The 144,179-nt window shown below is 45.3% G+C and overlaps 1 protein-coding gene across 1 annotated transcript; it reads left to right on the plus strand.

Annotated features, from left to right (window-relative positions):
• Positions 1-492: 492 nt before the first annotated feature.
• On the plus strand, positions 493-53,674 carry PPP1CC (protein phosphatase 1 catalytic subunit gamma). Its single transcript, XM_073565346.1, has 8 exons — positions 493-568; positions 900-1,162; positions 35,046-35,177; positions 36,201-36,431; positions 36,675-36,779; positions 39,728-39,951; positions 41,723-41,857; positions 52,688-53,674. Exons 1-8 carry the CDS (start codon positions 510-512, stop codon positions 52,775-52,777), a joined length of 1,239 nt encoding a protein of 412 aa, XP_073421447.1. The 5' UTR covers positions 493-509; the 3' UTR covers positions 52,778-53,674.
• The last annotated feature ends 90,505 nt before the right edge of the window (positions 53,675-144,179 follow it).

A 144,179-nucleotide genomic window follows, 5' to 3' on the forward strand; every position in this document is an offset into this window, starting at 1 on the left:
CTTTCTTTCCCCTTTCTTTCTCTCTCTGTTCTTTCTTTTTACCTGTTCTCTCTTTCCCTCTCTGTTCTTTTTTCTGTCCCCTCTTTCTTTCTGTGTTCTTTCTTTTTCTCTGTTCTTTCTTTCGTTCCCCGCTTTCTTTCTCTGTTCATTCTTTCTTTCCCCTTTCTTTCACTCTCTGTTCTTTCTTTCCCCTCTTTCTCTCTCTGTTCTTTCTTTCCCCTCTTTCTTTCTCTCTGTTCTTTCTTTTGCTGTTCTTTCTTTCCCCTCTTTCTTTCTCTGTTCTTTCTTCTTTCTCTCTCTTTTCTTCTCTCTCTCTCTCACTCTCCTTTCTTTCTTTGTTTTCTTTTTTCTCTCTCTCTGGTTTCTTTCTTTCTTTTCCTCAGTACCGGTCAGTGTGCCCTCAGTACCAGCCAGTGTGATCAGCAGTGCTAAATGGGTGTGGTTGGGCGTGGACATGGGTGTGACTAGTTGTGAAATGGGTGTGGTTGGGCGTGGCCTTAAAATTTGACATGGCCCGCTTTGCACGCCACAGCCTTTGTCCCTCTTTCCCTTCTTCAAAAGTTGGGAGGTATGCATATTTTACACACAGACGTACATAGCTATACACAGACATATACACAGCTATACACACATATACATATATTATACACAGACATAGCTATAGACAGACATACACACATATACATATATTATACACAGACATACACACAGACATACATAGCTAGACACATGCAGACTGAAAGAACCTCTCATCATACAATGCAATATTACAACACACAAAGTAGTTCTCACAATTCCGGCTGAAGTTGCTAAACCTTTCGTGGACTAACACGCGACGTGAGCTGTGATTTGCCTTTACGTGCTCTCGCCTCAGCATTAACCAGTTTCTCTCACATTAGAGGGATCCTTCCGCGGCCGGCAGAGGAGGAGGAGGCGGCGCCATTTTGTGCTGTTCTCGGAGCTTGTAACGGAAGCAGGGAAGAAGCTCCGTACGAGGCACCGAGTCGCCAGCTTCTTCCTCTGTATCTAGTCTGCCACATCTTTTGCTGGTGTTCCCAGCGGAACCGCGTACTCGTCTTTGGTTTCTGGTCCGTTTTTCCCGAGGTCATGGCAGATGTCGACAAACTGAATATCGACAGCATTATCCAGCGGCTGCTAGAAGGTGAGGCGTCCCGGGAAGGCCTGTGTCTGTGCTACGGGTCCGCCGCCGTGTTACAGAGGGGAGGTGAAGCAGAGCAGCCCGGGATAGAGTCTTCTCAGGAGCAGCCATGTAATCCGCTCCTTCATTGTGGGGTGAACGAGGAGCCCAGTCGTGTCCGCTATCGGGGACATGCTGGGATCAGTAGTCCCCTCGCAGCTGTAATCTGCAGCTGTTCGTTTTCCGCTGTGAGGTGTGACCGTCCCCTGCTCGGCTCATCCTGCCAGTATCCGGGCTGTCAAAGTTTCTCCAAGGGAGGTCTTTACCTGTGCCCTGCTGCTGGCCCCTGGACTGTGAGGGGGCCCCTGGACTGTGAGGGGGGCCCCTGGACTGTGAGGGGGGGCCCCTGGACTGTGAGGGGGGGCCCCTGGACTGTGAGGGGGGCCCCTGGACTGTGAGGGGGGGCCCCTGGACTGTGAGGGGGGGCCCCTGGACTGTGAGGGGGGGCCCCTGGACTGTGAGGGGGGGCCCCTGGACTGTGAGGGGGGGCCCCTGGACTGTGAGGGGGGGCCCCTGGACTGTGAGGGGGGGCCCCTGGACTGTGAGGGGGGGCCCCTGGACTGTGAGGGGGGGCCCCTGGACTGTGAGGGGGGGCCCCTGGACTGTGAGGGGGGGCCCCTGGACTGTGAGGGGGGGCCCCTGGACTGTGAGGGGGGGCCCCTGGACTGTGAGGGGGGGCCCCTGGACTGTGAGGGGGGGCCCCTGGACTGTGAGGGGGGGCCCCTGGACTGTGAGGGGGGGCCCCTGGACTGTGAGGGGGGGCCCCTGGACTGTGAGGGGGGGCCCCTGGACTGTGAGGGGGGGCCCCTGGACTGTGAGGGGGGGCCCCTGGACTGTGAGGGGGGGCCCCTGGACTGTGAGGGGGGGCCCCTGGACTGTGAGGGGGGGCCCCTGGACTGTGAGGGGGGGCCCCTGGACTGTGAGGGGGGGCCCCTGGACTGTGAGGGGGGGCCCCTGGACTGTGAGGGGGGGCCCCTGGACTGTGAGGGGGGGCCCCTGGACTGTGAGGGGGGGCCCCTGGACTGTGAGGGGGGGCCCCTGGACTGTGAGGGGGGGCCCCTGGACTGTGAGGGGGGGCCCCTGGACTGTGAGGGGGGGCCCCTGGACTGTGAGGGGGGGCCCCTGGACTGTGAGGGGGGGCCCCTGGACTGTGAGGGGGGGCCCCTGGACTGTGAGGGGGGGCCCCTGGACTGTGAGGGGGGGCCCCTGGACTGTGAGGGGGGGCCCCTGGACTGTGAGGGGGGGCCCCTGGACTGTGAGGGGGGGCCCCTGGACTGTGAGGGGGGGCCCCTGGACTGTGAGGGGGGGCCCCTGGACTGTGAGGGGGGGCCCCTGGACTGTGAGGGGGGGCCCCTGGACTGTGAGGGGGGGCCCCTGGGCTGTGAGGGGGGGCCCCTGGGCTGTGAGGGGGGGCCCCTGGGCTGTGAGGGGGGGGGGGGGGGCCCTGCTGCTGGCCCCTGGGCTGTGAGGGGGGGGGGGGGGGCCCTGCTGCTGGCCCCTGGGCTGTGAGGGGGGGGGGGGGGGCCCTGCTGCTGGCCCCTGGGCTGTGAGGGGGGGGGGGGGGGCCCTGCTGCTGGCCCCTGGGCTGTGAGGGGGGGGGGGGGGCCCTGCTGCTGGCCCCTGGGCTGTGAGGGGGGGGGGGGGGGCCCTGCTGCTGGCCCCTGGGCTGTGAGGGGGGGGGGGGGGCCCTGCTGCTGGCCCCTGGGCTGTGAGGGGGGGGGGGGGCCCTGCTGCTGGCCCCTGGGCTGTGAGGGGGGGGGGGGGGCCCTGCTGCTGGCCCCTGGGCTGTGAGGGGGGGGGGGGGGCCCTGCTGCTGGCCCCTGGGCTGTGAGGGGGGGGGGGGGCCCTGCTGCTGGCCCCTGGGCTGTGAGGGGGGGGGGGGCCCTGCTGCTGGCCCCTGGGCTGTGAGGGGGGGGGGGGGCCCTGCTGCTGGCCCCTGGGCTGTGAGGGGGGGGGGGCCCTGCTGCTGGCCCCTGGGCTGTGAGGGGGGGGGGGGCCCTGCTGCTGGCCCCTGGGCTGTGAGGGGGGGGGGGCCCTGCTGCTGGCCCCTGGGCTGTGAGGGGGGGGGGGGCCCTGCTGCTGGCCCCTGGGCTGTGAGGGGGGGGGGGGCCCTGCTGCTGGCCCCTGGGCTGTGAGGGGGGGGGGGCCCCTGCTGCTGGCCCCTGGGCTGTGAGGGGGGGCCCCTGCTGCTGGCCCCTGGGCTGTGAGGGGGGGCCCCTGCTGCTGGCCCCTGGGCTGTGAGGGGGGCCCCTGGGCTGTGAGGGGGGGCGGCCCCTGCTGCTGGCCCCTGGGCTGTGAGGGGGGGCGGCCCCTGCTGCTGGCCCCTGGGCTGTGAGGGCACAGTATCGGGGTGACAGAAGGTGGGGGTGCATACAGACTTTATTTCCTATAGATGAGACCACAGATCTGGAATTATGTCACAAACCACTGTCCTGTAATTATAACTGTTACCATCACAGTCATAGAAGGGAAGGGTTTTATTGTCCCAATGTCCTGGAGAAAATAGGTAACCAGACCTAAAATTAACACTCACATGCGACCTGATGTGTGTAATAAAAATATTCCAATTGCGACAAAGGAGTTTCCACTCAGAAAACTCATAAAACTGCAGTGAAGATCACCTTCAGGGTATGTGATGCAGATGATATTTTTTTTTTCCAGTTGGAATCCACGTGAAAAAGCACCCAAAAAAAAAGACCTAATGCACAGCAATACAAACGTGACATTGCTGTGCACGCTGTCTTTTGTTGCTGCATGTAACTGCTTCAGGAGTCCGAATCCGTTGAAAGGTTAAAACTTGTATTTATAGTTGAAAGTGTATGGAAAAGACGCAGCAAAACCTCCAGCGAAGTCACAGGCGGAAAAGGCTGACTTTTTTTTGTAGCGTCTTTGCCTAAAAAAACCCACCCCTTTGTGCATCTGACAGTATCTTAGACATGACGTGCACATATCCTATGGGTACGTGCCCATGATAGGTTATTTTTCAGGTGACTTGGCACCGAAACCTAGTTGAAAAACCGCTAATTATATGCTGAAAAGAGTGAACATTGCATCTCTAGGTAAAAAAGAGCCACCACCGTGAAAATGTAGTTATATGGGTTGAAAAAGACATGCGTCCATCAAGTTCAACCTTTGTCCAACAGTGACAGTTCAAGTTACAGGCAGTGTGTGTATGTATGTGTATATATAGATATATCTGGAACAGATTGGAATAAAGTTTTGTGAGAAAAGACTTCCAGTATAACTTGTTTTATGTAAAGAAACACTCCTCATCTACCACTGCTTTCTACAGTGTCCATCGCTATCCTTCCACACTTCTCATTGGTGTCACCGCTCAAGAGACTGTCTTGGTCACTTTGCTCTATCTATGCGTGAGTGAAAAGTCTTTTATAATGAAAGCCTATGGAGCCTCGTTCTGACCCCTGCTATAGACTTACATTGTAAAGGTCACTTCCGGGTCATGCAGTGTGACCCGCTCAGTCTGCATATTGGTGACGTCACCGAGAAGTGGAGAATAACGGCGCTAGCGAAAGTGTCGGTAGGTGAGTATATTAATACACTCACACTACGTGACGTGCATATACACATTTAATAAATCACAAACTTGGAAGGGAGTGCTTTTTAATTCTCTGTCCTTTTCGGCCCAGAGCCTGGTCCCATCAGTGAATGACAGCCTGCTTTGCATAAGTTTGTAGATCACCAACTGGACAAAAAGTCCCAGAAAGAGCAGAGGCTTAAAATACAAGCTATACTTATTTTTTTTCTCACAAAACGATATATCAATGTGCTCGAGTTCCTTTGCTCTATAACACGGTGCCTGCAGATTGGCCTACATTTTCATGGTGACAGGTTCCTTCTAAACTACGTTCCCATGATGAGCTTTTGCTAAGTTTTCGATGATGCAGATTTTCTGCACCTATTAGGTTACTTGAGTTTTTTTCATTGTGTTGAGCAGAGCTGTGGAGTGGAATCCATGTCCATTTTGGTGGAGTCCGGTATAAAATCATGTACCGATTGAAACAATACATAATACGTTGGTTACAGTAGTACAATGCAGGATGTGCTGTACATTTTTTAATAAGGATTTGGGAAAGTTATGAAATGTCCTGTTCTGTTCCTGATCTGAGGATCTCGGCTTTTAGTTGAGATGAATCTGTGGCTGTACTTTATGTACATGCTTAGTAGTGAGGCGGTGCTTTGGTGTTGGAGGTTTGACTAAGGGTACCGTTACACCTAGCGATGCACCAGCGATCCCGACCAGCGATATGACGCGGTCAGGATCGCTGGTGCATCGCTAGGTGGTCGCTAGTGAGCTGCCACACAGGCAGATCTCACCAGCGGCATCGCTGGGGACGGGGATCGCTACTTACCTGTCAGACGCGGCGATCCTGCGTCCTCCCGCCCGCTCCACGCGTCGCTCGTCGGCGCCGCAGGAAGTGACCGACGAGAAATGGTCCAGGAGCTTCTCGCGCGATCAGCGATAACAAGCGGGGGAGCCGGTCGGAGGTAAGTATCACATGCAGCAATATCGCTGCAACGTCACAAAATCGGTGACTTTACAGCGATATTGCTAGCGATATCGCAGTGTGTAACGGGGGCTTTACTGATCAGCCCTGGTGTTGTGTATTATTTTTTTTTACAATTTTTTTTTTTTTTTTTCTTGACGCTGCGGTTTTTGTCTCTTGTTGGTATGTCATGTTTTAAATAAAGCTACTTTATTTTTGATACCTCCTGGTGTTTTGCTTTAACAGCTTTATTGATATTGTCAGGTGCAGATAAGACGTTTTTCTACTGAGGTATCGCATTAAAAACACATGCATTTATTTACCTGCAGATTTTCCATATCTAACGCAAATCTATGGGGAGAATCTGCACAAAAAGTCAGCATAACCACAAGAGAAATTGACTTGTTACAGATTTGAAACACTAACCGCAGATTGGTTTATGCTGAGTAAAAAATAAATTTGTAAGACGCTGTGATTTTGCAAAAAAGAGCAGCATCAAAAACTCGTCGTGGGCACATAGCCTACCGATAAGGCCCCGTTACGCATAACGATGTCCCAGCGATCCCACCAACGATCCGACATGGATGGGATCGCTGGTGAGCTGTCACATAGACTGCCCCTCCAGCGATCAGGACCAGCGAGCAAGCTGGTTTCCAATGTATACAGCGGGTATCTAAGAGCCGCACAGCTCTTGGGTACCCGCTGTTTACATCGGAAACCAGCGTCGCTGGTCTCTCGCTGCCACACGCAGCGATGCGCGCTAGCCAGCGGGAGACCAACGATCAAAAATCGGCCCAGGACAATGGAGCGCGATCAGTGATACCCAGCAGGGGGGCCGGTCGCTGATCCATGTCACACTGAGCGATCTCGCTGACGAGATCGCTGTGGCGTCACAAAATCGGGCGATCTCGCCAGCGAGATCGCTGTGTGATGGGGCCTTAAGTCTTTTGAGCATCTTTTAAGTGCTTCCGGTTTCAAAAGACGCTAAGTAGTTAAGAGAAGCAAACGGGGGCTGTTCTCATACTTACAGAATAAGTCAAGAGCTCGTAAGACACCGGGTTTCTTTGCTTTGAGTGTTTTGTCCCTTTTTGCTTACAAAACCTGCTGGTAGTGTCTTTATTGTTGAATAGTGTTAGAAAAACACCTATAAAATGCTAAAGAAAATGTTTGTAATCACAAATTTTGAAAAAGCACTCCGGAAACGACTTAGGGTATGTGCACACGGTGCGGATTCTGCTGCGGGTCCGCAGCAGATTTAGGTGCGTTGTACAGTACCATTGTTTTCAATGGTAAACTGGAAAACGCTGTGCACATGCTGCAGATTTTTCCGCAGTTTACAATCCGCAGCATGTCAATTCTTTTGTGCAGAAACGCTGCGGTTTCACACCATTATGAGGTGTGAAACCGCAGGGCAAAGCAGCAGGCAAATCCACAGATAAACTTTAGTCCTGCGGATTTATCTGTGGATTTTACTACAAAATCCGTACCACCAAAAAACTCAGTGTGCACATACCCTAAAAATTAGCTCATACACATGTCTTCCAGACAAGCAAACCCGGTGAGCTTTTCAAGAGGAAGATGCTTCAGCAAACGACAGCGTTTTTTTATTTCCCTAAAGAATCTTCTTGAAAAACTCAGCAGTTTTGCCTACCTGGAATTAGAGGGAACCTGTCACCAGGTTTGATCATACAAGTTACTGTTAATGCTGTAGATAAGCCCCCGATCTGACCTGCAAGAGAAGAAAAATAACTTTTATTATACTGTCTTGCGGGACGGTCCAGTCCGATGGGTGTCGCAGGTCTTGGTCCGGCGTCTCCTATCTTCTTGCGATGCTGCCCTCCTGCTTGCTTCATGGCTCCCCGGCATTGCGCTCTTGCACAGGTATACTTATCTGCCCTGTTGAGGGCAGAGCAAATTCCTGCAGTGTGCAGGCACTGGGCCTTTCTGACCTTTCCGGGCACCTGCGCACTGCACTACTTTTTGGTTTTATCATGGGAAAATAAAAATAAATGGGTTTCACATCCCTCTGTACCTGCTTTTTTTTCCCCCACTAAAAAGTCTGCAAAAACTGATGAGTGAAAAAACACTGAAAGAATGGACATACTGTTTTCCAGTTGTCATCAAGAAAAAAAAACAAGCGTATACATCTCATAGCTTTTGCTTCTACTGTATTAAAAAAAAAAAAAAAAAAAGCTTTTACGTTGCATGCAAAAACGCAACGTTTGAAGAATTACACACTGTGGGGTATATTTACTATTAATAAGTACCGTATATACTCTAATATAAGCCGAGATTTTCAGCCCATTTTTATATTCGAGTCATATATGCCAGGGGGTTGGAGGGGGAGCAGGGGTGTCAGGTCATACTTACCCTTCCTGGCGCGGTCTGTGCAGCCCCCCTGCTTGTCTCATGGTCTCCCTTCCTTCCTTCAGCGGTCACATGGTACCGCTCATTAAACTCATGAATATGTGCATGAGTTTAATGAGTGGTACCACGTGACCGCTGAAGGCAGGAAGGGAGACAGTGGGAGAACGGAGCTGCAGAGACCGCGCCAGGACGGGTTAAGTATAGGCTATATTCACCTGTCCTCGTTCCATCGCTGCTTGCTGCTGTCTGATGTGTCCTTTGTCAGTGACATTCAGACAGCAGAGGGCGCGGTGACATGGTTAGTGCGTGCCGTGCCCTCTGCTGCCTGAACGTCACTGACAGATGACGTGGCAGATAGCGGTGAGCAGCAGCGATGGACGCAGGACAGGTGAATGTCTCATGTGCCAGGTCCTGAGCCAGCAGCGACACCGGCACCTGACACCCAGCGACGGAGAGGTGAGTATGTCATTTTTTTATGTGCAGCGGCAGCATATGGGGGCATAATGTATGGAGCATCTTATGGGGGCATGATATATGGAGCAGCATATGGGGCATATTATTCTAGGGAGCATCTTATGGCACCATTAAATAACCTTTGTGCAGCATTATATGGGGTGTATTTTGTATCTCATCATGAACTGTATGGAGCATTATATGGGGCTCCTGATTCAATATGGCTATTCAAAAACATTTTTCCTACTGATATCTCAATTAATTTTACTTTTATTGTTATCTATTTTTAGCTGCTGCATTTTCCACCCTAGACTTATACTCGAGTCAATAAGTTTTCCCAGTTTTTTTTGTGGCAAAATTAGGGGGGTCGGCTTATACTCGGGTATATACTGTAACTTTTAGACAGTTCAAACTTTAAGTAGATATTCAGAAAATTAGCTAAATTTATCAAGGATGAAGGCAGTTTGATAAATTTGCATCATATTATACCACCTATTGGCTTAACTTGTGACTGGAATATGCGCCACAATTTTAGTACGTTTAGGGATTGGGGATGCACATGGGTCCCCATACATCAATCCTATTTTCCACTTTTCTGAAGTTCTTTGTTCCTTTTTCATGTCTTTTTGTTTTTTTAAAATTGCATCTTATTCTGTATACATTTTGCACCACGTTTTAATATGGTGCACGTCATGATGGATTGTTTGTCAAATTCACCTTAATCTCCTCAGATTTGTGTCATTTTCTATCTACTTATTACACCAAAACTGCTGTGGCCTAATGTCAAACTATGTAAAATGCGCTTCGTTTTTTTTTTTTTTTTTTTTTTCCTTTATTACTAGAGTTAAAAATTGAAAACCAGCTCAGCAGGTGGTGACCTTCTTTTTCTCAGGCGTGGTCAGAATTCTTGATTGATGCTTGTATCCAACAATACTTATAAGGGTTGTCCAATATAGAGCAAAAAAAAATATTATTTTAAGAGCATTCATGCCTCAAAATATTTTTTTTCTATATCTGACAGCCTCTTTAAAGGGGTTTTCCAGTCTTCATTGAAGTCTGCAGTTACACTGTCTGCAAACTGCTGAATTGTGACAATGCTATTTGTACACTATCAAGAATTCTGTATGTTTGCCATATCGTTGGTCGATCATATGATCTCATGTATGCTATTTGCATACTTGTGGTCACTTGCCAACTAGACTCAAGTGGCTTGTCCCAATTATCTTCTGTTGAAAAAGTCAAAGGGACTCTGTTACCACATTTGACCTGTCTAAACGATTAATATTGGTATACAAGTATAGACTGCTGAGGTGAGTGATACCTGTATGCCTTATGTCAGATGTCTTAGGCTATGTGCACACGTTGCATTTCCACAGCATTTTTTCCACCCGGAAATGCTACAAAAACGCAAGTGATTTACTTAAGCAGTGTTAATTAATGGCATTCCTGAATTGTTGTGCACATGCTGCGGAAATTTCTGTCCTCACTATTACTTTCTGTGCTCACTATTAAAAAAGAAAAGTATAATTACATACATATTCACATAAAAAATAAAAACCAATTACTCACCTCACACCAAATCCCCCGACGCCCTCGTCTCCTAGAAATGATGTAAAATAATAAACCAACATATACTCCCCTACTGCAGTGCGCAGGCGATGGAAAAGGTCAGTGTCATGATCCCAGTGCAGGTTTTTGAGCTGCACGTCAGGAGTTAATGTCTGGAGCTCAGTGCAGGTTTTGACCTGCACACCTGGGATTAATGAGTGTGGCCTCTTTTTGGTTCTGGGAGAGCTTCTTAAACCCCTGGGAAGCTCCAATCCCTGCCAGTTATATTTTTGCCTTTGGCCGAGTGTGCTAACCTCTGTGTGCCTGTTCGTTGTTATAGCTTGTTTATATGGTTCTGACCCGGTTCTGTTTCCCATGTTGGTTCTGTGCGGCGCTACCCTCTCGGTGTATAACTCATTGTCTGTGATCTGACTACTCTCTGCTCGCCCCTCTTGTACCTTGCAGCTATCTCTGTGTATGACTCATTAGCTACGTCCTGACTATCCTCCCTGTCTATGCCCCTTGGTAACTTTGTCTCGCAGTTACCCTGCTAGGAGTTCTCTTGCAGCTCCTAGCTCTCTGGAGTTTAGGCCACGCCCCTAGCAGTCACGTGCTTCAGGTCCTGCTGTTCTGAAGTACGCATCTACTCGGCTGCTGCCCGCTCCACAGGTATCTTTGAGCACAGTTCGCTTTACTCAGGACACGCGCACTGGCTGAGTGAGCAAGTTCAGTGCGGTGTTCCTGACAGAGAGGTCCGACGCCTGCGCCCTGCAGTACTTTACTCTGCCCTCAACAGGGCAGAGAAAATACGCCTGCTCAGGAGCCGAGGCAGAAGGAAGATGGAAGGCGCCGGACCAGACCCCCGGGTGAGTATAATCTAACTCGTTTTTCTTATCTTTCAGGTTACATCGGGGGGCTTATCTACAGCATTATAGAATGCTGTAGATAAGCCCCTGATGGCTGTGGCCGCAGCTTCTGGGCCAAAAATGGGGTGACAGATTCCCTTTAATAGCCTGGGAAACTTAACGACTATTGGCCCCTTCCCAGAAATACTAACATCAGCCGTCGGCTTTCCCTCTGGTTTTGAAAATCACGCAGGAGCCCATGCAATTTTTTTATTATATTTACTTATATTTGTTTTTGTGTAAACATTATATGTGAACATGTATGTAATGATATTATGGTCTTCAATGGAGAATGAAAAAGTAGAGGTTGAACAAGAAAATTACGTCACAATTCGTTTTTGTTTTTTTTTAAATATAGCTTTATTTAGCTTACAAAAACGCATACAAACCCGCATGAAAAGCATCAAAACCTTGTGGAATTTCAACTGCGTTTTCTGCTAAGATAGGCAGAATTCATGCAGAAATTTCCACAATCAAATCCGCAACATGCGCACATAGCCTTACTGTTGATAAAAGATGATTTATCACTTTATGTAAATGACCTTTTCCAGCCTTTGGGGCGGATGCTGCCTGAAAGATAACTCTGCTTCCAGAGCTTATTTCACATGAAGGGGAGTAACAAGTGTGATGTGTAATGGCCGCTCTCTTCTCTGATCTTTTCAGAGCTGTGTGTGATTATACCGGACACAGATGCTGGTTCCTCTCAGCTTCATCTTCCTGCAGACAGAGCTGCAATGTTCTTGCAATACAGCAGAGCTCAAAGAGAAGCAAAAAATGTATGTGCAAGAAAACACATTTAATTTCTCCTGTTCTGTTTTGGTTACTTGTTTCACACTGGTAACTCCCCCTTTATGTAAAATAATCTCTGGAGGCAGAGTTATTTTTCAGAGCCTGGAAGAGGTCCTTTATATAAAGGGATAACCAGAAGACTTCATCCACTTCAAATTTATGTTAAGAACCTATAACGCTGCCCTTCACCTTGCCAAACAGACCTACTTCACCACCCTGATCTCCTCACTAGCCAACAACCCCAAGAAACTTTTTGACACTTTTCACTCCCTCCTCAGGCCAAAAGCACAAGCCCCTATCACAGACATTTGTGCTGATGACCTGGCCTCCCACTTTACAGAAAAAATAGATAATATCCGTCAAGAAATCTGCTCCCAACCACCAAGTGCTGTGACTCCCATCCCTTCCTACATCTCCCCTGGCTCACTCTCCACATTTGATCCCATCACAGAAGAAGAAGTCTCCAGACTCCTCTCTTCTTCTTGTCCGACTACATGCACTACCGACCCCATTCCCTCACATCTCCTCCAGTCTCTCTCTCCAGTCGTCACAACCCACCTAACTACAATCTTTAATCTCTCCCTCTCCTCGGGCATTTTCCCATCCTCCTTCAAACACGCCATCGTTACTCCATTACTAAAGAAACCTGCTCTCAACCCATCCTGCACAAACAACTACAGACCAGTCTCCAATCTCCCCTTCATCTCTAAACTTTTGGAACGCCTAGTTTACTCCCGCCTTACCCGTTACCTCTCCATTCACTCCCTTCTAGACCCTTCACAGTCCGGCTTCCGCCCCCTACATTCGACTGAAACTGCACTCATCAAAGTGACCAATGACCTTCTGACAGCAAAACGTAACGGTGACCACTCTCTGCTCATTCTTCTTGACCTATCTGCAGCTTTCGATACTGTTGACCACCATCTCCTACTCTCTAGGCTCCAGTCACTAGGCATTAAGGACACTGCTCTCTCCTGGTTCTCTTCCTATCTCTCTGACCGCTCCTTCAGTGTTTTGTTCTCTGGCTCCACGTCATCTCCTCTTGCTGTCGGGGTACCTCAGGGCTCAGTCCTTGGCCCCCTTCTTTTCTCTCTCTACACGGCCCCAATTGGACAGACCATCAGTAGATTTGGCTTTCAGTACCATCTTTATGCTGATGACACACAACTATACACGTCTTCCCCCGACCTTACCCCCGCTGTACTACAGAACGCCAGTGACTGTCTGTCCGCAGTCTCCAATATCGTGTCCGCTCTCTCTCTGAAACTCAACCTCTCCAAAACTGAACTTCTTCTGCTCCCACCGTCTACTAACCTCCCTAAATCTGACATTTCCCTCTCCGTGGGTGGTACCACAATAACACCCCGGCAGCAGGTGCGCTGTCTGGGTGTTATGTTTGAAACCAATCTCTCCTTCACATCCCATATACAATCCCTTGCCCGCTCTTGCCGCTTACACCTAAAGAACATCTCTAGAATCCGCCCTTTTCTCACTATGGAAACAACAAAAACCCTTACTGTTGCATTGATCCACTCTCGCCTGGATTACTGCAATGCTCTATTAATTGGCCTCCCCGTCACTCGACTATCCCCTCTCCAGTCCATACTTAATGCAGCGGCCAGGATCGTCCATCTGGGTAACCGGTACTCGGACGCGTCCGCTCTTCGCCAGTCCTTACATTGGCTGCCCATTCATTATAGGATCCAATTCAAAGTACTTGTTCTCACCCACAAAGCTCTCCACAGTGCGGCACCCCCTTACATCTATTCTCTCATTTCTGTCTATCGGCCTAGCCGATCGCTGCGCTCTGCAAACGACTTTCGACTAACCTCTACACTAATCCGTACCTCCCACTCCCGACTCCAAGACTTCTCCCGTGCTGCTCCTATCCTCTGGAATGCTCTACCCCAAGAAATCAGGACTATCCACAATTTGCATAGTTTTAGGCGCTCCCTCAAAACACACCTGTTCAGATCGGCCTATCACATTCACTAATCAAAGTCATTCTCTGTGTAAGTGTGCGTGTGTAGCCCATTCACTATCTCCATCCATCCTTCACTCCCGCAAGATGGCTGGACCTTCATTGTAAATACACCATTGTAAATATACACCTGTACTCTGTATCTCCCTCACCTCATTGTAGATTGTAAGCTCTCACAAGCAGGGTCGTCTTATTTCGTCTTATTTTGCTTTAATTATTGTATTGTTAGCGTTGTTACTTATGACTTGTGTTTTGAAACTGTTAAACTGTAAAGCGCTGCGGAATATGTTGGCGCTATATAAATAAAGATTATTATTATTATTTATAACAGATTTATCAGCAGTAAGGCATCTGATATGAGACACACAGGAAGGACTTTCTCTAGCAGTCTATAACCTATATGCTCATGTTAATAGTTTAGATAGGTCAAATGTGGTGACAGATTCCCTTTAAATCGTCACTAGACCCCAAGTATGTAGATTGCAACCATCCATCCACATGAGGAATCAAATGTCACGATTTGGCAGTCTGCTGTAACATGTTGCAGTTGCACTGGCTGCAAAGTCTTCATTTCAGCCTGGACAACCGTTTTACATTTTCTTTTTTTTTTTTTCTTTTTTAAGCACCCCACCTTCCTCCCCAAAAATAATGCTGAAAGTAACCGTGCAAAATTAAAATAAGGCTTACATACATGTGTTGCACATTAGCTGTATATTTGGTTTGTAGAATTTCCAGCAGCAATTCCACAGTACAGTAAAACCAATGTGGTTAAGGTACAAGACATGTCTACGTGTTGTGGGCATTTTTCACACACAAGTTAATCTGCAATGGAGATTTTCAAGCCCGCGATATATCTGTTCTTGTTGTAGAATTCATTGTGGACTTTGCAGCCATGCATACGGTGTCTGCAGCAGTACTGCAAGAAAACTCATTGCAAATCTCACTTGCAACAAATGCAGACTTTGTCATAAACAAATCCTCCACATGTGCGCATAATCTAAAAGTGCAGAGTATCGTTCTGCTTTGTAGTGGGGATCTCCAACGGTGCTTTCACATTGTTCTGTGTCCCCATTGGGGCATACGTCCAAAATCCCCTAGAAATCTGTGTCGGGACTCGTGCCGGTGCTAATAGACTGTAATGGTGATAGAAGAGCGAACGTTCGCTCTGCCGTTGCCATTAGTCTAATGTCCACGTTGGCACATGCGTCCAGACCCCGTTTTGCAGGGGATTTTGGACTTATGCCCCGATGGGGACAAAGAACGCAATGTGAAATCACTCCTAATGCAAAAACCATTTGAGGCATATTCATAAAGGTGTTTACTATAGAATTCTGGCATAATACACCACCTTAAAATGTTTACACAATTTGAGATTACACAAATAATTTGCTATAAAAATGAACCTGTCAGCAGTTTTGGCTGTTATAAGATACGGCCACCACCTTTCAGGGTTTTTCTACAGCATTCTATTATGCTGCCCGATGGGTGTCGCAGGTCTGGATCTGGTGCCTCCCATCTTCTTGCGATGCCGCCCTCCTGCTTGCCTCATCGCTCCCCGGCAGCATTCTCCTGCGCAGGCGTACTTATCTGCCCGCTGGGCCTCTCTGACCTTTCCCAGCGCCTGTGCACTGCAGTACTTTGGTCTGCCCTCAATAGGGCAGATAAGTACACCAGCACTGAAGCAAGCAGGATGGTGGCATCGCAAGAAGATGGGAGGTGCCGGACCCGGATCGCAGAATGCTGTAGATAAGCCCTGAAAGGCTGTGGCCGTATTTTATAGCGGCCAAAACTGCTGACAGGTTCCCTTTAAGCATTTTTCCTCCAGTCCTAGCCAGAGCCAGCTTTGCTGAAGTGGACAGAGATGGCATATGGTGTGCCAAATCCCACTTGACAAATGCACCAAAATATACTCTAATTTAGTGGGGTAAAATTGTCAGATGTACTCTAGTCCCTGATATTTATGATGGTGGTGCATCGTTGTTTTAAGATGTCTGAAGGTGCTTTCCTACTGCATTTTACCACCAGTTCATTGGTCTTGTCATGGCTTATGTCCGATCATCGACCCCCCCCAGCCCCAATGCGTGTACATTATCTGGGTTATCCGCCACCAATAGGCTTATACGCCCAAAAATGATGCACGTCAGAACACACATTCGCTCTTTCGGCACCATTATAGTTTATGGCCCCGTCGGTACATATGTCCGAACCCTCGCAAACCAGGATTCGATGTAAGCCCCAAAGGGGCAATGAGCTGAAGTGGAAAAATGCACTGTCAAACGTCCTTAATTCATTGTGGCCTCTTAATGCATATTGCGCATCATACACCAGTGGACCCTTCATTAATACTGACTTGCAAGATGCCAGTCTTTATGAAAGGGGCTCTTCATATATTGTGGGCAAATAGGCAGAGACTTGTCAGTCACCTTCAGAGGTTGGGTAGAAGCCTCTGGGGACGTGCCTGTGCGGCTAGTCACCCACACACGTTGGTCCCTGGCAGCTATTAAAAGTATGTCTTTCTCCGAAACGACAAATATATATGGCTGTGATGCTCTTTGAAGAGAATGTATGGATGATGCACTGTTATCTGTGGATGCTGTACTGTAATGGGGGTTCTATAAATGACCCTGATGTGCTCATATCTGTGGCTGACAGTGTATATTCATATTAAGGAGGCAGTTGAGTATGTGTACTTAAATATAAGCCACCTTTTTAATTCTAGTATTTAGTGATTTTTTTTTTTCCCATTGTTATTTAGAAACTTAGAGAAAGTGGTAGGGCAGAACAGTGAAAAATGTTTTATTGACAGAAAGCAATTGACAGAAAATCTTTCAAACGACTCTACATTAAGTTTCTGTAACAGCAGTCTGATCATGCGAACAGCTTTCAGTTTCTGAGAGCAGGACACAAGCAAAGGCTGTGTCCTAGAGTATCCCTCTGGACCCTCCATCCACAGTCTTGCTGCTGACAGCTATGTGAGATAAATAGATAGAACTCTTATTGCAGGCACTCATCTTAGGCCAAGACATTGAAGCAATTGTTCCTGTCACTCCTTCCCCTGCCTCCTTGCTGCTTGGAGAAAGGAGTTGCAGCTATGACCTTATAGAGACAGATAACTTTATCAGATGTGGTAAATCACCTGCATTCTATACTACTCATCCAGTACTCCCCTGTAGATGGACAAAGCAGAAATTGTATGTTTGTAAAAGTACCTTCAGACTATAGACACACTGAAAGTTCTGGAGCTAAAAAGTGCGTCTTATAGTCAGAAAAGTATGGCAATTACTTTTTTTAAAAAAATTATTTGCGGACTATGGATTACAGTACTTGTTTTGAGGGGATGGCTTTTAGTTTAGTTTTTTTTTTTTTTCCCCCTCATTTACAATAATTAACCATACATCTAATTTTTATGGGAACTTGCTGACTCCTCCAACCTACAAAGGATAGGACACAATGAATTTTAGGAGATTCCCATTTTAGTTAAAGGGGTTGTCCGGGCTCTTCACATAATCTCAGTACATATCTGGGCTGCAGAATTATGACAATAAGTAATTTACTTTCTGTCACTAGTTTGCACGGTTTTCTAGATATTCTGAACAGAACATCCAAGGGGGGGTGTTATGGCATTGAAATGAGAACTAGTCATAACCTCCTACTCTACTCCAAACATGCCCTCTATAGCAACAACCCCACCCTCCATAGCTACAGGCCCTCCCCGTCCACATAAAGAAGCCTATCCCTCCTCACACAGTAAGGAATTCTTCCCCTTCAGCAGCCTCAGTGCAGAGAGCTGCTCCTCCCCCAGACACACACAGTTATCTATATCTATGGAAAGTGAAACCAGTGAGGAGCTGGGAAAATCGTCCTGTATTCTAATCTGCACAGGGGATGGCAGTCACTGATGTAATCTGTTGTGTGACAAAGCCTCTGCTGTGTGAATGAGACAGCTCTGTGTCACTGAGATGTCGTCACACAGCAGCAGATTTGGTGCAGTGTATGTGTGAAGCTCCACCAAACTCCCAGCAAGCTCCAGTGACCAGCACCACCCACTGCCCACTCATTGGCTGGCAGTAAACTGCACAGCACTCATCTTTATCATCATTCCAGCATTGGAAAGAACACAGTAGTGATCCTGTATTTGTGAAAGCAGCACAATACACACATACACCCCCCAACACTTCACACTGTTACAGCTGCTGATTGGACAGGCTGCTCCCTTCAGTATTTGTCATTAGAGACACAGTGCTCACACATACACTGCACCAAATCTGCTGCTGTGTGAAGACATCAGTGACACAGAGCTGTCTCATTCACACAGCAGAGGCTTTGTCACACAACAGATTACATCAGTGACTGCCATCCCCTGTGCAGATTAGAATACAGGATGATTTTCCCTCCTCCTCACTGGTTTCACTTTCCATAGATATAGATAGCTGTGTGTGTCTGGGGGAGGAGCAGCTGCAAGAATTTGTTACTGTGTGATGAGGGCTGCTTCATGTGGACAGGGAGGGCCTGTAGCTATGGAGGGTGGGGTTGTTGCTATAGAGGGCATGTTTGGAGTAGAGTAGGAGGTTACGACTAGTTCTCATTTCAATGCCATAGCACCCCCCCCCTTGGACGTTCTGTTCAGAATATCTAGAAAACCCTGCAAACTAGTGACAGAAAGTAAATTACTTATTGCCATAATTCTGCAGCCCAGATATGTACTGAGATTATGTGAAAAGCCTGGACAACCCCTTTAATGATAGCCATCAATAAATGATTGCTAGTGGTCTAAAAACCGCTGTTATTCCTGTGCCCTTCACTTTTCCTTTTTTGTGCAGCTGGCTGTGCAGGGAACTGCTGCTGACAAAATGGAGCTGCACTGCTGTGATTGGACTGGACCTCCCCTGTGCAGAGGAAAAACTGAAGCGGACAGAGTGCTACAGTCACAGGGGGTCCCGGAGGTCAGACACGTTTCGATCATGAAGTGATGTCATATAGTAGCAATATGCTTACTGATTTGGGAATACTTCTTAACACCTGATCCTTTTGTTCTCCATGGAGTTGGGATACTTCAAAACTGTTTAGAGCAGGGGTGGGTAATCTCCATACCAAAGGCCATTTATGGCCCGCGATGACCTTTTCTTCGGCCCCAGAGCACATTCCTGGGAAGTTGGGAACCACAGTGCTTGAGCTGGCAGCTGTGTTTTGATGGCCACAGGCCTTTTAATTTCTTCTTGTTTTGTGGGGGACACGCACGCAGAGTTCATTACTGCATGCTGAGGCATGTGCAATGAAAGATTATGTCCTGACACCTTTGCCAGTGTCAAGACTTTGTGGGCGGAGTTAGCGAGCACCTTGTACGTCCCCCAAAGGATGACTCAAATATCCAATTGGCCTTGGCAGACCCTTGGCAGAAGAAGGTACCTCACCCCTGGTTTAGAGGCAGCTTGGTCTAACCCAGCCGTACATGTGTGGTTGACAGTTATGTCATTTGAACAAGTGTTATCTAAAATACATGGGCACTTTAACCCCTTCACGACCTTTGACGCCACGTAGGCGTCATGAAAAGTCGTGCCAGAACGACCCATGATGCCTATGTGGCGTCATGACTTTAAAGCCCCCCTGCGGGTCGGGTGACCTAGGTCACTGAAATGTCACCTGACCCGCAGATACAGGGGGCTTTGTTCTTCGCCACAGGGGGCGTGGCTTCGCCCCCACGTGGCTACGATCGCTCTGATTTGCTGTTAAAAGTGAAACAGCCAATCAGAGCGATAGTAATATTTCATCAATGAAAATTGATGAAATATTACAATCCAGCCATGGCCGATGCTGCTGTAGCATCAGACATGGCTGGAGACACCGATTCCACCCCCCCCCACCGGCGATCGCCCCCCCGCAACTGAATGACAGCGGAGATCTGCCGCCGCTGTCATCATCTGCTCTTCCCATTCCCTCTGCTCCCCGCCAGCTTCCGATAACCCCCTCACCCCCTCTCACCTCCCCCGGCACCTTCTAAGTACCCCTGTCGCTCCCGGTGTCAGGCGGGTCCGGTTCATGGGCGCCGCCATCTTGGACAATGGCGGGCGCATGCGCAGTGTGCCCGCCCGAATCTGCCGGCTGCAGATTCCATTCTTTTATTTTGATCACTCTCACAGTGATCAAAATGAAAGAAAAAGTAAATAAACCCCCCGATTATCACCCCCATAGGTAGGCACAACTAATAAAGTAAAGAAAATATTTTTATTTTTCCATTAGGGTTAGGGTTGGAAAGAGGGTTAGGGTTGGAAAGAGGGTTAGGGTTGGAAAGAGGGTTAGGGTTGGAAAGAGGGTTAGGGTTGGAAAGAGGGTTAGGGTTGGAAAGAGGGTTAGGGTTGGAAAGAGGGTTAGGGTTGGAAAGAGGGTTAGGGTTGGAAAGAGGGTTAGGGTTGGAATTAGGGTTAGGGTTGGAATTAGGGTTAGCGTTGGAATTAGGGTTAGCGTTGGAATTAGGGTTAGGCTTGTGGTTAGGGATGTGTTGGGGTTAGGGTTGGAGTTAGAATTGAGGGGTTTCCACTGTTTAGGCACATCAGGGGGTCTCCAAACGCGACATGGTGCAACCATTGATTCCAGCCAATTTTGCGTTCAAAAAGTCAAACGGTGCACCCTCCCTTCGAAGCCCTGACGTGTGCCCAAACAGTGGTTTACCCCAACATATGGGGTATCAGCGTACTCAGGAAAAATGCACAACAACTTTTGGGGACTAATTTCTCGTGTTACCCTTGGGAAAATAAAAAATTGGGGGCTAAAAAATTATTTTTGTGGAAAAAAATGATTATTTCATTTTCACGTCTCTGCATTATAAACTTCTGTGAAGCACTTGGGGGTTCAAAGTGCTCACAACACATCTAGATAAGTTCCGTGGGGGGGTCTAGTGTCCAAAATGGGGTCACTTGTGGGGGGTTTCCACTGTTTAGGCACATCAGGGGCTCTGCAAACGTAATGACGACCGCAGACTATTCCATCAAAGTCTGCATTTCAAAACGTCACTACTTCCATTCCGAGCACTGACGTGTGCCCAAACAATGGTTCCCCCCAACATATGGGGTACCAGCGTACTCAGGACAAACTGGACAACCACCTTTGGGGTCCAATTTCTCCTGTTACCCTTGTGAAAATAAAAAATTGCGAGCTAAAAAATCATTTTTTGAGGAAAAAAAATATTTTTTATTTTCATGGCTCTGCGTTATAATCTTCTGTGAAGCACTTGGGGGTTCAGTGTGCTCACCACACATCTAGGCAACTTCCTTATGGGGTCTAGTTTCCAAAATGGGGTCACTTGTGGGGGGTTTCCATAGTTTAGGTACATCAAGAGCTCTGCAAATGTAACATGATGCCCGCAGACCATTCCATCAAAGTCAGCATTTCAAAATGTCACTACTTCCCTTCCGAGCCCTGACGTGTGCCCAAACAGTGGTTCCCCCCCACATATGGGGTAATGGCGTACTCAGGACAAACTGTACAACAACTTTTGGGGTCCAATTCATCCTGTTACTCTTGTGAAAAAAAATTGCGGGCTAAAAATCTTTTTTTTTTTTTTAGAGGAAAAAAGTTTTTTTTTATTTTCACGGCTCTGCGTTATAAACTTCTGTGAAGCACTTGGGGGTTCAAGGTGCTCACCACACATCTAGATAAGTTCCTTGGGGGGTCTAGTTTTCAAAATGAGGTCACATGCGGGGGGTTTCTACTGTTTAGGCACACAGGGGCTCTGCAAATGTAACATGACACCCTCGGACCATGCCATCAAAGTCAGCATTTCAAAATGTCACTACATCCCTGCTGAGCCCCGACGTGTGCCCAAACAGCGGTCCCCCCACATATGGGGTACCAGTGTACTCAGGACTAACTGTACAACAACTTTTGGGGTCCAATTTATCCTGGTACCCCTGTGAAAATAAATTGCGGACTAAAAATATTTTTTTTAAGAAAAAAAAATATTTTTTATTTTCACGGCTCTACGTTATAAACTTCTGTAAAGCACCTGGGGGTTCAAAGTGCTCACTATGCATCTAGATAAGTTCCTTAGGGGGTTTAGTTTCCATAATGGGGTCATTTGTGGGGGAGCTCCAAAGTTTAGGAACACGGGCTCTCCAAACACAACATGGTGTCCGCTAACGATTGGAGCTAATTTTCACTTCAAAAAGTCAAATGGCGCTCCTTCCCTTCGGAGCCCTGCCGTGCGCACAAACAGTGGTTCCCCCCCACATATGGGGTACCAGCGTACTCAGGACAAACTGGACAACAACTTTTGTGGTCCAATTTCTCCTGTTACCCTTGTGAAAATAAAAAATAGCGTGCTAAAAAATCATTTTTAAGGAAAAAAATGATTTTTTATTTTCACTGCTCTACGTTATAAACTTTTGTGAAGCACTTGGGGGTTCAAAGTGCTCCCTACACATCTAGATAAGTTCCTTAAGGGGTCTAGTTTCCAAAATGGTGTCACTTGTGGGGGAGCTCCAATGTTTAGGTACACAGGGGCTCTCCAAACGCGACATGGTGTCCTATAACGATTGGAGCGAATTTTCCATTCAAAAAGTCAAATGGCGCTCCTTCCCTTCCGGGCCCTGCTGTGCGCCCAAACAGTGGTTTATGACCACATATGAGGTATTGGAGTACTCAGGAGAAATTGTCCAACAAATTTTAGGATCCATTTTATCCTGTTGCCCATGTGAAAATGAAAAAACTGAGGCTAAAAGATAATTTTTGTGAAAAAAAAAGTACTTTTTTTTTTTACGGATCAATTTGTGAAGCACCTGGGGGTTCAAAGTGATCACTATGCATCTAGATAAGTTTCTTGGGGGGTCTAGTTTCCAAAATGGGGTCACTTGTGGGGAAGCTCCAGTGCTTAGGCGCACAGCGACTCTCCAAACGCGACATGGCAAGCCCTAAATATTCCAGCATATTATCCATTCAAAAAGTCAAATGTGCTCCTTCCCTTCCGAGCCCTGCCGTGCGCCCAAACAGTGGTTTATGACCACATATGAGGTATCGGTGTACTCAGGAGAAATTGCCCAACAAATTTTAGGATCCATTTTATCCTGTAGCCCATTTGAAAATGAAAAGAATTAATGATAAAAGAAAATTTGTGGTGCAAAAAATAAAATGTCCATTTTTTCCTTCCACGTTGCTTTAGTTCCTGTGAAGCACCTGAAGGGTTAATAATCTCCTAGAATGTAGTTTTGAGTAGCTTGAGGGGTGCAGTTTTTAGAATGATGTCACTTTTGGGTATTTTCTGCCATATAGACCCCTCAAAGTGACTTCAAATGTGAGGTGGTCCCTAAAAAAAATGGTTTTGTAAATATTGTTGTAAAAATGAGAAATCGCTGGTCAACTTTTAACCCTTATAACTTCCTAACAAAAAAAAAAATTGTTTCCAAAATTGTGCTGATGTAAAGTAGACATGTGGGAAATGTTATTTAGTAACTATTTTGTGTCACATCACTCTCTGGTTTAACAGAATAAAAATTCAAAATTTGAAAATTGCGAAATTTTCGCCAAATTTCTGTTTTTTTCACAAATAAACGCAAAAATTATCGACCTAAGTTTACCACTAACATGAAGCCCAATATGTCACGAAAAAACAATCGCAGAATCGCTAAGATGCGTTGAAGCGTTCCAGAGTTATTACCTCATAAAGGGACACTGGTCAGAATTGCAAAAAATGGCCAGGTCATTAAGGTCAAAATAGGCTGGGTCATGAAGAGGTTAAGGTACATACACAAAAATGTGTGTATGTAGATATTATCTCCTATAAATGTTTTTTTTCTATTTGATAGCATGTACAATTTTTGCTGACTTGCAGATCTTTTTCCTGTTGGCTGCAATGGGGGAGTTAAAGGGGTTTGCCATCATTGTAAACACTTTCTATTTAAAATATCTTAGAAAAACAATTAACGTTTCAAGTACAATTAATTTTTCAATTACAACCTGATAATGATATGGCTTGTCCAATAGCAGGCTACTCCTGCCCTAGTCGAGCGATTGCAGATTTTTTTTTTTTTTTTTTTTTAATGTAATAAATGGGTTAGGCCAGTTTCACACTTCCGTATTTTCCCGTCAGTCAAAATCCGCCAAGGTTTTTAAAAAACGGATCCGCCAAAAAAGGGGCGGATCCGATTTTTCCCCCCATAGACTTGCATTATTGGCGGATCTTGACTGATGGTCGTCTGTCCCACCCGTTTATTTACGGATCCGCCAAGATTTTAGCGGCTCCTGGGCGGATGAGATGGGCCCTGCAACGTTTCTTTGCTTTGACGGTCCGCTATTTTGAGCATTAACCCATAAATGCCGTTCCGGGAGCCGCTAAAATCTCTCTCTCATCTGAAAAACGGTGGTGTGAAACAGGCCTTGGATGTTGCGAGATCAAGGAACTCTCAAAAATTACATCAGTAACTTTATTTGAGGAAAGACTGTGTTCTATGCTGCTATCTGTCTGTAATATCATTGAGATGTACGGTCATCGAGAACCGATATTGCGCATTTCTTCCATGACACTTAATGCTGACTTGTACTGAGTATGCCCCAGTCTCAGCATTGTTCTATGTGTGCAAACTGTGACTAGGGATGCCCTGACTCATTATAAGAACTTGCTCCTGTAATTCAGGCTAGTCGACATAAGTGTACAAATCTGAGTGTGTATACTGTGACTAGGGATACCCTGATTCAGTATGGACACTGGCTTCTGTCATCAGGCTAGTCATATGTTGGATCTGTGGTAAGTAAGAGGTCTGCAATACACGTGTGGAATTTATCTGTGAAGGGCCAGTAAAGGGTACATTAGGGCTAACTGATGGTGAGCTGGTCAGTATTTTAAGTTTATCTTACATCTGCAAGGAGTTTGTATGTTCTTCCTGCGTTTGCATGAGTTTCCTCCAGGTTGTTCGGTTTCTTCCACACTCCAAAGACATACTGATGTGGAATTTAGATTGTGAGCCCCAGTGGGGACAGTGATGATGTCTGCAAAGCGCTGTTGAATATGATGGCGCTATATAAGTATGCATAGTAAGGCTACTTGTACACTTGCGTTATCAGGCGCAGCACTCGGCCGCTGCTAAGCTCCGCCCCTGGCCACGCCCCCTCCAGTCAGCTCCTCCTATGGTCGCTTGACTCTGCATGCGATCAGCGTACCCTATATTTAGCGTTGTGTACGCTGGCCGTGCTCTGGTATGTTTTTGCAGGCACATGCGCCGTTTTTGCGCTGCGCCGACGTGCGCCAAACGCACCTTATTGCATTTATGTGCGCTCGGATCAGCGCAAAAAGGGCGCATGTGCCGGCAAAAACATACCAGCACACGGCCAGCGTACCCAACGCTAAATATAGGGTACGCTGATCGCATGCAGCGTCATGCGACCATAGGAGGAGCTGACCAGAGGGGGCGTGGCCCGGGCGGAGCTTAGCGGCGACCGAGCGCTGCGCCTGATAACGCAAGTGTGCAAGTAGCCTAGATAAATCTTAGGGTGCCAACTATTTCAGCAAGACAGGGACCTAGACTAGGTTATTATGCATTTTATGAGGACTTGTACAGCTTTGACATAGTAACATCAGTGTTTGTATGTCAGAACTGGAACTTGCATAAAAAATCTCTTAGGGTAGGTGCACATGATCAGAAAACGCTGCTGATTGGACGCTGTGTACTTGAGCAGTGTCCAGATGTTACAGCATAGTGGATGGGACTTCAGGTTGTCCCATGTCCACTATGCGTCCTGAGAGACCTGCGGAGACTGACACGTGGCGCGTCTTTCTAGACGTCTGCATGTGTTTTGTTTTTTTTTTTTTTCTTCTTCTTTTCTTGTGGAGACTCTTAACCATGCCAAAGGAGTTGAAATGAAAAGTCTTGAGTGCCAAGCAAGGGGCGGATCCGTTTTTTCCCCCCATAGACTTACATTATTGGCTCCCGGGTGGATGAGACGGACACTGCAACGTTTTTTCTTGACGGTCCGCTAATTTCATGTGCGCATGCCCGGAAGCTTTGCTCCGGGATCATTTTTAACCCAGTAATGCCGTTCCGGGATCGTTAAAGAAAAAAAAAATATTCTTTCTCTCTTTCTTTCTCTCTTTCTTTCTCTCTTTCTTTCTCTCTTTCTTTCTTTCTCTCTTTCTTTCTCTCTTTCTTTCTCTCTTTCTTTCTCTCTTTCTTTCTTTCTCTCTTTCTTTCTCTCTTTCTTTCTCTCTTTCTTTCTCTCTTTCTTTCTCTCTTTCTTTTTCTTTCTCTTTCTTTTTCTTTCTCTTTCTTTCTCTCTTTTTCTTTCTTTCTTTCTCTCTTTCTTTCTATCTTTCTCTCTTTCTTTCTCTCTTTCTTTCTCTTTCTTTCTTTCTCTTTCTTTCTCTGTTTCTTTCTCTGTTTCTTTCTCTCTTTCTTTCTCTCTTTCTTTCTCTCTTTCTTTCTCTCTTTCTTTCTCTCTTTCTTTCTCTCTTTCTTTCTCTCTTTCTTTCTCTTTCTTTCTCTCTTTCTTTCTCTCTTTCTTTCTCTTTCTTTCTCTCTTTCTTTCTCTCTTTCTTTCTCTTTCTTTCTCTTTCTTTCTCTTTCTTTCTCTCTTTCTTTCTCTCTTTCTTTCTCTTTCTCTCTTTCTTTCTCTTTCTTTCTCTCTTTCTTTCTCTTTCTTTCTCTCTTTCTTTCTCTCTTTCTTTCTCTCTTTCTTTCTCTCTTCTCTCTTCTCTCTTTCTTTCTCTTTCTTCTCTCTTCTTTTCTTTCTCTTTCTTTCTCTCTCTTTCTTCTCTCTTCTTTCTCTCTTTCTTCTCTCTTTCTTCTCTCTTTCTCTCTTTCTCTCTTTCTTTCTCTCTTTCTTTCTCCTTTCTCTCTTTCTTTCTCTCTTTCTCTTTCTTTCTCTCTTCTTTCTTCTCTTCTTTCTCTTTCTCTCTTCTTTCTCTTTCTTTCTCTTTCTTTCTCTTTCTTTCTCTCTTTCTTTCTCTTTCTTTCTCTCTTTCTTTCTCTCTTTCTTTCTCTCTTTCTTTCTCTCTTTCTTTCTCTTCTTTCTTTCTCTCTTCTCTTCTCTCTTCTTTCTCTCTTCTTTCTCTCTTTCTTTCTCTCTTTCTTTCTCTCTTTCTTTCTCCTCTTTCTTTCTCTCTTTCTTTCTCTCTTTCTTTCTCTCTTTCTTTCTCTCTTTCTTTCTCTCTTTCTTTCTCTCTCTTTCTTTCTCTCTTTCTTCTCTCTTTCTTTTCTCTCTTTCTTTCTCTCTTTCTTTCCTCTCTTCTTTCTCTCTTTCTTTCTCTCTTCTTTCTCTTTCTCTTTCTTTCTCTTTCTCTTTCTTTCTCTTTCTCTTTCTTTCTCTTTCTCTTTCTTTCTCTTTCTCTTTCTTTCTCTTTCTCTTTCTTTCTCTTTCTTTCTCTCTCTTTCTCTCTCTCTCTTTCTCTCTTTCTCTCTCTCTCTCTCTTTCTCTCTCTTCCCCCCCTCTCTCTCTTCCCCCCCCCCCTCTCTCTCTTCCCCCCCCCTCTCTCTCTCTTCCCCCCCCCCTCTCTCTCTCTTCCACCCCCCCCCCCTCTCTCTCTTCCCCCCCCCCCTCTCTCTCTTCCCCCCCCCCTCTCTCTCTCTTCCCCCCCCCCCCATGCTGCGGTTCCTTTAAAATTTCACTTTCGCCGGATCCGTCAAAAGAACGGTCCACTGACACCCGTTGATCTCACGACGATCACAGATCCGTTTTCCGCGGATAACAACTGACAGACAGCAACGGAAGTGTGAAACAGGCCTTAGACCTCAGTCCATTACAACATGGTCAAGCAGCAGACATTGGGACAACAAAGCTATAGACCCGGCAGAGGGCGAAAACGACTCGCCACTTACCCGGATGACCGTCATCTTATTGAATGTCACTCAGCAATCGCAGGATGACATTAAGTGACTTGCAAAAGAAATGGCAAAAGGCAGCTGGGTTGAAGTGCACGGCAAGAACAGTTCGTAACAGGCTCCTAGAGGCAGGGCTCTAGTCATGAAAAGCTAGAAAAAATCCTTTCATTAATGAGAAGCAAAGGAGAGCCAGGCTGAAGTTTGCCAAAGACCATAAGGATTGGACCATAGAAGACTGGAGTAAGGTAATCTTCTCTGATGAGTCTAATTTTTAGCTTTGCCCAACACCTGGTTGTTTAATGGATAGACGTAGACCTGGAGAGGCGTACAAGCCACAGTGTCTTGCACCCACTGTGATATTTGGTGGAGGATCGGTGATGATCTGGAGATGATTCAGCAAGGCTGGAATTGGGCAGGTTAATCTTTGTGAAGGACGTATGAATCAAGCCGCATACAAGGTTATCCTGGAAAACCAGTTGATTCCTTCTGCTCAGGCAATGTTCCCCAACTCTGAGGACAATTTTTTCCAGCAGGACAATGGACCATGCCACACAGCTAGGTCAATCAATGTGTGGATGAAGGACCACCACACCAAATCCCTGTCATGGCCAGCCCAGTCTCCAGACCTGAACCCCATTGAAAACCTTTGGAATGTAATCAAGAGGAAGATGAATAGTCATAAGCCATCAAACAAAGAACTGCTTAAATTTTTGTACCAGGAGTGGCATAGTCACCCAAAAGCAGTGTGAAAGTCTGGTGAAAAGCATGCCAAGACGCATGAAAGCTGTGATTAAAAATCATGGTTATTCTACAAAATATTGATTTCTGAACTCTTCCTGAGTTATAACATTAGTATTGTTGTTTCTAAATGATTATGAACTTGTGTTCTCAGCATTATTTGAGGTCTGCAAGCACTGCATTTTTTTATACCATTTCTCATTTTCTAAAAACAAACACAAAATTTAGTGCTTGAAATTCGAAGACATGTCAGTAGTTTATAGAATAAAAGAGCAATTTACATTTTACTCAAATATACCTATAAGGAGAGAAATCAGTCAAACTGAACATTTTACATTGATCTCTTAATTTTTGCCAGTTTTTTTTTTCATATATATTTTTAAATACTTTTTTTTTTTTTTTTACTTTTGCCATGCTTCAATAGTCTCCATGGGAGACTAGAAGCTGCCATAACCCGATCGGCTCTGCTACATAGATGATCAGTTTGCCTCTGTGTATTAGAATTACTCACTTGCTATAAGCGCCAACCACTGGGTGGCACTCACAGCAAGCCGGCACAACCATAGAGGTCTCCAGGACACCTCCTCTTGTCGCGCTAACACACCGGTCACCCGCGGTGTCAGCTGTTCAAAACACTACCGAAGCCCACATCAAAGGGAGGGAGTCCGACATCAGTGTAAATGTACACCCGATGTTGGAAAGGGGTTAAAGGGAACCTGTCAGCAGGATTGTGCATAGTAACCTACAGACAGTGTCAGGTCGGCGCCGTTATACTGATTAAAATGATACCTGGGATGATGAAATCCATCTTGTGGTTGTTGCTTAATCTTTATTTTCAGTTTTAAGTTAGTGATATGCTGGTGCTCCGGGGCTGTGGGGGGGTCTTCATGTGGTGCTCTGATTAGGTATTCATAATGCAGACTGCTGACACGTCACGGATTCCTCACTGACCTGCCCCCTAGTTTACATAATGAATATCTGTCCATACAGAAGAAAAAAAAAAACCCTTTTGCTGGCAGGTGCCAGCCTTGGTTCCTGCACTGCAACATAATCACATGTTTACTCTCCTAATAATAATTGTGCTTGAGGTTATTCAAATAATACCAAAAAATAAAAATAAATTTTAAAATGGTACCCACTGTGCCTGCATAGTAGCAGTTGTCGGTGGATATAGAGGTGATCAGATAGCTGGCTACTGCACAGGCGACGCCATATTGGAGGAATTTTTTTTTTTTCTCCAGCAAGATGGCGCTGCCTGCGCGATAGCAGCTATTGGATCGCCTCTATATCCACCGACAACTGCTACTGCGCAGGAGCGGTGGATGCCATTTTAAAATTGTTTTTTTTTTTTTTTGTCGTATTATCTGAATAACCTCAAGCACATTTATTATTAAGACAGTAGAAATGCGATTATGCTGCAGTGTAGGTGGCTGGCACCTGCCTGCAGAAGGATTTTTTTTTTCCCTTTTCTTCAGTATCAACAGATTCATTATGTAAACTAGAGCAGAGATCAATGGCCTGTCAGAAACATACAGATGAATATGTAATCAGAGCACCACATGAAGCCCCCCAACAGGCCGCCCCAAAGCACAAACATATCATTAACTCAAAACTGAAAATAAAGATTAAACAACAACCACAAGATGGATTTCATCAACCCAGGTATCATTTTAATCAGTATAACGGCGCCGACCTGACACTGTCTGTAGGTTCCTGTGCACAAACATGCTGACAGGTTCGCTTTAAAGTCGGACAACAGAAATTGATTTTTAGATAAAGACTAGCTGAAGAGCCCGGCGCTGCCCGGGCAAAGTAACTAACTACGGTTAGTTATAGCAAATTATAATGTGTGTGTGTGTGTATGTATGTATGTATGTATGTATATATATATATATATATATCTCTCACACACGTTGGACAAAATAATGGAAACGCCTGGAAACAGCAACAAAAGTTAGTTTAATATGGTGTAGGTCCACCTTTTGCAGTGATTACAGCCTCAATTATCTGAGGTATGGATTCATACAAGGTGTGAATTGTTTCCAAAGGAATTGTAGCCCATTCTTCAGTTAAAACACCCACCAGTTCTTTGAGCCACGATGGCGGCGGAAATCGACGTCTAACTTGAATCTCTAAAGTCGGCATTACAATGTTCATCGTACCATGCTTTCACGATTCTAGCTGTATGAATTGGTGCATTATCATCCTGAAAGATGGCGTTCCCCTCCGGGAACAGTGCTTGAACCATAGGATGCACTTGGTCGCCCAAAATGCCTAAATAATCTCGGCTGTTAATTCTTCCATGAAGGGATATCATTGGCCCGGCAGATCTCCACGAAATAGCACCCCAGATCATCACAGAACCTCTGCCATGTTTTATGGTTGGGAGAAGGCAGTCTGGATGGAATACTTCTTTCGGCTGTCTCCAAACGTACACTCGGTCGGAAATAGGATTACTCATGATTCGTCTGAGACTATCACATGTTTCCACTGCTCGAGGGACCTCTTCTGGAGGTTTCTACACCACTCTAAACGCTTGGAAACATTTGTCATTGACAGCAGCGGTTTTCGAATTGCAGCTCTTTCGTGGAATCCAGATTTGTGCAGCTCCCGACGAACATTTTTCGTGGAAACTGGGTTCTGTAGGTGCTCATTGAGCTCAGCAGTGATTTTCGGAGCCGTGGTCTTGCGATCCTCTCACAATTCGCTTTAGAGTCCGTCGGTCTCAGCCAACTTTGACTTTCGGCCGGACCTGTGCTTTGCTGCGGACGTTTTTCCTTCTCTTTCAAACGCAGTCATTACTTTGAAGACAGTACCTCTTGACACGCCAAGCATTCGGACACTTTCTGTTACACTAGCACCTGCCATACGAGCACCAACAATTTGGCCTCTTTGAAAATCCGAGAGGTCAGCCATTGGTATCAGGTTTTCATCAATGTTCTTACAATTCAGCAAAACAAACAGTTTACATACACATATCATATAACACAAATAATCAACTACAAAACATTACCATATGTCACGGTTTGCATGTTCGAAGATTATGATGCCAAAATGTTCGGTGTCCATTATTTTGTCCAACCCGTGTGTGTGTGTGTGTATGTGTGTATATATGTATGTATGTATGTGTGTGTGTGTGTGTGTGTGTGTGTGTGTGTGTGTAGAGCCCCGCCCATTCCACATAGCCACATTCACTATAATGTCCCACATCATCCCGTCAGCCAGAGCTACTGGACAACAACCCCTAATATCCCACATTATCCCGTCAGCTTGGGGTCAGGACCAGAGTGCTAAGTGGAACGGTCTTAACTTCCATACTGGGGATCCCTTTAAGAGAGGCCTGGCGTCAGAACCAGAGCGCTGAGTGGATTTGCTTTCACTTCCATACTGGGGATCCCTTCAAGAGGGACCTTCGGTCAGAACTAGAGCGCTGAGTAGATTTGGCCTAACTTCCATACCGGGGATCCCTTTAGGCCGGGGTCACACTAACCGACGCAAAATACGGTCAGTATTTTACATGCGTAACACGGATGACAGACCCCTAAATAGTGCTCTGTATGTCATCCGTAATCAAGGTGTGGTCGCGTATTTTGCGCATGTCAGCATCCGTATACAATCCGTATGGCATCCGTATGGTGAGATTTTATCGCAGGCTTGCAAAATGGACATATAATGGAGCCCTATAACATGGTTTCTAACAGAAACCAAAGAATAGATATAGACACATAGAATGTGTGTGTGTATATATATATATATATATATATATATATATATATATATATATATATATATATATGTATATATATATATGTATTCTATGTGTCTATAGCTATTCTTTCGTTTCTTTATTAAAACTGTCAGTGTGAGTTTACTGTATAGCACACTGAATTGCCGGCTTTGCTAAAAGGCACCGGGTGCGTATTTCTCGCAAGTCACATGTGTGGTCCTTGTGTAATCCGTATTTTTTGCGCACCCATAGACTTGCATTGGCGTACTACGGCCATAGTACGCTGACAATCGCAGCAAGCTGCGATTGGCACGGAGTGCAGAATACGGATGAGAAATATACGCCTGGTGCGAGGTACCCCATAGAGAATCATTGGTCCGTGTCTAATGCGTGCTTTTAGCGCCTCTCACTCGGCCGTATTCCTCGCCAGTGTGACCCCGGCCTTAGGAGGGACCTTGGGTCAGAACTACATCTTGTGCAGAATTATTAGGCAAGTTGTATTCTTTTTATTGAATAACAACTATGTTCTCAATCAACCCAAAAGACTCATAGATATCAAAGCTTAATATTTTTGGAAGTTGGAGTGGGTGGTTTTTTTTTAGATTTGGCTATCTTAGGAGGATATCTGTTTGTGCAGGTAACTATTACTGTGCATAATTAGGCAACTTAATACAAACCAAATATATACCCATCTCACTTGCTTATTTTCACCAGGTAAACCAATATAACAACACAAAATGTAGAAATAAACATTTCTGACTTTCAAAAACAAAAAAAATCAGTGACCAATATAGACTCCTTTCTTTACGATGACACTCAAAAGCCTTCTATCCATAGATTGTCAGTTGCTTGATCTGTTTACGATCAACATTGCGTGCCGCAGCCACCACAGCCTCCCAGACACTGTTCGGAGAGGTGTACTGTTTTACTTCCCTGTAGATCTCACATTTTATGAGGGACCACAGGTTCTCTATGGGGTTCAGATCAGGTGAACAAGAAGGCCATGTCATTATTTTTTTTCTTCTTTTAGACCTTTACTGGGCAGCCACGCTGTGGAGTATTTGGAAGCATGTGATGGAGCATTGTCCTGCGTGAAAATCATGTTTTTCTTGAACGATACCGACTTCTTCCTGTACCACTGCTTGAAGAAGGTGTCTTCCAGAAACTGACAGTAGGTCTGGGAGTTGAGCTTCACTCCATCTTCAACCCGAAAAGGACCCACAAGTTCATCTTTGATACCAGCCCATACCAGTACCCCACCTCCACCTTGCTGGCGTCATGAGTCGGTGTGAAGCTCTCTGCCCTTTACTGATCCAGCCTCGGGCCCATCCATCTGGCCAATCCAGAGTCGCGCTCATTTCATCAGTCCATAAAACCTTAGAAAAATCAGTCTTAAGATATTTCTTGGCCCAGTCTTGACGTTTTATCTTATGTTTCTTGTTGAAAGGTGGTCGTTTTTCAGCCTTCCTTACCTTGGCCATGTCCCTGAGTATGGCACACCTTGAGCTTTTTGATACTCCAGTAACGTTGCAGCTCTGAAATATGGCAAAACTGGTGGCAAATGGCATCTTGGCAGCTTCACGCTTGATTTTCCTCAATTCATGGGCAGTTATTTTGCTCCTTTTTTTATCAACACGCTTCTTGCGACCCTGTTGGATATTTGCCATAAAACGCTTGATTGTTCGGTGATCACGCTTCAAAACTTTGGCAATTTCAAGACTGCTGCATCCCTCTGCAAGACATCTCACAATTTTTGACTTTTCAGAGTCCGTCAAATCTCTCTTCTGACCCATTTTGCCAAAGGAAAGGAAGTTGCCTAATAATTAAGCACACCTTGTATAGGGTTTTGATGTCATTAGACTACACACCCCTCATTACAGAGATGCAAATCACCTGATTTACATAATTGGCAGTTGGCTTTCAAGCCTATACAGCTTGGAGTAGGACAACATGTATAAAAATGATGATGTGATCAAAATACTCATTTGCCTAATTTTTCTGCACACAGTGTAGAGCGCTGAGTGGATTTGCCCTAACTTTCATAACGGGGATCCCTTTAAGAGAGGCCTGGGGTCAGTACCAAAGCGCAGAGTGGATTTGCCCTCACTTCCATTCTGGGGATCCCTTTAAGAGGGGTCTTGGGTCAGAAAGAGAGCGCTGAGTGGATTTTCCCTAACTTCCATACTGGGGATCCCTTTAAGAGAGCCTGGGGTCAGTACCAGAGCATTTGAAGGCAATTGCCCTGACTTCCATACCGGAGATCCCTTTAAGAAAGGCCTGGGGTCAGTACCAAAGTGCAGAGTGGATTTGCCCTAAATTCCATACCAATGATCCCTTTAAGATAAACTGGGGTCAAAACCACAGAGCAGAGTGAAACGGTCGTAACTTCCATACCGGAGGCCCGATCTTTAAGAGAGACCTGGGGTCAAAACCATAGCACTTGATGGATTTGCTCTGACTTCCATACCAATGATCCCTTTGAGAGGGAAGATGTGCCTATAGGATGGAGTATGTGTGATGGTATATGGGCACAGGAGGGGGGGGGATTCATTTGTCATGTGCTCTGTGCTCCTTTTTGGGGGGCAGACAATGGCTGGGAGCTTATGTTCCCAGGGATGCTAAATTTCTCCCTTCATGTCAGTGTCTGCTGAGGTGTTGTCAAGTGGGAAAACTTGATCATAGCAACCAATCACAGCTCAGCTTCTTTTAACCAGCTCTGGTGAAATGAGAGATGCTTAGTGATTGGTTGCAAGGAAAACTGTTGCTCATAGCGACCAATCATAGCTCAGCTTTTTTTGAACAACTTTGTTGAAATGAAAGATGCTTCGTGATTGGTTGATGATATATACACACTCAATTTTATATAGAGAGATTAGGCAATGCTAGATAACTTCCCAAGAAACTGTTTGTACCCCAAAAATAGTATAGAAAACTACAACCAATCCTGAAAAGTTATTGCATGCATAATCACCGATAGATTTGAGTTGACTTTAGCATACGAAGTGCTGTTTCAATGAATTTGTATTTATTTTTAGTAAGAGGATCAAAGCCTGGAAAAAATGTCCAGCTCCAAGAAAATGAAATTAGAGGGTTGTGCTTGAAGTCTCGTGAAATCTTCCTCAGTCAACCAATTTTGCTTGAACTTGAAGCACCTCTTAAAATTTGTGGTAAGTACATGTTTCATTTTACAGAGTATGTTTCCAGTAAATCTCTCAATTTCCAGTAAATCTCTCAATTTGAGTTAAAGAGAACCTGTCGCCAGAAAAAACCGCTGTTAATCTGCAGGTAAAACCTGCTGCATGCTGTGGGGAGAAAATGAATTGTATTGTCCCCACAATAGTTCCAGTTTGAGTCACAGGGCAGCGCCGGCGCAGTTTCCGACACTGCTCTGAGTATACAGATCAGCTGCTGTAACTGCACTCCCGGCCCTGACTGACAGCCTGCACCGGCTCCGCCCCTGTGACAGTTGGTAATAACAAATATATTTCTATACAATAAATACTGTTAAAAAAAATATTTTTTTTTTTTGTCTCCATCTTCTCAGTGTCATAAGTTCTACATTCTTCAGGCAGTGCAGCTGTGTGAGGGTGGTGATTTGCATTACAAGCTGTATTTTTTATTGGCCTATTATATGGTACATGCGACTTTCAGATCCCACTAATATACTCTTTGGGAGACAAAGCTACACTTTTTTTTTTTTTTTTTTTTTTTCTTTACACCTTCTGATATTTACAATTTACTTTTTTTTAGGGAACATGAGCAAAAACAGCAATTCTTTTTTTTTTTTTCTCTTATCATGAGGGTACGGTAACATTCGATCCTTTGATCCCATTGATAATACACTAGAATCTACCTCCAGTCCCAGCACATGCAGTAGGAGCTGAGCTGTATGTTACTGCTGCCTCCCACTGCAGATGGCACCTTCACCTTGTGAAGTAACTGTGTGCCTGAGCGCAGTGAACTACTCGCCGTCTGGATGTACAGCTATGTCCTTTTGTGGGAAGGGTTTTAAGGTAGATATGCATCATTTACACTACAGTTTGATTAACATATATGTCTACAGTGATAGAAAACTATAAAAAGTGCAAAAAAAAAAGGTACAAGTCTACACATCCTGACTTTTCCAGTTTCTGCTTTTTTCCCCACAGAGTGACAGGCTTGTGTTAATTTATACAGATTTGTCTTTACAGGTGATATTCATGGGCAATACTATGATTTGCTTCGACTATTTGAATATGGTGGATTTCCTCCTGAAAGCAATTATTTATTTCTTGGTGACTACGTGGATCGAGGAAAACAGTCCTTGGAAACGATTTGTCTACTTTTGGCATATAAAATAAAATATCCAGAAAACTTCTTCCTCCTTCGAGGCAATCATGAGTGTGCCAGCATTAACAGAATCTATGGATTTTATGATGAATGTAAGCATATTTTTGGTGTTTGTGGCACGTAAAGCTGCTATGCACTAGACTTGGTTGTAATAATGTAAGTGAGATTTGGTGCCATTAGCTTGGTTCAAGTCTGGATCTCTTCCATGCCTGAAAAACAGATGGCTGAATTAGTGCGTTTGGCTTGGGCTGCACCAGTGTAACATTGTGTGATAGTGAATCAGGTTTATACAACTGATCTTATATATAAATTAATTTTGTCCATTTTCTTTTTAGGTAAACGAAGGTATAATATTAAGTTATGGAAAACCTTTACAGACTGCTTCAATTGCTTGCCAATAGCAGCAATAGTTGATGAGAAGATTTTTTGTTGTCATGGAGGCAAGTAAAAAAAAAACCAAAAACACCTTAGTGTACACATTGCTTTGCAATGAACATGTTTCTAAGTCTGTGTAGCAGCACATGATCTAATGTGCTCGTTATACTTGCCTTATGGTTTCCTTGTAATGCATGACCTACAGAATGGACAATAAAACTATGATCACCATGAGTAATACCCCACTGATCTTAAGAATAAGGATCTCTTGTCTACAGTATGTGCATTGTAGCTTCATTCATAGTTTGTGGGTTTGCCGATATAGCTGAGCCACTGTACACCTGGACTTTCACAATAATTTACATTATTTAAAAATAATGCAGTTATTGGAATATTTACCCCTTTTATATATTTTTTTTTTTTTATCAGTTAACAAAATGCAAAGTGAATGACCAAAGCAAAATCTAAATTATGATGATATTTGGTATCGCCAACGTTTTCCTTCTTAACCGTCCAGTAAGGACCTTTGCCTGGGTTCGAAAGTCATGTAGCAGAGAACAATTTTGTCGAAGTTGGAGAATTGCCCAACAGGTATACTTCTCTTGAGATGGTGTGGGTGGGAACTTCCAAAATCCAGGAGACTATTGGTGGCTGTGGCCTTGTGGAAAAGATTCATGGAGAGCTAATCACCTTGGCGAGGGAGCCTAAGATCCAAAAACTCTGCTGTGAAAGGAGAAATATGATAAGTGAGATATATATGGCTAAGAAACCACAGTGCAGCAGATGAGATACATCACGCTTCTGTTCAAAATCTGGAGATGTTCATCAATGCCATCAGCTCAGAACTAGTTGCAAACAGTAGGATCTAGCTAATGCCCATCTACTGTTTGGAGAAGTCGGGCCAGAAGTAGCCTTCATGGATAAATTATGGCCAAAAAGCCATACCTTCACATGCAAACAAGTTCACGTGATTCAACTGTACACAAATATACAGGAACTGAGATGCAGAAAAGTGCATCAGGTGCTTGGCGTACAAATCAAAATGTGAAATTTTTGCTATAACAAAAGGCAGTTTGGTTTTTGAAGGACTGCAGAAACGGTACAGTACTGAGTGTCTCTCGGAAACAGTGAAACATGGTGGAAGATCATTGCAAATTTTGGGCTGCACTTCAGCAACTGGAGTTGGGAATATTACCAAGATTAATGGTGTCTTCAGTACTGAGAATTACAGGCAGATAATTAGCATTAAACATGCAATAATATTTGGTAGGTGTTTGTTTCAAAATGTATTCTGAATTTGCACAAGCCTACATCCACAGATACGTGGTTAGTTCTCCAAGATGTATGGAACAACTTCCCTGCTGAAATCTAAGAAAAACTGTGTGCAAATGTAACTGGAAAAATTTATACTGTTTTGAACACAAATGATGTTCACACCAAATACTGATTCAATTTGGATTTTTTATGTTCATTCACTTTGCATTTTGGTAATTAATAAAAAAAACTTAATACTTTTTTTTTTAAAGCATTCTTCCACATCTGCCTGAACCGTTTACACAGAAATGTATATGGAAAATGTGATTGCCATCTGAGACTATTAAATAACCAACATAGGAGAACCTCGTTAAACTTGTTTCACAAATGTGTAATTTTCCTATCTACCACTTTGTATAAAGTTAAGTTCAATCTGCTACACATTATACAAGGCCTAATCGTATGATTCAAAGCATCCCGAATGTTTCATTTTTAGTGTTCAGGTGTAAAATATGTACCCTCACAAACAAGTGTGAATGTAAGAGTTTTTTTCACTTTGTTCAGGCACCAGTTCAGTGGCACAGTCAGGGCTTACATCCAAACTCCCCACAAAACGGGATTCGTGTGTAAGCACCGATGGGGCCATGAACTATTATAATGGTGCTGGCAGAGTTAATGTGTGGTCTGATGTGCATCCTTTTCGGGTGTGCACACCTGCAGGAGATGGACACTCAGACATAGTAGAACCCCCAACGGAGCCACTGAAAGGATGCCTGAACAGTGAAAGCACCCTAAGGCTGGGTTCACGTGAACAGGAGTGTGCTGAATGTCTGGTTACTCTAGGACAAAAATACATGTATATTGACCTAAAATAACCCCAAAGTGGCTTCAATTAGCTGAAAAATGTGTGTGACTTTGATACACTGCTTCTTATATACTCTGCCTTAGGCCTTATTCAGATGCCCGATTTTCATGTTTTTGTTCCATCTTTAATTTCACAGAACCCATTACAATCTATGGAGCTGTTCACATGTCTGTTTGGTTTTTTTTTTTGTGCAAATCATGTCTGCAAAAGTTTTTTTTGATTTTGTTTTGAGTTATGGATCAAAGTTACTCATACAAGTCTGTGCGTCCATGAAAATCTCAGAGCGCACTGACCTTTATTTATGCTTGTATAGCCAGGGCTGTGGAGTCGGTATAAAATGGGCCAACTCCCGACAATATATTATAAATTTGGTACATTAATACAATATGTCCTGTAAATGTTTTCATAAGAATTTGGGAAAGTTATGAAATGTCCTTTTAAAATGTCTGTTCTATTCCTGATCTAAGGATCTCGGCTTTTAGTGGAGATGAATCTGTGCTGCGCGTTGTGCATGCTCAGTAGTGATGCAGAGCTGGGGAGTCGGAGGTTTGGCTTACTGACTCCACTGTACTTTACAGATAAGATTGTGAGCCCCAATGGGGACAGCCAGAAAGTTCCATACCTGTATGTCTTTGCAGTGTCTGAGATCTTAGGTTGGGTTCACACAAATGAGAATTCTTGAGAGTTATATCCATAAAGTGCAAATATGGCTGCATTTGTGTGTAGAAAGGCACATGTGCTGTTTGACATGAATTCGGTACAGTTGAAAAAAGCACTCTTGTCTGTTGGGACTAGTGCATGCTGCAATCTGTGTGTTGTCCATATTTGGTCTCCTGTGCCGACAGAATGAAATTGTTAGTGTGAAGCGCCCCTAACAAATTCCTCTTTCAACAGGTTTATCTCCAGACCTTCAATCAATGGAGCAAATTAGGAGAATTATGCGCCCCACTGATGTTCCTGATCAGGGTCTATTGTGTGACTTGCTTTGGTCTGATCCTGATAAAGATGTTTTAGGTTGGGGTGAAAATGACAGAGGGGTATCCTTTACGTTTGGAGCAGAAGTTGTGGCAAAATTTCTTCACAAACATGATTTGGATCTCATTTGTCGAGCCCATCAAGTATGTGATGACTGTATAATCCTATCAAATTTTACAAAAGCCTACTCTTGTTCCCATGTATATCTAATAGCATGTTGTTATGAAGAGGATGAGTTACAATGTACTTTTGGGGTGTTGTCTAGAAGACTCCTAAGTTCAATCATTTCTTACATACCTCTTACGAGTGTAGGACTTTGCTGTTGATTGAAAAATGAACTTGATTTTGAAAACTTGTGAAATCTTCTTGATGGGCTACTTTCAGACTTGTGTTAGGAGGCGCAGCGCCGCCGCTAAGCTCCGCCTATATTTAGCGTTGGGTACGCTGGCCGTGCGCTGTTTTTGCCGGCGCATGCGCCCTTTCTGCGCTGCGCCGAGCGCACAAAAATGCAACGCGGTGCGTTTGGCGCACGCCGGCGCAGCACAAAAAGGGCGCATGCGCCGGCACAAACATAGCGCACGGCCGGCGTACCCAACGCTAAATATAGGGTACACTGGTCGCATGCAGCGTCATGCGCCCAGAGGAGGTGCTGACCGGAGGAGGAGCGTCTGGGGGCGGAGCTTAACGGCGGCCCTGCACTGCGCCTCCTAGCGCAAGTCTGAAAGTAGCCTTAGGCTATGTGCCCACGGTGCGTGTTAAAACTCACACCAAAAACCGGACTCCTTCCCAGATTTCACCGCGATTTTACCGCGATTATGATCGCGATTTTGCCGCGATTTTCGTGTGCGATATTCAAGCACTTTCCAAGCAATTTGAAGCATCGCTTGGAAAGTGATTGACAGGTTGGTCACACTCGTCAAACATAGTGTTTGACAAGTGTGACCAGGTTTTTACTATTGAGGCCGCCTATGCGGCATCAATAGTTAAAAGAATGTTAAAATGCTAAAAAAAATAAAAAAATCGGTGTATATTTACCTTCCGGCGTCCCGCGCTGCATTGCCGGGCCACAGCGTTCCCAGTAATGCCTTGCGAGACCTGTGATGACGTAGTCTCGCGTTGCTATAGCGATCTCGCGAGACCACGTCATCACTGGACCGTGCCGCAAGGCATTACTGGGAACGCTTAGGCCGGGAATGCAGCGCGGGACGCCGGAAGGTAAATATACCCCGATTTTTTTATTTTTAATTCTTTTTTTTTTTTTTTTTTTTTTTTTACAGGGGTATGGTACCCAGGGCCTGGAGGACAGTCTCCTCTCCTCCACACCGTGGGTACCAACCGCACATGAGACGCTTAACTTCCCGCATGGTGGGCATAGCCACATGCGGGAAGTAAGCGATTCTCATGCATTCCTATGGGTGCGGAATCGCAGCAATTCTTTGCGATTCCGCACAAAAGAATGAGCATGCTGCGATTTTTTTTTTTTTTTTCCGCGATGTGATTCCGCCGCGGAAAAACGCAGCATTAGCACAGCATGTGCGGAATGCCATAGGAATGCATGGGGGGGCGTTCTGTGCACGATTTTTAAGCGTTTTCGCGCCGAAAATCACGGCAAAAACACTTAAAAATTGCTACGTGGGCACACAGCCTTAGACTGATTCTCAGTGAAGTGATCTGTTTAAATGCGAAAATTGGAAAAGTTGTGTGAAGGCCTTAGTGCACAGAAAGCCCAAGGTTCCTTAGTGTTATTTACCACCTAATCAGTACTGTGCAGTCTGTTATAAGAAAATGGTGAAGATCTTTTCTGCATATTCTTGAAGCCGAAATATAGGTTTATTTATGTCTATTTAAGTATTCCCTAAAATTTGCTGTACTTTCAATGATTTTCACTCTAAATGTATGTATTTTTATCTGCAGGTGGTTGAAGATGGATATGAGTTTTTTGCGAAAAGACAATTGGTAACTCTTTTCTCTGCCCCAAACTACTGTGGGGAGTTCGACAATGCTGGAGCAATGATGAGTGTAGATGAAACCTTAATGTGCTCCTTCCAGGTATGTGAACCAATAACTTTGAGCCTCCCTAATCTGGGCTAGATTCTATACCCTCACAATCTATTACAGAGAAGAGACTTGATACTGATGTTATGATGAATCGTAGAATTCATGCTGATGTCTGCATGCACCTTATTGTGATGTTAATTTAATAGGATTGTAATGGGTTTTTTTTTATTTGTTTTTTTTTTTTGAGCCATTAACAAGTGAATAGCCCCTGCAATGTACATTATGTGCTAGGAAATATGCAGCCTCAGAGCTTCTGCCTGGCCAAGCTGCTATTGGAGAAGACTCTCATCTTAAACTGTATAACTTTAACAACACAATAACAATTTAGTGTTTTGAAGAGGACTTATCTCAGAAGTGCAAAGGCGTTTTCATGTGCTTTTCCAGTGTGCAGAGTTCAATTTGCAAGCAGTAGTGAATGAAGAAAATGTTATGGTTGTGCTTCTCCTGTCCTATTCTCTGGGCAGCAATGAGAGGTTAGCGCTGTTATTCCAAAAAAGCCCACTGTATAACCCCTTTCTGACACCCGACGTACTATCCCGTCCACGGTACCCGGTCCCGTATGACCGTGGACGGGATAGTACGTCGAGCCCTTAAGTCGCGGTATCGCATTAAAATTCCAACGCCATCTCACCTTAGGGAAGATGGCGTTGGCCTCCTGGGCTGCGATCCTGCCCCCCGCCTCCAGAGCGCTGTAATTGGCTGTTCAATTCTGAACAGCCAATCGCATCATTTCTCATTGTTTCAGCCAATCAGCTTGGGTGAAACAATGAGGCCCCCGGATTGGCGCGATCGCTGATCTAATCGATCGCGCCAATCGCAGGGCACAGCGGCGGTATATCGCTGCTGTGCCCTGCCAGTAGCGGCCCGGATCGGTGCTGTATTAGCACCGATCCTAGGCCGGAACCTTGTGCAGGGCCTGCAGGAGCTAGTTGGCGCGATCGATTTAGATCGGCGATCGCGCCAACCACAGGGCACAGCTGCTGTCGTGCTGTGACCGCTCTGTGCCCTGCTGGTGACCTGGCCATGACCTGCCTAGGAATCGGGAGCTGTGAGCTCCGATCTTAGGCAGTTACCATGGTCACCAGGCAGAGCAGGGATTGGTGAATCGATGTTATCATTCGATCCCACCAATGACAGGTCACAACAGCGATATGACCTCTCTGTGACCTGTCCCTGACCTGTCTGATGTCTCTGCAGGGGTCCTCACTCTAGCTGAGAATTCCTGCAGAGAGGTCAGACGCAGCAAGAGCTCCTGTGCTGGGTATTGTGGTGCCACAACTTGTAGCATCACAATCCCTGCAGAAAGAAAGGGGGAAAAAAACGCCAACTGTAAGTATTACCTGATCCCCTGCCCAATCTATCTTCACCCCCCCTCCATCCCCCCTTTTGCGCCGCCTCCGTGCACAGCCGGCGCACATTGATCGGTGACGCAGTTCACCGAGCAACACTCGTGCTAGCTTTTTTTTCCTTAGCCCCCTTTGCGCCACCTCCGTACACAAATCCCGCAGCTTCAAACTTGGATAAGTGACACACGTCACTTATCAAAGCTTGTGCCTGCCGTTTTTCATTTTTTTCACTCCCCTTTGTGCCACCTAACTACAACCCTAACTGTTGATCCCTGCCCAGTCTCTTCATCCACCCCCATCCCCCATTTTCTTTACCCACCTTCCTTTGCGCAGCCGCCGAGCGTTGATTGGTGTCGCAACAGGGTTCCTAGCCGATGCCTCTGCGGAGTCCATTCGGGTAGCAGCAAAATCGACAGTCCTCTCCAACTCAGCCAGAAGGACGCTGTGGCTGAAATCGTGGGGAGGAGACATCACATCAAAGTCAAAACTTTGTGCGATTCCCTTCCAGGGAAAGTTCGTATTTGGCTTGGCCCAGCCCTGGATGAAATCCTGGAGAAGGCCACAGATAAAAAGAAGTCGCTACCGGAACAGCGGAAACCTAGAAGACATTTTTTTCGTTCCCCCCGTGACCAACCCTCCCAGAGAGAGTTCAAAGGGAAGGGTAAAACGGGCAGGTGGAGCTATCCGAAGGGAGGCAGAGGCAGAAATATTCTGGCCTCCCAATCCCAGCAACAACAAAACCCCACAGAGAAGCAATGACGGTATTCTGGGCGGAGGCCGACTCTCGAATTTCATAGAGCAATGGCAGTCCATAACATCAAACCAGTGGGTTCTTCGCACTATTCGCGACGGACTGAGATTGGAATTCGAGAGTCCTCCCCCTCAATGCCTGAGAATAAACCTCCCTGCAAGCGCACCTCCAAAGATCCTTGCTGTCAGATATAAAAACACTCCTGCAAGCAAGAGCAATCTCCCCGGTTCCACAGCGAGAAATACGCAAAGGCCACTATTCTCGCCTCTTCGTAGTGGTAAAAGCCTCCGGGAAATACAGGGTCATTATAAACTTGAAACCGTTGAACCAAGTGGTGAAATACAGGCGGTTCAAGATGGAGTCGGTCAAGACTGCAATCCCTCTTATAGGACAGAATTGGGTGATGGCTACAATAGACCTAAGGGACGATCCATCCAGACCACAGAAGATTCCTCAGGTTTGCGGTATCTCGGGTCCCAGGTCAGGCACTACCAATTCAACGTCCTGCCGTTTGGAGTATCATCGGCCCCTCGGGTATTTACCAAGGTGATGGCGGAGGCAGTAATCTTCATTCGCCAACAGGGGATCTGCATCGTCCCATATCTGGACGAACTTCTAATAGTAGCTCATCCAGGCCTCGCCTGAACTAGGACGTAGACAAATATCTAGAGATTCTGAAATCCTTGGGTTGGATCCCCAACCTAGAGAAGTCAAACCTTCATCCCTCAACAAGGAAAAAGTTCCTAGGGATTCTCCTGGACTCTGGAGAGCGAACATCCTTTTTACCCAGAGAACGGAAACTCGACCTGGTTCAGAGGATCTCCAAGTTCAGGGACCAAAGAGCACAGACCCTGAGAGACTCAATGTCCATGCTGGGATCATTGATGGCATGTATCCAAGCTGTCTCCTGGGCCCAAGCCCATACTCGGACCCTGCAGTCCTACGTTCTTCGGTGTTCAAGGAAGCACCAGAATATATTGACCAGGAGAACTCCTCTTCAAGGTCATGTGAAAGCCTCTCTTCTGTGGTGGCTGAACCGCCAGAACCTTCAGCGGGGGGTCGGCTGGGATCAGCTGCCCCTGAAGATCATCACCACGGATGCCAGTCAGCGAGACTGGGGCGCGACAGTGGGAAAATCACACTTCCAGGGGTTATGGGGCCCAGAAGTCAGTTCCAGCTCCTCAAATACAAGAGAACTAATAGCGGTAGAGGAGGCACTAAAGGCAGCAGCGACCCTCGTCCAAAACCATCACGTACGCGTGTACTCAGACAATATGACTACGGCGTCCTACATCCGCCACCAGGGAGGCACAAAATTCTTCAACCTAAAGCGGGTGGCTGCAAGGATCTTCTCCTGGGCAGAGAAACATGTACTGTCCATATCAGCAGTGCATCTAAGGGCAGTAGACAATGTGGAAGCGGACTTCCTCAGCAGGAAGGACGTTCATCCCGGGGAATGGAGCCTGGACCAGTCAGTATTTTCATCGCTGGTCTCAAGATGGGGATATCCCGAGGTGGACCTGTTCGCCAGTGGTCAGAATGCGAAGGTGGGAACATATTTCTCCCTCAGCCCCACCGACGGAGCGTGGGAAGTAGACGCCTTCTCCCACCCGTGGCACTTCAACCTAGCCTACGCCTTCCCTCCAATCCCCATGATAGCAAGAACACTACAGAAGGTACGGGCAGAACGAGTCGCTACAATCTTGATAGCTCCCTTGTGGCTGGGAAGGAGCTGGTACGGAGCCCTGCTAAACATGGCTCAGGATGGTCCAATACTCCTGCCCCAGAGGGACAATCTCCTTCGCCAGGACCCTCTACTGCACCTACTGAAGCCAGAATTCTAAAAGCTAAGGGCTTATCCGACAAGGTAATCCAAACCCTACAAAGAACTAGGAAACCAGTGACTAACCCCATTTACGGGAAAGTTTGGAAGAAGTTCTCGTCCTGGTGCTCCCCAAATCTTCCAGATCCCTTCCGTCCCAAGATTACACAGATCTTAGAGTACCTCCAGGATGGCCTAGATCTGGGCCTCACACCCAGTACCTTAAAGGTACAAGTGTCAGCCCTTAGCTCATTCTACGATCAGGACTTGGCGAGCCATCGATAGATTAAACGGTTCATGACCTTGGCGTCTAGGATCCGTCCCAGACTCCGTAGCCAGATTCCCCCCCTGGTACTTGAACCTGGTTCTCAAAAGCTTGACGGTTGAACCGTTTGAACCTCTGGCTTCCACGACGTTGAAAAACATGACGCTAAAAACAGTGTTCCTGGTGGCAATCACTACCGCAAGGCGCATAGGAGAGCTACAGGCCCTTTCGATACAGGAGCCATACTTAACCATCATGGAGGATAGCATCATCCTAAGATTAGATCCCTCCTTTATGCCTAAGGTAGTCTCGAACTTTCATAGGAGCCAGGACATTGTATTACCCTCCTTCTGTCCAAGTCCCTCCAACGCGAAAGAAGGGTTCCATACCCTCGATGTACGCAGAGTAGTCCTCTTCTACCTACAGCAGACAGCAAGCTGGAGGATTGATCAGAACCTATTCGTTCAGATTTCAGGCCGAAATAGAGGCAAAAAGGCGGCAAAAAATACAATCGCCAATTGGATCAAGCAAGCGATCAGCCTCGCCTACTCGTCACAGAATGTTTCCCCTCCTACATCATTAAAAGCCCACTCTACTCGTTCTGTAGCAACTTCATGGGCAGGAAGAGGGGTCGCATCTACAGAGCAGATAAGCAGAGCCGCCACCTGGTCGTCTGTCTACACAGTCACCAGACACTATAGACTAAACTTCAACAGGGATTTAACGTTTGACAGACGTGTTCTGCAGGCTGTTGTTCCTCCCTAAGAAATTAGTTGTTGGTATTTCTCCGATACTGCTGTCGTGGAAGGTGACTAGAGAAAATAGAATTAGTCTTACCGGTAATTCTGTTTCTAAGAACCTTCAACGACAGCACTAATTTCCCTCCCTACCTGATGCTCTACCGGATGATTCCTGCACCTTGGTGGTAACTATACAGTAAACTGTACAGAAAAAACACTGTAGGTAATAGGAAGGGGAGGGTTATTTAACCTCTTGTGCATTTCCTGTCCCCTATTAGGGCGGGGAGACATCCTCCGATACTGCTGTCGTGGAAGGTTCCTAGAAACCGAATTACCAGTAAGACTAATTCTATTTTTTGCTCAGCCTCCTTAGCGCCAGCTCCGCACACACATCTCCCAGCCGCCAAACTTTAATAAGTGACACAGTTCACTTAGCAGCGTTTGTGCCTGCCGGTTTCCTTTTTTTTTTTTTTTTTTCACCCTCCCCACTTGCGCCACCCCTGTGCGCACATACAGACTTTTTTTTTTCCCACAGCTTTTTCTTTACAGAATAGTTTACACCAATCACTACCCCCCCCTTCCCCCACGGATACACATAGTTTTCAATAAAGTACACCCAAGCACCATATTCACACAAAAATGTCATCAAATTCGTCCCAACAGCGCTATTCAATGGAGGAGGCATATGCTTTACTTGCCTCCGACACCACTGATAGCGAGGGAGAGGATCCCACTTTTCTTTTTCGGATTCCTCTTCCCCCTCCTCATCTTCCTCCTCGTATCCTGCGGAACCGCCACACAGACGTGAACCCCGCCCCCCCCCCCTTCTGAAAATTACGAGCCACTTATTCCTGATTTTGTGGCAGAATCAGGAATCAAGTTTGACCCCACCGGCCTCACAGAAATTGACTTTTTCAAAGTCTTTTTTTCTAAGGATGTTATTAACCTCATGGTGGAGCAAACTAATTTGTACGCTCGTAAATTTTTGGAGCAAAACCCGCGTTCATCATTTTCAAACTGGTCTCCTGTAGACGCAGTTGAAATGACGCAGTTTTGAGGCCTGGTCCTCCATATGGGGATCCTGAAGAAGCCCGAACTTCGGCAATATTGGAGTGTTGATATTTTATATAACACTCCAGTGTTCCGAATGGTCATGGCCCAGACGCGTTTTGAGGGCATCCACAGATTTCTGCATTATACTGATAATGCACAGTGACCCGCATGAGATGACCCCAACTTTGACCGTCTTTTCAAAGTTCGGCCGGTCATCGAACACTTCAACAAAAAGTTTGCTGAGGTGTACGTGCCCACAAGGGACATCTGCGTGGATGAGTCCTTGGTTCATTTCAAGGGAAGGCTGCGATTCCGTCAATACCTGCCCAGTAAGAGGGACAGGTACGGAAACAAACTATAAGCTGTGTGATAGTACCTCAGGGTACACCCACAGGTTTAGAGTGTATGAAGGGAAGGACACCAGGATTGGACCCCCTGAGTGTCCTCCTTTCCTGGGAGTGAGTGGAAAAATTGTGTGGGATTTGGTGCACCCACTGCTGGATAAAGGTTATCACTTCTACACTGATAACTTTTATACCAGCATCCCACTCTACAAATCTCTCTGAGCGAGGTACCACAGCCTGCGGTACTGTCCGCAAAAATCAGAGAGGCCTCCCGAAGACACTACTTGGACAGATGTTCCGAAAAGGTGAGCAGATCCCAATGTAGTGACCACCTGCTGGTGGTCAAGTACAAGGACAAGAAGGATGTTCTTCTCTTGACCACCATACAAGGTGATGTCAGTGCCCTCTGCACTATACGGGGTACCTCTACACACGTCAGCAAACTGACCTGTGTACTAGGGTGCAATAAAAACATGGGGGGCGTTGATCTCTCCGATCAACTCCTTCAACCGCACAATGCTTTGAGGAAGGCCAAGGTGTGGTATAAAAAGCTGGCCGTGCACATCGTCCAAACTGGCGATGCTCAATGCATCCCCGCTGTCACGATGTGCATGCCACACCGATACGTCGTACCTTCAGTTCCAGGAGGCAATGGTTAAGGCTCTGATGTTTGGCACTCAGGAAGGAGGGGGCCCCAGTACTTCTGGAACTGAAGGTGCTCGTATTGTATCAGGTCAGCATTTTCCGGGGGTGGTCCTGCCAACCCAATGAAAAGGTAAGCCGCAAAAAAGGTGTCGAGTGTGTTACAAAAAAGGAATACGCAGGGACACCATTTATCAATGCGACACCTGCCCCGAAAAACCTGGCCTGTGAATGAAGGATTGCTTCAAATTGTACCACACCTCCATGCACTACTAAATTACATTAGATTAGTTGGGGGGCACATCTATATTTGTTCTTTGGGGGTCTAGTATCCAGAATGTCACGTGGATTTTTTTTCCTGTTTAGGCACATCAGGGGCTCTGCAAACGGAACATGACGCCAGAAGACCAGTCTGCATTCCAAAACGTCACTGCTTCCCTTTCGAGCCCCGACGTGTGCTTAAACAGTTTTTTCCCACATGTGGGGTACCAGCGTACGCAGGACAACTTGGACAACGACTTTTGGGGTCCAATTTCTCTTGTTACTCTTGGGAAAATTAAAAATTGGGGACTAAAAGATTTATGTGGGAACAAAATAGGATTTTATATTTTCACGCCCGGGCATTATAAACTTTAGCGGAACACTTGGGTGTTCAAAGTGCTCACCACACATCTAGATAAGTTCCTTAGGGGGTCTGGTTTCCAAAATGGGGTCACTTGTGGGGGGTTTCTACTGTTTAGGCACATCAGGGGCTCTGCAAATGGAACATGACGCCCGCAGACCAGTCTGCATTCCAAAACGTCATTACTTCCCTTTCGAGCCCCGACGTGTGCCCAAACAGTAGTTTTCTCCCACGTGTGGAGTATCAGCGTACTCAAAAAAAAAAAAAAAGTTTCCAAAATTGTGCTGTTGTAAAGTAGACATATGGGAAATGTTATTTAGTAACTATTTTGTCACATATTTCTCTGTTTTAAGGACATAAAAATTCAACGTTTGAAAATTGAAAAATTTTCACCAGATTTCTGTTTTTTTCATAAATAAACGCAAGTTATAGCGAAGAAATTTTACCACTAAAGTGAAGTGCAATATGTCACGAGAAAACAGTCGCAGAATCTGCTAGATCCGTTGAAGCGTTCCAGAGTTATAACCTCATAAAGGGACAGTGGTAATTGTAAAAATTGGCCCGGTCATTAACATGCAAACCACTCTTGGGGGTAAAGGGGTTAAGCGAGACATCAAATGAAGAACAGTGATCTAAGGGGCAATGTTTCTCCTTGTGGAGAGTGACAAGACAGGTTTGAGTGAGGAGACTTGTGTACACCATGCATTTTCATTTTGAGAAATTAAATATGCAAATTGCCTCTTGAGAAACGAAGAGGACTAGAACTTTAGGTGCCACTAGAGTTCTATCTGTTTTCCTTCCTGAAGAGGCAATTTTCATATCAGAGCAGTAAAATTTAAGAAAACATGCAGATGTTTAGCATAAGGTTGAAAAAGCTGAACCCTTGCTATGTGTACTGTAGTACAGGCAACTGTACTGTGGTACAGGCAACTTTATTTTTTCAGTTTTCACCTGCTTCAATGGCTCCATGGGAGACTAGAAGCTGTGATCACAGCTTCTAGTCTCCCATGGAGCCATTGAAGCAGGTGAAAACTGAAAAAATAAAGTTGTTTACAAATATAAAAGTTCAAATAACTCCCCATTCAAAATAAAACAATATTAGTAAAAAAAAAAAAAAAAAACCATATGGCGACGTCGCATTTAAAAACGCCCGATCTAAAAAATCAAAATGCCAGAATTGTGGGGGTTTTTTTTGTTTGTTTTTTTGGGTCCGTGCAACAAAATGCAATAATGGGCTTTCAAAACATTTCATCTACTCCAAAATGTCAGCACAAGGCTAAAAAAAAAAAGCCCTCAACCAGCAATAGATCCCGAAAAATTTAGATGCTACAGGTCTCTGCAAATAAAATTTTTTTTTTTTTAATATTTTTTTTTTTTTACAACTTTTAATTTTTTTCACCACCTAAATAATAAAGAACCTATACATCTTTGGTATCTGTGAAATGGAGAATCATAATGGCAGGTCAGTTTTAGCATTTCGTAAAATATGGTAAAAAAAAGAAAATTGTGGAATTGCACTTTTTTTTTCCAATTTCACCACACTTTTGATTTTTTTTTTTCAAGTTTTCCAGTACATTGTATAGTAACATCAATGGTGTCATTCAAAAGCACAACTCGTCGCCCCATAAAAACAAGCTCTCTCATGGCCATATTGACTGACAACAAAGTTATGGCTCTGGGAAGAAGGGGGGCAAAAAGCGGAGAGGCAAACGAAAAACCCCCAAGGTTGTGAAGCGGTTAACGAGTACAACCAAAAATGGGTATTGTAAATTAAATCAACCATTGAACAATTTCTTTTTCTCAGTGGAATCACGACAGCGTGTCAGAATATGGATTTATATTCTGGGATAGGCTGGTGACAGCTGTAATATTTATTGTTTTGTTTTTTTTTCTTCTATAGACCATTATATTATGCTGTTTGGCTAATGACCGTATTTAGATTTTGTGTGTGTATATGTATAGATGTATGTATGTATTATGTGTTGTTTTTTTTAAATACTTGGCGCACACTACTGACTGCTTTCATAGAAAATTGTATCTGCTATATCTATATTGTCGGGGATTCTAGTATGTAGGAAATATGAAATGGTTACCTTCTCCTTTTGTGCTAGGATCTATTCTGGCTTTAAATTAAATTTGAGGGCTGACCTTTTGGAGGTAGTGTGAAAGCATATGAGTATTGCGGAGTTGCTTGCAGTACAAGTAACTAACCAATGAACAGGCTAGACATTTAAAGATTTTGACCTCTACTTTTTTTTTTTTTTTTTATTGATGGCCTAACCTTTAGGCCATCAGTTATCCTTCAAAGCAGCTGTTAGCGTGGCTGGAAGTTTTCAGATGCTGCCAGGACACAGCAGCTCCATCATGTGTATAATGGTCAGGTACTGCAGATTCACCCCTTAATGACCGAAGCTTTTTTCGGTTTTGCGTTTTCGCTTTTTCACTCCCCTTCTTCCCAGAGCCATAACTTTTTTTTTTTGCGTCAATATGGCCATGTGAGGGCCTATTTTTTGCAGGACGAGTTGTACTTTTGAACATCATCATTGGTTTTAGCATGTCATGTACTCAAACAGTAGTTTTCTCCCACATGTGGAGTATCAGCGTACTCAGGACAAATTGGACAACAACTTGTCACCCAAAAAAAAATTGTGCCATCTTGCACTACCCGTAGCGTCTCCATTTTTCGTGATCTGGGGTTGGGTGAGGGCTTATTTTTTTGCTTGCTGAGCTGTCGTTTTTAAGTATACCGTTTATGTGCAGATGCGATATTTTGATCGCACGTTATTGCATTTTAATGCAATGTCACGGTGACCAAAAAACCGTAAGTCTGGAGTTTTGATTTTATTTTTTTTTTTCCGCTACGCCATTTAGCGATCGCCTTAATCCTTTTTTTTTAATTGATCGGGCAATTCTGAACGTGGCGATACCTAATATGTGTTTGTGTGATTTTTTTTGTTTTATTTTGAATGGGGCGAAAGGGGGATGATTTAAACTTTAATTTTTTTTTAAAAAAAAAATTTCATATTTTTTTTAAAACTTTTTTGTTAAATTTTGGCATGCTTCAATAGCCTCCATGGGAAGCTAGAAGCATACACTACTGGATCTGCTCTGCTACATATAGGTGATGAGCAGTAAGGGTTTAAATATATTCTCAAGATGTGATATGTGAAACTGGTTTAGGTACTTTGTGTACATTCATATTTATTCCTTTTTTTTTCTTTTTTTTTTTCTTTCAGATTCTTAAACCTGCAGAGAAAAAGAAGAACAATGCAAGCAGACCAGTTACACCACCTCGAGGCGTGATAACGAAGCAGGCAAAGAAATGAGTGTCCTTCTTTCCTTGGACTTGTATTATAGTATATAATCACTTTTTTTTTTATTTTAAATTGTGTAATGTGTACTGGTCCGCTCCATCCATCTAGATGTTGGTGGCTCCTTTTCTCTACTTTTTTTTTTTTTGTTCTGCTTCATTTTTATTGAATTGTATTTGCTACTACGTTCACTATTTTTCTTTCCTTTTTCTGTCTAAAAGCACATACTGTTTTACTCCTAATATTGTTTCCTTTATGCCAGTGTTACTGTACACTTCAGGTCTTTCTCTTTAATTCATGTAGCTTTGTACAATTCATATTAACTGTAAATGCTCGTTTACTACTTTAGTACTTAAAGAGGGCACTCAATGGCTGGTGAGACGAGGAATGTCACTGCTATAAGATTCATTGTTTATACAAACCACTGTGAAGATTTTTTTTTTTTTACTTGTTTTAAAGGGATATTCTTTTAAAGTTATGTCCATAATTGTATAGCCATTTTCAATATTGGAAAAAAAAAATTCTCCCTTGACTTTGCCAGCATCACTGGGTTGATGTATATTTAATTAAAGCACATTTTCCCGTACTGTATTCTTTAACTGAAATTAAAGCCATTATTTTAACTGTTGTGTTCCATTTCCTAAAATTAACATCTGTATCGCTCATGTCTTCCACGGCAGTGAAGTGTGTCTTGCGTCTGTAGTGTTTGCATGGTTACTGAAAAATAAAGAAAGAATGGTTACGAAGACATACAATGCACTTCCTAATGGCATTACAAAATGGGGACTGGTTTTGATATGGCCCTAAAAAGTAGTTACCACTCGCTGAGATATTGGAATTAGTATATGCCAAAGTTGTCACTTTAATGTTTACCAGCCTTTTTTATTTCTTAATAAAAAAAACTTTGCTTGAGCCAGATGTATAGTATATTTATTTGGTAGGTTTTCATGCTTTAGTTATTGTCTCATTCAGCAGTTACAAATAAAAATGGCAAAATAAAACCAACCTTTACATAGTAACCACCTCTAGGGTTAGAATGAATAGGATACACATTAATAATAATAATAATAATAATAATCTTTATTTATATAGCGCCAACATATTCCGCAGCGCTTTACAGTTGAACAGTTTCAAACACAACAGTCATAAGTAACAACGTTAACAATACAATAATTAAAGCGAAATAAGACGACCCTGCTCGTGGGAGCTTACAATCTACAATGAGGTGGGGGAGATACAAAGCACAGGTTTGTATTTACAATGATGGTCCAGCCATCTTCAGGGGGTGGGGGTTAGATGGAGATAGTGAATGGGCTACACACACACACAAACATAACATGACTTTGATTACTGAATGTGATAGGCCGCTCTGAACAAAAGTGTTTTGAGCGAGCGCCTAAAACTATGCAAATTGTGGATGGTCCTAATATCTTGGGGTAGAGCATTCCAGAGAATTGGCGCAGCACGGGAGAAGTCTTGGAGTTGGGAGTGGGAGGTGCGGATTAGGGCAGAGGTTAGTCGAAAGTCATTTGCAGAGCGCAGCGGTCGGTTAGGCCGATAGACAGAAATGAGGGAGGAGATGTAAGGGGGTGCCGCACTGTGGAGAGCTTTGTGGGTGAGAACAAGTACTTTGAATTGTACCCTGTAATGAATTGGCAGCCAGTGTAACGACTGTCGAAGAGCGGACGCGTCTGAGTAACGATTAGCCAGATGGACAACCCTGGCTGCTGCATTAAGGATAGACTGGAGAGGGGAGAGTCGAGTGAGAGGGAGGCATTACAGTAGTCCAGGCGGGAGTGGATCAGGGCGACAGTGAGAGTTTTTGTTGTTTCCATGGTGAAAAAAAGGGCGGATTCTAGAGATGTTCTTTAGGTGTAAGCGGCACGAGCGGGCAAGAGATTGTATATGGGAGGTGAAGGAGAGATCGGAGTCAAACATAACACCCAGACAGCGCGCCTGCTGTCGGGGTGTTATTATGGTGCCACCCACAGAGAGGGAAATGTCAGATTTAGGGAGGTTGGTAGATGGTGGGAGCAGAAGAAGTTCAGTTTTGGAGAGGTTGAGTTTCAGATAGAGAGCAGACATGATGTTGGAGACTGCAGACAGTCAGTGGCGTTCTGTAGTACAGCGGAGGTAAGGTCAGGGGATGATGTGTACAGTTGTGTGTCATCAGCATAAAGATGGTACTGAAAGCCAAATCTGCTGATGGTCTGTCCAATTGGGGCCGTGTAGAGAGAGAAGAGAAGGGGGCCAAGGACTGAGCCCTGAGGTACCCCAACAGCGAGAGGAAGAGGAGATGAAGTGGAGCCAGAAAACAGAACACTGAAGGACACATTTAAAAGCACTGCCGGCTAAGCTTCCACCTAATAGCCCATGTCTCTCCTGGGCCTTGTCTGTTTCCTAGACTTGTGCACAGCTTCCTCCATTCATATGTGGTTAGCGTGCCTTTGCCTTTCTTATTGAAGCTTCCACAATCTTTGTAGACTTTAAGTAGGGGCTCAGGAGGTGTGAAACTGACCATAGGAATTTATGGTAACAAATGTAGAGATATACTAGTTGTCACTTATTGAATTGGTCTCTGCAGTTTATGGTAATATGGACATTGTTCTTAAGAATTCTAAGAAAATTGAGTGTGGTTTCTGAGGACAAATTGTCAATCAGTAAAGGTATGTTTCCACGGTCAGTAACTGCTGCAAGTTGGATGCTATGTACAGCCGAAGCGTCCAACTCGCGGCGGCCAGCTGATACAGCATAGTGAATGGCATTTCATAAAATGCCATCTCAACTATACGTGCAGGGAAGCCAGAGGCACATGCGGCACGTCTTTCTAAACCGCAGCATGTCAATTTTATCTTGCGGGGACGCTCAGTCTCCGCAAGATAAAAATCACCGTCCAATGTGTAGGACGCAGTGATTCCGCGTGGTTCAATGAACACATGCGGAATCACCGGCGTTCAAAACCTGGCAGCGCTTTGGACGGAGCAGACATGTGCTGCGTCCAAAGCGCTGCTGGTTTCTACCCGTGGAAACATAACCTAAGGCTGCTTTCACACATTTTTGTGTCATGGTCTCCTGACTAGAGTTGAGCGAAACGGGTCGGTCAAATTCATAAGTCGCAGACTTTCGCTGAAGTCGGGTTTCATGAAACGAGACCCGACCATAGCGTGAGATCGGCGACCAGAGCGCCAAAGTCGCGTTTCAAATGATGCTTCCAGCTCCCTTTTTCAGCCAGTGATGGAGGACGCACACTGTGGGCAACACGATGACATGGGCATCGGACACCACCATCTTTGAGAAGGGCATGCAAGTGATTGGCTTGCTTTGTGTGGCGTCACAGGGGCTATAAAAGGGCGTGCACGCCGTCTGCCATCTTACTTCTGCTGATCTTGGCATTAGGGAGAGGTTGCAGCTGCTTATTTGAATAAGGGAGAGCGTTAGGCAGGGAAGAACAAAAAAAGCTGCTTCTGCTGGTAGCGATTTCCACTGTACAACACAACAGTTTGTGTGCAGTGACAGGGGAGGCTATATTTTTGTGCATCAGCTCTGTTGGTTATTAGGCTGCCTTATAAGGCTTTCTGATAGCTGCATTGCTGTTTGCACACTGCTTTTTTAAAAGCAAAAAATTTTCTTCCTCTTTTCTGCACAGTTACCAAGCGTTCATTTTTCCACAATTTTGTGTGCAGCAGTCCTGCTTATTAGGCTGCCTGCTGCCATACTTGGACTGAGAGCATCATTGTCAGCCTCCTAAAATCTCTAGGGAGCTTCCAATTCTCCCCAATACTATATACACACCTTGTGCCTGGTCATACACCTGCCTATTTCAGCCTGTTAAATTGAGGTGTAATCTTTAGTGGGCCTGAGATAATAGTTCAGCCTCCTAAAATCTCTAGGGAGCTTCCAATTCTCCCCAATACTACATGCACACCTTGTTCCTGGACATACACCTGCCTATTTCAGTCTGTTAAATTGAGGTGTAATTATAGTGGGCCTGCGATAATAGCTCAGCCTCCTAAAATCTCTAGGGAGCTTCCAATTCTCCCCAATACTATATACACTGTTATGATTGAGTCACCGTAGGAGGCGAAAATAGAAATGCTAGCTAAGTCCAGAAAACCAGAGAAGTTGGCAGCTATCGGATTGCAGACCCCTGAACCTATCAACACAACTAGCAGTAGCCGTGGGGAGCTCCTACGATGCCCTAGGCCCCTCGATCACAGCTGGAGGACTACATAGCCTAAAGACAGAAAGGGAAATCTAAACTGCCCCAGAGCAGACCCCAAAGCAAAAGGCAGCCCCCCACATGTAATGACGGTGAAGCAAGAAGAAAGACTGAGCAAAGATGGGGCCCAAGCTAGCTTAGATAGGAAAGGACAGGAAGGCTGCTGTCTGCAATCCGTAAATAACCCTATGAAAATAAGAGCCAACAAACTGACAGTAAAAAAGGCCCTGAAGACGCTAGGCTTCAAAAAAGGCTATGTCAGTACTCGGGAATATTCTGAAGACAGAGCAAAAGGAGATTCAGCTCACCCCAGCAGGGAATGGCAGAATCCAGAATAGCAAGGAAAACAAAACACTAATGCAAAAAAGGCAAAGCAGAAATCTTAGCTTTAGATGAGCAGGAATCAGACTGGTTTCCTAGAAGTCCACAGAGAAATCACCCGCAGGCCAGAAGGGCGTCGGCAGCCTTATATCCAGTCATTAACTCCACTCAGCCAGTCATCATCAGCAGCCCCAGGAGTTTGACAATCAGGCTCACTACCTTTCTTCACCAGAAGAGGGAGTTCCTCGGGCCTCAGTAGTGAAGCGGAAAATGAACTCACAACAGTACCTCCCCCTTGAGGAGGGGTCACCGAACCCTCAACCACGCCACCAGGGCGATCAGGGTGAGCCCGATGAAAGGCACGCACCAATCTTTTGGCATGAATATCAGAGGCAGAGACCCAGGAATTATCCTCCTGACCATAACCCTTCCACTTAACCAAATACTGGACACTCCGTCTAGCCAGACGGGAATCCAGTACTTTCTCTACCTCATATTCCATGTTACCTTCAACCAATACAGGGTCTGGAGGTGCAACCCCCGGAACAACAGGTTCAACAAACCTCTTCAACAAAGATTTATGGAACACATTATGGATTTTAAATGTGACAGGAAGAGCCAAATGAAAAGAGACCGGATTAATAATCTCCAAAATCTTGTAAGGTCCAATAAATCTAGGCTTAAACTTAGGAGAAGCCACCTTCATAGCAATATTTTTTGTTAACCACACCATATCACCAACCTTAAACTGGGGACCAATGGTCCTATGTCGGTTGGAAAACCGCTGGGCCTTTTCCTGGGAGAGAGATAACTTGTCCACCACTTGGTCCCAGATCTGGTGCATTCTCTCCACCACAATGTCAACACCTGGGCAGGCAGAGGGCTCCACCTGCCCTGAAGAAAATCGAGGATGAAACCCAAAGTTACAAAAAAAAGGTGACATCAAAGTGGCAGAACTAGCTCTATTATTTAAAGCAAATTCGGCCAAGGGCAAAAATGAAACCCAATCATCCTGATCAGCAGAAATAAAACATCTCAAATATGACTCCAAGGTCTGGTTTGTTCTCTCTGTCTGCCCATTGGTCTGAGGGTGAAAAGCAGAGGAGAAGGACAACTGAATCTCCAGCTTGGAACAGAAAGTTCTCCAAAATCTAGACACAAACTGGACTCCTCTGTCAGATACAATGTTCTCAGGAATCCCGTGCAAGCGAACCACCTGTTTTTAAACAGGGGCACCAATTCAGAGGAAGACGGCAACTTATGGAGTGGTACAAGATGAACCATCTTAGAGAACCTATCACAAATCACCCAAATAACAGTCATCCTTTGAGAGACAGGCATATCAGAGATGAAATCCATTGAAATATAGGTCCATGGCCTCTTGGGGACAGGCAAAGGCATCAACAACCCACTAGAGCGAGAACACGATTTAGACCGGGAGCACGTCCCACAGGACTGCACAAAATTCCTGACATCATGAGACAAGGAGGGCCACCAAAAAGACCGACTCACCAGATCTCTAGTACCAAAAATACCTGGATGACCAGCCAAAGCAGAGCAATGAACTTCAGACATCACTCTCTTCTTCCACTGGTCAGGAACATACAACTTTCCACTGGGACAACGCTCAGGTTTGTCCTCCTGGAACTCTTCCAGAGCACGTCTCAAATCGGGCGAGATGGCAGAAAGAACTACCCCTTCGCCTAAGATGGTAGCAGGCTTGTTCACCACAGGAGAATCAGCAAAGAAGCTCCTAGAGAGGGTGTCTGCCTTGAAATTCTTAGTTCCAGGAAGAAAAGAAACCACAAAATCAAAACGTGTAAAAAAACAAGGCCCACCTATCCTGTCTAGGGTTCAAGCGCTTAGCCGACTCTAGGTAAATCAAATTCTTGTGGTCAGTGAGGACCACGACTTGATGCTTAGCTCCCTCCAACCAATGTCTCCACTCCTCAAATGCCCATTTTATGGCTAACAGTTCCGGATTCCCCACATCATAGTTACGTTCAGATGGAGAGAACTTTCGGGAAAAGAAAGCACAGGGATTCATTTTAGATGTTACAGGATCCTTTTGGGACAAAACAGCTCCTGCACCAATCTCAGAAGCATCCACCTCTACCTGGAACGGAAGTGAGACATCAGGTTGCCGCAAAACCGGGGCGGAGGTGAATCTTCGCTTCAGCTCCTGAAAGGAAGAAACAGCCTCCGGAGACCAATTTAACACATCAGCACCCTTCTTAGTCAAATCAGTCAATGGCTTGGCAATACTAGAAAATTTTGCTATAAATTTCCGATAAAAATTAGCAAAACCCAAAAACTTCTGGAGGGCCTTCAAAGAAGTGGGCTGAACCCAATCGTAAATGGCCTGTACCTTGGCCGGGTCCATTTCAATAGTTGACGGGGACAAAATAAATCCCAAAAAAGAAATCCTCTGTACTCCAAAAAGGCATTTAGATCCTTTGACATACAGGGAATTCTCCCTCAAGATCCGGAACACAGTCCGAATATGTTCCACATGAGAATCCCAATCCTTGGAGAAGATCAAAATATCATCCAGATAGATAATCAAAAATTTATCGACAAAATCTCAGAAAATATCGTTCATGAAGCACTGGAAGACAGAAGGGGCATTAGTGAGCCCAAAAGGCATCACCAGGTACTCAAAATGTCCCTCCGGAGTATTAAACTCCGTCTTCCATTCATCCCCATGCTTAATGCGAATAAGATTATACGCCCCCTGAGGTCAAGCTTGGTAAACCAGCAAGCACCTTTAACTCTGGAGAATAGATCAGAAATCAGGGGTAACGGATACTGATATTTAACAGTAATTTTGTTGAGAGCACGATAATCAATACAAGGTCTTAATGATCCATCCTTTTTGGCTACAAAAAAAAAACCGGCACCTAAGGGTGACGAGGATGGTCTAATATGACCCTTCTCCAACGCCTCCTTAATATAGGATCGCATAGCCTCGTGCTCGGGTAAAGATAAATTGAAGGGCCGACCCTTGGGAAATTTACACCCCGGGCTCAGTTCAATTGCACAGTCATAACTCCTATGAGGAGGCAGAGACGCAGACTCATTCTCGCTAAATACATCATAAAAGTCTGCCAAATAATCAGGAACATCATGCGACTGAGGAGAGGTGGAAAACACCGGAGCCTCACTAAAGGCACACCGACAACCCCAACTCACCACAGACACAGATTTCCAATCCAAAACTGGATTATGAATTTGTAACCAGGGAAACCCCAGAACAATAGTATCATGCAGATTATGTAACACCAAAAACCTGCAATTTTCTTGATGGTCTGGGGCGACCCGCATTACCACCTGGGTCCAAAACTGAGGTTTATTTTTAGCCAAAGGAGTAGCATCAATCCCCCTCAAAGGGATAGACGTCTGCAGAGGTGTCATCGGAAATCCACAACGTTTAGCAAAATCCAAGTCCATTAGGTTTAGAGCTGCTCCCGAATCCACAAAAGCCTTGGCGGAAAATGTGGACAGGGAGCAGATCAGAGTAATAGCCAGAAGAAACTTAGGTTGAACACCACCAACAGAAAACGTGTGTGCAAGGCGTTTCTCGCGTTTAGGACAGACAGAAATAATATGCGAGGCATCTCCACAGAAAAAACAACTTATTACGCCTTCGGAACTCCTGACACTGCTCTCTGGAAAAAACTCTATCACATTGCATAGGTTCAGACATCTGTTCAACAGGTGGCAACACCTCTCGTGCAGCTCTGCTTTCGCGCAAACGCCGATCAACCTGAATGGCTAAAGACATAGAATCGTCAAGACCAGAGGGAACAGGAAATCCCACCATAGTATCTTTTACGGCTTCTGACAACCCCTTCCGAAAGAGAGCAGCCAAGGCGTTATCATTCCAGGTAGTAAGTACTGCCCACTTTCGGAATTTTTGACAGTACAATTCTGCAGAATCACGACCCTGGTTCAATGCCAGCAGGGTCTTTTCAGCCTGATCAATGGCATTAGGTTCGTCATACAACAACCCCAAGGCCTGAAAAAATGCGTTCACATTAGTCAGAATAGGATCAAAGAAAACGCCCAATCCTGGGGATCGCCACGCAGCAAAGAGATGACAATTTTAACCTGCTGCGCGGAGCTCCCTGACGAGTTAGGCTTCAAGGCAAAAAATAATTTACAATTATTTTTGAAATTCAAAAATTTAGACCGATCCCCAAAAAATACATCAGGTGTAGGAATCTTTGGTTCAGCAGCATGTGAATGAGCAAGGTAGGCAGAAATTCCCCGCACTTCCGCAGCGAGCTGCTCCACACGATCAGACAATTGCTTTATCTCCATTGAGAGATAAAAAAATTCCCTCTACGGCCTCAGAGATATAGAGGAAAAAATATACACACTTTTTTTTTTTTATACAATTCTTTCCTGCTATTGAGTACCCTAGGATCTGCGGTATGGCGGGTGAATCTGTTATGATTGAGTCACCGTAGGAGGCAAAAATAGAAATGCTAGCTAAGTCCAGAAAACCAGAGAAGTTGGCAGCTATCGGATTGCAGACCCCTGAACCTATCAACACAACTAGCAGTAGCCGTGGGGAGCTCCTACGATGCCCTAGGCCCCTCGATCACAGCCGGAGGACTACATAGCCTAAAGACAGAAAGGGAAATCTAAACTGCCCCAGAGCAGACCCCAAAGCAAAAGGCAGCCCCCCACATATAATGACGGTGAAGCAAGAAGAAAGAACAAAACACAGACAGAAAGACTGAGCAAAGATGGGGCCCAAGCTAGCTTAGATAGGAAAGGACAGGAAGGCTGCTGTCTGCAATCCGTAAAAAACCCTATGAAAATAAGAGCCAACAAACTGACAGTAAAAAAGGCCCTGAAGACGCTAGGCTTCAAAAAAGCTATGTCAGTACTCAGGAATATTCTGAAGACAGAGCAACAGGCAAAAGGAGATTCAGCTCACCCCAGCAGGGAATGGCAGAATCCAGAATAGCAAGGAAAACAAAACACTAATGCAAAAATGGCAAAGCAGAAATCTTAGCTTTAGATGAGCAGGAATCAGACTGGTTTCCTAGAAGTCCACAGAGAAATCACCCGCAGGCCAGAAGGGCGTTGGCAGCCTTATATCCAGTCATTAACTCCACTCAGCCAGTCATCATCAGCAGCCCCAGGAGTTTGACAATCAGGCTCACTACCTTTCTTCACCAGAAGAGGGAGTTCCTCGGGCCTCAGTAGTGAAGGGGAAAATGAACTCACAACAATACACACCTTGTGCCTGGTGATACACCTGCCTATTTCAGCCTGTTAAATTGAGGTGTAATCTATAGGCCTGCGATAATTCAGCCTCCTAAAATCTCTAGGGAGCTTCCAATTCTCCCCAATACTATATACACCTTGTACCTTGTTTTACAGTACCATATAGCTGGTGGTATTTTGGGAACATTTTTCCAAAAATGAAGTATGGTTAAATTGGCCGTGGAAGTGGGCAAGGGTTGCCAGCTGGTACTGATGGTGGTGGTGCATCTGCTGGTAGTGGCAAAAGCACAATAGCACCTACGGCAAGAGGTGTTGAGCCTGCATCATCGTCTGGCTCCATAAGGCCTCGAAGGCTCCCTTTTCTGGGAGTAGGTAAACCGCTTTTAAAGCTGGAGCTTCAGGAACAAGTTTTGGCTTACATTGCTGACACAGCCTCCAGCTCTATTACCTCCTCTTCTGAAGTTTCAAAAAATAAAAGCACTGAGTCGTCAGTGGAGGCTCCTGGTCAGGAACAACACCTTTCCTTGGGTCCTTCACCCCTACCAAAAGTGAAGGATGCGGCAGGCCACACTACAGATTACTCCATGGAGCTCTTTTCACATACCCTGCCTGGGTTATCAAGTCAAATCGCGAATTCCCCAGTCCAAGATGAATCTGATATGGAGTGCACTGATGCACAGCCACTGCTAGATATTTCTGCTGGTACATTCACTCAGAGCACTACATTGTCCTCGCAGTGTACTGAGCCAGAATCTGACCCTGATGAAACTCAGGTGCCCCTTCCCACATACTATACCACCTTACATGGTGACACAGAGGAAGGTGCACATGAAATTGAAGAGGAGGTGATGGATGACCCAGTTGACCCAGATTGGCATCCATTGGGGGAAGAGGGTGTTGCTGCCAATAGCTCAGAAGAGGAGGAGGAGGATCCGCAGCAGACATCGCAACAGCTGTTATCTGGCAGGCCCGTAGCAGTCCAAAAACTGTTTATAAAAACCAAAAGAGTTGCAGGACAGCTTGGCCAGACTGTCAAATTAGCACAGCGTACAAGGCCTCAAAATGTCTTCCATAGTAGGAAGAGTGCAGTGTGGCATTTTTTTGAACAAAATCCTAATGATCAGGCAAAGGTTATCTGTAAGAAGTGCACAAAGACATTTAGCCGAGGGAAAAATTGAGAAATTTGAATACCAGTTGCATGCTCAGACATTTAACCACCATGCACTTGCAAGCATGGACGGACTACCATACCTCACGTACCACATGTGCACCTGCTCCGAATGAAGGTAGCCAGCAACACTACATCGCTTCCCCCACTGTAAGCCCACCAGTTAGCACACCACCAGCAGCAAATGTTGAGGTGTCGTCACAAGGCCAAAGCAGTCAGGGAATCACAATGTTATTGCTACGAAAGACTGAATCTAGGCCATCAGCAAGACCACCATCACCAACCCTCTCTCAGTCCGCCATGTCCACCGCTAGTTCCACCATATGCAGCTCTCAAGTCCAGCTCACCCTACCAGAGACTCTGAGTAGGACAAGAAAGTACTCATCCTCTCATCTGCGTACACTGTTTGAACACCCACATTGCCAAACTAATCTCGTTAGAGATGATGCCCTACCGGTTGGTTGAAAGCGAAGCTTTCCGCGAGCTCATGGCCTACGCAGTACCACGCTATGACCTACCCAGTCAGCACTTCTTTTCTCGAAAAGCCATCCCAGCCCTCCACCTGCATGTGAAAGACCGCATTGTCCATGCACTCAAGCAATCAGTGAGTGGAAAGGTGCACCTCACAACAGATGCATGGTCCAGTAGGCATGGCCAGGGCTGTTACGTGTCCATCACTGCGCATTGGGTTAATGTGGTGGATGCAGGCTCCACAGGGGACAGCGGTGGTGGGACAGTGCTGCCTAGCCCACGGTATAGGAAACAGTTGGCTGTAGGCGTTCGACCCTCCTCCATAAGCGAAAGCTCGTCCACAGAGCGCAGTCGCACGAGCACTCCATCCGCAGCTGCCAGTGTTGCACACGAGGTGTCCCACTATCAGACAGCTAGTGGTAAGCGTCAGCAGGCTGTGTTGAAGATGGTGTGTTTGGGCGACAACAGACACACCGCGGAGGTACTGACCAACTACTTGCAGCGACAAACAGTCATGGCTGGGCAGTCTACATCTTGAGGCAGGCAAGGTAGTTAGTGATAACGGCCGGAAGTTTGTGGCAGCCATAGCGCTTTCAAAACTCACATACCTTGCCTGGCTCACACCTTGAACCTGGTGGTGCAGTGCTTCCTCAATAATTATCCGGAGTTAACAGCCCTGCTCTATAAGGTGCGAAGTCTGTGCTCGCACATCCGCCGTTCTCCCGTACACTCCAGTCGTAGGCAGAAGCTGCAGCGATTGCTCCACCTTCCCAATTACCACCTAATTATCGACGTTGCAACAAGGTGGAACTCCACCCTGCACATGGTTCAGAGGCTGTGCGAACAGAGGCAGGCTGTAATGCATTTGTGGGAGGATACACAGGCAGGCAGTTTGAGGGCAGACATGGAGTTGTCTGGTGTGCAGTGGTCGAAGCTGAAAGACCTCTGTAAAGTCATTGAGTGTTTTGCGGAATGCACACGGCTGGTAAGCGCAGATGACGCCATCATAAGCATGAGCATCCCACTTATGCGTCTGCTCATGCAAACTTTGACGCACATTAAGGAGCAGGTGTCTGCAGCCGAGGAGGAGGGAAGCCTTGATGACAGTCAGCCATTGTCTGCTCAGGGAACTTTCCTGGATGAGGTGGAGGAAGAAGTGGAGGAGGAGGATGCTTCTCAGGGGGCAAGAAAAAATGTTGGCGTGGCAAGGTCAGGTACAGGGTTTGTGCGTGACTGGAGGGATGTTGATTTGCCAGAAAGTGCTCCTCCACCCAGCACTCGCAGTGCATCATTGACACCTGGAACATTGGCCCACATGTGTGATTATGCCTTGCAGATCCTAAAAAGGGACCCCGCATTGCCAAAATGATGAACGATGACGACTACTGGTTCGCCAGCATCCTGGATCCATGCTATAAAGGCAAATTCCAAAACATCATGCCACAGGAGAACCTAGAGCTAATATTGGCTAACAAACAAGCAACTCTGGTAAACCGTTTGTTTGAGGCATTCCCAGCACACAGCGGCGGTGATGGTTGTCCCACGAGCCGTAGGGGGCAACATGGAAGAGGTGTTCATGGTGCATACAGCCAAAGTGGCGTTGGACGCAGGGGTTTCATGACCATGTTGTGGACTGATTTTTCAAGTACCGCTCACATGACTGGTAATACTGCATCGATTGAAAGTGACAGGAGACAGCAGTTGTCAACTATGGTTACAAACTACTCCCATATCGATGTTCTCACAGGTCATTCCCCTTTGACTACTGGGCCTGTAAACTGGACACCTGGCCTGACTTGACACAATATGCCTTACAGGAGCTCGCTTGCCCTGCTGCTAGTGTGCTATCCGAAAGAGTCTTCAGTGCTGCTGGATCAATCCTGACAGAAAAATGGACCCGTCTGTCGACCCAAAATGTTGATGATCTAACCTTCATTAAAATGAACCATGCATGGGTTTCAAAGGATTTTGTCCCACCTTCCCCTGCTGACACGTAGGTTGCCAGAAAAATGGCTCGCTTTTGTCCTCCTCTTCCTTGGACTTCTCCAATTCCTCCATTTGCAGCTGCTGAATGTCCAACATCAACATATGCCATTTATTCAACCTCCCTAACTAGGCTGCCCCCCCCCCAGGGCCGGGGTCACCACCTGGCGCACGCACCCGTGCGAGTACCGTTGCCCTGGACAGGTGGGTGGGCCCACTTTTGGGCGACGGCACTGGCACAGGGTCCCTCATAGTACAATCAAGTGTCTGACGGTGGGGGTGCACACCCGCCGTCAGACACCGCCATACTATGAGGGGCCCTGTGCCAGTACCGCCGCCCACATGTGGGTCCCCCTGCTTGCTCAGGGCCCCAGCACTTGCAATACTTACCTCTCCCTGCTCCACCGCTGTGTAGTCTGGGCTGTTAAATCCTTCACTGGGACTGCCAATACAAATTTGGTGAACTGATAGATGATGGTTAGGACGTAGCTATGCCCTGTCCTGCTGGGCTCTATCTTCAGATGATCAATGGCTTCCATTTGTTGTGGATGTCGACTCACAATGAGATGCAGTGGTGGTTTATCATCAGCTTTCGCAGTTTTCCTACTCACAGACGTGTGACATTCCTGCCCACATTTTTAAATGTGTCCTCTCATGCCAATCCAATAGAATCGCCTACGGCCTGTGGCTTCTGTCTTTTGCACTCCAAAGTTACCTGACAGATCTTGATAGGCAGTGAGGACAATGTCTACATCTCTCCCTGTGATCACAATTTGATGGAGATGAGTAACGGTGATGGGATCCACGGTACTGCGATACAGCAAACCTTTCTTCACAAGAACTGTTTTCGCTGTCTCCACAGACAAAGTAATTGAGGGTCAGCATCGCCTCTGAGAATTCTCACGGGAGTTTTTCCTGTGATTAGTAATTCCAAAATTTCTACAATCACTCGACTTTCCGTCTGTACTTGTATCCATCTCGATTCCTCTTGCGGAGAATCTGGACTGTCTTACTGAGACCGAAATATATATGAAGATTGAAAAATTCCCCAACAGTGTATACTGGTGTACGCTTCGAATACATTACCCTTTTTCTACTTTTTAGATTGTCGTCTAATCCATACTGAGGCTGTGAGTGTCTTTGTCGGACTCCGGAAATATACACGGAGATTTTTAATGTTTAAACTATGCTATATATACCTGGTATCCAGTGATACTGTACCCTTTCTCAACTTTCGACAATCTTGTAGAATCCATACTGGGCCTGAGACCGTCTTAGTCTGCCTCCTGATATATAGACATAGATTTTTAATGTGTAAACTATGCTATATATACCTGTTATCCGGTGATACTGTACCCTTTCTCAACTTTCTTCAATCTTGTCGAATCCATACTGGGCCTGAGACCGTCTGAGTCTGCCTCCTGATATATAGACATAGATTTTTAATGTGTAAACTATGCTACATATATACCTGTTATCCGGTGATACTGTACCCTTGTCTGCCTCTTGATTAGAGATGAGCGGTGTTCGAGTCGACCTGTTCGCCAAGTTCAAATTCGAGCTGTTTTGGGCAGTGTTCGAGCCGTTCGTCGAACTCGAACACTTTGCTTAAAATTCGACTGTTCGAGGTTCCGTTTGAGAACGGTTCGTTCACCAAAAGCGTAACTTTATTTTCACATTAATAATGGTTTTCAATGTTAATAGACAGTTTCATGGCATAGTAGCGGTGTCTGGTAGCCAGCGGTGTAGTACACCTGTCAAGGAGCTACACTGTGTGTGTTTCTAATAATTTTTTACCGCATCTTGTCCAGAAAATCCTTTTGGGCTTGTAGCACTGTCTGCTACTCAGCAGAGGAGCCCACCCGTGAACCTAGCTATGCCGCCTGCTTATGAAAGAACCAGTTTTTGACTGCATTTAGCCCAGTTAATACTTTGGGCCTAGTAACTGTGTCTACTACTCAGCAGAGGAGCCCACCCGTGAACCAGGCTGTGCCGCCTGTTTATGTAAGCACTGTCTGCTACTCAGCAGAGTTGCCCACCCATGAACCAAGCTATGCCGCCTGTTTATGTAAGAACTGTGTGCTTCTCAGCAGAGGAGCCCAGCTGTTAAGCAAGCTACAGCACCTGTGGTTTGGACACTTAATTTTTTCACATTTTTTCTGGAATGCCGGTTAGGCCTAATTCCGGAATTCCGGTTAACCTGCACTTACTGGGAAATCCTCGTTCACGGGGAAGAATTGGAATCCCTGATCCCCATCACTAACGGGGTTCAGCAGGTTATCCGCACCTGTGAGCGGCACACGCTGGTCCTTTCAGTGTAGCGAGCATGCAGCCCCTGACATGTAAGGGCATGACAGACCTGTTATTGCTCGATCTCGCGTGCCAGAGCCTCGCGTGTCCCTCTAGTAAGCTGGACGCGGACCGCGGGGGCATGCCGGAGTCTCGTTCGTTAGCGGAATTAAGCTGACAAATCGCTAGCACAACTAAAAACGGCCATGCACCACCACCCACAGAATCGACAAAGCTTGCAATCTGTCCATCCTTTCCTTGGCTGGCATGGTTGAGGTTGCCCGTGTGGAGTCCAATTAAACCGCAGGCTCCACTCCTGGTGGTGCCCTTCAGGACATTCCTTTAAGGTTCAGCTTTGCAACGATACTGCCCCGGAAACCAAACACTTTGCCTTCATGGACGCTGTTCGGAGGGTCGTGGGAATAACGCCACCCGATCGGCAGTTGACATAATTTATGGTGTCAAGTCCAACGGTATGTGATCGTCTTCGATTTTAGAATTTTAGATTTTTTTTATTTTAGATTTTTATTCCAGCCTTTCTTGACATTATAAGGGCAAGACATGCCTATATCTGTCTGCTCCTCCTCCTTTTACTCCTCCACCTCTTTTCTATATGTAGTTGCCCTTTTCCATATGTTATTTGTGTCTTCTGAGCATTTTGTCTGCTTTGGGACACCTTTTAAGGTGTTTTGTAATTGTTTTCTATGTGTTTGTGTTTGCCTGCTATTGTTTTCAATGGGGTTCGGCGGTGTTCGTTGAACATTCGACGAACTTGCCTCCTGTTCGACGAACCGAACTCGAACACCAGCGGGATGGCTCAACACTATTCCTGATATATAGACGTACATTTTTAATGTTTAAACTATGCTATATATACCTGGTATCTGGTGACACTGTACCCTTTCTGCCAGGAAGTCCTCCACCCACCACTCTAAGTGTATCATTGACACCTGGAACATTGGCCCACATGTGTGATTATTTCTTGCGGATCTTCTTTTTATATTGTGGTGTGATCCATCCTGAGCGTGTGAGAGTCTGTGGATTACTCCTGCAATTTATATGTAGATTTAAAAATTACCCCAACACTGTATACAGCTCTACGCTTGTGATACATTACCCATTTACTGCTTTTTTTTATTCTGGTCTATTCCAAACTGACCAATTGAGAGTCTGTTTCTGACTGTGGAAATAAATACTGAGATTGACAATGACCCCTACACTGTGTACAGCTGTACGCTTCAGATCCATTACCGTTTTACAGTTTTTTATATTGTGATGTAATCCATACTGAGCCTGAGAGCGTCTGTGTCTGCCTCCTGAACTATATACAGAGATTTAGAATGTTTAAACTATACTATATATACCTGCTATCTGATGATACTGTACCCTTTTTCTACTTTTTATATTCTTGTCTAATCCATACTGAGCCTCTGAGCATCTCTGCGTGACTCATGAAATATATAGGGAGATTGACAATTATCCTTTGACTGTATAGAGCTGTACGCTTCTGATACAGTACCATATATCTGATGTTATTTTGGGTACATTTTCTCCAAAATTTTGAAGTATGGTGGAAGAGGCCGCGGACGTGGGCGTGGGGGGGCCAGCTGGTACTGATGATGGTGGTGCATCTGCTGGTAGTGGCAAAAGCACAATAGCAGCTAAGGCAGAAGGTGTTGAGCCTGCGTCATGGTCTGACTCCGGAACGCCTGGAAGGCTACCTTTTCTGGGAGTAGGTTAACCGCTTTTAAAGCCGGAGCATCAGGAACTGGTTTTGGCTTACATTGCCGAAACAGACTCCAGCTAATATGCCCTCCTCTTCTGAAGTTTCAAAAAATGCAAGCACTGAGTCGTCAAGTGCTGGCTCCTGGTCAGGAAGAACCCCTTTCCTTGTGTCCTTCACCCCCACCAAAAGTGAATCATGCAGCAGGCCACACTTCACATTATTCCATGTAGCTCTTTCTCACATACCGTGCCTGGGTTATCAAGTCAAATCGTGAATTCCCCAGTCCAAGATGAATCTGACATTGAGTGTGGGTGGCCAGCCAGGGCAGTGGGGTTAATCGGTACCGGACCGGTGTCTCAGAGGGATGTGTCACGGTGGTGGTGACCCGGTCCGTGGTCCTGGGCGTCCATGCAAAGGGGTGAATAATGTTTATAGGTGAATGATACCTGACACCACCTGTGGTTTCTGATCAGATTGACCAGCGCTGCAGTGTCGCTTCTCTGGGACAGATGTTGTGGTGCAGCGAAGATGTAGAAGCCCTGCACAGGTAGGGCCGTAGTCGCAGGGCAGATGAAAGAGTTGGTAGATGGTGTGCAGTGCAGGATGTAGCAGAGCCATGCGACAGGCGCAGGAAAAGGTGACAGACACAGTCGTGCAGTTCTTTTACCTGTACTTAGTAAGTGCCGTCCAGGACCGAGAGTACAGATGGAGAAGTTGGTCAGCCTGGAAGCAAATTAGGAATTCTCTCTCTGCAGATAGGTAGTGTGGCCTCCGTTCTAACGCCTATCTGAGGTACTCGCAGTACTGAGTTCACTGAAGTTCCCCTTCTTGACTCTCTTTTGGAACTTTCTCGTATGGCAGGCAGCCGTAGCCTTTTCCTTCTGGCTCACACAAGTCGCTGCTGGGGCCTCCGAGCCTTAGTTGGGAACAGAGCATTTACAGCTGCTACTTCCTCCGGTTTCTGCTGCAGGAGCGTCAGTGTCCCTACAAACTCGGAGACCGGAATCCGGACCATGCGCTCCAGCTAGGAGTGAACCTTAACTCTGCTCATCCTCCAGCTCCCCTTCTCACGTCCACACACTTCCCCTTCCCTTCACAGACTGCTCTAACTTCCTGTTATGAGCGGCAGAACACACTAAATAAAAATATAAATAAAGTGTGTTCGCCGCTCGGGGTCCACCATGCGGTGGATGGAAAAACCGCAGCTAGGAGATGACAGCACTATGGCAATAGTGTGCACAGGGTTAGATTTCACCCAGGTGCCACAAGCAATCTGTTGAAGACACAGAGCTGCTATAACAAATAATAAATAACATAACGCTGAGCCTGTTAGCAGCACAGGGACTCAGCGACACACGATTGGTAAAAGGTCACCGGAGTAGCCATTACCTACCGTTAGTGTGAATAGTGTTGCTACTGCCAACGCACAACAAAAGGCTGCTACAGCAGCGCGGCGTAGAGGAAGCCGCAATATAACACCGCAGTAACGCTGGCGCGATGTTAGACGCTAGCAGATGTTGCTGTGAAGCTATGGCGCTCTGCCGCTAATACTAGCTCTAACTCAATCCCTCACACATTCGTAATATCATAGGAATGGGGTTTCAAATGAGTCATTCACCAGATCATGCATCCATCAACAAACACTCAGCAGCAAGTATGACTTTACTAGCGCAATGCGGAACAGCCATGCGCGCCTTTTATAGCAAACGGGACCTTACAGAAGTCTCCAGAACTCTGAGCTGGACCAATGGAATCAGGAGCAGGACCTGAGCACCTGACTCCTGAACTCCAATGGGATATCGTCCTACGAGCATGCTCAGAGGATGGAATGAAGGACTTAGCCTCCGGAGAGAGTTGCTGCAAAGCAATCCCCTCTGCAATCTCTTCTGCAGTGGACAGAGAGCAGGAGACTGCAGAATTTGAGGGTCTAGATTCCTGCATAGTAAGGGCAGAAATCTGACTCCTAACACTTCCCTCCTCCCGGGCACAGAGAGCAGCTCCTCAGCAGTCAGGTTCAGAGCTCTCCCTGCTGGCCTGGAGTGGGAACTGTGTTGTGTGTTGGTTTAACTGCTAGAGAGATCCTTCGTTGCTCCCAAGCATGACATCACACTCCCTAGGAGGAAGGTAATGCCACTGTGGCGACCGTATTCCTGGGGGTGCCACAAGTGTGCTGATGCCCAGCCACTGCTAGATGATTCTGCTGGTACATTGACCCAGACCACTACATTCCCCTCGCACTCTACACAGCCAGAATCTGACCCTGATGAAACTCAGGTTCCCCTTCCCGCATACTATACCACCTTACATGGTGACAAAGAGGAAAGTGCAGATGAAAGTGCAGGTTCCTTGAGCAGGTGGGGGGGCATACTCATGGGCGACGGCACTGGCACAGGGCCCTTCATAGTACGCAAAAGTGTCTCTGTCGGTGGGAGGAGGGCCCACCCGCCGTCAGACACACCTCTGTACTATGAGGGACCCTGTGCCAGTGCCATCGCCAACAAGTGGGCCCCCCCTGCTTGCTCAGGATCACAGCACTTGCAAAGTTGAAATACTTACCTCTCCCTGCTTCACCGCCGTGACGTCTTCCACGTTTCCTGACAGTGACATTCTGGTCAGAGAGCGCGATGACATCACGTCTGTACGCCCTCTGCCTAAACAGTCCAAGTGCAGAGAGATGGAAGATGGGGACAACGAGGAGTCCAGACTAGTACAGGGATTCCCTAGTGAGGAGACTTATTTCATTGTTTTAAAGGTTGGGAGCACTATACTCTGGAGAATGATATATGGGGCCCACCATACACTGGAGCATTCCAAAGGTGGACATCAGACACTGGAGCAGCATTTATAGGGCCCATTATACACTGGAGCATTAGAAATGGGGCCCATTATATATGGAGCATTATTTGGGCCCATAAGACAGTGGAGCTTCATCCATGGGGACCAACATATACTGTAGCATTATGTGGAGCTCATCATATACTGTATCGAACATTATATGGGACCAATGATTCTGTATGGAGAAATATATGGGCCTCAATACTCTGTATAGCGCACTATTCGGTGGCCATAATACTGTATGGAGTAATATACTGTCTGTTTTTGGAGCTATTGGACAATTTAAAATGGATATCAGTCATGTGATGTAAGAAGTTAAGTATTTTTCATTGTACTATACCGCTATTTCTCTGCCGTATCAGACGATCATGCATTGTGGCATGTGTTAAAGGAGCCCATTGACTCTCTTTGACCCGGGGCCCATGAAAATCTGGAGCCAGCCCTACCCCCCCACAACTTTAGCCAAATAACCCCCAGTTTTCAATGCCTAACTATTATTATAAAGTAAATTAAGGTTGACAAGCTTAAGTAATAAGAATTGATGTTTTTGGCGTTAAAATGGGCACTGTAGGTTTCCTGTCCTCCACTCACTGCCGACTTTTCTTCCCCATTGACTTGCATTGGGTTTCGTGTTTCAGTCGGCCTTCGACTTTTCACGATAATCGTTCGACCCGACTTTTGCGAAAGTCGGGTTTCATGAAACCCGACTCGACCTGAAAAAAGGCAAAGTCGCTCATCTCTACTCCTGACCCAAACACAAGAGCTTCAGAGTCAATACATGTTGCTGTCAAGTTTAGGTCAGGAGGAAAACCATGACCAGAACATGCACTGTGGCCCTTGTATAGGCTGGATTCACATGCAGGAGAACGCAGAACAGATGTCGTCTTTCTCTACTTGAACAATTCCGTTTTACATACAGCAAATGCTAGTCTGACGAGCTTGAGCTGTAGCAAGCAGCCAACTGACCCATGACTTTAGCACCTCTCATCTTCCAATTCAGAAGCAAGAGACACCGGATAACTCCTTTCAAAATGTACATTCAAGTTTCCCAAAAATTTTTTTTCCTTGTGTATGTGGAATAACACTTTCTGGGCAATAATTTGTATCCTGTATTTTTAACAGTATTCCACACTAGAAGCATCAGCAGTTTCTCCTGGTGCTTTTGTGACTTTCCGGCTTCTTTCTTTCTTCCCTCTCTAGGCTTTTATAGACACTAGACAGTTTTGAAAATAATCGGTGCAAGGAGACAGTCTGTAGAAGGAAATAAACAGGATGGTGCCATGTGTTATACAGTGGATGCGAAAAGTATTCAGACCCTTTAAAATTTTTCACTCTGTTTCATTGCTGCCATTTGGTAAATTCAAAAAAGTTCATTTTTTTTCTCAATGTACACTCTGCACCCCATCTTGACTGAAAAAAAACCAGAAATGTAGAATTTTAATGCAAATTTATTAAAAAAGAAAAACTGAAATATCACATGGTCATAAGTATTCACTCTTTGCTAAGTATTGAGTAGAAGCATCCTTTTGAGCTAGTACAGCCATGAGTCTTCTTGGGAATGATGCAACAAGTTTTTCACATCTGGATTTGGGGATCCTCTGCCATTCTTCCTTGCAGATCCTCTCCAGTTCCGTCAGGTTGGATGGTGAACGTGGATGGACAGCCATTTTCAGGTCTCTCCATAGATGGTTAATTGGGTTTAGGTCAGGGCTCTGGCTGGGCCAGTCAAGAATGGTCACAGAGTTATTCTGAAGCCACTCCAATGTTATTTTAGCTATGTGCTTAGGGTCATTGTCTTATTGGAAGGTGAACCTTTGCCAAGTCTGAGGTCCAGAGCACTCTGGAAGAGGTTTTCATCCAGGATATCTCTGTACTTGGCCGCATTCATGTTTCCTTCAATTGCAACCGGTCATCCTGTCCCTGCAGCTGAAAAACACCCCCATAGCATGATGTTGCCTCTACCATGTTTCGCTGTTGGGATTGTATTGGGCAGGTGATGAGCAGTGCCTGGTTTTATTCACACATACCGCTTAGAATTACAGTTAGGTCCATATATATTTGGACAGAGACAACATTTTTCTAATTTTGGTTCTAGACATTACCACAATGAATTTTAAACAAAACAATTCAGATGCAGTTGAAGTTCAGACTTTCAGCTTTCATTTGAGGGTATCCACATTAAAATTGGATGAGGAGTTTCAGCTCCTTAACATGTGCCACCCTGTTTTTAAAGGGACCAAAAGTAATTGGACAATTGACTCCAAGGCTATTTCATGGACAGGTGTGGGCAATCCCTTCGTTATGTCATTCTCAAGCAGATAAAAGGCCTGGAGTTGATTTGAGGTGTGGTGCTTGCATTTGAAAGGTTTTGCTGTGAAGGAAACATGCGGTCAAAGGAGCTCTCCATGCAGGTGAAACAAGCCATCCTTAAGCTTCAAAAACAAAAAACCTATTCGAGAAATTGCTACAACATTAGGAGTGGCAAAATCTACAGTTTGGTACATCCTGAGAAAGAAAGAAAGCACTGGTGAACTCATCAATGCAAAAAGACCTGGGCGCCCACGGAAGACAACAGTGGTGGATGATCGCAGAATAATCTCCATGGAGAAGAGAAACCCCTTCACTACAGCCAACCAAGTGAACAACACTCTCCAGGAGGTAGGCGTATCAATATCCAAATCTACCATAAAGAGAAGACTGCATGAAAGTAAATACAGAGGGTTCACTGCACGGTGCAAGCCACTCATAAGCATCAACAATAAAAAGGCTAGACTGGACTTTGCTAAAAAGCATCTAAAAAAAGCCAGCGCAGTTTCTGGAAGAACATTCATTGGACAGATGAAGCCAAGATCAACCTCTACCAGAATGATGGAAAGAGAAAAGTATGGCGAAGGCGTGGTACAGCTCATGATCCAAAGCATACCACATTATCTGTAAAACACGGCGGAGGCAGTGTGATGGCTTGGGCATGCATGGCTGCCAGTGGCACTGGGTCACTAGTGTTTATTGATGATGTGACATAGGACAGAAGCAGCCGAATGAATTCTGAGGTATTCAGAGCCATACTGTGTGCTCAGATCCTGCCAAATGCAGCCAAACTGATTGTCCATCTGTAGTATGAAACGACGACCAATGACCCAAAACATAAAGCCAAAGCAACCCAGGAGTTTATTAAAGCAAAGAAGTGGAATATTCTTGAATGGCAAAGTCAGTCACCTGATCTCAACCCAATTGAGCATGCATTTCACTTGTTAAAGACTAAACTTCAGATAGAAAGGCCCACAAACAAACAGCAACTGAAAACAACCGCAGTGAAGGCTTGGCAGAGCATCAAAAAGGAGGAAACACAGCGTCTGGTGATATCCATGAGTTCAAGACTTCAGGCAGTCATTGCCAACAAAGGGTTTTCAACCAAGTACTAGAAATGAACATTTTATTTACAATTATTTAATCTGTCCAATTACTTTTGGTCCCTTTAAAACAGGGTGGAACATGTTAAGGAGCTGAAACTCCTAAACCCTTCATCCAATTTTAATGTAGATACCCTCAAATGAAAGCTGAAAGTCTGAACTTCAACTGCATCTGAATTGTTTTGTTTAAAATTCATTGTGGTAATATCTAGAACCAAAATTAGAAAAATGTCTCTGTCCAAATATATATGGACCAATCTGTATCACCAAAAAGTTCTATCTTTGTCTCATCAGATCAGAGAATTTTATTTCTCATAGTCTGGGAGTCCTTCATGTGTTTTTTTTTTTAGCAAACTCTATGCAGGCTTTCATATGTCTTGCACTGAGGGGAGAGGCTTGCATCAAGCCACTCTGCCATAAAGGCAGAGATAGCTGACTTTGTGGAACTTTCTCCCATCTCCCTACTTCATCTGTGGAGCTCAGCCACAGTGATCTTGTAGTTCTTTACCTCTCTCACCAAGGCTCTTCTCCCACAATTGCACAGCTTGGCTGGACGGGCAGGTCTAGGAAGACTTCTGGTGGTCCCAAACTTCCACCATTTAAGGATTATGGAGGCCACTGTGCTCTTAGGAACCTTGAGTACTGTAGAAATTCTTTTGTAACCTTGGCCAGATCTGTGCGTTGTCACAATTCTGTCTCAGAGCTCCTTGGCCTGTTCCTTTGACCTCATGATTCCCATTTGGTCTGACATGCACTGTGTTGTCTTATATAGACGTGTGTGCCTACTGGGATTCACAAGGCTCTGCCTTATGTATAATGGCATGTTCCCCATACACAAATAAGGAAGTGGGTTGTATCTGCACAGTGTTCAGGTGCGGGAACCCTAGTCAGTCTTAAAGGACCATAGATGCATCAAGTAGTATTTTGGTATGGAGAGAGAAAAGAAGGAAACCTCTGCTCAATGAATCTTGCATCTGCTCTGCAATATTGACGTCTCATCAGCAGTGCCCTTTAACTGGATTAAACGGCAACATGTATCGCACAATAGCAATTTTCTGAAAAGTTGTGTAGCAAAAACATTTGTGCAACTTGTCTGTGACTTTCTGACTACTTTAGAGCTGTGTTTTTGCTATAGATAAAACAGCCAAGTTGCAGTTAACTCTCGTACATCTTGCATTGAAGTCAATCAAGTGTTGCATGCAACTTACAGCCAGAAACAAAAAAAAATCCAATACCCTTAGAAACCATTGGAACTCGGTTGCAGTGCTGCACCATAAGAAATCATTACATCCAAAGTTGAAATGTGTTACTGCATTTTTAGCCTCATTCTGGCTCTCATAGACCTGTATTGAGTTTTGACTTCCGGATCACCCAGCGCCTTTCTGGACCCGCGACGCCATCTTGTGACCGCAACTTCTGACTGACCAGAAGTCAGAGGTAATGGTTGTTGTAAGCTCTATGAAAGCCTCATTCTGGCTCTCATAGACCTGCATTGAGTTTTGACTACCGGATCACCCAGCAAATACTGGAGCGGACTAGCAGGTCACTACTGGAAACTGACTGGAGCGGTGCTGGAAACAGCTGAAGATGGTGGTTGTGAAGTATGATACGAAGGTCAGGGATTAGTAGCACTACTCTTGTACTGCAATAAGAAAAAAAATGCCGAATTGGTGCTTTAACTCCCCCCCCATGTGGAAAGAGGTATTTTTCTTAACCGTCCCTGCGTAAAGTTTTTAGGTAAAAATTTATATTGTCCCTGTTTTCTATGCTAATAAGGACTTTGAGTAGTCGATGAGGCGTTAGTTGCCCCAGACTAGTCAGTCCTCTTTCCATGTTATCACGCTCCTGTGGACATGATAACATTATTTGCAGGAGCTGTCTTCACCAACCCCTGCAAATCTCACTTGCGCACGCCGCTCGTTTCAACAGCATCATTACGTCTCTGAAGCCGGGTGTAATCTTCTCGGCTTTAGAAGCGCACTACGCATGACCGGAAAATCAGAAGTTAGCTTCAGTTATGCACAGGGCGCCTTTGAAACCCCATAGACTAGTCAAAACCCTAATTAGCATTGAAAATTGGGACAATATAAATCCTAAACCTAATTTGTACCTAAACATGTCTTAAGGTACCTGTTGTGAACACTCTTAACCTGACTGAGTTTGGGCTCCCTCTGGTGGTGGCTGTGGGTAGTGGAGCTGGTCGGGTTGACAGAAGTCCATCACCTGAAGATGGTGAGTGTAAGTCAGGTGTTACAGACTGTGAAGATTTAAGTGAGCAAGCTTCCCTCAGTTGCTGCTGGTGATTTATTTTTCTTCCTGTGCATCTTGAAGTCCGCTTGTCCCCTGCTTGGACCTGCATCTTTCAGATAAGTTATTTGTTTGCTGGAATCTTTTTGCATTTCATCCAGTTTTGCCTTTCTCTGCTTTCTGCTTTGCTGTGTGGGTTCAGCATTGTTCCCTGCTGGGACCGGTGCTGGACCCCGCTCCATATGCCACAGGTTATGTCAGTCTGTTCAGTATTGCTAATCCCCTGTTATAGCAGTGTCTTTGGCTTTGCTTCCAGTTCACACCAGAATGCTGATCAAGTGGGGGAGAGGTCGTTTGGCCTCAGTATTTTTGCATATCAGGCGTGTTGGATTTTTTAGGGGTTTTGCGTGATTGCAGACAGTATCTTTTCTGTCCTGCGCTATCTAGACAGTTTGGGCCCCATCGTTTGCTTACTCTACTTTCTGCCTGTGTTTGTGCCTCATCTTGTCTCACCGGCAAAATATGTTTGGGGGCTATCTATTCCTTTGGGGTACTGCACCGGGGCAGTTTAGCTTTCCCCTTTCTTGCTTTAGGCATCGTTAACTCTTTGGCTGTGCCGAGGCATCTAGGGCATCATAGGTACGTCCCACGGCTAATTCTAGTTGTGTTGCTAGGTTTAAGGGTCTGCAATCCGCTAAGTTGCCAACCGTTCTGGTGTTCTGGTTGCCTAGCTTATTTCCCGGTTATCCTCCTCGGTGACCTAATCATAACAGAATCACCAGCCTAAACTGTAAAATCTAGGGTACTCTAAAGAAGGGAAAAATTGTAAAAAAAAAAAAAGAAAAGGTGTCTGAATTTTTACATATTTTTTCCAGGACATCCCTCCTGACAGCACCAGGGAGGACGTCCTTCGCCTCCTTGCAGGGACAGGAAGAGCACACAAGAGGTTAAAGAAAGGTTTCTTCTGTCCCTGCACGGAGGGACGCACAAGAGGTTTCATCTTACCGGAGGGGTCCAGGGGGATTGGGCGGCCCAGCCAAACCTTCCTCCTGCGAAGCGACCCCGGCGCTGAAACCCTCCTGGGTGGGGGTCCCTCAGCCGCAGAGACCAGGGGATGGACGAGCCCCCTGGGTAGAACTTCCTCCCGCAGCGGAGGCTCTAAGCTCCGACGCCGGCAGCAGCACAGGGACCGGAAGTCGTGTGGAGCGAGACCACGGCTCACTTCCGGTGACGTCAGAGCGCCGGAAACACAGGCCGGGGGGGGGCATTCTGAAGGAGCAGAGCGCGGCAACAGCGAGACAGGCAGCAGCAGCCTTCCTGAACTCGCAGAGGCTCACAGCATGGAATGGAGAACCAGGGCAAAGTCGACCCGGACGGGGTAAATGCGCTCAGCGCAAACCGACCGACCGAGACCCTGACTGCCCAGACGAGAGCCTGACTGCCCCTCTCTTGCACTATGCAGGAAAATGCACAACCGACAGCGCCCACGACCAAGCAGATGGAAAAGGACCCAGGGAAGCCCAATAAGTGTCCCGTATGCAGAGTTAAGCTCCCCAGCAAACACAAGAAGTTGTGCGACACCTGTACAGCCAAAGTAATGAAGGGCGAACAGCCGTCCCTCCTATTGGAGACGAGATCGCTGAATCGAGAGGAGGTCCAGGCTTCATGGCCACCTTTTCCTAGCCACAACCAGCCAGTCCAGGTCCCAGTGCCAAGCGGACCAGACAGGAGATGGAGCTTAGCTCAGAGGAAGATTCCTACTCCTCGGAGTCAGATCAGGAAGAAGGCGAGGTGTGCGCTAATGAACCAGAGTACGGGAAAAGATGCCTCTTTTCCTCAGACGATACGGACAATCTGATACAGGTTGTCAGAGAGACAATGCAGATTGAGGAGGTCCAGAAACCTCAGTCCAGACAGGACATGATGTTCAGGGGTCTTAGGGTGCAGAGGAAATTAGTATTCCCAGTGAACGACAATGTGTGAGCTATGGTCCTGGAGGATGTCCTGGGACTTTAAGAGACATCTCCCCTTCAACCCCGAGGACATTAAAGTGTGGGATGAAGTTCCCAAAATTGATGTCCCTGTGGCAAAAGTGGCCCAAAAAAACGCTATCCCCTTCGAGGACGCCTCTAGCCTGAAGGACCCCATGGATAGGAAGGCAGATAACCTACTAAGGCGGGCCTGGGAAACGTCAGCAGCCTTAATTAAAACAAACATAGCAGCTACTTCGGTAGCAAGATCTATGTTTTTATGGTTGGGGCAGTTAGAGGAACACTTGACTAATAAAACCCCAAGGGAGGAAATTATAGATTCGCTCCCGGTTATGAAGTCAGCCACAGCTTTCCTAGCCGATGCATCAGCAGAATCTGTGAGATTTTCTGCCAGGAATTGCTCTTTCTCAAATTCGGCTCGCAGAGCCATCCGGTTAAAGACTTGGAAAGGACGGAGCCTCTAAAAACAAGCTCTGTGCCCTTCCCTTCTCCGGGTTAAAGGTTTTTGGCCCAGCATTAGACGACATATTAGAAAAAGCATCCGGGGAAAAGAAACCTAGGGACCCGGTGGATATAGAAGACAGCAGTACTATAGATACCAGGGGAGCTCCCAGAGGGGTTCCTACGGTAGCATCCACTCTAGATCTGGAAGATCTAGAGCCCACCCTTCTGGATCATGTACTAGATCGAGAAGGACATGACTATACCAACATAGGGGATCAACTCAGAATTCAGTTCCCAGTGGTCTCGGATCACAAAAGATCAGTGGGTACTGAGAACAATAGTAGAGGGTTATCAACATAGAATTTTCATCCCCTCCCCCAGAAAGGTCCATTTCTCTCCTCAGAATAAAAGTCGACTCCCAGATGTATGTAGACGTAACGGATCTGGCAGACTCCGGCGTGATAATTCCGGTTCCCCGGGCAGAAATTGGGGCGGGCCACTATTCGTCCCTATTTGCCATCAGGAAACCATACGGAGAATCCCGTACCATTATAAACTTAAAACCCTTAAACGCCTGGGTCGCGTACAAAAGATTTCGAATGGAGTCAATCAGATCCACAGTCCATCTGATAGACAAGAATGCCCTGATGTGTACCCTAGACCTGAAAAGTGCCTACTATAAGGTACCAATCCACCCAACATCACAGAGATTCCTGAGGTTTGCAGTAAGACTTCAGAATCGGACCTGCCACTTTCAATTCCAGTGTCTTCCATTTGGTCTGGCCTCGGCACCTCGAGTCTTTACAAAGCTAATCGCGGAGGTGGTAGCATTCCTAAGAAATCAGGGAATAATCAGCATTCCATATCTGGACGACTTCCTCCTGGTGGCCAGATCAACAGAGGAACTGCGGCGGCACAAGGAGAAGACAATAGAGGTTCTAGAGTTCCTGGGCTGGATCATAAACAAAGAAAAAATCGGACTTGGTGCCAGAAAAAAGGAAAAAATTTTTGGGAGTACTACTGGACTCCAGAAGCAGAACTTCCTTCTTACCACCAGAGAAACAGACGAAGATACGAGACAGCATGATGGAACTTCAACGAGGCCGTCAGAGTAGCAATGCACGGTCTGGGCCTCATGACATCCTGCATCCCTTGTGTCCGATGGGCACATTTCCATTCAAGAACCCTTCAAAAAGAGGTACTTGCCACCTGGGATCATTGCCAGGCCTCCCTAGATAGGAAGATATCCTTGTCTCCAGCAGTAAGAAGATCCCTGAGGTGGTGGATGCAGCAGGAAAACCTGAGGAAGGGTTTCCCCTGGATCACCTCCCCATGCATCGTAATCACCACAGACGCCAACAAATGGGGCTGGGGGGCACATCTAGAAGGCAGAATTCTTCAAGGGGAATGGCCAGCAAACATGCGGTCTACTTCATCCAACTACAGGGAACTTTACGACACATGGGAGGCCCTAAGAAGAAATCGGGAACGACTGAAAAACCAATACGTCAAGATTATATCGGATAATGTGATGGCGGTGTCCTTCCTGCGGCATGAAGGGGGAACCAGGCATCGGAGACTCCAGGACCAGTCAAAGAAGATTTTTTTCCTGGGCAGAGAAGACAGTTCTACCAGTAACAGCCGTCCACCTCGAAGGATCCCAAAATACAGTGGCAGATTATTTAAGCAGGCAGAAGATCTGTCCCACGGAGTGGGAGCTTAACACAGAGATCTTCCGGAACCTATGCCAGCGTTGGGGAAGACCGCACATAGACCTCTTTGCAACCAGGAAAAATGCCAAGAATTACAGTTTTTTTTCCCTGAATCCGTTGGACAATCCAGAAGAGGTAGACGCTCTAAGCCAGAAATGGGGTCAGGTTCTCTCCTAAGCATTTCCCCGATAGCTCACATTCCAGCCATCCTCAGGAAGATCAGGCAAGAATGCTACTGATAGCACCTTATTGGCCGAAAAGCAGCTGGTTTCCACTCCTGGGGATTATGGCAGACGATCAACCAGTCCTGCTTCCACAGAGGGAAGACATCATTCACCAGGGGCTGGTCTTTTACCAAGACCCAGGAAGACTTCACCTGACAGCCTGGATCCTGAACGGCAGATCCTGAGGGCTCGAGGCCTGTCAGACCAGGTCATATCGACTATTCAGGCCAGCAGAAAGCCCGTAACTTCTGCGATATACCACAAAATATGGAAAAGATTCTGTCTAGATTGTGGCAGGCCCGACTCAGCGGAAGGAAAACCAGACATCCCAAAAATACTAGATTTCCTTCAGGCAGGCTTTAATAAAGGCCTAGCACACTGAAGGTCCAGATCTCAGCACTAAGCTCCTTTCTCAATTACCCCTTGGCTTCCCATCCCTGGGTAATAAGATTTATCAGGGTAATTCAGAGGTTACTTCCCACAATCAGGAGGTCAGTCCCCCCATGGGATCTTAGTCTTGTCCTGAGGTCTCTTTGCTTAGATCCCTTTATCCAGAGCCAGGAGACGCCATTTCACATCGAACCATGAAGGTAGCATTCTTAGTGGTGATCACCACAGCGAAACGGATAAGTGAGATACAGGCGCTATCTATCAGAGATCCATATCTCCAAATTTTGGAGGATCGAATAATCATGAGACTAGACCCCACCTTTTTGCCCAAAGTTGCGTCAGTCCAAAACTTAAACCAGGAGATAATCTTGCCTTCCTTTTGCGAGAACCCCTCAAATGATAAAGAAAGGGCCCTGCACGAATTAGACGTACGCCAGGCAGTTATTGATTACATCAGGACCACGCAGGGTTGGACACAGGACCATAACCTATTTTTACTCTTTGGGGGGAAAAGGGAGGAAGGCCATAAAAGCCTCTATCACGAGATGGATAACATCGCTAATCAGTTTAGCCTACGTGTCTCAGGGGGTTCCCCTCCCAGAAGGGTTGAAAGCCCACTCAACACGAGCATTATCAGTTTCCTGGGCAGAAAGGGCAGGGACTTCAGTAAACCAAATCTGTAAGGCCACAACCTGGTCCAGGTTGGACACATTTTGTAAACATTACAAATTGGATGTGTTGTCTAACCAGCAGACTGCTTTCAGGAGAATGGTCCTCCAAGCAGTCATCCCACTCTAAGGGGATACTTTGGTCAAATGCCTATTTTCCTCTTGTTCTCTGGGGCCGTAGGAGGATTTTTTTTTTAATAGAGACTAAGCAATTGTCCGAACGTGTTGAGCAGCTCACTGCTGAAGTTCGGGGAATTTCTGCTTATCTCGCTCAATCATCTGCTGTAGAGCCAAAAATCCCTATCCCTGATGTATTTTCTGGGGATCGGTCTAAATTTTTGAGAATAATTGTAAACTGGTTTTTGCCTTGAAAGCTAATTCCTCAGGGAACTCTGTGCAGCAGGTTAAAGTTGCCATCTCTCTGTTGCGCAGCAACCCCCAGGACTGGGCTTTTTCTCTGACACCTGGGGATCCTACTCTGGCTAATGTGGATGCGTTTTTTCAAGCCCTGGGGTTGTTTTATGATGAACCTAATGTTATTGATCAAGCTGAGAAAACTTTATTGGCATTGAACCAGGGTCAGGAAGCGACAGAGTTATATTGTCAAAAATTCCAAAAGTGGGCTGTCCTTACTAAATGGAATGATGACACCCTACAGCTCTTTTTCGGAAAGGTCTGGCAGAAACCGTAAAAGATGTTATGGTGGGATTTCCTGTCCTCTCTGGTCTTAATAACTCTGTCATTAGCCATTCAAATTGATCGACGTTTACGTGAACGTAAAACTATGCGAGAGGCGGTGCTGCCTTTCGAACAAACTTCTGAGCCAATGCAATGTGATAGGGTTTTGTCTAGGGTGCAACGTCAAGAGTTTAGAAGACGTAATAAGTTATGCTTCTTTTGTGGGGACGCCTCTCATACTATTTCTGTCTGCCCTAAGCGGGAAAAACGTTATGCTCACTCATTTGCTGTGGGCAGTGTACAGCCTAAATTCCTTGTGGCTGTTTCCTTGATCTGCTTCATATCTTCATTTTCTGCTAAGGCTTTTGTTGATTCAGGAGCAGCCCTGAACCTGATGGATTTTGACTTTGCCAAATGTTGTGGTTTTCCCATGGTACCCCTGCGGAATCCTATTCCTTTTATGGGGAATTGATGCTACCCGTTTGGCAGAGAATAAACCCCAGTTTTGGACCCAGGTGATAATGTGGGTAGCCCCGAACCACCAAGAGAATTGTAAATTTTTGGTGTTGCATAATTTACATGACATTATTGTACTGGGTTTTCCTTGGTTACAAACCCATAATACTGTTTTGGATTGGAAATCTGTGTCTGTGGCTAGTTGGGGTTGTCAATGTGTTCTTAGTGACACTCCTGTTTTCTCCACCTCTCCCCAGTCTCATGATGTTCCTGACTATTTGGCTCATTTTTCTGATGTATTTAGTGAGAGTAAAGGCCCCTTTACATTTAGCGATGCACCAGCGATCCCGACCACGATACGACCCGGTCAGGATCACTGGTGCATCGCTAAATGGTCGCTAGTGAGCTGCCACACGGGCAGATCTCACCAGCGATGTAGCGATGCACGGCGGTCGTACTTACTTTTTAGACGAAGCGCCCGCGTCCATAGCTTGCTCGTCGGCGCCAGCAGGAAGCCGACGACGAGAAATGAACGTGGACGATCTCGCGCGATCAGCGATAGCCAGCGGGGGAGCCGGTAGGAGGTAAGTATCACATGTAGCGATATCGCTAGCAATATCGCTGCTGCGTCACAAAATCGGTGACGCGCTAGCGATATCGCTATGTGTAAAGCCCCCTTAAGTCCGCGTCTTTGCCTCCTCATAGGAATTATGATTGCGTGATTGAGTTAGTGCCCGGTTGTAAATTTCCTAAGGGTCGACTTTTCAACTTATCTGTATATGAACATGCGATCTTATATCAAGGAGTCATTGGAGAAGGGTCATATCAGACCATCCTCTTCACCTTTAGGTGCTGGTTGTTTTTATTGTGGCCAAGAAAGATGGCTCATTAAGGCCATGTATTGACTATCGTCTCCTTAATAAAATCACTGTTAAATATTACTGTAGAGTAAAAGTCCTCTTTCTTTCTGAAGAGGCAATTTGCATGTTAAATATCAGTATCCGTTACCCCTGATTTCTGATTTATTTTCCAGAGGTAAAGGTGCTAGTTGGTTTACTAAGTTTGACCTTAGGGGGGAGTATAATCTTATTCGAATCAAGCACTGTGATGAATGGAAGATGGCGTCAAACACAAAAATGCATGCTGGCCAGCGGGACACCAGCGATCAAAAAATGGCCCAGGAGATTCGAGCACGATCAGTGAGATCGCAGCGGGGGCCCGGTTGTCACATGTAGCGAGGTCGCTGATGCGTCAAAAAAGCTGTGACGTTTCAGCGATCTCACTAACGATCTCACTATGTGAGAAGGGTTCTTTACACAGGGATGGTTAGGCAGGGAATTTACTGATACATAAGTGCATGGTGCTTGGTTGGAGGGCATGGGGACCTGACAGGTTCCCTTTAAGAAACCTCTTTATCTTCACTTGTTCTGTTGCTCTATGAAAAAAGAAAATTGCAGTTACTATTTGTAATGTTTTTATTAGTTTTTAAGCACTGATTGGCAAGTGTAAAAATATTTATGCTTATCTTCCTCAAACTTATTAAAAATTGGCACAATTCGTAAATGTAAGTGCCATTTAAACAGCTAGCCATCACTGATTAACATGTACAGTTAGAGCCATAGATGATAAATAATGCAAGAAGAAATTTCTGCTTATACAAATGCATGGAACGTATTGACAGAAATATCAGTCACATCTTTTTCTGTGGAATTTCAAATGGCATAGCTGTCAATGGTCACTGTTATTTCAACAAAGTTTGCGATAGAGGAGTGGCGAACTTCCCTAGATTGGCAGCCCTGTGTGCTTACCTTCACAGTGGTAGGTTCAGATGCTGCCTACGCTGATGGATTAGTCTTGTGCATGTGTTTTGTTTTTTTGTTGTCACCCCTTATCCTTTTCTTCAGCTACAATTCCACAATCAGCTTTTGGTGAGTTTTTGATGTTGCATATTTTCTGTAGCATTTCTGCACCCAATAAGTAAAATAGGTTACTTGCATTTAAAAAAAAAAAACGCTGCGTAAAGAAACCTCATTAAAAGCTCATCGTGGAAGCCTAGCCTTATATGACGTTTGTTGCGCACACAAACTTATATTTACTTATATAATTGATTTTAAGAAACTAATGCCGTAGCAGAGATATCTCTTTCTTTCTCCACCCATCATCCATTCTGAAAGCTTATTGTGCTGGTAGAGGAGATAAATTTTGAGGTGTTTTCAAATTACAAAGCCTATTCAACACTAGACAGGTGACGAGCAGAGAGAGGTAGTGACACAGCAGGAGAAACAGATCTGTGCTGCATCTTCTCTAGCAAATAATTTCACCCCAGTGTTGGATTCACAGCTACATTGATCAGTACTGCTGTATAATGTCCATCATGCTGCTTTTATCTGTTCTCCATCCAGAGTAAGGGTACCGTTACACCTAGCGACTCACCAGCGATCCCGACCAGCGATATGACGCGGTCAGGATTGCTGGTGCATCCCTAGGTGGTCGCTAGTGAGCTGCCACTCAGGCAGATCTCACCAGCGACATCGCTGGGGACGGGGATCGCTACTTACCTGTCAGACGCGGCGATCCTGCGTCCTCCCGCCCGGCTCATCGTCGCTCATCGTCACAGCAGGAAGCGCCGCAGGAAGTGACTCGCGCCATCAGCGATAACCAGCGGGGGAGCCGGTCGGAGGTAAGTATCACATGCAGCGATATCGCTAGCAATATCGCTGTAACGTCACAAAATCGGTGACTTTACAGCGATATTGCTAGCGATATCGCAGTGTGTAATGGGGGCTTAAGAAGTGCAAACATGCATTTCTTTATGTACTGTACTGTGTAGGGTAGACATTATAGTGGGTAGTGTCTACTCATAGAATCATAGAATCGTAGAGTTGGAAGGGACCTCCTGGGCCATCTGGTCCAACCCCCTGCTCAAAGCAGGATTCGCTAAATCATCCCAGTCAGATGTCTGTCCAGCCTCTGTTTGAAGACTTCCATTGAAGGAGAACTCACCACTTCTCGTGGCAGCCTGTTCCACTCATTGATCACTCTAACTGTCAAAAAGTTTTTTCTAATATCTAATCTGTGTCTCTTCCCATTCAGTTTCATCCCATTGCTTCTAGTCTTTCCTTGTGGAAATGAGAATAAAGTTGATCCTTCTACAATGTGACAGCCCTTTAGATATTTGTAGACAGCTATTAAGTCTCCTCTCAGTCTTCTCTTTTGCAAACTAAACATTCCCAAATCCTGCAACCTTTCCTCATAAGACAGGGTTTGCAGACCGGTCACCATTCTGGTCGCTCTTTTCTGAACTTGCTCCAGTTTGTTGATGTCTTTTTTAAAATGTGGTGCCCAAAACTGGGCACAATATTCCAGATGAGGTCTGACCAAAGAGGAGTAGAGGGAAATAATGACTTCACGTGATCTAGACTGTATGCTTCTGTTAATACATCCTAGAATTGCATTTGCCTTTTTTGCTGCTGCATCACACTGTTGACTCATATTCAGTCTGTGATCTATTAGTATACCCAAGTCTTTTTCACATGTGCTGTCACTTAGCCCTATTCCTCCCATTCTATATATGCTTTTTTCATTTTTATTGCCCAGATGTAGTACTTTGCATTTCTCCCTGTTAAAAACCATTCTGTTAGTTGCTGCCCACTTCTCCAGTTTATTTAAATCTTTTTGAATCCTCTCTCTCTCTTCTCTAGTATTAGCTATCCCTCCTAGCTTTGTGTCATCAGCAAATTTAATCAGTTTACCCTCAATTCCTTCATCTAAATCGTTGATAAAGATGTTGAACAATACAGGGCCCAGGACAGAGCCCTGTGGTACCCCACTTGAGACATTCTTCCAACTGGATGTGCAGCCATTTACGACCACTCTTTGGGTCCGATCACTAAGCCAGTTATGAATCCACCTAACAGTTGCCTTGTCCCTTCCATACTTAGTCATTTTTTCAATAAGGATTGTATGAGAGACTTTGTCAAATGCTTTGCTGAAGTCAAGATATACTATATCTACAGCATTTCCTTGATCCACCCAATCAGTGATACCGTCATAGAAGGAAATTAAGTTAGTCTGACATGACTTATTAGTTAGAAACCCATGCTGACTCTGTTTAATCACTTCATTCTTATCCAGGTATTGACATACATGTTGTTTAATAATTTGTTCAAAGATCTTTCCTGGTATAGAAGTCAGACTCACCGGCCTATAGTTACCTGGGTCCACCTTCTTCCCCTTTTTGAAGATAGGAACAACATTTGCTCTTCTCCAGTCTTCTGGGACTTCTCCTGTTCTCCAAGAATTTTCAAAGATTATGGAGAGGGGTTCAAAAATTTCTTCTGCTATCTCCTTCAGTACTCTGGGGTGTAATTCATCTGGACCTGGAGACTTGAATTCATTTAGGTTAGCTAAGTGTTTCCTCACTATCTTTCTGTTTATAGATATCCTGGATTCTTCTATTCCCTTAATAGGACAGTGAATAACAGTTGATGTTGCATTTCCTTTCTGAGAGAAAACAGATGCAAAATAGGAATTTAAACGTTCAGCCTTCTCAACATCCTGTCTTACCATTTCATCATTTTCATCCTGTAAAAATCCTATAGCATCTTTGACTTTTCTTTTACTTTTGACATATCCCCAAAATCCTTTATTATTGCTTTTGACATCTCTTGCAAGCCTCAGTTCATTTTCAGCTTTAGCTAATCTGATTTGTGCCCTGCAGGTTCTGCAGACAGCATTATATTCTTCTTTAGATATGCCTCCCTCTTTCCATTTTATAAACATTTTTTTCTTCCTTTTTAGCATGTGCTTAAGTTCTGTGTTCATCCATCCTGGTTTCCTTAAATGCTTCCTATTCTTCCCTCTTTTCGGAATTGTTAACAACTGTGCTTTGAGAATTTCATTTTTCAAGATTTCCCATCCTTCCTGGACATTTTTGTCTTTAAGGATATCCAGCCATTGGATCCCTCCAATTCTCTTTCTGAATCCCTTAAAATCTGCCTTTCTGAAATCTAACCTTGACGTCTGAGTCTTCACAGGTCTTCCACCTCTAGTAATCCAAAATTCTAAAATAGCATGGTCGCTACCTCCTAGGGTCCCAGCCACTTTTACCTCCTCAACCATTTCCTCCCTGTTTATAAGGATTAGATCCAAGGTAGCAGTTCCCCTTGTTTTCTCCCTTACCTTTTGGAAGATAAAGTTGTCAGCAAGAGAGGATAAGAATTTCCTTGACCTGTTAGTTTTGCCTGAGAGAGATTCCCAACAAATGTCTGGATAGTTGAAATCTCCCATGACAACTATGTCATATTTTTTGGAGAACTTGGCCATCTGATGCATAAAGAGTTCATCTATATATTCGGCTTGCACAGGCGGCCTGTAGTAAATGCCTACAATGGTGTCCTTTCCATTGTTCTGTCCTTGTATTCTTACCCAAACAGTTTCCACAGAACTCCCAGTCTCTGAAGCTTCAATCTCTGTGCAGATATACGCGTTTCTAACATACAATGCGACACCCCCTCCTCGTTTATCAAGTCTGTTTCTTGCAAATAAGTTGTATCCTTCTAGTCTTGTATTCCAATCATGTGTATTGTCCCACCAAGTTTCAGTGATTCCAATTACATCATATTTCTGTTCCTGTGTTAGTAGTTCCAATTCTCCTTGTTTGTTGCCCATGCTTTGTGCATTAGTATAGAAACATTTTAGTTTGTGATTGGTTTCTCTTTCTCCAATATTTTTATTAATTAGATTCTTTCGTCTTTGTTCTTCCTTTCCATTTCTAATAGCAGAGTTCTCAATAGCATTTGTCAGGTGTATGGCTTTTTCTGGTCTTTTGCTTCCCTTCCCATGTTGTTCTAGTTTAAAGCTCTCCTTACAAGTGTAGCAAGGCGACTTCCAAATACATGCTTTCCAGTCTTCGTAAGGTGCACCCCATCTCTAGCAAGTAGTCCATCGTATAAGTAGTTCACTCCGTGATCCAGAAATCCAAATCGTTGCTGACGGCACCATCGACGTAGCCAGTTGTTCACCTGCAGAATCTTATTCCACCTCCTTGTTCCATGGCCATCCACTGGGAGGATGGAAGAGAAGACCACCTGCGCTCCCAGTTCTTTCACTTTCTTGCCTAAGTCTTCAAAGTCTCTGCAGATGGTTTCCAGGTCGTTTCTTGCAGTGTCATTTGTCCCCACATGTAGTAGCAGGAATGGGTAGTCATCTGTAGGTCTGAAGAGTCCTGATATCCTGTCAGACACATCTTTAATTTTTGCACCTGGAAGACAGCACATTTCTCTTGTAGTTATATCCGGTCTGCAGATAGCGGCCTCTGTTCCTCTCAGCAGGGAATCCCCCATGACCACCACTCTCCATTTCTTCTTCACAACATTTTTCTTTCTCCATCCAGGAGGACTCTGAGGGCGTACAAGGTTGCTGTTTGTTGGCAAAGTCTTATCCTGATGTATTTCTTCATCGTTTTCCTGCGTGAGAGCCTGGTACTGGTTTCTGAGCAGTATGGGTGCTGACTGCCTCCTGATCCTCCTGCTTCTCTGGGTCACATGTCTCCATTCCTCTGTTTCTTCAGGTGCACTTCGAATTTCTTCTCTTTCTGTAACATGAAGAGATAATTCTGCTCTGTCCAAGAACTCTTCACCTTCCTTAATGATCTTCAACGTAGCTAACCTCTCTTCGAGATTTTGCAACTTTTCCTCCAACAGGGACACAAGCTTGCATTTGTGGCATGTGAAGTTTGGCTTTTCCACTGGTAAATCTGTGAACATGTAGCAAGAAATGCAGCTCACCAAATGGCTCCTGGCCTCTTCCATCTTGAGATTTCTTAAAAACGATGAAAGATGAGCCAAATTTTTCCGATTTCCTCTTTTGAGCTGCAACCGCCAAAACCCAGTGATCGTTGAGCTCACGGAGACTCTTCACTTATCCCAGAAGGCACTGGGAATATGCAAATGATCTCCTCAAGACTCTTCCCCTGGTTTTCCGATTTCCTCTTTTGAGCTGCAACCGCCAAAACCCAGTGATCGTTGAGCTCGCGGAGACTCTTCACTTATCCCAGAAGGCACTGGGAATATGCAAATGATCTCCTCAAGACTCTTCCCCTGGTTACTCATTAGATTAAAGCTCAGAAAGAACTGGAAAATTAGAGGGTGAGCATACATAGGGGGAAGTCAGATGGCCATGTAAATTGGATCACAGTGCATGGACTTGGTCGGTGGTCTCCCGACCAAATGTGACAGCTTCATATATTTTTATGCATCTGTCACGCTCGGGTCGGTAGAATCGCGGGCCATTGTGCACTGCGTTCTGATCTCTGTCTGATCTATACAGCCATCTGACTGTGCCCTTAAGGCCTCTTTCACACATCAGTTTTTTGCCGTCAGGCGCGATCCGGCTTTTTTTTGTAAAACCGGATCCGGCAAAATGCAATGCCGGATCCAGTTTTTCCCCATTGACTTGCATTAGCGCCGGATCGCGCCGGATGGCATTGCGTTTCATCCGTTTTTTGCCGGATCCGGCTACTTGTCTCATTCCGGCGTCTGGAAAAAACGGCTACTGTAACGTTTTTTGTCTCCGGCGAAAAAGCCGGAAGCGCCGGATCCGACGCTTCCAGCTTTTTGCTACAATGAAAGTCTATGGGCGCCGGAATGCGCCGGATCCAGAAAAAGACGGATCCAGCCACCGGATCCGTTTTTTTAAGTCTGCGCATGCTCAGATACAATTGACCAGCCCCCAGGAAACAGATATAACCTGCTAGACGGATCCGGCAGAAAAACGGATCCGTTTCTACAGTTCTCCAAAATTTATGCCGGATCCGTTTTTTCTAAAAATAGCCGGATCCTGCCTGACGGCAAAAAACTGATGTGTGAAAGTAGCCTAAGTGTATCAGTAACCAGTTGTTAGCACATGCATAACAATCAGCAGTCAAATCATCGTGTCATTTAACAGATAAAAGTAATGAGTGTCAAACACAGCGATCAAGCTTTTTGTGTGTCATATATCCCTTCAATAAATATTGTACGAAAAAATTTGTGTTGTATATGAAAAGGATATAGTAATATAGGATAAGGATATAGTAATCAAACCCACTAGTGACTCCATTCATAAAAAACATAACTGTAATGTAATTCTATAAAAAAGCTCCACACTGAACATTCCTGGTATCCACAATGTGCACAGAATGTCGCATGTCCTTGAGTGCTAACGATCATGCATGGTAAAGAGGAAAAAGACGATAAAAAAAAAATCCAAGTATAAACTTGCTGGGAAATTTCCAATCCATCATATCATTAGTGTTAGTGAAACAAAACAATTCTTCAGTGGCCACTTTTGAGGATGTAAATTGAGTTCTAGCCCATGCAGTTTTGCTCAAAAGTTTCCATACCCCAGCAGAATTGTTGCTCTCTTGGCCTTTTTTCCAGAGATTATGAATGATAACGCCAAAACTTTTTCTCCACTCATGGTTAGTGGTTGGGTGAAGCCATTTATTGTCAAACTACTGATTTCACTTTTAAAATCATAAAGAGAACCCAAAACATCCAAATGACCCAGATCAAAAGTTTACATACTCCATTTCTTAATACCGTGTATTGCCCCCTCTAACATCAATGACAGCTTGAAGTCGCTTGTGGTAGTTGTGGATGAGGTTTTTTATTTTCTCAGATGATAAAGCTACTCACTCATCTTGGCAAAAAGCCTCTAGTTCCTGTAAATTCCTGGGCTGTCTAGCATGAACTGTGCGTTTGAGATCTCCCCAGAGTGGCTCAATGATATTGAGGTCAGGAGACTGAGATGGCCACTCCAGAACCTTCACTTTGTTCTGCTGTAGTCAATGACAGGTCGACTTGGCTTTGTGTTTTGGATCGTTGTCATGTTGGAACGTCCAATTACGTCAAATGCGCAGCTTCCGAGCTGGTGATTGCAAATTTGCCTCCAGTATTTGCTGATAACACGCTGCATTCATCTTTCCTTCAACTTTGTCCAAGTTTCCTATGCCTTTGTAGCTCACACAAACCCAAAACATCAGTAATTCACCTCTGTGCTTTACAGTAGGAATGATGTTCCTTTCATCATTGGCCTTGTTTACCTCTCTCCAAATGTAACGTTTATGGTTGTGGCCAAAAAGTTCAATTTTGGTCTCATCACTCCAAATTACCTTGTTCCAGAAGTTTTGAGGCTTGTCTCTGTGCTGTTTTGCACATTGTAGGCGAGATACTTTGTGGCATTTGCCCAGTAATGGATTTCTTCTAGCGGCTCAACCATGCAGCCCATGTTTCTTCAAGTGCCTCCTTATTGTGCATCTTGGAACAGACACACTGCTAGTTTTCAGAGTCCAGTATTTCCGCTGATGTTGTTTGTGGGTTTTTCTTTGCATCCCGAACAATTTTCCTGGCAGTTGTGAACAAAATTTTTGTTGGTGTACCTGACTGGTTTTATTTTTACAAAGCCCCTGATTTTCCTTTTGTTAATCACAGTTTGAATGCTGCTGACTGGCATTATCAATTCCTAGTATATCTTTTTGTATCCCTTTCCTTTTTTTTATACTGTACAGTTCAACTACCTTTCCCCGTAGATCAGTTGACAATTCTTTTGCTTTCCCCATGACTCACAAACCAAAAACGTCAGTGGCTGGATGAAAGATGCAAGAGTCTGTCTGGATCCCAGAAACTCAGCTTTGATCAGGGTCATTTGGATGTTTTGGGTTGTCATTATAATTTAAAAAGAGAAAACACAGTAGTTTGACAATAAATGGCTTCACCCAACCACTAACCATGAGTGGAGAAAGTGTTTGGTGTTATCATTCATATTCTCTGAAAAACACCAAGAAAGCAAAAATTCTGCCGGGATATGCAATCTTTTGAGCACAACTGTAATTAGGCATAAGTAATCTGTACATAATAGGGTTGAGCAAATATCTTCGGTTCCCCGCTTATTCGGCAAGCTTTAGCACTTGCCGAATAAGCTACAGCGGGAACCCAGCTTCCTGGATTGCGCCGGCTGAACACTTGATCGCCGCCACAGCTGCATGTTTCGTGGCTGTGTCACAGCACATGCATGGAGAGACCAACACACAGGCTCTCCATGCATGTGCTGTGACTGTGACACAGCCGCGACACATGCAGCTGCGGCGGCAATCAGCTGTTCATCCAGTGTGATCCAGGAAGCTGGGTTCCCGCTGTAGCTTATTCGGCAAGCACTATATCTTGTTGAATAAGCGATGAACCAAAGATATTTGCTCAACTATAGTACGTAATGAGAATGTGGCATGAAGGGCTGTCACACATCGTGTTAATTGGAGCGCACAGTAAGATATATTAATAACAATGTACATATTGTAGGAATCATACTTCATAAATATGGATCTATAGTACAATGTGGCCACTAGGGGTCTTTACAGATAAATAAGACAGCAGGGCTCCAAATTGACAAAACTGTTATAAAATATGACCACTAGGTGTCAGTGGAAGGAAAATATATGAGAGCAACAGATTCTCTTAAAGGAAATGTGTTGTCTAAGGCCTCTTTCACACATCAGGTTTTCGCCGTCAGGCACGATCCGGCGCTTTTGACAAAAACCGGATCCGGCGAAATGCAATGCCGGATCCGGTTTCCCCCCCATTGACTTGCATTAGAGCCGGATCGAGCCGGATGGCCATGCGTTTCATCCGATTTTCGCCGGATCCGGCAATGTGACGCGATCCGGCGTCTGGAAAAAACGGCTACTGTAACGTTTTTTGTCTCCGGCGAAAAAGTCGGATCCGGCGTGTCCGGCTTTTTCATACAATGAAAGCCTATGAGCGCCGCAATGCGCCTGATCCGGCGACAGCCGGATCCGGTGGCCGGATCCGTTTTTTTTGGTCTGAGCATGCTCAGTAGCTCTGCCCACAAGACATATATAAAAGCAAGACAGTGGGACCCTCAGCCACACCCAACATGCCACCCAAGCCAAGAACCAGGAGCAGGAGAAGGCAGCAGACATCTGCAGCAGCACCATCAGCACCACCCCAAATGGAGCAGCATGCTGAACAACGGGAGGGGAGTCCAGCAGCAGATGAGAGACGGTAATTATCAAATCCCCCATTCCTCCAAACTAGGGCTATGGAATATCAAGATATTCATTGGCCCTTTGTTTCTCTTTATTCAACAGCCGCCCAATAGATGCAGCAGCAGCAATGGCAGCAGCAGGAACACCACCCACAGCCATGGAGTCTGGCCATCAGGAAGACAGCACATCTTCTTCTGGGAGCCCTCCCTCGCATCATCAGCGTTTGACGGTAAGTTTTTATTTCCAAAATCCATCATCTCTGTAATATATGTCTATTCATTGCCTTTTATTTCAAAACAGGAATCACAAGATGAAGAGTAGCTCCCAGAAGAAGGAGGAAGGGGTGGACAGACACTTGGAGTGGGCTCACAATTGGTAAGTTTTTTGCATCAAACGCAGAAACACAACATCACACTACACACAACACATAGAAAACAATGTTCTGCAGACCACACACAGCAAACAAATGCCTACATCCAAAGACATAACATTTTTTGTTTTCTTCTCTAGTCTTCCCAATCTGGTGCTCGGCCAAGAGGTCCTCGCAGTACCTCCCAGGGTCGTCGGCGACAGCAACGCGGCGGTCACCAGCGTGTAAGTATAAATATTTTTGCTTTGTTTTTTTGCACTTTTTATTTCATTTCTTTTGTGGAGGCTAATTATGTTATTTTTGTCTTTTTCTTTAACAGCCTTCACAGCGTGCTCCCGACTCTGACGGTGAGGATGGAGGAATCGATGTGGACCACCTCATCGATCTCGTCAGAGAAAGGGAGCCGCTCTGGAATATGGCTGACCGCCGCCACGCTGACCTTATCGTTACCCGACGACCCTGGGAGGAAATCTGTTCGCTCCTTGTGGGCCGCTGGGAGGACCTCGAAGCTCTGGCCCAGATTAAAGAGCGTAAGTATATACAGTACCGGTTGCTTGATTTAAACCAGTGTTTCCCGAACTCCAGTCCTCGTGGTCCCCACGGATCATGTGTTCAGGATTTCTATTTACTTTGGAAATCCTGAAAACATGACCCCTGGGGACCATGAGGACTGGAGTTTGGGAAACACTGATGTTGTATACTAACCACTTTGTCCTTTCTCGTTTCAGGGGAGAGAATTGTGAAGCGGTGGCGGTCTGTGAGGGATCGTTTCAAGAAGGAGTTCAATAAAGAGATGCGGGCCCCGAGTGGATCTGGAGGACGCAGGAGCAAGTACAAGTACGCACGAGCCCTGTCGTTCCTCCGGGATACAATGCTCACCAGAAGGTAAATATTACACACCACATGTGACAAAAAAATGTTTAGATGTAACTTTTTTTTTTCAGCCAGGGCCATACCATGTCACTATTTTAATTGTTTTTTTTTCTCTTTATTCCACAGCACGGTGAGCAGCACTCGGGAGCCTGCACGATTGGACCCTTCTGAGGCGATCCCTGAGGAGACCGGCACCGAGGGACACTTCGACCGCCCCGGTACATCTGCACCTTCCCAGCCTTCCCACACATTCGACCCATCTGTCCCATCCACCAGCACAGGAACATCGTGGCCGCCTACATTACATGATGCTGCTGGTGAGGAGATCGCTTTCCCTTTACCCCACCCTTCTGCCCCTGCCACCTCTAGTACACCTGCGGGTACTGGGCGGCAGCGGCAGAGGGGTCAGGAAAAGAGTTATGCGCCAGAGTTCTTGCATCTGAATGCATCTTTCCAGAACTGTCTAAAAGTCTTGTCAGAGCAAATCTCCGCAGGCTTTCAGCAGATCAACTCCAGCATTCTGGAGGTGAAGACACTTCTGCAAACCATGCATTCAGAAGCAAGATCTTCGCCAAACCACACCTTTTTCAGGTCTGTTGTGGAGCGCATGGCAACACTATCTCCTACCCAGCAGATGCATGTAATGCATTCGTGCCACGGTGCTCTACAGCAGGTTACCTCCTAACCTCCACCTCCCACCACTGTAGTTCCTCCACCTGCACCCCCTCCAGCCACTTTCCATCCTCCCCCTCCTATTACATCTGCACCGCCTCCAGCCACTTTCCATCCTCACCCTCCTATGACATACCAGCAACCTCCCAAGTACCAGCAACCTCCCCAGTACCAGCAACCTCCCCAGTACCAGACATCTCCCCACTTCACAGCAACCTGCCCCGTACCAAACTCCTTCCCCGTACCAAACTCCTTCCCCGTACCAAACTCCTTCCCCATACAACTTTCCATTAACATCATCTGCTCCTACAGTCCCTGCCCAACCCTCCACTCCACCGCCCACCACCTCTTCTGCCTCCCACATGTCCACCCATTCTGTAGCTTTTTCCACACCATCACCTCTAACTGTTCCTTCCCCACCACGATCCCAGTCCTCTCTCCACACTCCCATTGTCGAAGTGTCCCGCAGCCCCTCCAGCAGTATTTCCACCCCACACTACACAGATTTATGATGTGTTTTGTAATAAAAATGCCCAGTTGGTTTCAAACCTTTATTAAAAAAGTTTTTTTAACTTTAAAAACAGTTTACAAAAAAAAAATATTTTAAATAAAAGTTAAATTATTGTTTACACTGGTTGTCTGTCATTTCTTTCTGCGGCGAAATATGTTTAAAAAAAAGGTTAAATACAGGGTATTTAAAAGGTAAAAAGGTATTCAAAACCAGGTATATAACTGTGGGTAAATTTTAGCTTTTTGCCACAGTTGTGTTCCTGGTTGTGTTTGAAGCAAAGTATTTCACCTAAAAAGTTGTGTTTATTGTTGGTGATTTCCTAACAATGTACACAACTTTTGTTAAAAGGTGAAATACTTTGCATAAAACACAACCAGGTACACACCTGTGGCCTAAAGCTAAAAATAGAGACCATGACAAGATAGCCAACTTTGGTTGGCAAAGGTATATACTGTTGGTACAGAAGGTACACAAGTTTGGTTAGGGCACAAATCTTTCACACTCTGTCATCCTGCCAGTGTACTCTGCCTTGAGGTGACATAAAGTATAGTGCAAAATTGTCCCTCATTACTGAAACCGTCACAGAACTTCTAGTGGTAATGTCATGGTAATCTTGCAAGGTGGTTTCTTCAGAGGTGTCCTCAATGGAAATGGGTTCCTTGCAGATAACAAAATTGTGGAGTACCACGCAAGCTTTGATCACCTCGTCAACAGTTTCTGTCTTGAGGTTGATCGCAGTCAATAGGACCCGCCATTTGGCTGTCAGAATACCAAAGGTACATTCAACCATTCTTCTTGCTCTTGTGAGGCGGTAATTAAAAATGCGTTTTGGTCTTGTCAATCCTCTGCTAGAGTACGGTTTCAAAAGGTGTTCTGACAGCTGGAAGGCTTCATCCCCTACACAGACAAATGGCATAGGTGGACCAGATGTTTGTGGCAGCGGTCTAGGTGGTGGGAACTGGAAGGTGTTTCCATACAGTTTACGCCCCATGGCAAACAGTTTGAAAACTTGAGAGTCATTGGAGCGGCCATAGGCCCCAATATCAACAGCAATAAATTTGTATTCCGCGTCAGCGATGGCCATGAGGACAATTGAAAAATATTTATTGTAATTGAAATATTCCGATCCCGATCCGGCTGGCTTTACAATGCGGATATGTTTCCCGTCCACAGCGCCCAAGCAGTTGGGAAACTGACATATCTGTTGAAACTTGTCAGCAATTTCAATCCACCTCTCTGTTGTGGGCTCTGGTAAAAACTCTTCAGCTAAGGAGTCCCACAGTGCACGGCATGTGTACTTCACTATTCCAGATATGGTGGAAATCCCGAGTCTGTACTGGAAATGCAGTGACGAAAGGGATTCTCCAGTTGCAAGAAATCTGTGGGGAATTAAAAAACAATAAATTAGTTTTAAATCACAGCATTACATACCAAAACTCAGCTATAACACTTGGAGATAGAAACTACCACCAACAAGATTGCAGTGAAAGTGTGCTCTGATGCGATCATATCCAATAAATGTGGCTTACCTTAAAGTCACCATCAGACGCTCTGCGGGTGAAACAGAGAAGCGGCAATAGGTGTCCGCTTTTCTTATGAGGTGTGCAATGCGCTCCACCAAGTAATCAAAATTCTCCATTTTCATCCGAACATATCCAAAAAATTTATCCGTGTTTCGTCGAAGGTCCATGCAGAGTGTAGAATAGACCCCACGCGTCATTCTCTTGGCTGTGATGGGGTGGATCCACAAACGTCGTCTACGATGCCTGATGCGCTGCTGTCTCGCTCTCTCCTCCAGAACAATCACCCTCAAACGATTCGCCTCCGCTATAAAATCCGCCAAATTCTTCAAAATATTTCCAATCACAACATCCATCTTCGCCAGTAACTTGCTCTTCTCTCCAATCTGCACTTTCTCCTCTACAACCTGTCAAAGAAGGGCTGTAGGAACACGCTATATATAGTTTTCCAGTAGCCAATCCCGTTCGGAAAACCACAAGGGTCAATTTTAAAAACCGGATCCGGCGTAATCCGTCGAAAAACGGATAGAAAAACGGATGAACCGGATGAGACGGATCCGGTTTTGTCTGTCAAGAACAAGACGGATCCGGCAGAAAACCGGATCCGGCACATCAGGTTTTACAAAACATTTGCCGGATCCGGCGTTCCGGCACGACGCCGGATCGCGCCTGACGCCGAAAACCTGATGTGTGAAAGTAGCCTTAAAGGAAATTGATAGAAATAAAATATTAGGCAAAAAATACTGATGAAAATGAGACTCTTTGTCTATGCATGAAACACACTAAAAGCAAGAATGAGTGTGGCAGTGTGATGTCCAGTTTCCAGCCCTTTTGTGGTAGCAGTCAGTGGCCAGATATAATCAGCTGGCCACAGCTTACCTAAGGGCAGGGTCAGACTGCCGTATTTCTCGTGGGAGAATCGCATTGCAAACCTAGTCCTGGCTGTCGGCTCTCCTGACCTGAGTTTGACAGCTGCATAGTAATCCATCATGCTGTCTTGCTCAGGTCAGGAGAGATGCCAGGCCAGTCCCTGCAGTACGATGAGATGGGATTCTCGCACAAGTTGTACGGCCGACTGACCCTGCCCTTAATCTGTTCTAAAGATGTGCCAGATTTATCAAAATTTGATGCATTTTAAACCCATAACGACCAGAGCTTTTTTTGGTTTTACATTTTCATTTTTTGCTCCCCTTCTTCCCTCAGCCATAATGTTTTTATTTTTTTTGGTCAGTATGGCCATGTGAGGGCTTGTTTTTTGTGGGAAGAGTTGTACTTTTGAATGACACCATTGGTTTTACCATGTTGTGTACTAGAAAACTAGAAAAAAAAATCCAAGTGCGGTGAAATTGAAAAAAAGTGCAATCCCACAATTGTTTTTTGTTTGGAATGTCCTGGGAAAGATGTGGGCTCAGCGCCGGAGCCCACGTCAAATGAAGTCCCACGTCTTCGTAAATTTACGTCAGAAATGGGTTAAGGGTATATCCACATAGCGACATTTTCAGCCAGGTCTGTTCTCACTCTTGCTGTTCATACAGTATGTTCAGGTGTCTGATCACCATTTAATGGCTTTAGGTTTCTATAAATACAGAGTAGTTAAATGAATTGATTTGTTCATTTTTCAAAATTTTTCAAAAAAAGCGCCAATAAAAAAGATGCCCCAAAAATGATGGAAAACGCTCTGGGGTCAGTATTTTACATGCGTAATACGGATGACAGACCCCTAAATAGTGCTCCGTATGTCATCCGTAATCAAGGTGTGGTCACGCATTTTGCGCATGTAAGCATCCGTATGTAATCCGTATGGTATCTGTATGTAATCCGTATGTCGAGATTTTCTCGCAGGCTTGCAAAATGGACATATAATGGAGCCCTATGACAGGGTTTCTAACAGAAACCAAAGAATAGATATAGACACATAGAATGCATATATATATATATATATATATATATATATATATATGATATATGTGTATTCTATGTGTCTATATCTATTCTTTCTTTCTTTATTAAAACTGTCAGTGTGAGTTTACTGTACAGCGCACTGAATTGCCGGTTTTGCTAAAAGACACCGGGTGCGCATTTCTCGCAAGTCACATGTGTGGTCCGTGTGTAATCCGTATTTTTTGCGCACCCATAGACTTGCATTGGCGTACTACGGCCGTAGTACGCTGACAATCGCAGCATGCTGCGAGTGGCACGGAGCGTAGAATACGGATGAGAAATATACAGCTGGTGCGAGGGACCCCATAGAGAATCATTGGTCCGTGTCTAATGCGTGCTTTTAGCGCCTCTCACTCGGCCGTATTCCTCGCCAGTGTGACCCCGGCCTTATACGTTTCCTCTGATTTTTCCCGTCCTGGTTTTGGCTTACACATACTGAGGTAAAAACTCACCAAATATTCAGCGTGTGCATATGGCCCAAAGCTATATTCCCACAATGGCTATTTAGTGAGTTTTTTATGTTACATAATTTCTGCAGATAAATTAGGTTGCTTATGTTTTTTTCATTGTGTTTGTCTCTTGCTGGTATGTCATGCTTTAAATTAAGCTGCTTTATTTTTTAAACATATTGGTATTTAACTTTGACAAAACCTTATTGATAAGGTGCCACACAGATGTGTTTTTAACCAGTGGATTTCCTGTGTCATGCAATTCTATAGAGAAAATACGCAGATAAAACGCAGTGTAGCAGCAAGAGAACTTGAGGTTACGTATTTGAAAAACAAACCACAGGTGAGTTTATGCAGCATAAAGGATTAGCACTGTGGGCATGAGATTTCTATAAATCCCATCCATTTTGCTGGAACTCTAAGAAGCTGAAAAAATCACTTAATGTAAAAAATAATTAACATACATTGGCTTGCTAGAGTATTCACCCCCTTGGCTTTTTACCTATTTTGTGACATTACAACTAGTGATGAAAGAACGTGCTCGGATAACGTGTTATCTGAGCATGCTTGGGTGTTATCCAAGTATCTTGGGTGTGTTCAAATAATATTATTATTTATTTTAGCGCCATGTATTCCATGGCGCTTTACATCTGAGGAGGGGTATACATAATAAATAAAAGCACAGTATTGTTAAACAATGCAAGTCACGACTGGTACAGGGTGAGAGAGGACCCTGCCCGCGAGGGCTCACAATCTACAAGAGATGGGTGAGGATACAGTAGGTGAGGGTAGAGCTGGTCGTGCAGCGGTTGGTGGATCGGTGCAGGTTGTAGGCTTGTCGGAAGAGGTAGGTCTTCAGGTTCTTTTTGAACGTTTCCATGGTAGGCAAGAGTCTGATATGTTGTGGTAGAGAGTTCCAGAGTAGGGGGGATGCGCAGGAGAAATCTTGTATGCGATTGTGGGAAGAGGAGATAAGAGGGGAGTAGAGAAGGAGATCTTGTGATGATCGGAGGTTGCGTGCAGGTAAGTATCGGAAGACGAGGTCACAGATGTATGGAGGTACCCAGGTTGTGGATTGCTCGAGTCTCTGCAGATGCTTGTATTGCGGCTGTTACACAGCCGCCACACATGCAGGTATTGCCTAACAAACAGGCAGACCCACGTGTGTTTCGACTGTCTAAAAACCGTGAATCATGCAGCTGCAGGAACACTCGGCTATCACCCAAATATGCTCAGATAACACCTTATCCAAGCACGTTTGCTCATCACTAATCAGCACTAAATAGTTTAAGTTGGTGAAGTGAGAATCATATAGGCATACATTAAATTTATGGGATCAAATAACTAAAATTGGCATGTGCATATGTATTCACCCCTTTTGCGAAGAAGCCCCTAAAAATTTCTGGAGCAATCAATTACCTTCATAAGTCACATGCTTACCGAAAGGAAGTCCAACTGTGTGCAATCTAAGTGTCATATGGTCTGTCAGTTTATACACACCTTTTCTGAAAGGCCACAGAGGCTGCAACACTATTAAGCAAGAGGCACCACTAACCAAACACCACCATGAAGACCAAGGAGATCTCCAAACAAGTCAGGGACAAAGTTGTTGAGAAGAACAAGTCAGGGTTGGGTTATAAATAAATGATGATCTCCCGGAGCATCATCAGTTCAACATCAAATGGAAAGAACACGAAACAACAACAAACCTGTCAAGAGAAGGCTGCCCACCAAAACTCTCAGCCCAAGCAAGGAGACCAAAGGTAACCCTTAAGGAGCTACCGAGCTCCCAAGAAGAGACTGGAGTATTTGTCCATACAACCACAATAAGCCATACACTCCATAGAAGTTTCCTTTATGGAAGAGTGAGCAGAAAAAAAGCGCCTTTACTTACACACAAAAATTGTAAGGCTCGTATTGAGTTTACCAAAAGACATGTGGGAGACTTCACAAATGTATGGAGGAAGGTGCTGTGGTCAGATGAGACCAACATTGAACTTTTTGCCACATAGGTAAACGCTATGTCTGGCACAAACCAACACTACTCATCACCCCAAGAATACCATACCCACAGATCATGGTAGTGACTGCATCGTGCTGTGGGGTGTTTTTCGGTAGCATCATGCCATGGGGATGTTTTTTGGCAGCAAGGACCAGGGAAATGGTCTGATCGAGGGGAACATGGATGGTGACGAATACAGTGATATTCTTTATCAAAACCTGTTTCAGTCTGTCAGTGATTTGATGAAGAAAAATCACAGCACTCATGGATCGGTGCTCAAGTAGGATCCAAAATTAATTAAAAAATATATCAAAAACTTGGCATTCAAAAGGAATTTCGGAACAAATTTCTTGATTTTAACTGCAGTCCATAAATAACTACAGACGTTTCGGTCTCAAACGACTTTCATCAGTGTACTATAAAATAAATAAATAAATAGATAGCCTTAGGGTGTGTGCACACGCTGCGGACTCTGCTGCGGTTCCGCAGCGGATTTGGCCGCTGCAGATCCGCAGCAGTTTTTGCTGTGGTGTACAGTACCATAATATCCTATGGATATTAAAAACCGCAGTGCAGACGGTGCAGATTTTTCCGCGTGGTTTTGCTGCGGTTTCTAAACTGCAGAAAGAATTGACATGTCAATTCTTTCTGCGGATTCCGCTGCGGTTTACCATCTCCTCCATTGTAGAGGTGATAAACCGCAGGGCAAAACCGCAGGCTAATCCGCAGATAAACCGCAGGTCTTTTGACCTGCAGATTTACCTGCGGATTTTACAAAATCCGCGCGGCCAAATCCGCACCCCAATCCGCAGCGTGTGCACACACCCTTAGGGCTCCTTCATGTGAGCATGTTTCCAGGCTGTGTGCACAAGGAACAACACACGTACCAATGGTCTGTGTAGAAAAAAAAATTGCTGCTTGCACCATTCTGATCCATTTTATGGACCAGAATAACGCATGGAATAGAAGAATAGAAGATAGCGCCATCATCCATCTGCAATACAGACCAGCGGACAGGGCCAGCCACATCCACACTTTGTCAAAATGATTGGCCCTTTTTTATATACTGTATATTTGTCTGAACCTGCCCTTACTGTTATACTTTTTTTTTTGTTTGTTTTTTGTTGCAGGGATAAATTTCATCTTCTGAGTACATAACAGAATTGTGGGTCAAAACAGCCTTCTCATACGCATTGTATATAAGTTATGTACTTACGTTCCTCACAGCTTAAGGTTCTGTATTTGGCTTTGATTATTCTATATAATCACTTAAAAAAATAGATCATACTTAATTCTTAATGGGGCATACTTTAGTTTGTACACATAGTAAAGTCAGGAGTTGGAAGTTTCGCCCCCAGCAGTTCGCCCCCAGCATTTCGCCCCCAGCAGTTCGCCCCCAGGTACATTTCGCCCCTGAACATTTCGCCCCCAGCATTTCGCCCCCAGGTTGTTTCGCCCCCGCACATTTCGCCCCCAGCAGTTCGCCCCCGCACATTTCGCCCCCGCACATTTCGCCCCCAGCAGTTCGCCCCCGGATGTTTCGCCCCCGGATGTTTCGCCCCCGGATGTTTCGCCCCCAGCAGTTCGCCCCCGGATGTTTCGCCCCCAGCAGTTCGCCCCCGGATGTTTCGCCCCCAGCAGTTCGCCCCCGGATGTTTCGCCCCCAGCAGTTCGCCCCCAGCAGGTCACCCCCGGATGTTTCGCCCCCGGATGTTTCGCCCCCAGCAGTTCACCCCCGGATATTTCGCTCCCAACAGTTCGCCCCCGGATGTTTCACCCCCAGCAGTTTGCCCCCGGATGTTTCGCCCTCAGCAGTTCGCCCCCGCATGTTTCGCCCCCAGAAGTTCGCCCCCAGCAGTTCGCCCCCAGATGTTTCGCCCCGGGATGTTTCGCCCCCAGCAGTTCGCCCCCAGCAGTTCGCCCCTGGATGTTTCGCCCCCAGCAGTTCGCCCCCGGATGTTTCGCCCCCGGATGTTTTGCCCCCAGCAGTTCGCCCCCAGCAGTTCGTCCCCGGATGTTTCGCCCCCAGCAGTTCGCCCCCGGATGTTTCGCCCCTGGATGTTTCGCCCCCAGCAGTTCACCCCCGGATGTTTCGCCCCCAGCAGTTCGCCCCCGGATGTTTTGCCCCCAGCAGTTCGCCCCCGGATGTTTCACCCCCGGATGTTTCGCCCCCTGTCAGTTCGCCCCCAGCAGTTCATCCCTGGATGTTTTGCCTCTAGCAATTTGCTCCTGGATCTTTCGCATCCGGGAAAAACCTGCCTGAACTGAACATTGGCAGGTTTGCTTATCACTAATAATACACCATATGAGTCTAAGATATACAATTCTGATCAAATTAGTTTTTTTTATTCTCAAACTTTGTTTTCTAGATGAGTAATTTTACAAACAGACAGGAAAATAGTAGGATTTCATTGGTTACTAAGGAGGTCGTGCCCCCTTGGGAGCAGAACGGATCCTGGCTCCCTATGATACATTCAGGGCTGCTTGTTCACAGCCCTCTGCAAAGCTCCCCTTCACCCTCCGCTCATGTGCTCTGTCCTGGACAAGAGGAGGGCTCCCCCCTGCCTGTGTAAAGCCGTTACAGGACGGAACACATAGGGGGGGCTTTGCAGAGGGCTGTAAACCAGCAGCCCTTTATACATCATAGGGAATATATTGTTAGCTGCATGCTCCTGTGCAGCCACGCCCTCTAGAATCCATCCACAAGTACTGCTACTAAGGAGAAACAACCTCCTTAGCAACCACTGAAATCCTGCAGCACATGTAGCTTTAACTTGGATGAGACTTTTCACACAGAAGTGAAGCTGCTGGAAGGTCTCCTTTGGAAATGAATATCATGGGCACAGGTACTATAACATAACATGTTTTTTGCAGAGTTATGCTTTAACTGTATATATCAAAACTGTTTTAACAAGAAACATAAAAAGGTATAGAGGGGAAGGATTAGAGAAAAAGAGAAAATACAAATTGCAGGTTATAATGCTTGAATTATTTTACAGCTAAAAACACTGCTTTCAAAACATACAATATGTGACCATGAACTAAAAATCAAAGCTGTAGGCAATGCCTCTCAGATAATCCATCAAGCTTCTATTATCGAAATCTTGCACGATACGTTTAACCCTTGCTGAAATTGCAGCATACTTTTTGTTTCTTGCAGCGATGGGATTTCCTGCTATTATCTGAATAATTTCAAAACTATGGAGCTCTTGCTGATGTTTCAGACAGTTAATGAACCGGTATATATTTTGGAAAAGAGTACCACATGTTTCTCGAAAGCTACGGTGCCATCCTTCGACATCATTATTTGTTCGCTGTTGATCATTCAATGTTCGTTCATACACATTCCAGAATTGAACTGGAAACAAAGGTGCCTGACGTCCTCTGCGATTCATTCGACCGATATAGCTGTCTTCAAAATAGTTGGCAATAGGTATTGCTTCTTGTGGAAAGTCAGGATCTTCCACCAATTCTTCAAATGATTGCACAACATTCTGTGGTGGTAAAAAGGCCAGGGCAGGTATCATGCGTATCCAACGGGCAAATTCATGGTCACCTTGGTATTGCATCTTGAGTCCTTCATTTTGAACTTTACGCCAAACCGACTGTGAAAGGTGGAAAAAGCAACCAGTCTTCACAAGGTTGGGGAATTCACTTTCAAATGCCTGTATTGCAGCTAGTTCAAAATCCAACATCAGGTTGTCTGGCTGCAGTCCAGGCTGCAAGTTCTTCAGCTCTTGCAGCAACCTCTGGTATGTAGAACGGCTCTTGTCTGTCAGCAAGGTGTACACTACAGGAACAACAAGGCCGCTGTGGACTACATGGATTGTGTAAAGTTGCTTAAACTAGGCTGGTGTAGTGAAAAACATGCCATCAGCAAACCACTCTTTACTTTGTGCCAGTAGATGGAGATTGTCTCTTGTTCCAAATATCAACATACGGCTGTGTCCATTTCCTAATTTAAAATGAAAGTATTAGTAGAGGAAATAACAGAAAAAGTGTAACAAGCAGCAGACAGAGTTTTGGGATAAATTCACAATAAAAATATCCTAATCAGAAGACTCTGTTCATATCTCACATTAAATACTCACATTTTGCTCCAGATTTTCTGATTTCATAATAAAAAAACTGAAGCAAAATCTAGTGTGAAGGGGCCAACCAATAGTTTTTTACAACATATATTGTCCCAGTGGAAAATTATATATTTTTGTTTAAAATTAAAATTACTTCCAAACTTGAAATAGGTCACATTTTTAGGGTACCTTTAGACCCTTCAACTAGACGGCCGTTCAGCACGGCCGATCGCCACTATGCTGAACGGGCCGTCTAGTTGACAGCCGCATCCAGACGCGGCGTGCGGCTGGACGTCTGAATGAACGACTGGGCGGTCCGCCCGCCTGAATGGGGCATTCCATTCAGGCGGATGGGCACACTAGCCGTCGGGTGGGCAGCGCGGACGTTCGTGACGTCCGCGCTGCCTATGCTGTCTCATTGAGAGGATTGTGCAGGACGCAAAAAACGCCAGTAAAATCACCAGTGTGCTTTTGGCTTAAGGCATAACTGAATGGTCCATTAGGCTGGGGTCATATGCAGCATTAATGTGTAAATCCCATCCACATGCTGATGAAAAAATTTTGTTTACAAAAAAAAACCATGCAGTGCAGCATGTCAATGTATGCTGCCATTATACAAACAAAATTCCAGCCATTCAGACAAGGGGCTGAAATCCTGCACTAAAACCTGCACCTAAATCCATAGAGTTAAGTGAAGATTTTGATACAGAATTAGGGTACCACAATAGTGGCCACAATTGCAGGCACAAATAGATTCCTGTGGGATCTGCAATTGCTACCGCAATCACAGCCGCTGCGGAGATGCCGCTCCGCAATCCCCTTCCGTCAGTGGGCACGAGGCCTCAGGCTTTATCCAGACAAGCTGGATTTACAGGCGTATTCCGTGCTGTGTTTCCTGCCTGAAACCCGCCCTTTCATGTCTATGGTGCGGGTTACGGGCGGATTCCGGCCGGGGCCGGAAAACGCCCCACCGGAAAATAGCTTCAAAGCTATTTTCCGGCGGATCCCGGAAGGAATGGGAATGGGCAAGAGGGAAACCTCCCGAAAAATGCCTGCAAACCACGCCAAATACGCTCGGTTTAGGCCATAGCAGGGCATGGCCACGCCCATAGCAGAGCTTGGCCACGTCCCCTATTTGCAGAAGCGTTTTGCCAAAGCGCTTGCAAAGTGCTTAAAAAGTGCTTGGAAGCAGCAGGCAAAACGCATCTGCAAATCATGGCGTATCTCACCTGAGCTCCGGAGTTCAGCCCGACCTGTCCACGGATCTGCAGGACTGAACTACGAGAGCCGAGGAATCAGCCGGCGATGGCAGTTCAGTCCGTGCATGCCGCAGACAGGCGAGGCTGAACTCCGGGGCAGCATCCAGGACAGGTATGGCCAGTACAATGCTGCATATTTGGAATTAGTGTTGGCCGGTCCGATCACTGAAGATCGTAATTTATTACGATTTTCAGGCTGATCGTTATTTTAAATTACGATCCGATTTGTAGGCAGATCATGATGATGATCTGAATTAGAAATCGGAATCCTCCGTAATCTGAAAACACTGTCCGGGCATACACTCCCGAACAGTGTGCGCATATATATATATATATATACACATATATATATATATATACACACACACACACACACACTATACAGGTGTACAGCGTGTGTGCATATTTAGCTTTAGTAAATGGCTCCAGGCTGCGCTGTTAAAAAATAAACAAACCCAGTTACTCACCTCTTTCTTCAGTGTCCAGTACTGGCTCCGGCTCCTAGCCCAGCAGTGCAGGGAATCCCGAAATCCAGGCGGCGCATCGCCGCCTCTGTGCCTGCCGTACTATAACTACAGTGGAGAGTGATCCCAGGACCGCTCACTAGACGGTCCTGGGAAAGCACCACATCACGTCACAGAACAGTCCGTCACATGTGCAGAGGTGGTGATGCACAACCCAGAATGCATAGCATTGGGATTTCGGAATTCCCTGCACCGCCGGAGACAGCGCTGGACACCGGAGAGAGAGTTGAATAACTGGGTTTGTTTATTTTTTAACAGCGCAGCTTGGGGCCATTATATATATGCAAGAAAGCTGGAAGAAGCGTGGCTCAACTGAGATTGTTGCTGAGGACTCAGTGTGCTGCTAGAGCAGGGGTTGGCTTCCGCCCGTACTTAACATGCATCCATGAAGAAAGACCTCCGCGCTCCTGAAGTCCTATACAAATCCTTTATTGCATTTCAAAGTTCCAAAAGTGCCAAACCACCATCACCCACCCACATATATGCATATATATACACACACACACTGTTCGGGCGTACAGTGTGCATATATATATATATATATATATATCTACATCTAGCTCTGGAGATTGGATCTGAATTAATTCCAATCTTTCGGTATGATCAGCCCGATCTGATCCTATCTTTCCAGTGATCGGCCAACACTACTTGGAATCAGTAGGCCTCACTACATTATATTACCCTCAAAGTTTCCCTTGAAGGCAAAAATCACATAGTATTTTATATCAGCACCTTATAGTGTAGCATTTTTCACATTTGTGCAAAATAAACTTTGCAATAATTATGCATAATGGAATTGTTTTAATACAATGTTAAATGGTTAAGTAGCTTACCAGAGTCATGCAGAAGGAACTGCTGCTGGACACCATCAATACTGATCTCCTGGAACTCGAGGGGGATAACAAGTTGATCAAGGGTTTGAGGTAACCTTGGGATATTGCCAAGTTGCCTTGCTAATCGTATTGTCCTCTTCAGTGATGCTTTCCTTGGGAGAAGTGCTGCAACATTAGAATGGGCTCCTGAAACGACGTCTGTGAGAATCTGTTGTGGTGTCTCCTGTGTTGTCCTTGCCCTGGTCACAGCCTCATTAACAAGTCGGATTGCTTCAGGTCTTGCAGCTTGTGCTGCGTGATTGTGAAGATTGACTACTTTCACAACTTCGCCAGATTCTTCATTGGTCCAAACACGTCCCTTGCAAGTCGACCGTTTTTCACATACCCAGATGGAATGAACATCGTCAGCTGTTCGTTTGGAAAATAAGTAAACGTGATTCTCATGGACCAACTTGCTCCTTCCACGTTTGGACAGAACTGAATTCATAGTTGTAGAAAGTGAATTGCTGTGGAAGCTGACTGATTTTTTGTGGCAGTACACTTCTCTCTTTGTGGAGATTTCAGACACTGCTATATTCTGATATACAGATGGAATAAAAGCTAGTCTAATGTAACTTGCAGGACATGTGACCATGCTACTTGTTACATCTGCAACAAAACTTGCAACAAAGCAGGTCAGTGCTGGGTCAGGTAAAAGTTCAAAATTGTTTAGATTTTAGGCCTCTTGCACACTGTAATTTTAGAGTGGTTTCACACTTGTGTTTGTGGCCGCCAGAGGTCGATCCGCTCTGGATCTGACATCCAGCTGACCCCAGGGCAATGCTGGCTGAATGCTGGCATTCCGCTTGCATTGCCCATAGAAGTGAACGGCTGGGTTCCGCGATCTGCAGACGCCCGTTCGCTTTCGTAATGCCGCATTCCGCTATCAGTGTCAGAACAAAAAGAAGAGCATTTTCTTCTTTTCGTTCCGCTACAGGTTAGCGGAATGCGGCATTACAGAAGCGAATGGGCGGCCTGTAGTGCAGCATATGTAGCGGAAGTGTGAAAGCACCCTTATGCTGCCACTGTTTTAGAACTCCAAAGCACGTGCTTTACTGGCATTTTTCAGAGCGCTTTTGTGAGCGCTCTCGGTAATGACCCATAAGATACAGGCTATTGATGAACGCTAAGTGCTCAAAAATAGCTCCTGTAATAAAATAAAAAGAGCTGGCCGAAACAGCACCTCGCTTTTCTAGCCATTGACTTATCTACTATATAATTGTCTAAGGGTCACTTTCGTCTTTCTGTCTGTAACGTTTTATTCGTATATTCATTGGTCGCGGCGTCTGTCATGTAAATCCAAGTCGCTGATTGGTCGTGGCAAAACGCCCACGACCAATCAGCGACGGTCACAGTCTGCCATAAAAATGGCTGCTGCTTCACTGCCCTGTACTCACCGCTGACCGCTCACACAGGGTTAATGCCAGCGTTAACGGATTGCGGTGTACCGCACTCCGTTAACGCTGCTATTAACCCTGTGTGACCAACTTTTCGCTATTGATGGTGCCTATGCAGCATCAATAGTGAAAAGATGTAATGTTAAAAATAATAATGATAAAAAAAAAAAGTTATTCTCACCCCCTCCAACGTCGCGCTGTCCTCCGCTCCTCTCTCCGATGCACACCGTCCAGGACCTGCGATGATGTCACGGTCATGTGACCGCGACATCATTGCAGGTCCTACGCTCAGAACGGAAGCCACCGCCAGCACTGCAGAGAGGCGCGAGGACTTCAGGGCCCGTGGCTGAGGTGAGTATATCTTTATTATTTTTATTTAAACACGAATATAGTGCCCACATTCCTAGACTACGTGGACAGTGCAATATACTACGTGACCAGTTTAATATACTACGTTGGCTGGCCAATATACTATGTGCGCTGTGTAATTTACTATGTGCGCTGTGCAATTTACGACGTGGACTGTGCAATTTACTACGTGCGCTGTCCAAAATACTACGTCGGCTGTCCTATATACTACGTGGCCTGTACAATGTACTACGTGGACTGTCCAATATACTACATAACCTGTGCAACATACCACGTGGCTGTGCCTTCTAGAATACCCGATACATTAGAATCGGGCCACCATGTAATAAATTCAAAATTGGCAATCTTCTTAGCGATTTTCCAGTGCTTAGCACTTGGGAAAGTGGCTACTGTGAAAGCGGTCTTAGGGCTAAAACACAAGGCCAAAATTCCCTGCCTAATTTGGGGCCGAAATATCTGGGGGCAAAAAGCAGGGGGCGAAACATCCGGGGGCGAACTGCTGTGGGAGAACTGCTGGGGACAAAACATCCGGGGGTGAACTGCTGGGGGCAAAACATCTGGGGGCGAACTGCTGGGGATGAAACATCCGGGGGCGAACTGCTGGGGGCGAAACATCCGGGGGCGAACTGCTGGGGGTGAAACATCCGGGGGCGAACTGCTGGGGGTGAAACATCCGGGGGCGAACTGCTGGGGGCGAACTGCTGGGGGCGAAACATCCGGGGGCGAACTGCTGGGGGCGAAACATCCGGGGGCGAACTGCTGGGGGTGAACTGCTGGGGGCGAACTGCTGGGGGCGAAACATCCAGGGGCGAACTGCTGGGGGCAAAACATCCGGGGGCGAACTGCTGGGGGCGAAACATCCGGGGGCGAAACATCCGGGGGCGAACTGCTGGGGGCGAAACATCCGGGGGCGAACTGCTGGGGGTGAATCATCCGGGGGCGGAACATCCAGGGGCGAACTGCTGGGGGCGAAACATCCGGGGGCGAACTGCTGGGGGCGAAACATCCGGGTACGAACTGCTGGGGGCGAACTGCTGGGGGCGAAACATCCGGGGGTGAACTGCTGGAGGCGAACTGCTGGGGGCGAAACATCCGGGGGCGAACTGCTGGGGGCGAAACATCCGGGGGTGAACTGCTGGGGGCGAACTCATGGGGCCGAAACATCCGGGGGCGAACTGCTGGGGGCGAAACATCCGGGGGCGAACTGCTGGGGGCGAAACATCTGGGGGCGAACTGCTGGGGGCGAAACATCCGGGTACGAACTGCTGGGGGCGAACTGTTGGGGGCGAAACATCCGGGGGTGAACTGCTGGAGGCGAACTGCTGGGGGCGAAACATCCGGGGGCGAACTGCTGGGGGCGAAACATCCGGGGGTGAACTGCTGGGGGCGAACTGCTGGGGGCGAAACATCCGGGGGCGAACTGCTGGGGGCGAAACATCCGGGGGCGAACTGCTGGGGGCGAAACATCCGGGGGCGAACTGCTGGGGGCGAAACATCCGGGGGCGAAATGCTGGGGGCGAAACATCCGGGGGCGAAGCATCCGGGGGCGAAACATCCGGGGGCGAACTGCTGGGGGCGAAACATCCGGGGGCGAACTGCTGGGGGCGAAACATCCGGGGGCGAACTGCTGGGGGCGAAACATCCGGGGGCGAAACAACCGGGGGCGAAACATCCGGGGGCGAACTGCTGGGGGCGAAATGTGCGGGGGCGAAATGTGCGGGGGCGAAACAACCTGGGGGCGAAATGCTGGGGGCGAAATATTCGGGGGCGAAGTGTACCTGGGGGCGAACTGCTGGGGGCGAAATGCTGGGGGCGAACTGCTGGGGGCGAAACTTCCTAAAACCCTATATGTGGTAATAACTCTGGAATAGTGGTAAAATTTGTTTGATATGGCTTGCGTTTATTTGTGAAAAAATCTGAATTTTTGAGAAAATTTTGCAATTTTTATACCCTTAAACCAGAAAGTTATATCACACAAAATAGTTAATAAATAACATTTTCCATGTGTCTACTTTATATCAACACAATTTTTGAAAAATCATTTTTTTTTTGTTAAGTAGTTAGAAGGGTTCACATTTGACCAGTGATATCTCATTTTTCCACCAACATTTACAAAACCATTTTTTCTTACGAACCACATAACATTTGAAGTGAGTTTAAGGGGCCTATGTAACAGAAAATAAGGAAAATTGACACAATTCAAAAACTGCACGCCTCAAGGTGCTCAAAACCACATTCAAGAAGATTATTAACCCTTCAGGTGCTTCACAGGAACTGTAAGGCTGTGTGCACACGCTGCGGATTAGGTGCGGATTCATCCGAGCGGATTTTGTAAAATCCGCAGGTGAAACCGCAGGTCAAAAGACTTGCGGTTTTACCTGCGGATTGCTTTGCGGTTTTGCCCTGCGGTTTTTCATCTCCTCAATAGAGGAGATGGCAAACCGCAGGAGAATCCGCAGAAAGAATTGACATGTCAATTCTTTCTGCGGATTGAAAACCGCAGATAATCCGCGCGGAAAATTCCGCACCGTCTGCACTGCGGTTTTTGATTCCCATAGGGAATCATGGTACTGTACACCGCAGCAAAAACTGCTGCGGGTCCGCAGCGGCCAAAACCGCTGCGGAACCGCAGCAAAATCCGCAGCGTGTGCACACAGCCTAACAATGTGAAAGAAAAAAATAAACATTTCATTTTTTTCTACAAAAAAAATTATTTTAGATCCATTTCTTGTGCAATTTCTTCTGAACATGCTGATTCCCCATATTTGAGGAAAAACTACAGTTAGGGCGTACAGCAGGGCACAGAAGGGAAGGAGCAATGTTTGATTTTTTTTAAAGCAAAATTGGCTGGAATCATTAGCAGACACCATGTTATGATGTGCCTAAAAAGTGTAAACCTACAAGTGATATCATTTTGGAAAATACAGTATACCACTCAAGAAATGTATCTAGATGGTATCTAGATGTGTGGTGAACACCTTGAACCCCCAGGGGCTTCACAGAAGTTTATAATGTAGAACTGGTAAATTAAAAAACACATTTTTCCTATGAAAATGTTGTTTTAGCCCCAATTATTTTATTTTCACAAGGATAACAGGAGAAATTGCACCATACAGCTTGTTGTGCAATTTCTCCTGATTGCACCCATACCCCATATGTGGGAGAAAACTACTGTTTGGACGCGTGGCAGGGCTTGAAAGGGAAGGAGCGCTATTTGACTTTTTGAACTCAAAATTTGCTGGGATCATTAGCAGACGCTATGTCACGTTTGGAGAACTCCTGATGTGCCTAAATATTGGTAACTCCACACAAGTGACTCCATTTTGGAAACTACACCCTTGTAAGAATGTATCTAGATGTGTGGTGAGCGCCTTGAACCCCTATGTGCTTCATAGAAGTTTATAATTGTGAAAATCTAATTTTTCCAACTAAAATGTTCTTTTAGCCCCAATTTTTTATTTTCACAAGGGTATCGGGAAGTTGCACTAAAAAAACTTGTTTTGCAATTTCTCCTGAGTACATTGATACCCCATATATGGTTGAAAACTATTTTTGAGGCACAGTGCAAAGCTCAGAAGGGAAGAAGCGCCATATTGGAGTTCAGAATGTGCTGGAATGGTTTGAGGGTGCCAAGTCACATTGGCAGAGGCCCTGAGGTGCCAGAACAGCAGGCCCCCCTATAAGTGACCTCATTTTACAAACTGCACCTCTCAATTAGTTCTACTAGTGGGTGTAGTGATCATGTTGATGCTGCATGTGCCTCACAGATATTTATACCATTAGGCGGTGAAGAAAGAATAATTACATTTTTACTGCTAAAATGTTGTTTTAGCCCCAAATTTATATAAGGGCTAATAGGAAAAAATGGGCCTCTAAGTTTGTTGTGCAATTTCACTAAATATGTCAATATCCTACATGTAATCTGGAGCTACTTTAGAGGTACAGAGCAAAACTCAGAAGGAAAGGAGTGCCATAAGTTAGAGCACGTTGTACTGTTATGGATTGCAGGTGCCATGACCCACTGAGAGAGCCCCTGAGGTGCGAAAACATCAAAACACCCCATAAGTGACCCCATTTTAGAGACTACACCTCTCAATTAACTAATCTAAGTGTGCAGTGATCATATTCACACCACGGGTGTGTCAGAGAATTTTATACCATTGGGAAGTGAAGGAAAAATAATTACATTTTTACTACAAAAATTATGTTTTAGCCCCAGAAATTTTTGCACTTCCATATTTTGAGAGCTATAATTTTTCTATATTTCTGCAGACAGAGTCATTTGTGAGCTTGTTTTCTAGCATGACGAGTTCAAGCTTTTATTGGTACCTGTGACGCAAGTCACGGCAGTAAATATATATTCTACTTACTCAGAGGTGAACCTAGCCTCTTGCTGAGGCGAACAGCAAAACGGCGCCCCCCCCCCAAAAAAAAGTAAATGTTTAAAATCAGTAGACATAAATCTGGTTCATACTGATTTATATCTATCCTGTAAAACTGAGTACAATAGTGAACATTTTAATTTAGATAAATAGAAAAAAAATGTGTCCAAACACAAGGATGTCAGTGCCATCACACGCACAGCCACACAAACCCCACCAGCCCCCATACTATAACACTCATCAGCCCCGATCAGTGAATTTTTGCCATACTTTGTCATCCCCTCATCACTTTCTAAAGGAGTCATTTGAAGAGCCGCATGTGAGTGGCGCCACAGTGCATATGATTGACCAGAGCTCCATTTACATGGTGCACTTCAAAGCTACGTTTCCCAGGATCATGGGGGTCCCAGTGGTCAGATCCACAACAAACAGAAAGTCATCCCCTATCCAGAAGATAGGGGAGAACTTCCAAATTTGGATAACCCTCCATACAGTATTATAGGCACCACATATTGTAGTCCTCCACACAGTGTTATGGGCACCACATAGTCCTCCATACAGTGTTATCGGTACAACATAGTCCTCTTTACTGTATTATGGCCACCATATAGTCCTCCATACAGTATTATGGGCACCACATAGTCCTCCATACAGTATCATGGGCACCACATAGACCTCCAGACAGTGTTATGGGCACCACATAGTCCTCCAGACAGTGTTATCGGTACCACATAGTCCTCTTTACAGTATTATGGGCACCATATACTCCTCCATACAGTATAATGGGCTCCATATATTACTTTATACAGTATAATGGGCCCCATATATTACTTAATACAGTATAATGGACCCCATATATTACTTCATACAGTATAATGGGCCCCATATATTTCTTCATACAGTTCATACAGTATAAAGGGCCCCATATAATGCTCCATACAATATTATGGGCCCCATATAATGCTCCATACAGTATTATGGACCCCATATAATGAGCCATACAGTATAATGGGCTCCATATAATGAGCCATACAGTATAATGGGCTCCATATATTACTTCATACAGTATAGTGGGCCCCATATATTACTCCATACAGTATAATGGGCCCCATATATTACTCCATACAGTATAATGGGCTCCATATAATGCTCCATACAGTATAATGGGCCCATATAATGCTACATATAGTATAATGGGCCCCATATAATGCTCCATACAGTATAATAGGCTCCATATATTACTTCATACAGTATAATGGGCCCCATATATTACTTCATACAGTATAATGGGCCCCATATATTACTTCATACAGTATAATGGGCCTCATATTTTACGTCATACAGTATAATGGGCCCCATATATTACATGTACATTACATATGGGACTATAACCAACCTCCCTGGATGTGGCCGCAGGAGAAAAATTGAGGACAAATCAGAGACTGACAATACAAATGGTAACAAAAGAACTTCAAGCGCAAGGAACATCAGTGTCAGATCGCACCATCCGTCGTTGTTTGAGCCAAAGTGGACTTCAAGGGAGATGACCAAGGAGGACACCATTGTTGAAAAAAAATCATAAAAAAGCGAGACTGGAATTTGCCAAACTACATGTTGACAAGCCACAAAGTTTCTAGGAGAATGTCCTATGGACAGATGAGACAAAAATGGAACATTTTGGCAAGGCACATCATCTTTATGTTCATTGACGGAAAAATTAAGCATATCAAGAAAAGAACACTATCCCTACTGTGAAACATGGAGGAAGCTCTGTTATGTTCTGGGGCTGCTTTGCTGCATCTGACACAGCGTGTCTAGAATCTGTGCAGGGAACAATGAAATCTCAAGACTATTCAGGGATTCTAGAGAGAAATGTGCTGCTCAGTGTCAGAAAGCTTGTTTTAAGTCGCAGGTCATTGGTCTTTCAACAGGATAATGACCCTAATCACACAGCTAAAAACACCCAAGAATGGCTAAGAGGAAAACATTGGACTATTATGAAGTGGCCTTCTAGGAGCCCTGACCTAAATCCTATTGAGCATCTTTGGAAAGAGCTGAAACATGCCATTTGCAAAAGGCAACCTTCAAACACGAGACAACTGGAGCAGTTTGCTCTTGAGGAGTGGGCCAAAATACCTGTCGAGAGGTGCAGATGTCTCATTGACAGTTACAGGAATCGTTTGATTGCACTGATTGCCTCAATAGGTTGTGCGACAAAATATTAAATTAAGGCTACCATCATTTCTGTCCAGACCTACTTCATGATTTTTATTTTTTTTAAGCATGGTTGAAAATAAATTTATTTTATTTATTACTATTTTTGTCAGATTCAAGTTATTTCTGTCACCATTGTGGGTTTTTCTGTCATTAAACGAGGGGTACCAACAATTTTGACCATGTGTGTATATACCAAGCATTAACTGTGGAGTAAGGATATATTCAGACTCTTTATGCCAGGACATATTGCTTATGACCAATTTTAATTTTAACCTTTTATATATGTTCGAATGTATGTTTTTGTTTGCCAGTGTGGGCAAGGTTTGGGATTTCCAGATGTTTTCGGCTGATCAACTTTTTTAAAAAGTCGATACATTTGGCACAAATGTACTCCAGTGTCACCCTGGAATGATTTTATGCACATCAGATACACTTAGAGAAACGTGTGACTTTATGCACTAAACAGTTGCAAATCCGGTCACAGAAATAAACAGCATTTTTTATTTTAGACACAATTCATGAACCCTGTGTCAAAATTTTGGAGAATTTGGTGCAAAAAACATCAGCAAGTACTATAAGACGAAATAGAAAGTGACTTAAAAAATGCAAATGAAGATTTAGGATAAATTTAAAGACGACCTGTTACCAGGTCAAAAGAGGTCAAGTTCTGTTCTTATTTTATTCCTGTGGCTCTTCTGAGTTTTCTGGGGATTTTTTTGCTTTTTTTAAAATTGGTCATAAGGTATAGTCTTTTTATTTAGTTCCATTTGTTATAGTCTTTACCAAAAGGGCATACTTTACAGGATTCTCTGGGGTGTGTCTTTAGGCTGCTCTGCATAATTACCCCCATTGTATTAGTATAGAAGATAGCTCTTAATAAAAAGGCCCATAACTCTGGAACCGTAGGATGGCTAAAAAAAATAAATCTGGAATTCTCTGGAGCAGTGGGAATAAAATAAGAGCAAAACTTGATGACATCTGAGATTCTTTAAATGGGTGTTCCATAATACAAGTCCATTTTCAGCCTAAATCCCTATGACTTTAATGCTATAATCTAATCTATTTTCTAATATACTTTAGTGAAAAATTCCCCATCATTCCCTAATTACAGTAACTGCTTCTTAAAATTATATATATATGCCTATATATAGTGTGCAAACTATACATATATACATGTGCACACTACATATATATATATATATATATATATATATAGTGTGTTCATATATATATGAACACTAGTGGCCAAAATTGTGGAAACACTTAAAATTTTTGTCATTTTTTAAAGTGTTCAGAGTGCAATCATACAGAATGTTAATAACAATAATGCCACAAATTTGTGTAGACTATATACTGTATCTGTCTTGTTAGATGTTACTTGTTGTATCTGTTGTTATATATTATGTTGCCTCTTTGCCACAAAGAATTCCTTGTATATATGTAATATGTACTTGGCGATAATAAATTTGATTGATTGATTGATTGATTGATTGAAATTGTCTAAGGTAGATTGGAACACCTCTTCATAGAAAAAAAGGTTACCATGATACAAAATATCTCATTACTTCTAATAGAACAGCGAAATGGCCTAATAAAAAAATCACATCCTAATATTTTAATTTCATGCTATCCCTATGTGTTCTTCCATTAGTAGCTTGTAGGGTATCCTTTAGCATCTATAAGAGCTGTGCATCTTCTTGGCATTGATTCTACAAGACTTCAAGTAAAAATTTATGAATTTTACACACAGAGAACGAAGTACAGTATTCTTGTCAAAATTATAAAAACTACCGACAAAATATAAAAAACAAGTATCCCGATATCTTTAGTAACAGATTGCGTGTCTGGGCAATAAATATGATTATGTAATCAAGCATGTAAGATCACCACAAGTTCCAGAAGCCTCTAAAATTATTACAAACTTTAAGTGCATCCATAATAAACTTTAAGTGTTGCCACAATTTTGGCCACTAGTGTGTGTGTATATATATATATATATATATATATATATATATATATATATACACTCACTGGCCACTTTATTAGGTACACCATGCTAGTAAGGGGTTGGACCCCCTTTTGCCTTCAGAACTGCCTCAATTCTTCGTGGCAGAGATTCAACAAGGTGCTGGAAGCATTCCTCAGAGATTTTGGACCATATTGACATGATGGCATCACACAGTTGGCGCAGATTTGTCGGCTGCACATCCCTGATGCGAATCTCCCGTTCCACCACATCCCAAAGATGCTCTATTGGATTGAGATCTGGTGACTGAGGAGGCCATTTGAGTACAGTAAACTCATTGTCATGTTCAAGAAACCAATCTGAGTTGATTCGAGCTTTATGACATGGCGCATTATCCTGCTGAAAGTAGCCATCAGATGTTGGGTACATTGTGGTCATAAAGGGATGGACATGGTCAGCAACAATACTCAGGTAGGCTGTGGCGTTGCAACGATGCTCAATTGGTACCAAGGGGCCCAAAGAGTGCCCAGAAAAAATTCCCCACACCATGACACCACCACCACCAGCCTGAACCGTTGATACAAGGCAGGATGGATCCATGCTTTCATGTTGATTACGCCAAATTCTGACCCTACCATCCGAATGTCGCAGCAGAAATCGAGACTCATCAGACCAGGCAACGTTTTTCCAATCTTCTACTGTCCAATTTCGATGAGCTTGTGCAAATTGTAGCCTCAGTTTCCTGTTCTTAGCTGAGAGGAGTGGTACCCAGTGTGGTCTTCTGCTGCTGTAGCCCATCTGCCTCAAAGTTCGACGCACTGTGCGTTCAGAGATGCTCTTCTGCCTACCTTGGTTGTAACGGGTGGCAATTTGAGTCACTGTTGCCTTTCTATCAGCTCGAACCAGTCTGCCCATTCTCCTCTGACCTCTGGCATCAACATGGCATTTCCGGCCACAGAACTGCCGCTCACTGGATTTTTTTTCTTTTTCGGACCATTCTCTGTAAACCCTAGAGATGGTTGTGCGTGAAAATCCCAGTAGATCAGCAGTTTCTGAAATTCTCAGACCAGCCCTTCTGGCACCAACAATCATGCCACGTTCAAAGGCACTCAAATCACCTTTCTTCCCCATACTGATGCTCGGTTTGAACTGCAGGAGATTGTCTTGACCATGTCTACATGCCTAAATGCACTGAGTTGCTGATTAGAAATTAAGTCTTAACACACAGTTGGACAGGTGTACCTAATAAAGTGGCCAGTGAGTGTGTATATATATATATATATATATCCCTGTGTTTGTATGCATGGCTCCCTGGATCCTGTCCTACTATGCATGGTTCCCCAGTCACTGTCCTGCTATGCATGGCTTCCCAATCCCTATCCTGCTATGCATGGCTCCTTATCCCCTGTCCCACTCACCCACCAGCATGCCCTCGTTTGTCAGTGGTCCTGGCGCCTTCACAGCATCTCGATGGTTCGGGCTTGCAGCAGCGCAATCACGTGGAAGAGCTGCTGGAAGCCGGAACCATGGAGATGCTGTCTGTGAAGGAGCCGGGACCATCGATCTACGAGGGCACACTGGTACGAGTATGATGTCTTCTGGAAGCTGGCGGCTGTCACTGTGCTATGCTATAAAAGAAATGAATATTCATTTCTCTTTAGCAGTGGGCACAGTTACAGCCGCAACCGCCTGCCCCTGCGACCCGCTGCTCCGCCGCTCCCCTCCCCCGCCAGCTTTCTATATAGGGGCTCATACAATATATAGGAGCCTATGTGTGGGCTCATTCTATGTATAGGAGGCTATGTGGGGGCTCATTTTATGTATAGCAGGCTATGTGGGGGCTGATATTATATATAGGAGGCTATGTGCGGCCTGATAATATATATAGGAGGCTATGTGTGAGCTCATACTGTATGTAGGAGGCTATGTGCGAGCTTACACTGTATATAGGAGGCTATGTGCCGCTCATATTGTATATAGGAGGCTATACGGAGGCTCATACTATATGGGTCACCCTCCCAGGGCTGTGGGGTACTCGGTGTCGGGCCGGTATCAGCGGAATGTGTCACAGCAGCGGTGACCCGGACCGTGGCCCTGGGTGCCCAAGCAATAGGGAGATGTGAATGGTGGAATGTAGTTAAATAGTTCATGACGCCACCTGTGGTGCTCGGCAAGGGAGGTGTTAAGCCGACGCTGCATACAGATCCGCTGGGACTGATGGTATGGTGCAGCAAAGATGTAAAAGCTCCCCACAGGTGAAGCTATAGTCCCAGGGCAGTGTAGATGTGGTTGGCACGGGGATGTAGCAGTGCCGGAAAGGTAGGAAGCAGACATGACACAGCGGGGTGCAATTTCTGTACCTTTACTTGATAACTGCAGTCCAGGGTCCTGATTACAGATGGTATTGGAGCAGGCTAACCTGGAAGCAATTCAGGGATTCTCTCTCAGCAGACGGGCTGTGCAGTCTCCTTACTAGCGCTTATTTGCGGGATCTCCAGTACCGAGTTACACTGAAGTTCCTCCTGTCAGATGTTCTTAAGAACCTCACTTGCACGGCAGACAGCTGTAGCCTATCTCGGGGACTCTCTACTCCTAAGTCCCGGCTCTCTATCCAAGCTGCTGCTGTGCCCTCAAGTCTTAGATGGGAGTAGGGCATTTACAGCCTCCTACTCCTCTGGTGTCTGTTGCAGGACCGTTAGTATCCGTACAACCATGGAGACCAGGCTCCAGTTCATGCGCTGTCTCCAGAGATGAGCTCTATCTCAGCGCTCCTTCCACATGTCTGCACACATCACCCTCCGCAGACTAACTACCTACTCTTTCCTCTTCGCCCTCAGAGAGCACTCCTCCCCTTAATCCTGGTTCAGAGTTCCCCCTGCTGGCCTGGAGTGGAACTGTGTTGCATGCATAGATTGACTTCAAGAGAGACCCATCATTGCCTCCAAGCCTGGCATTACCCCCCTGGAGGAAGGCAAAGCCACTGTGGCAACCATACTCCTGGGGTGCCACATTCCCCCCTAGTGCAAGTGAGCACTCCTGGGCTGAACAAAAACATGAAACACATAAAAACAGTTGAACAACATTATTTGTACAAGAGTTAAAAATTAAAAAGTTACAAAAACCAAGAGCTTCAAAAATGGTCCTATGATGATAAGTCCAAGCATCAATGTCCATGGTCCATTCCTGGGCAAATGGTGAACTATATACAGGAAAGTTATTGACCACACAAGTCCTGTGGTACAATGTCCATAAAATAAAACTGGAAAATTCAGAGGAAACTCTTACAGGTTACCTGTAGGCACACAACTTGAAAAACAGCTGCATATATATATATATATATACATACAATTTCAACATTTACATTCATCTATATACGATATCTAATGGGTGGTATCCCTTGTGTAATGCGGGTAGACCTGCGTAATACTGGTGTAGTGAGTAATGTACTGGATACACTACTGGGGGTTCTGCACGGCACAGGGATCCTAGATTGTCTGTGAACTCTTAGACTCACCAGGGGCACAACAGGTTCACCACTGGCAGGGCGAGGGTTCTCTGGCTCGACTGCTGGTGTGGCATCTGCTGCCTGATTTTCCTGATCCTCAGGATTTCCTTGAGTCACATCTTCCTGTGCTACCAATTGGGGAAATGATATCACCGGCACCACTATAGCATCATTTACTTTAGTCCAATTCGCAGGGAACTCCCCAAGTATTGTGCTGACCTTCTCTTCTTCCTCTATAGGTTGGATGTTATCTGGTTCTTCCACTCTTTCCTTCAGCAGGTCAGGACATAGTTTCAGGTGATCTCTTGATATTGCTGCTGAGGTTTCTCCTCCATCTTTGCTAATAAGGCATACCTTGGTATTATCAAAGTTTGAGGGCAGAATGGTATAAGGTTCAGCTTCCCATTGATCATCCAATTTGTGCAATCTTCTCTTCCTTTTTAAGACTTGTTCTCCCGGCGACAAAGGAACGGCAGGTGCATTTTGATTGTAAAGCTTTTCCTGCTTTTGTCTTGCCTGGGCTAGACTCTTTTCCACGCATTCTTGAACTCTTCTGTACTGTTGTTGTCTTTCTGTATCCCAGTCAGCATCTGCTGATGTTACTTCGGGCGTAAGGACTCCCATGTCCAAATCAATAGGCAGTTTACCAGGTCTTGCTCTCATTAAGTAGGCTGGAGTACAGTTGGTGGAGTTCACTGGGATATGGTTGTAGAGGTCCACCACATCTGGCAACTTCTCTGGCCACAGATTCCTCTCCTCCAAGGGCAAAGTCTTCAGGAGGTCAATCACTACCTGGTTCATCTTCTCACACATGCCATTGGTCTGTGGGTGATACGGTGTTGTCCTGATCTTCTTACAACCATACAAGTTACAGAATTCTTGGAACACTTCTGCCTCGAAAGCTGGACCTTGATCTGTCAGCACTCTTTCAGGATATCCATGTGGTCTGAAGAAGTGCTGTTGGAATGCTCTGGCTGCTGTCCTGGCTGTCTGATCTTTGACAGGCACAACTACCAGGAATCTTGAGTAGTGGTCCACAATGGTAAGTGCATAGATGTAGCCTGACCGGCTTGACACCAGCTTCACATGGTCCAGGGCTACCAACTCAAGGGGCTGTTTGGTGATGATTGGCTGTAGAGGAGCTCTCTGGCTGTTTCAATCCTTTCTGCGCAGGTTACATAGTCCACACTCCCGGCACCACCTCTCAATGGCTTTCCTCATACCAGACCAGTAGAACCTCTCCCGGAGCAATGCTTCCAACTTCTTCCATCCGAAGTGACCAGCTCCATTGTGGTATGACCAACGCAAATGAAAATTATAACACGGAGGACCGTGAAATTAAGTAATGAAGAACAAAGAGTAAAGGTCCTCCAATAAGAATAAAAAAAATTTTAATTTTTATTTGGACATATAAAATAGACAGAATCGGCAAACCATACTAGAAATGAAATAGCATGAAAAAACACACAGCCTCTGGGTGAAAAACACTATTTCATGAATGAGGTAAAATTAAAATTTACACATAAATATGCAAACTGGCAACAAATAATCATATGGATCTCACAAAGCACATATTTTGCATGAATGAGGTAGAATGTAATTTTACACATAAATATGCAAGTTAGCAAATAAATAATCACATAAATCTCACAGAGCACATGTTTTCAATAAATCTGCATTAAAGTGCATAAATGCGTTTTCCAAACATTGCTGGTTTCTCACATTTAATCATTCTCCATGTGGAAAATAGCCCGCAATTTGAAATTATAAGATTATTTGGAAATTTATCAGGGGTAGTTAAATGTGAAAAATACACCTTGTGCATTAGACAATATACACAAATATTTCAAACATTATAAATTTCTCACACCTCACCCCTCTCCGGGAAATATCCCACAATACAAAGGTCATACAAAAATATATACAGATTTATGAGGGGAAAAAGGATAGATGTGAAAAAATATATCTCATGGCTCCATTAATAATATACTGATGAGAATCGTTACTAGAAAGGATCACCCAGGGATCCCCTGACGCACGTTTCGATATGAATATCTTCTTCAGAAGGGGTGCTGTACCTCCCATTTCAGTTGGCCACCTTTTTATAATCATATAAAATGATAATGTCATTCACCTGTGGAAAATCTACCTCTAGACATCATCACGGGTTCCCAGTACACCGGAAGTGTGTTCCCCTGAAAAATCGCCGCCGCGCCGTTAGCACAACTAACGAAAGTGCACCTTCAAGCATAATACCGGCGTCAGCTCTCCCATATCAAAGGGCACCGGAAGTACCCGCGCCATCTTAAGTTCCCGATATCAGGAAGTGTATTCAGTTACCTTGGAGATGCAACGTCACCAAGTACGTCAATCTCTCCACCTTCATAGCAGGGAATACTCACAGCCATTTTCAAGTGGAACACATAGCACAATACATCAACACCTCTTCCCATAAAGCCGGCACCACATGTTCTAAAATCAGCTCGGCAAACATAGATCAAATAGTACTGCGCACGACTCTCCAACGCATAAAAACAAATGCAGTCTAAGTAAGTATCTACATTCAGAACACAATAAATCTCACAACACTTATACCGCTCATATTCAGCCATTCATCATTTGACACATATATGTTCAATTAGATTAAATAAGCAAGTCCGTGACCATACGAGTGGTGCATGTGGGCCCCCATGCACCACTCAAGCCACTCAGACATGCACTCATATCCCAATGCATATACAGTGGGGCAAAAAAGTATTTAGTCAGTCAGCAATAGTGCAAGTTCCACCACTTAAAAAGATGAGAGGCGTCTGTAATTTACATCATAGGTTGACCTCAACTATGGGAGACAAACTGAGAAAAAAAATCTAGAAAATCACATTGTCTGTTTTTTTTTCATTTTCTTTGCATATTATGGTGGAAAATAAGTATTTGGTCAGAAACAAGCAATCAAGATTTCTGGCTCTCACAGACCTGTAACTTCTTCTTTAATAGTCTCCTCTTTCCTCCACTCATTACCTGTAGTAATGGCACCTGTTTAAACTTGTTATCAGTATAAAAAGACACCTGTGCACACCCTCAAACAGTCTGACTCCAAACTCCACTATGGTGAAGACCAAAGAGCTGTCAAAGGACACCAGAAACAAAATTGTAGCCCTGCACCAGGCTGGGAAGACTGAATCTGCAATAGCCAACCAGCTTGGAGTGAAGAAATCAACTGTGGGAGCAATAATTAGAAAATGGAAGACATACAAGACCACTGATAATCTCCCTCGATCTGGTTCTCCACGCAAAATCCCACCCCGTGGGGTCAGAATGATCACAAGAACGGTGAGCAAAAATCCCAGAACCACGCGGGGGGACCTAGTGAATGAACTGCAGAGAGCTGGGACCAATGTAACAAGGCCTACCATAAGTAACACACTACGCCACCATGGACTCAGATCCTGCAGTGCCAGACGTGTCCCACTGCTTAAGCCTGCACATGTCCGGGCCCGTCTGAAGTTTGCTAGAGAGCATTTGGATGATCCAGAGGAGTTTTGGGAGAATGTCCTATGGTCTGATGAAACCAAACTGGAACTGTTTGATAGAAACACAACTTGTCGTGTTTGGAGGAAAAAGAATACTGAGTTGCATCCATCAAACACCATACCTACTGTAAAGCATGGTGGTGGAAACATCATGCTTTGGGGCTGTTTCTCTGCAAAGGGGCCAGGACGACTGATCCGGGTACATGAAAGAATGAATGGGGCCATGTATCGTGAGATTTTGAGTGCAAACCTCCTTCCATCAGCAAGGGCATTGAAGATGAAACGTGGCTGGGTCTTTCAACATGAGAATGATCCAAAGCACACCGCCAGGGCAACGAAGGAGTGGCTTCGTAAGATGCATTTCAAGGTCCTGAAGTGGCCTAGCCAGTCTCCAGATCTCAACCCTATAGAAAACCTTTGGAGGCAGTTGAAAGTCCGTGTTGCCAAGCGAAAAGCCAAAAACATCACTTCTCTAGAGGAGATCTGCATGGAGGAATGGGCCAACATACCAACAACAGTGTGTGGCAACCTTGTGAAGACTTACAGAAAACGTTTGACCTCTGTCATTGCCAACAAAGGATATATCACAAAGTATTGAGATGAAATTTTGTTTCTGACCAAATACTTATTTTCCACCATAATATGCAAATAAAATGAAAAAAAAACAGACAATGTGATTTTCTGGATTTTTTTTTCTCAGTTTGTCTCCCATGGTTGAGGTCTACCTATGATGTAAATTACAGACGCCTCTCATCTTTTTAAGTGGTGGAACTTGCACTATTGCTGACTGACTAAATACTTTTTTGCCCCACTGTATATATGAATAGTTAAATTTAATCTCATAAAATAGATTTTTTAAAAGGAAAAAATAATAATGAAAAAATAAACACAAATAATACCTTCATTGAAAAATTATATACCAAAAAATATAAAAAAAAGTGTGTGTATAAGTGAGAGTAACACCAAAAAAGAGAGTAATTTTTTGTTGTAGATACTCAGTAGTAAAGATTTTTAATAATAATGACACCAAAAGTGAATAATAGTGATTTAATCTATTATAAATAAAAACAAAAAGTGATGGACACACTGAAGAGTGTTAATATGAATATGTTATAGGAAGTGAAGTATCATACTAATAAGTGTACACAAAAATTATATTTATAAAAATATCCTTCAAACATGTGTACATATACATGTGTACTCATAAAAAAGAAGAAAAAGGAAAAGAAAAAAGAAAGTGTACCAAAATAAATAATAATATGTAAAAGAAGTGACAAATAAAAATAAAAATAAAGAATATTCTTTATTGATTCAATATAAGTGAATCTCAAATGAGAAATACACAATAGTTTGAAGACGTAACAAAAATATATACACATATAGTGATCATTTATTCAAATAAATTAGTGATACCGTGAATACATGTGTGAATAAAATATATATAGTGAACATTCATTCAAGTGCAATGCAGCACATATAATGACACGTATGGTAATCATTTATTCAAGTGAAATGGTGAAGCCGTGAATGTATATATAAGTGAAACATATACAGTAAACATTCATTCAAATATAGTGCAAATACATGTGATGACACATATGGTGATAATTTATTCAAGTGAAATAAAGATACAGTGAACACACATATAAATAAAACATATAAGTGAACATTCATTCAGGTATAGTGTAGACATGACAAAAGGAGACCCTACGTATATGTATATACTCACCACCTATAGAAAAAAAGCAAAAAAAGGGAGCTAAAGAACAAGATTATACTAATATCAGAGTGTACTCCAGCAATGTTACAATATATAAAACCAAATGCTAATATAACACTGTTTTATAAAATAAGTATTTAGTATAAAAAACAGTCCATAAAAAATAAACGCAAAGCATCCATCCCCGAGCAGTTTTCAAATCTCCAAAAAATAGAATAGAGCAATTCAGGCGCAAGAGGCGGAAAATACAAATATTCAAATACACCTCATCCAATATTCATAGATAAAAAGATGAAATATAACTGAACATCCCAGAGTGTTCTGTACAAACAGAAGCTATGAGGTAACAATCAGAAAGCAAGAATTAATGTAGTCCTTCGTATGGGGGCTTAAAAAAGTTCCCTTTAGAGATGGCTTGAGAGAGGCCGAATTTCCACAGAAATGTAAATGAACATCCCAGAATGTTCTGTGCGAACGAATCTCCAAGCTATGAGGTAGCAATCAAAAAACAAAAATTAGCGTAGTCCTTCGTATGGGTGCTTGAAAAAATTCCCTTTAGTGATGGCTTGGGAGAAGCCGAATTTCCACAGATAAAAACCAGAAAATAATTCTCCTTTACTTGAAAAGGACAACCAAAGAATGACACTAAAAATAAAAAGATAAAAACAACAATTACACAAAAAAGATTAAAAACATATGAACACCTAATTGGTTCATAAAAAGGGAGCTTAGCTCAGAATTTCGTTAAGACCCTTAGGGCGTACTATCTGCAAATTCCAGATCCATTTAGATTCCATCTGCGAGAGTACTTTTCCATCATCTCCTCCGCGATGATCCATTAAAATACAATCAATGCCTATCACTTTAAGAAGTCTTGAATCACAATTGTGTACCTTCTTAAAGTGTTTACGGATTGGTTTTAAAGATTTCCAATGCGTGATTTTTTCAGCATTAATGATATCCAATATGTGCTCCCGAATTCTAATGCGCAACTTCCTTGATGTCAATCCTACGTATATAAGGTTACATGGACATTTAGCGTAATAAATAACTCCTTCCGTGTTACACGTGATATGTTTTCTTATTTTAATTTCTCTTTTCCCATCGCTTGTATGAAATACAGTTTCACGTCTCATATTTGGACACGCAAGACATGTGCCACAGGCAAAAAAACCTTCCTTTGGACCACTGGCACCAAAGATGTTTTTTGGTGCATCACCATCAAAATTACTCTTAACAAGGTGATCTTTATGGTTTTTTGATCTTCTATATGTAATTGAAGGATACACAGAAATGTGTTCCTGAAGCACTGAATTTGTGGTCAACAATGGCCAGAAATTTTCAAGCGCCAACTTCATATCATGCCAATGATCGTACTGAGATATAAACCTCACCTGTTCCTTCATCATTTTCCTTTCTTTATGTCATCGTAGTAGGGTACTTCTTTCTGGACACAAAGCCCTTCTCAAACCCTTCCTAATAGATCTTCGACTGTATCCTCTTTCAAGAAATCTCAGAGACAGTTCACGCGACTGTAAAGAAAAAGAGTTGACATCAGAGCAATTGTGTTTTAATCTTAAAAATTGCCCCATGGGAATGTTATTGATCAAATGGCTTGGATGTGAAGAGGAGGCATGTAGCAGTGAATTCACTGCAGTACTTTTCCTGTAGATGCTTGTCTGCAGGCAGTTCTTCTGATCCTTATATAGCACAATATCCAGGAATTCAATAGAGTCCTGGCTCTGCTTACTAGTTAAACGAATATTATATCTGTTCTTATTGAGTTCCAGAACAAACTCCTCTAGATGACTTACAGATCCTTGCCACAGAAAAAGAACATCATCAATAAACCTGGCCCAAATTAGTACTTTCTCAGAGTGTTTCACCAGATTAGTCAGGAAGCTTTCCCGTTCCCACAGCCCCAGGAAAAGGTTAGCATAGGAGGGCGCGAACGCCGCTCCCATGGCCATTCCCTGGAGCTGTAGGTAGGGAACCCCTTTAAATACGAAAAAGTTATGGCTGAGACTGAACTCCAAAGTCTCAAGTAAGAATTCTCTAAGTTGGACCTCCATATCTGTAGTAGACAGAAAAAAGCCGACTGCTCCAATTCCATCCGTGTGCCAAATAGACGTATAGAGAGCCTCCACATCCATGGTAACCAACCACATATCTGATTCCAGATGTATACCTTCAAATCTACAAATGCAGTCAGTTGAATCTTTCAGGAATGAGGGCAAAGTCTCTACCAAATTTACAAAGTGGTTCACATAGGCCACCATTTCCAGAGACTATTGGTCTTCCAGGGGGATTTACCCCATTCTTGTGGACTTTGGGAAGTAAATACAGACACGGCGTCCGAGGATGCTCCACTGTCAAGTATTCCTTCTCCTGCTTACTAATAACGCCATTCTCAAAGGCTCTTAGCAAGATCTTCTGCAATAAAATACAAAAAGAGTTAGTTGGATTATAAGTTAATCTTTTATAACATTCAGCATCATGTAATTGCCTAAGAGCCTCTTTTTCGTACATAGCTGTTGGCCAAACGACCACGTTGCCGCCCTTGTCCGCTGGTTTAATTACAGCCCCTTTCATCTCTTTAAGTTCTCTAAGGGCTTGACGTTGGTCCTTGGTGAGATTATCTTTACTCAATCTCATAGATATTTTAGAAAACTCCTCCGAAACCAGTTTAACAAAAAGTTCTATGTTCGGATATAGAGTTAATGGTGGAAATTTCATAGATTTTGGTTAGAATGGTCGTATCATCTTACCTGATGTTCCTTGGTCAACACTTTCTGATTCCAATTCTTCCAAAATTTCATTGGCATGTAGTTCTTGTTCAGTCCAATCTCTTTCCCCTGAGTTCGATTTTCCAAAGATTTTTTTGAAAACCAATTTTCTGGCAAACATGTTCAAATCAATCAATGCTGTAAATAGATCGAATTTTGAAGAGGGAGAAAAGGTAAGTCCCAAGCTCAATACATCAATCTGTGCAGGAGAAAGTAGTTTGTCAGAGAGATTAATTACCTGAAGACTGTTGGTTTCCTTAGTTGTTCCCTGTTCCTTTCGTGTGGAATATCTCTGTCCTCGATATGGTGCTCCCCTCCTGTTCCCTCTCAATTAATAAGGATGTTGTTTTTCTCTATACCTCATATCAGAAGACACTGAAGAGGTAGATGAGGATACAGATGGTGTTCGTTCCCTTCTCAAACCATCATTCCACTTATAAACCTTACAGGTTTGTTAATCTTGTAAATCACACTTGAACTTATTGGTCTTCATTTCCTGAATATCTTTCTCCCACGTTGTGAATAAGATATCCATTTCTTTTTTGAAAATTTCCAGTTGATTAATAGATAGGCTCTCCTTTATTTTCTTTTGTATCTCTTCTATTTCAATCTCAATCACATCCAAACTTCGTTTGTCGTGACCAATTAGCAACTCATCATTGATCGTGAACAGATGTTACACGCCTCCTCCCATTTTTGACGGAAATTGCTGTCATCAACCAGAAATGCTGGTGTAATTCTAATACGCAAGCCCCTCGGTATCATGCTCTTTGCAAGATAATTTTCGAGTGACGCTTTATTCCACCAAAATTTCAATCTTTTTTTCATTAAAATTTTTGATGATTTAATAAAATCCTGAGCTGAACCAAAGCTATCATTTTTTTCTGGTGCCGAATCACCTTTAAAAACAGAATTAATTTGGGATAACCAAGTGGTGTCCCTAGCATGTACATCCATAATGAGGAAAAAACTGTGGAAAAAAAAAACAGATGGGAGGTTCAGCACCCCTTCTGAGGAAGATATTCATATCGAAACGCGCGTCAAGGGGTCCCTGGGTGATCCTTTCTGGTAACGATTCTCATCAGTATATTATTAATGGAGCCATGAGATATATTTTTTTCACATCTATCCTTTCTCCCCTCATAAATCTGTATATATTTTTGTATGACCTTTGTATTGTGGGATATTTCCCGGAGAGGGGTGAGGTGTGAGAAATTTATAATGTTTGAAATATTTGTGTATATTGTCTAATGCACAAGGTGTATTTTTCACATTTAACTACCCCTGATAAATTTCCAAATAATCTTATAGTTTTATATTGCGGGCTTTTTCCACATGGGGAATGATTAAATGTGAGAAACAAGCAATGTTTGGAAAATGCATTTATGCACTTTAATGCAGGTTGTTTATTTATTGAAAACATGTGCTCTGTGAGATTTATGCGATTATTTTTTTGCTAACTTGCATATTTATGTGTAGTATTACATTCTACCCCATTCATGCAAAATATGTGCTTTGTGAGATCCATATGATTATTTGTTGCCAGTTTGCATATTTATGTGTAAATTTTAATTTTACCTCATTCATGAAATAGTGTTTTTCACCCAGAGGCTGTGTGTTTTTCATGCTATTTCATTTCTAGTATGGTTTGCCGATTCTGTCTATTTTATATGTCCAAATAAAAATTAAAATTTTTTTATTCTTATTGGAGGACCTTTTCTCTTTGTTCTCCATTGTGATATGCTTCCAGGACCATTGATGCCTCTCTCTTTGGGACTATCACCTGCCAGACCAGCTCATGAGTGCGTGCATTGATACTCCTCCGACACAGCTTTCCTTCATAAATGAACAGCCGACCTCTCTCCTTCCACAACTGCTGGGTTTCTTCAGGAGCATCCGACTCTGGGCGTGAGTCAGCTTGCGACAGTAGCTCCTTCACCAGGCGGACTGCAGGGTCACTATCTTGCGTTTCTGCCCAGTCATGAAGGGGCAATGGATTCAGGGTGACCTCCTTCAAGCCAGACCGTCTGTTTCTCACTCCTTGAGCACGCTGGGCCGCAAGTGGCCGGTGGAAGGGAGGTAACTCTATTTCTTCAAGAGCCTCAGGGTCTTCTCCTGCATCTGGTAGGTTAGGCATTCTGGACAGCGCATCAACATTGGCATTCTTGTGCCCTGCCCGGTACTTGATGGTAAACTCATAGTTAGATAGCCGAGCCATCCATCGCTGTTCCAGTGCACCTAGTTTTGCAGTGTCCAAGTGCGTCAACGGGTTGTTGTCTGTGAAGATAGTCAACTTGGCGGAGGCTAGGTAATGTTTGAACCTTTCGGTGACAGCCCAGACTATGGCAAGGAACTCCAGCTTGAAAGAACTGTAGTTGTCGGGGTTCCTTTCAGTGGGGCGCAGCTTCCTGCAGGAGTAGGAGATCACTCTTTCTTTCCCATTCTGTACCTGCGACAGTACTGCTCCTAGTCCCACGTTGCTGGCATCAGTGTACAGCACAAAGGGTTTGTCATAATCCAGGTAGGCCAGAACTTCATCTCCTGTGAAAGCCATCTTCAATCTGGTGAAGGACCTTTCCAACTCTTCAGTCCATTCAAAGGTGGAGTTTTTCTGTCTGGTCTTCTTGGACTGCCCCACCAGAAGATTTTGCATAGGGGTGGCTATTTCAGTAAAGCTTTGATGAATCTTCGGTAGTAGCCTACCAGTCCAAGGAATTGGCGTACTTCATGAAGGTTGCTGGGCTTCGGCCAGTCCTGGATGACTGTGACTTTATCAGGATCTGGTGCCACACCTTCTGCACTGACCACATGACTGAGGTACTGCACCTTGGGCTTCAGGAGGTGGCACTTGGAGGGTTTCCCCTTCAGGCCAAAATTGGACAAAGCTTCAAACACTTCAGCCAGGTGTTCCAGATGATCTTCATAGGTTTTGAAGAAAACAGTGACATCATCCAGATACAACAGGACCGTCTCAAAGTTCATGTGTCCCAGGCAGCACTCCATCAGCTGTTGAAATGTTCCTGGGGCTGTGCAGAGCCCGAATGGCATATAATTGAACTCACAGAGACCCCTTGGAGTGGTAAATGCTGTTTTCTCCTTGTCTGCCTCTGCCACAGGAACCTGCCAATACTCACTAGTGAGCTCTAAGGTGGAAAAGTAGTTAGCAGTTTTAAGTGCAGCTAATGATTCCTCAATTCTAGGTAGTGGGTAGGCGTCTTTATGTGTAATGCTGTTAATTTTCCTGTAATCAACACACATTCTCATGGTACCATCCTTTTTCTTTACAAACACTACTGGAGCTGCCCAGGGGCTACAACTGTCTCTGATGACCCCTGCCTCCTTCATCTCTCTCAACATACTCTTAGCACATTGGTATTGTGTTGGGGGTATAGGTCTGTACCTCTCCTTTATGGGTGGATGGTCTCCAGTGGGGATATGATGTTGAACCCCTTTTGCCTGCCCAAAATCTAGTGGGTGTTTGCTGAATACCCGCTCATACTCCTGTGTCACTCTGTAAACCCCATTTTTCTGGTAGGAGGGCATAGAGTCAGCTCCCACCTGCAGTTGCTGGCACCACTCTTCCATCTGCTTCCCAGAGCCATTGTCCCCCACCTGATCGGACGAGACCAAGAGCTCCGCTGCCTGCAAAGAGTTGTTGTTGACAGTGAGCAGCTTAGCAACTGTGGCGCACCGAGGTATTGTGGCCTCCTCTTCCCCACAATTCAAAAGGCGTACAGGTACTCTTCCCTTTCGTACGTCAACCACCCCTCTGGCTGTCAGGACAGTGGGCCTGCTATCGGAGTATACTGGTTCTACCAATGCCTGGTAATCTCTCCCTCTAAGACCTATAGCTGCCCGACACCAAACCAACATTTCACATCTGGGGGGTATTGCAATGGGGAAGGGATCACTCACTCTGACACTACAAATTCCTCCGCCAGAGAGTTCTACCTGTTGTCTTTGCATCAGGGCTCTGATCTCCTTCTGCAGGACTCGTTGTTCACCGGAACCAGCAGTCTCAGCCACCTGTTGCAACAAGACAATAACCTTGGACAGACAGTTTTCAATTACATTTGTACCAAGAGTCATCATGGGATTACATTCACGTCGATCAATATCAACAACTGTTAGACCTTGAGACCTTAGCTCTACCTGCCCCACTTTAACAGTAATTTCTTTACATCCTATCTGCGGCAAAGACTGACCATTACTGGCAACTACTGTAAGTTCATCATTTGGGCCACGGGTAAGTTCTGAATCAGCCCAATACCTCTTGTACAGAATGTACGGCATAGTGGTTACCTGGGAGCCAGTGTCCAGCAAAGCGTTCATGATGATACCGTCAATCACCACTGGAAGGATCGGTCTCCCTCCGACATACTTGGCTCTCCAGTTCTTTGGGCCTGGGGATCCTATTCCCGGGTGTTGGCCCTCTGCCCCAGTGGTTGCTCGCTTAAAGGACAAAATCTTGCAAGATGACCGGCCTTGTAGCAGCGACGACAGATGGAACGTCCGTCCTGGTCATAGCAATCGTTGTTCCTCCCTCGAAGTGGCGGGGCTCTCCTCCTCCGGAGCCGCGGGACATCCTCTGGACTAGAAGCAAGCTGGATCTTTTCCTTGGAGGACACCTGCAGGGACTGCACGGTTTTGGTAAGTGCAGCCATCCCTTGGTCAACTCCTGGACCTGAAGACGCAGCTCCTCAGTTGGATCTTTATCCAGAGTCTGTGCATCAGCCTCTACCGGGAGGGAAGGGAAAGATGTGGCTTCCTGGTGGTAAGTGATCGCTGGGCGCCTAGGGGGTGCTGGACGGCTGTCAGTGGACTCCTGCAGTACCCGAATAGCCCTGTCCTTAAAATCAGCAAAGTCCAGATCAGGGTTTTGCAGGGTTATAATACGCAACTGTCCTCTGTGGGTACTGGATAGGAGTCCTTCAATGAACTGCTCCTTTAACAGCTTATCCTCATCCTTCACACTATCAGGATCAACTTGCTTAACTGCTCGCAGCGCCTCCTGCAGGTTGAGAGCATAGTCACTTACACTGCCCTGCGCCCTCTGTTTACAGCCAAAGAATTTCATCTTGATTTCAGCTGCAGAGCGGGTGTCAAAGATGCTTCCTGCCAGACTTTCACCTCTCTCTGTGCTGCACCCGTTAGCTGTCCAATCAGGAAATTCACTTTCTGGTTCTCAGACAGAGGGTAGACTTTAAACAAACTGCACAGTCTCTCTTTAAATTCACTCAGGGTATGTGACTCACCCGAGTACTGCGGTAGCCAGGCTGCTCCCGGTATGTAGGGCATAGACAGCGGCATTATGGGGACCGCTGCGGCGGGCGCTCCTCCTTGTAGCGCTGCCGGGTTGGCGGCGGCGTCCGCCGCTGCATCGCCTTGTGGCGCGGACATTCTCTTCCTCCCCCCTAGTTAACGTTAGCCAGGGCCGGGGGTTGTGTGAGCTCACCGGCGGCCCGTTTTGCAGGTCTGACACTCCGGGCTGTAGGCCTCAGCTCCTCCTCTTCTCACACGCTGTCCTCTATTCCTGCGCGGCACTTCACTTCTTCGCACTCTGTGGCAGGCTCCGCCCATGAAGGCCTGCCCCTTCTTCCCGCGCGCGCCAAGCAGCGTGGCAATGGCGGCAATTGGCGCCAATTTCACACAGTCTTTTACACAAACACAGTCTATGGCACACAGGACTCGGGGGGTACCGGGCTCCGTAATCCTGTTTGTGATGCCAAATTGGGTCACCCTTCCAGGGCTGTGGGGTACTCGGTACCGGGCCGGTATCAGCGGAATGTGTCACAGCAGCGGTGACCCGGACCGTGGCCCTGGGCGCCCAAGCAATAGGGAGATGTGAATGGTGGAATGTAGTTAGATAAATAGTTTGTGACGCCACCTGTGGTGCTCGGCAAGGGAGGTGTTAAGCCGACGCTGCATACAGATCCGCTGGGACTGATGGTATGGTGCAGCAAAGATGTAAAAGCTCCCCACAGGTGAAGCTATAGTCCCAGGGCAGTGTAGATGTGGTTGGCACGGGGATGTAGCAGTGCCGGAAAGGTAGGAAGCAGACAAGACACAGCGGGGTGCAATTTCTGTACCTTTACTTGATAACTGCAGTCCAGGGTCCTGATTACAGATGGTATTGGAGCAGGCTAGCCTGGAAGCAATTCAGGGATTCTCTCTCAGCAGACGGGCTGTGCAGTCTCCTTACTAGCGCTTATTTGCGGGATCTCCAGTACCGAGTTACACTGAAGTTCCTCCTGTCAGATGTTCTTAAGAACCTCACTTTCACGGCAGACAGCTGTAGCCTATCTCGGGGACTCTCTACTCCTAAGTCCCGGCTCTCTATCCAAGCTGCTGTTGTGCCCTCAAGTCTTAGATAGGAGTAGGGCATTTACAGCCTCCTACTCCTCTGGTGCCTGTTGCAGGACCGTTAGTATCCGTACAACCGTGGAGACCAGGCTCCAGTACATGCGCTCTCTCCAGAGATGAGCTCTTCCTCTCAGCTCTATCTCAGCACTCCTTCCACATGTCTGCACACTTCACCCTCCGCAGACTAACTACCTTCTCCTTCTTCCTGGCCCTCAGAGAGCACTCCTCCCCTTAATCCCGGTTCAGAGTTCCCCCTGCTGGCCTGGAGTGGAACTGTGTTGCATGCATAGATTGACTGCGAGAGAGACCCATCATTGCCTCCAAGCCTGGCATTACCCCCCCCCGGAGGAAGGTAAAGCCACTGTGGCGACCATACTCCTGGGGGCGCCACACTATATACAGGAGGATATGTGCTGTCTCATACTGTATATAGGAAATATGAGGCAGTGAGGGGGATCATATATGAGGGCCGGTATGTGGCCCCTAGGATGCGTATAGAGACCTCTTAAACCCGCTGGAGCGCATTGGGATTACAGCAAAATTTCTGTGATTACAAGGCAAAGTAAAATTAAGTGTGGAATTGGTCAAAGTTGTTGACCAAGTCAGATTTTAGGAAAACCCAACATGGGCTTTTATCTTTGGAGGGATTTGCAGGTCTGGTAGTGGGGCAAATCCCTCTCTCCAATCTGGGTTTCAGGAGTGGCTCTATGTCCTTGATTCCCATTTAAGCTCTGTTTTGTCTTGGATGTGCCAGTTTTGTTTTGCAAGCTGCAAAGCAGGAGGCTCTGTGCAACCCAGGCCTGTGTGAGGCTAACACAGAGCTAGAGTCTTCAAAGCTGACGCTGAGATGCGGCGGTGCCATTGGGTTTGAACATGGACTGTTTTGAGGAGTTGGTGGCGAACCGGAGGTAATCGTTTACTTGCTTATGTGAGCCTCTGGAATAAAGACATTTTATGTTGAACTTTCTGTGGTCCCTACTCTCTGCCTATCTGTCACACTATGTAAATCCTGCTGCTCTACAGAGGCTATGTGTGGGTTCACACTGTATATAGAAGGCTACATAGGGGCTCACACTGTATATAGGAGGTGTGGCGTGGCTAAGGGTTGTATAGTCGATGGGAGTTATGTGTCTCAGAAATGGCTTGTCTCTGTAATTTAAGCCCATAGTGTTTCTTTAGTACACATAAGCCCTAATGGATATCACTATGCTTCTAATGTATTGCAAGGACCTGTGGTGAGGTCACAATCACGTGACCAGTCAGCTGCTGGATTCGTGGGTGTGGCTATACCTTTATAATGTAGACTACTCCTGAAACACAGTGCTGTATGTGGGGAGGGACAAGTCTCCTGTGTGTGCTGAGGCTCCAGGACTGAGCCTGAAGGAATGGACAGTTATGTTTTTTTCCCCCTGAGCTGAAGGCTAGTTCTTTTGATGATGTGCTGTTTTTGGTTTATGAAGCAATAAACCTTATGGACTTTAAAGGAACGCGCCGCCTGATTGACTCCCATTTGCACCTGAGCGAGTACAATCCCTACAATTGGTGGAGAATGTGGGCAACGATCCCGCTACCTCTCGCAGAGACTTGAGACAGTTGCTGCATGTCCGGAGTCAAGTTTGCAGCAAGGCAGCAAGCATTACCTGGAATAATGGAGAACCTGCTGAAACACCTGGTCCAGTCCCATTCACAGCAACAGGAGACCAACAGGCTGTTTTACATCAGAGCCAGCAGAGCCAGCAGGAGCAACGGCAGCAGATACAGCTTCTGGCAACCACCATCCAGGGCAGGACAAGCTCCCCAACCCCAGGTCTGGCTGATGACACCCACGTCAGGAAGGCGGTAAGACGCGCATTACAGAAAATGACCCCTGAGGATGATGTTGAGGCCTTCCTGATGGTATTTGAGAGGGTGGCTGAGAGGGAAAAACTTCAGCCAGTAGGCAGAGGTACTGGCCCCATACTGTAACTGATGAGGGAGCCCCAGAAGGCGTACTATGACTTGACTTTACAAGACGCCAAGGAGTATCCCAAACTAAAAGTGGAGATTCTCGCACGTTTGGGGGTGACAATGACTATCAGGGCACAGCGAGTTCACCGCTGGGCCTATCACCGGGGCAAACCACCTCGCTCCCAAATGTTCGACCTGTTGCACCTGGTCCAGAAATGGCTGCAGCCTGAGTCTTCTACGCCTGCGCATATGGTAGAGCGAGTGGTGATGGATCGGTTTGTGCATTCCCTGCCGAGACCCCTACAGACTTGGGTTGCCCAGGGTGATCCCCAGAATGCCGATGAACTGGTCAGGCTGGTCGAGAGATACCAGGGGATGGAAGGCTCCTTGGGGAAGCAGCCCATTCCATATCGGGGGTCCCAGCAGGGGCGGAGTCTCAAAAAGGGGGAGGCGGTGCCCAAGGTCCCCATGTGTGATATTATTTGTTGGAGATGCCATGTGCCAGGACATATAGCTGCCCGTTGTCCTCAGACCACCGAGACGTCATTGGGACGTCGTAGTTCGTTCTATGCATATCCAGCCTTCAGTGTGAACTCTCCACCTAACGAGGGGCCTCAAGCTTGTCCCGTGAAGGTGAACGGTCGAGCAGTAATGGCGCTGCTGGACTCCGGAAGCTTGGTGACTCTTGTAAGGGCCACTTTTCCTTTCAACCTACTCCCGGGTAAAAAGGTCGGCATTCGGTGCATACATGGTGATGCAAAGGACTACCTTATGGCCAGGGTGAACATTGAAACGGCGCATGGCACCGGCGCTGGAGGAGTGGCGTTATCTCCTGCAGGGGGCAGTCCATCCCATCACCATCTTCACTGACCACAAAAACTTGGCCTACCTCCAGTCGGCTCAAAGACTCAACTCCAGACAAGCCAAGTGGTCATTGTTTTTCTCTCGCTTCGACTTCGAGCTCCACTTCTGACCCGGTGACAAGAATACCAAAGCAGATGCTCTTTCCTGGTCCCTGCAGTCACCCGAAGTGGAGGAAGCTCTGTCGCATGTTATCGATCCTGCCCGGTTTATCACGGTAGCTCCTGTGAATCTTCGTTCCGTGCCGCCTGGCAAGACCCTCATCCAGCAGGACAAAAGGGCAGAAGTACTGTTGGCATTGTTATTACTGGTGGCCGTCTCTACGCCAGGATGTGTTAGAGTTCATGGCCTCCTGCTCAATTTGCACCAGGAATAAGGTACCTAGAAGCTTATCCTCCGGTCTCCTTCAGCCGTTGCCTGTTCCCGAAGCCCCCTGGCAGCACATCGCCATGGATTTTGTTACCGACTTACCCCGCTCTTCTGGATGCACGACTGTTCTGGTAGTAGTCGATCGGTTTTCCAAAATGGCCCATTTTGTTCCGTTACCCGGCTTGCCCACAGCCTCTGAATTGGCCAGAATCTTCATTCATCAGGTTTTCAGATTACACGGGCTTCCTCAGCGAATCGTGTCTGACCTCGGGGTACAGTTTACCTCCCACTTCTGGAGAGCACTATGTAAACTCTTGGGCATATCTCTGGATTTCTCTTCCGCTTATCATCCACAGACAAACGGGCAAGTCGAACGGTTCAAGCAAGTCTTGACCTCCTACCTGCGGAACTTCTCCAACGCCCATCATGACAATTGGGTTGATCTTCTTCCATGGGCAGAGTTCGCCCATAACAATCATTCCGAAGAATCCACCACAAAGTCTCCGGTCAGAACCCAGGTGTGCTTCTTCCAGTATCTTCATCCTCTGGCGTACCCGCCGCCGATGCCCTCTCCCAAGAGTTTTCCCAGGTCTGGAGGAGGACCAAAGAGGCTCTTATACAAGCCGCGGCCCGGATGAAAAAACATGCCGACAAGAGGCGGAGGGATCTCCCACCCTACCATCCAGGAGACAAAGTCTGGCTGTCAACCAAGCGCTTGAAAATCCCTTCGTATAAATTGGGTCCCCGGTACATCGGTCCCTTCGAGATTCTTGGACGCATCAACAATACGGCCTATAGATTGAGGCTGCCTGCTTCACTCCGGGTCCATAACGCCTTCCATGTCTCGCTCCTGAAACCGGTCGTCCTCAATCAGTTCTGCCCTGCGCCTCCTGTTGTTCCTCGGCCAGTAGGGGCCAATGAAGTCTTTGAGGTGAGAGATATTTTTGCCATGAAAAAGGTTAGGAGAAAGACCTTTTTCCTCATCGATTGGAAAGGGTTCGGTCCTGAGGAGAGGTCTTGGGAGCCGCGAGAGAATGTGGATGCTCCACGCATCATGGACGGATTCTTGGCCAATTTCAGAAGGAGGAAACGTAATGGGGGGTACTGTCACGCCGGCGCCGCCTGTCAGGTCGGGGCCGGCGTCACCTGTCTCGCCAGGTCCCGCTCTGCCTGCTCCTGCTCCCAGGGTCTCCCCCCAACTCCCCGCTCACCACTCCAGCCGGCGTGCGGCGCTCCCAGTCTCCCATCCTGCAACTCTGCATGGGGCTTCCTCCTCCTCTGCTCCTGTCCCGGGCATGCACCTTAGGCCACGGATGCGTGCTCTTCCCCTCACTTAACCCCTGCTGCACCAGCCCTGTGGAGCAATTCCCAATCAAGCTCCAGCACAGGGTATATCAGGCGGCTCCTCCCTCATGGAGGCGC

This window comes from Dendrobates tinctorius, unplaced genomic scaffold (assembly GCF_039654945.1).
Source record: "Dendrobates tinctorius isolate UK_male_01 unplaced genomic scaffold, ASM3965494v1 ptg000003l, whole genome shotgun sequence".
Classification (NCBI taxonomy): Eukaryota; Metazoa; Chordata; class Amphibia; order Anura; family Dendrobatidae; genus Dendrobates; species Dendrobates tinctorius.

Excerpts from the sequence above, each read along its gene's own strand:
- PPP1CC (XM_073565346.1), top strand. The coding sequence starts at position 510 with ATGGCCCGCTTTGCACGCCACAGCCTTTGTCCCTCTTTCCCTTCTTCA. Across the intron at positions 36,432-36,674 it reads CTATGGATTTTATGATGAAT|GTAAACGAAGGTATAATATT; the intron begins GTAAGCATATTT and ends TTTTCTTTTTAG. Across the intron at positions 36,780-39,727 it reads GATTTTTTGTTGTCATGGAG|GTTTATCTCCAGACCTTCAA; the intron begins GCAAGTAAAAAA and ends CTCTTTCAACAG.